The following is a 143830-nucleotide window of genomic DNA, read 5'->3' as shown; positions in this document are numbered from 1 at the left end:
CCACTAGGCCACGCCGCTGGACCCTCTCCTCCTTTTTAAATCTGACTTTCCGGTAAAAATAAATAAATCTTTAAAAAAAAAAGAAAAAGGAGTGCTTAGGGGAGCCTTGGAGAAGTTGGGGGCAGTAGACACAAAGATAGAACATCGTGTTGGAGATGAGACAGTAGATACAAAGACAGAACATCGTGTTGGAGATGAGACAGTAGATACAAAGACAGAACATCATGTTGGAGATGAGACAGACGTCGCAGAGTGCGTGAAGTGCTGCCAGAGGAACTCGGGGATTCGGTTTGCACCTGGCCTGGCATTTGATAAATTCGGATTGAACCTTCATGTGCCAGATAGGCAGTAGTCCACAGGGATACCTAGACCTGGATTTAAAGAATGACAGCTTTGCTCGCTGAGCTAGTTTTTGCTGTTGTCCGCAGTAGTACTATTAATCTTATCAGCGGTCATATACAACTGTGCTTTTCATCCCACATTTTGAATCTGTGTATAATGTTTCCCCTAACTTCATCTAATTCAGCACATTCATTCAATAACATTAAATTAACTGGTTTTACATTTCTGCTGGCAAGAAGCAAGACTGCCCTCTACTGTTTGGTTTGGGGACTGAGGTGGTTTTTATGCAGTGGTAGGAAGGAGGCTGTAATTAGCAACTTGCTTCAATAATACTCTCACATTGTGGGAATGCTGGTCTAATGGATTGCTGTCTGGGGGGGTTGTGATGGTTTTTTCCTAAAAGATGCATTTATTTATTTATTACTGGAAAGGCAGATATACACAGAGGAGGAGAGAGAGAGAGGAAGATATTCTGTCTGATGATTCACTGTCAAGTGGCTGCAATGGCTGGAGCTGAGCCAATCCAAAGCCAGTAACTTCTTCTGGGTCTGCCATGCGGGTGCAGGGTCCCAGGGCCCTGGGCTGCCCCCCATTGCCTTCCCAAGCTACAGGCAGGAAGCTGGATGGGAAGTGGGACTGCTGGGATTAGAACTGGCACCCATATGGGATTCCAGTGTGTGCAAGGCGAAGACTTTAGCCGTTAGGCTACTGTACTGGGCCTAAGATTTATTCATTTGTAATGGAAAGGTGGCTGCAGTGGCCTATGCTGGGCCACGGCTGAAGCCAGGAACTGGGATTTTCATCTGGGTCTCAGTGTGGATGGAGGGCCCCAGATGCTTGGGCCATCTGTGTTGCTTTTCCCAGGCATGTTAGTAAGGACCTGGATGGGAAGTGGAGCGGCAGGGACACGAATTGGCACAGGATGAGATGTCGGCATGGAAGCCAGGGGCTTGACTAGCTTTGCTCCTCCCCGCCCCCACCATTTGCGTATTTTAACCATATTCTTTTTTCCTTTGAAGTTAAAGAGGAAAAAGCAAGTCGCTCAGGAAAAGCCTGTGAAGAAACAGAAGACGGGCGAGACCTCCCGAGTCCTGTCCTCTCCCAAACAGAGCAGCAGCAGCAGAGACGACAACATGTTCCAGGTGTGCCGTGCCCTGCAGCCCGGGTGGCTGGCTTGGCCGGGGGTGTCACCAGCACCTCGCTGGATGCTGCGTGAAGAGTGTGGTGTTCTAGACTAAGAGTAATCAGAATACAAAGCGGTTCCCCCTATGTAGTATTTGAAAAATAATTGGAGCTGAAGAGTATCAACCCCTGGTCTTCAAAACTCCCGGCATGTTTGGTCAGAGTGTGGAGCGGTGGTGAGTCCTGCCAGCTGCACACGGGGGAACCAGTTCCACGTGGAAATAGAACACTGCAAATGACTTCTGGGAAGCAGGCACACTGGAGGATGATCTTGTAATTAGGGCCTTAACTTGACAGAATGATTGGAACTTTCTCCCGTGTTTTTCTTGAGAGTGAGCAGAGTCAGTCAGACTGCCTTCGTTGATTTGGTGGTTTGAAGAGAAACCCGCCACTTTAACGTGATTGCTTGATGTGCAGGATCGGGAGAGGGGCTTGGCACAGTGGTAAGGACGCCCCTGACGGTGTCAGTATCTCTTCCTCTGTGTCTGTCATTCTGTTCTTCAAATCTCTTTTTTAAGAGAAAAGAAGGTTAATGGGTCAACTGTGTGGTTTTTAAATATCTATTTTTATTTGAAGGGTATATTTTAGAGAAGAGGAGAGACAGAAATCTTCCATCTTCTCCAAATGACCATAACAGCCGGAGTTGAGCTGATCCGGAGCCAGGAACCAGGAGCATCCTCCAGGTTTCCCTCACGGTGCAGGGGCTCAGATCTTTGGCCGTCTTCCACTGCTCCCAGGCTGTAAGCAGGGAGCTAGCTCAAAGTGGAGCAGCCACAACTTGAAACCAGTGCCCACAAGGGATGCTGGCACCGATAATGAGAGGATTAGCCTGCTGTACACCAGCTGGCCCTGGCGTTGAGTGTTTTGAACCAGGGGATGTGAGGTTTGAAAGGCTGCTAAGGGTCTGTAATCGCATACTTGCTTAGAGTTTGTGTGTTTGAAGAGGTTATAAAGTCTGTCAGATCCTTAAAGGGAATCCAAAATATTAACCTCTGGGTAATCATTCTTTTTGTCTCCGAGTTTGACTCCTTTAGATACCTCATTGTAGGTGAAAGTATGCAATATTATGCTTTATGTGACTAATTTCACTTAGCACAAAGTGATTCATCCATGCTGTAGTCTGTGACATGTTTTATGAATAGTTGCCCGTGGCAAGGGACTGGCGCAATGGCTTAGTTGGATAATCCTTCTCTTGCAAGCCCTGATATCCCTTACAGGCACCGGTTGAAGTCCCAAGTTGCTCCGCTTCTCATCCAGCTTGCTACATGTGTGCTGGGAACAGCAGCAGAAGATAGCCCCAAGCCTTCAGACCCTGCCCCTGTGTGGGAGACCCAGCATCCCATGTGGGCACCCGTTCAAGTCCCAGCTGCTCCACTTCTGATGTAGTTCCTTATTAATGTTCCTGGAAAAGCAGTGGAAGATGGTGCTTGGGTTGCTTTTCCACATAGTAGACCCAGCGAGCATTCCAGGCTCCTGGCTTCAGCAGTTTTAACCATCTGAGCAGTGACCTGTTCAGTGAAAGAATCTCTCGCTGTCTCTCCCTCCCTGTTGTGAAGGACGCTCCTCTGAATGTGCATATTCAAGTAGCATTGATATGTACCATATAGTTATGTTTTGGTTAACAATAGACCATGTGTATGAAGATAGCTGTATCACCTAGTGACACTGTGGCCAGCTTGTGCAAATACTTGTACACTATGATGTTCCCATGATGGTGAATTAAAGTAGCAGTTTGTTCATTTTTAAGAAGCTACTTCATTTTTTTGCTTAGAACATATCCCTGTGATATGTGACATACCCAAAAGTAGGAATCCTAGATTGTTTGGGAATTGGTTTTGTTGTCTAGTTTTGTTGAACCTCTATACTGCTTTTCATTGCAGTTGTTTATACATGTAAAAATGGAAGTGTGAGGCATTTATGTTTTTTATATTGAGAAGTTATTTTCATGATTAGAAGTAGAGTGAACATTCAGCAATTTGTTTCTGAATAAACCACTTTTGAAAGGAATAATGGGCTGGCGCTGTGGCCTAGTGGTACCTGGTGCCAGTTGGAGTCCCAGTTGCTCCAGTTCCCGTTCAGTTCCCCACTGCAGTAGTACCTGGGAAAGAACTGGGAAGTAGCAAGTCTTGCAGAACTGCGAAGAAGTTCTTGGCTCCTGGCTTTGCACCAGCCCAGAGTGTGGTGTTGTGGCCATTTGGGGAGTGAGTCAGTGAAATAAAAACCTTTTTCTGTGTCTCTCCCTCTCTCTCAGGTTAACTCTGCTTTTCAGGTCAATAAATCTTTTTTTTTTTTCTTTTTATTATTTTATTACAAAGCCAGATATACAGAGAGGAGGAGAGACAGAGAGGAAGATCTTCCGTCCGATGATTCACTCCCCAAGTGAGCCGCAATGGGTCGATGCGCGCCGATCCGAATCTGGGAACCAGGAACCTCTTCCAGGTCTCCCACACGGGTGCAGGGTTCCAAAGCTTTGGGCCGTCCTCAACTGCTTTCCCAGGCCACAGGCAGGGAGCTGGATGGGAAGTGGAGCTGCCGGGATTAGAACCGGCGCCCATATGGGATCCCGGGGCTTTTAAGGCGAGGACTTTAGCCGCTAGGCCACGCCGCCGGGCCCTCAGGTCAATAAATCTTAACTTTTTAACATTTCTTTTTTTTCTCCCGCAGATTGGGAAAATGAGGTATGTCAGTGTTCGAGACTTTAAGGGGAAAGTTCTGATTGATATTCGAGAATACTGGATGGATTCAGAAGGTGAAATGAAGCCAGGAAGAAAAGGTGAGTGGATTTCTTGATGAGGTAAAGCCTCCTTGGCTTGCAGTGCTGCTGGCTGGAGGGCGGAGCTGGGCGGAGCTCGTGTGGTTGATGTCTTCTGTCATTGTAGAGGAGACTTCCGTGCTGCAAATATAAAAGCAAACCCAGAAAATAACGTCCCTTGCATCATATTACTCAGTTATTAATTTATTTGTGTGTACATTTCTTTGTAAGCTTTTAGCACTTTTCATGCAAATGAGGCACAGTCTCGGGAGTATAACATTAGAAGTGCAAGGTCTGTTCCTGCGTTTGTTTCGGCTCCAACTTGCCCAGCCTGCTCTGGGAGACAGGCTCCTGCTGCTGCGGCTCTGGCCGTCTTCCCGCTGACTGTCATCAGTCCCAAGCCTGCTCATTCACAAGTAGCTGGAAAACTGGTTTTACTTATTTATTTTTAAAAGTTTTTTTTATTATTTGAAAAGCAGAGTTGGAGAGATTCTACCTACTTCCTGGATGGTCACAACAGCCCGAGTTGGCCCTGGCCAAACCATAAGCTGGAAATTCCATCCAGGTCCCCCCATCGGTAGCAGGGACCCAGCGCTTGAGACACTTTCTCTTAGCTACCTGAGCAGGGGACTGGATGGGAGGTAGAGCCGCCAGGCATTGAGCCGGTACTTGAATGTGATGCGGCATTACAGACATTGCCTCAACCTGTCAGGCCACAATGTTGGCCCCTGGACCACATTTTTGAACCAATCTGAGTTTGTATATTTAATCCTTCATTGATGGAAAAAACGACTCCTTGCTTATTGTCTTCCTTTTAGTTTTTTTTTTTTTTCAAGATTTATTTTTATTGAAAGATCTACAGAGAAGGAGAAACAAAGATTTTCCATCTTCTGATTCGCTCCCCACATGGCTGCAGTGGCTGGAGCTGAGCTGATTCAAAGCCAGGAGCCAGGAGCTTCTTCCCGGTCTCCTGCACAGATGCAGGGTCTCAAGGCTTTGAGCTAGCCTCCACTGTTTTTCCAGGCCACAAGCAAGGAGCGGGACAGAAAGTTGAGCAGCCAGGATACAACCAGTGCCCATAAGTGCTGGAACTTACAGGCAGAGGGTTATTTAGATGAGCTGTTGTACCTGTCCCTTGGAAGAAGAATTGCAGGGAGAGTCAGGTCTGCTGGTTCATTCCCCAAATGGCCTGGGGTCTGGGTTAGCCTGAAGCCAGGAGCCCCCGGGCTGCTTCTGGATCTCCCATATGGGTGGGTTCAGGGGCTCGCGGGCTTGGGCCATCCTCTGCTGCTTTCCCAGGCATGTTAGCAAGGAACTGTATCAGAAGAACAGCTTGGCCTCGATGCCAGGGCTGCAGGCGGTGGCTTTACTAGCCATTTACTTGGAACGCCTGTGGAAAGTTCAGGCGGCTGGAGAACCTGACTGTCAGCCCATGTTTGACCGCTAGCCTGCTGGTTTGCACATCCTTATGAGATGCATCTGCGAGTTGTCGTTTTATTCTCAATGATTGTAACTAGCATGCTGAATGCCTGGGGGATTCTGGTACATCTAGGTAACAAATGTGAGGGTTTTGATTCCGAAGTGCTATAGCATTGTGCCATTCAAAATGTGAATTTTGATAAAATGACATTTAGTTGGAAGAGTAAAAATCCTCGAGAAGGCTTGAATAGATTTTGAACTTTGCATTTTTCACCCTGTCTTGCAGGCATTTCTCTAAATCCAGAGCAGTGGAGCCAGCTGAAGGAACAGATTTCTGACATTGATGATGCAGTAAGGAAACTGTAAAATCCGAGCCACGTGACACCTGTGATGTCCTAGTTGTTTTAACCTGTCTTTTTACATTGGCTTTTGTTTTCTGAACGTTGTTTTCCAAGCTATTGTATATTTGGATCGCAGAACAATTTTTAAGATGAATACTTTTTTTTATGTGCATTATTAAAAATGTTCTGAGTGAAGCTAATTGTCAACTTTATTAAGGAGGATTGCTTTGCGCCCACCTAGTGTAAAATAAAAATCAAGTAATTACAATCTAAGCTGTGGTGGCCTTTCTTGCTCAGACAACTTGGTACCATTTATGGCTAAATGTAACAGTTTTATCGGCCTTCTAGTTTTATCTCAGCTTTTACATGAACAGGATTTGTACTGTATTGAGTTTTTAAACTTTGACTTTATGAAATCTGTAATTGATCTTTTCCAATGAGATGTCTAAATTTGTTTTGGCGTTCTAATCCAAAGATATTTCAATTTTCATTTTTCTCCCTTTACTGCTTTTTCTTCTAGTAACTTATTCTCTTCTTGTTCAATTTTTATTGTACTCTTTTAAGTCCTTAACTATATTTTACTGATTGGAAATTCAGTAAAACTATCAAAATGTTATCTCAGTAAGATACTTAGTACCATACACGAGGACTGCGGTTACTAAACCTGCTGTGTTGAGGAGCAGGTGCAGTTGGGCAGCGTGGCTGGTATGAGAACTCCAAGCCAGTGAGTGTCTGTTATTGTTCATAGTGCCGTTGTAGTAGTTAGCTTTCTGTCAAGTCTGCGGAAAACGAAGACTTTGATGTCGGGTTTGCTTTTGCCTAGTTAATATATTCACAATGGGACGATGTCTATAAAATCAGATACTGTTAAACTACACTGGGGTTTAAAAAAGAAACTGCGGAAGCTGACTGCCCTAACATTCTGTTTTGTAACACTGAGTATCTATTATGTGTATGTAGCTGGTATCAGAGTAGATAATGTGCTTAGTTCTTAGGGGAAAGAGCATTCAGAGTGTGTATTTGACCTTTTGTTTCAGCCGACTTGATGATTTTACGGTTCATCTGTTGGACAGTGACGTTCTATCCTTGATGCTACTGAGTTTTAGCAGACAGGTTTAAGTGGTTTTCATTTAGCCATATTGATGGTTCAGATTGAGGCACAGATTTCAGGAGCTTTGCAGCAATAAATGGGGCCTGGTGTGCCTTAGGAGATGTTTGTAGAGGTGACGGTAACTCGGAACGAAAGGCCGTGGTGGTGAAGAGGGACGCGTTCTCCTCGAACAGAGAGGTATTTGTGATTTTGAGATGTTGATGACATTGATGGAACAATTCTGATAGAACAGTAAAATTTAAGTTAACATTTAAGATGCCAGACCGTTAGGGTAGCAGATCTCAGGTGGTTACTGCCACTGATGAAGGGCAGCGGGGCAGGATTGAGCTGTTCTGCCTCCAGCTCCGAGCCCTTGGTCTACAACGTTTTGTGGAAGTATTACTAAGGATTTCAGTTTGAACCTAGCTTCCTGGCCACCCAAAATACTCTTTTTGGTGGTAGCTGTTTTTTTCAAATACTTGGATAAACCTTTTAATGTATCCAGCAGTAACCTTCATAGGTAAAAATTGGCAAAAATAATCTTTTAGAAGTTTAGCTTTCATCAAGTAATAGGTACCAAAGTGTTCAAAATGTTGTACATATTTTAGATGAATGATTCTTGGTAGATATTATCCCTTAGTTTGGGAATATGTGTGTGTCCTTAAACTGAACTGGAAGATGTATAAATGAACTCTCTTTTGGCACACAGAATGGGTAGATAAAACAGAATTTTCTGATATGGATGAAGAGAGTGATGGCTAAATTACCTAGGATTCTGTGAATGTAGAGGACTATGCATTTTGAAACGATCTGCTAATGACAGATGGTGCTGAAATCTATTTCCTAGGCTTTTTCTAGCCATTTAGCATTATATTAATAAAATCTTCATAGAAGGAGTATTTCTCTGGCACAGTTGCGTAAGCTAACTGCAAAGTTCATGCACCATCGGACATGCAGCATAATAAAATTCACAGTCTATACGAGAGGGTGAAAATTAGGTTAAAAGAAGAGACTAACCTGTGCTTTGATTTTTCTGTTTAAACTGAAATGTCCCAGGAAGCAACGTGTCCTCTGACCTGGGCTGCCCTCCTTGTGCCGGCAGGACGGGTTCAGTGCAGGTCGGCTCGCGGCACCTGCCCTGAGTGTGTCCTCAGCTGGGACTTCCCTACTGTCTTAGAGCGTGAGTGGCATTTTACCTAAAGAACAACAAAACTGTCACCGGACTCTTCCTTTGCTGTATAAATGCCTGAGGACTCTGGAAGGATTCACTTACCTCGTTGGTTAGTCAGAAGATGTGCTGATAGTCCTATTCTACATAAAATGGTTGGAAATAAAACAAAAAGGAAAAATAAGAGGAAGTGCATTGTCCTGGCTTAGCTGCTGATGAGAAAAGAAATGTGAGGATTAATTACAACAGTTGGACATTTTTAAAAGTACTGATACTTAGGTCTCTTTGTGATTTACTCTTTATGGAAATAATAGAGCTTTTTTTTGTGTGTTTTTCAAGATAAACTCCAGGATAAACATGCACACAGTCACAGATGTGTCGCTCTGTTGTTGTGGAATGCCTGTATATTTTGTTGGTACATCTTCCATGGAGATGTTATTGACTAGTACTCAACCTGTGAATATTTTAAATGTTGAAATAAAAATTAGAAACGTGTGCCCTCTGTGTTATGCCGCTGGGACCACTCGCTGCTGGGTGGCTTGGGTGTGGAGTGGGTCCTATTACCATGCAGGACACCTTGGTGTGTGAACGCCTTAGAGTCTGGGTTAGCCCGTGTATTAGCTCCTGAGGCTCCGGGAACAAGACATGGGCCGTTGTGTTTTTTCCCCCATCTTCCTGATCCAGACGGAGAAATGTGAATAGTGGCTGACCCAGCCTCTGCTGTTTCTTGAGCCTGTGAGTACCTTGCCGTCTGATTTCCTTGGTTTGCTTAACTGTAGCAAAGCTGAGATGCGCTGGGGCACACCCGCAGCCCGCACTGCAGTGCCAGCGGTCCAGTCCGCCTCTGGCTGCGGCCTCCTGCTGATCCCCACCCTGGTAGGCAGCAGCTGATGGCTCTAGTTACTTGGGTCCCTGGCACCCACACGAGAGCCTTGCGTCGACTGCCCATCTCCTGGCTGGCTTGCCCAGCCCGGCTCTTGGAGGCTTACGGAGAGAGAACCAGCAGATGGAAGAGTGTTCAAACTGAAAATTTTAAAAATCCAGAAGAAGGGAAAAATACTACTTGAGATTTATGCAGGATGGCTCAAAGGAGAAGTAGAAAACGGGTTTGCAAGGCAGGAACCGTGTGGAAGTTTGGTGGGATCAGCGCCTTCATGACGCGGGTCTGGGTGTGGTTGGCACCGTCTAAGGGCTTCGTGCACCGGGCCCTTGCATGCGAGGGTCTCATCGCACCTTCCACACCTGCTTTTACAACCACGTCAGTTCCATACTAACTGCTCACTGTTCCTGACTGAAGTGAAAGGCACTTCTCTGCTGGAGTCCCTCACTTGAAAGACCCTGTTCACTTTCCTCAGTTGCTTCAATCCTGACTTTGAGCAGAAGGTCCCAATCTCAGTGTGAGGCCACTGGATTGTATCTCCTCCCTCTGCCCCAGCCTGCCAGGTCCCCACTGTGCCTCAGCCCTCCACCAGCTCATTTCACAGGATTGGCTTTCGCGAAGGCCGTTGTTGGTGTTGACACGGGTGGGCGGACATTAGTTCACAGTAAGGAGTTGGAGAGAGCAAACGGGCATTTGAGCAGCTTGTTCATGGAGGATAAACACGGGGTGGTGGATTGTGGAAGGGCCTGTGAGGTTAAAGGGTGGAGTGCGAGTGATGTGAAGGGAGTCTTAAATGGTTATGCACAAACAGGTGTAAAAAAAGGATTTTAGAAAGTTTTTGCACCCAAATGAAGCTGCCGGAGTCAGGCTGGGTTGGGAACTTGTGAAGGGTGCATGGGTGAGGCACAGAAAATAAACAGACCACTACAGGTCCAGGATCAAAATGGACAATGAGAAAGCTGTCTGCTGTATTTATACAGAAAGTGTCACAAAGGCTGGCATAGACTTCACACCTGGTCAAGCGGGCATTCCTAGGGATATTTTTGCCAAATGTTTCCTTGAGGCAGTCTATCTGCCGTCTTAATCCTGTGATCAGGAAGTTCTCAGTAGATGGCACATGTCAATCAGTAACACATTCCTACTACAACCCTCACAATACAACTTCGTCTTGAATCGGTTAAGGGAAGAAATGCATCACAGAAGGAGAGACTGAAGATCAAGAAGAGAGGGAATAGATTCTCACTACACCTGGGGACGTAAGCCCTTGATTTGCACATGGTCAGTGGGGGAGGAGAGCCCTAAGCATAGGTTCCTGCTATACCCTTGATTAACATATGATCAGAGGGGGACTTAACACCCTTGATTAGCGTTTGGTCTATGGGGGCAGCCGAGGCAGCAATAATAAAAGGCCCTTTTGCTAAAAAACTGGTATCAGCGACATCAGCTTCCAAGCTCACATTGGTAGTAAACAGCGGGGTGGTCCGTGTCCATGCAGGGAGGTGGAGCTGCATTCAGGTGATTGTACAGACAACCGCCGGGCCCTGCTGTGCAGCGGGAAACTCCTTTCAGCCCGGCCTGCAATGGAACAATACTCTTCACACCTTTCTGTCTTCCACACCCACTACTCGGACCCCAGCATGAAGCATGAAGTGTTTATTTTTAAATTTGGGAGACAATTTCCATCTGCTGATTTACTTTCCAGGGTGACTTTGAGGGTTGAACCCATGGTGCGGGTACTCCCTCCACACCTCATGTTGGTGGCAGGAATCCGGGTGACTGATGGAGTTGTCGCTGCTGCGTCCCTGGGGTGTGCAATGGCTGCAGAAAGCCAGCCTGCACGCCAGGTGGGAAGCCTAGAGACTCCAGTACAGAATGTGGACAACTTCGCTAGTGAGCCGAACACCCACCCTGGGAGAAACTCCTGCTGGCTTCAAGTTGTGCCAGCTTGTTGAAGAGCTTGCACGGGGTGCTGGGTGAGGCTGTGTGTTGGTCTTCAGCCCATGTTGAGATCGGCCTTGGGTGTCGGTGACTTCAGTTGCTGCCCACTGTTGGGGGACAGCTGCTTAAAATCCTGCCTGCAGCACAGATACGTCACGCTTCAGCCTCAGGTCAGGTGACTGCCGTGGACGTTGTCATTTGGTTCACACACGATGCTTCCCACAGTCCGCCTACAACATGGCGAGCCACTAGGCTGGAGCAGCTGGCGCCTGTCGGGTTCCACCACGAGCCCTTTTCATGTATTGCTCGAGGTGTGACTCTTGTCTTACTTCTAGGCCTAGGCAGATGAAAAAGAGCAAAAATGTTTTCATTTGGCCCTCTTGTTACTGCTCTGGGAGCAGCGGGAGCCAGCCAGCTGCACTGGGCTCCAGGGCTGCTCACATGCCTCTGGCCAGGATTTGCTTACAGTCCTGCCTGGAGGAGGAAGAGTAAAAGCAGCTGCTGGGTCAGTCTGAATTCTCCAGGGATGGAACGCCCAGGTGCTGCAGGATTAGCACGGTGTGCAGCCGGGCCAGGACGGTGGTCTCGGTGTGGGCTGCCCCTCTGTGCTGTGCGCGCCCACGGCAGGGAAGGCCTGGCTCCTTCAGAACAAAGCAACACGAGTGACCCATCGAAATTCTTGGATTTGTGTTTTTTCACAGAAAGCCTTATCAGAAGTTCAGTGACTCTGGTGGATCTACTAAGATGTGATTTTGTTTAATTTAAAAAGGTATACAAGTTATCTTCCATGTTGATGTCAGCTTTTCAACAAAGTGTTTTTTTTTGTTAAAGATTTATTTATTTTGTTATTACAAAGTCAGATATACAGAGAGAAGCAGAGACACAGAGGAAGATCTTCCATCCGATGATTCACTCCCCAAGTGACTGCATGGCTGATGCTGTGTTGATCCGAAGCCAGGAGCCAGGAACTTCCTCCAGGTCTCCCACACGGGTGCAGGGTCCCAAGGCTTTGGGCTGTCCTCGACTGCTTTCCCAGGCCACAAGCAGGGAGCTGGATGGGAAGTGGAGCAACTGGGATTAGAACCGGTGTCTATATGGGATCCAGGTGCGTTCAAGATGAGGACTTCAGCTGCTAGGCCACTGTGCCGGGCCCAGGACTCCAATCTTGACAAAAATTATAGCAGCTCTCTGGTTGTAGATTGCTTCTGTTCATTTGGGAAGACTCCTCAAATGGGTAAAACATGCTTCCTCGAAAGCCTGCATCTTTTATGTAAGTCAATTTTTTAGATATATTTGTTTATTTTCATTTTATTTTGGAATCATGTACACAGACGGAGATTTCGTCTCTGGGTTCACTCTCCAAATACCCAGAGCCCTTGGGGCTCAGCCTGGCTGAAGCCACGATCTGCAGTCCATTGCGTCTCCCTTGTGGGTGTTCTGGACCCAGGGCTTGAGCACCTGCTGCCCCTAGCATGTGCATAAGCAGGAGGCTGGGCAGGAAGCAGCGTAGTCAGGACTCGAACCAGGCACTCTGATAGGGGATGCAGCTGTGTGGATCTGTGACCTAACTGCCCTCGAAAGGCCTACCCAAGTGTAAATAAATTTTAGTTATTAGCATCTCCTACAAGGAAGACTGAATTACCTTCTCCATGAACTTGAGAGATGAAAAATGACACCGGCAAACGTTTGTAGCACACTGCCTTATTTTCCCGCAGCTCTTGTTCCCAAGGGTCTGGTGAGTAGGGAAGGGGAGACGGTCCATGGGTGCCACCTAGTGGCCAGCTGGGGGAAGTGTTGGCCACTGCAGCACTCAAATCTTACCCAGTAAAAAACATTTATCACTTGCTGATTAAGACTTCTGTAAAACACAACAATTAAAAAAAAAATCACATTGAAACCATAAGCACGCCAAATAGGCTTGTCCTTTAGTAGGCAAGAACACTTTAATAAATTTTTCAACAAAACAGAAAAAAACCCTATATATGTGATTTAAGTGTAGGCAAAAGTGAGAGGCATCCTTCAGTTAAACATCTAAACTTGACATTCCTTTTTTGAGATTTACTTGAAAGAGCCAGGGAGAGCTGGAGGGAGAGAGTGCGTGTGCACCCATCTGCTGGCTCATTCACCAGATGTTCACATCAGCTGGGTTCGAGCCAGGCCACAGCTGGACGCCAAGCCTGACTTTGTGATAAAAATAAAATAAATCTTTAAAAAAATTAAAACAAGATTTATTTATTTTTATTGCAAGTCAGATATACAGAGAGCAGCAGAGACAGAGAGGAAGATCTCTGATCCGTTGATTTACTTCTCAAGTGGCTACACTGGCTGGAGCTGAGCCGATCTGAAGCTAGGAGCCAGGAACTTCTTCCAGGTCTCCCACGTGGGTTCAGGATCCCAAGTCTTTGGGCCGTCCTCGACTGCTTTCCCAGGCCACAAGCAGGGAGCTGGATGGGAAGTGGAGCAGCTGGGATTAGAATCGGCGCCCATATGGGATCCTGGCACATTCAAGGTGGGGACTTTAGCTGCTAGGCTGCCACACCAGGCCCAAACAAGGGAATTCTTGAAGGAAAGGAAAGGGGCTGGTGCTGTGGCACGGTGGGTGAAGCCGCCACCTGTGACGCTGATATTCCATATGGTGAATGTCACAAGGAGCTGCCAAAAATGGTTGTGCTTAAGAAAAAGTCAGCGTGTAGCCTAAATATTTTGGAACTTTATTCTCCAAGTTGACAGGTTTTTTTGTGCTTGCATCATGATGATGCGATGCAGCTATCCAGGGTGAGGAAGCAAGGAAGTCATACAGACCGCCTGTGTCCAGCTCTGACTTCCTCCTTTGCCAGCAGCTGTGGATGGTGTCTGCTCGGACCTCCCAAAGCGCTGATGGAAACCGGGCCAGACGGGCTTTGCTTGTGGCGGGATGGATGAGGGTCCCTGGCAGGGTTTGTGCCCACTTAGATTTATGATTGTAATCATTGCTTTAAGAATTGTATTTATTTGAAATGCAGACACACACACACACACACATCTCATGGTCAGGCCAAAGCCAGGGCTGCTGAACTCCATTCAGCTCCCACTTGAGAGACCCAGCTCCCAAAACTGCTGTCGCTGCCCTCCAGGGACACAGTGGCAGGAGACTGGCATCTAAGTGGCAGCTGGGGTTCACAGGCGGGCCTCTGGTACGTGTGTGGGCATCCCAACTGCCATCTGAACCACTCACCAATGTCTGGCCTTGCTCGTGACTTTAAATAGGACCAGTGAACACACACGTGTGTTTTTAGTTTTCCAGCGATGCTCGTGTGGGTCAGAGGATTTAAGCCTGTTGACTTTTGCAGGTAAGTGGAACACAGCTGATGGGGGAAGAGCATATTGCAAGTGTTGGATATGGGGAGTGGACACGGTGACCTAACGGGTTAAACTGCTGCTTGCAACATCAGCATCCCGTCTCAGTGCTGGTTCATGTCCCAGCTGCTCCACTTCCCATCCAGCTCCCTACTTGTGACCTGGGAAAGCAGTCAAGGATGAGCCAAAGCCTTGGGACTCTGCACCTGTGTGGGAGACCCGGAAGAGGCTCCTGGCTTTGGATCCCCTCAGCTCTGTCATCATTTGGGGAGTGAATCAGCTGTTGGAAGATCTTTTTTCTGTAAATCTGTCTTTCCATTAAAAATGAACACATCTTTCAGAAACCAAGAGGTGAAGAAAGGTTTGAGGTGGGATGGTCAGGAGGACGAGGGGGCGATCAGATGGAGAAGAAGGACAGTGGGGACACTTAACAAGGTAGACTGCGAAGTCGGCGACTGACAGGACCTTGGGCGCCCTCTGCTGGCCAGGACGGCAATAATCCACAGTTTCTTTTTTTTTTTTTAATCTATTTTATTGTATTGTTGTTGACAATCTTTACATAGTTAATTAAAGTTAAAGGAAAAAGAAGAAAAAAAAGAAAAAAAAGATTCAGGGGGATAGGGAAGTGGGTAATGCTATTATGTCAATATTGTTTCCATCATGTATCTGAGGTAAAGGGGGATATTGAGGGAGAAGCCCCACCCGGTTTCCCGCCCACCCCAAGTCCTGGATGTGGGGCATGCTCTGAGATATGTGCTCAAGTGGTGTTAATAGTTCTCCAGTTATGAATCACTGCCAGTTTCGCTCGATGAGGTCGTCCACTGATTGATATGGTCCATCATAAAGTCTCTGCCCCATATTTCGCTGCCAGCATATAGCTGAAATGAATGATTGTCCTGTTCTGTCTTCTGTCTTTTCTTGGTTAGAGTTCTGAGTCCAGCAGTTCGATTGGGGAGATCTCCGAAGATACTTTAGTTTCTAAACTGGAATTCCTGTTATAACAAAACCGTGGGACCAGGCGTGTGGCCTCGCCGATGAGGGGCACATGGGTGTGTGTGTCCCAGCCCAGCTTCCTGCAATGCACACCCTGGGAGGCGACCGTGCTGGCTCCTGGGGGTGAGTCCTGGGAACCCACGAGGTCGACCTGGACGGAGTTTCTGCCTTCCTGGCTTTGGCCCAACCCAGCTCCAACCATTATAGATGTCTGGAGGGTGGGAGGGTGGTGGGAAATGAACCGGGAGATAGGAGCCACCTCTCTACTTTGTTTTAACCTCTTAAAAAAAAGTAAGACAAAATTGCAGGGACACCATGCAGTATAAAAGGGCTTGGTAAACACTGGACTCAGATTCTTACTGTGTTGCTACATTATGTAATTATCAAAAGCAGTAAACTGCGTTGATACAGTTGTCTGATCTGACAGATTTCACCATTGTGCCCCCACGGTGCTCATTTTCGGGCTGGAAGCCACAGTGGGACCGCACAGCGCATCTTGCCCCTCATGATTGTTTTTCTCCTCTAAGGGGAAGCACTTCATCTCTCCTGACCTTGACTCCTGGGAGATACACAGGCCACTTCCTCTGCAGAAAGCCTCCTGTCCAGGGAGGTTCGATGATTAAATCCAGGACCGGGCGTTTCTGGCAAGGCTGCTCGCTAAGGGATGCTGGTTCCTTAGCCTATCTTATCGCGAAGGGCTGGGTGTTTATCTGTCCTATTCCTGGTGGGCGGCTGTGATGGTTTGGTTAAGGACGTTGCCTGGCTGGTTTTCCAAGGGGGAAGGCGGAGATACACTGTGGACGTGACCAGGAGCATGCATGGGTGGGGACGAGGAGGACAACAGCCCAGTGCTGGGGCAAGAGCCATGTCCCCAGAGTGGGGGCACCCCCAGAGAAGAGGAGGTCCAGCAGTGTGTGCTTAAAGGCGACCCACGGGAAGACTGGGAAATGGGGCTTGATGAACAGGGCCAGCAGCCACAACAGGGGAGACCCCCTCCCCCCACTGACCTGGGTGGGAAACTTCCGGCCCCAGGAGCAGTATAAGTCTCTGCCATGGCCAAAATTCACCAAATGCCAGTGGGTGGGAAACTGGGTGGGGCTTCTCCCTCAATATCCCCCTTTACCTCAGATACAAGAAGGAAACAATATGGACATAATAGTCTTACCCGCTTCCCTATAGCCCCTGAACCTTTTTACTGTAATTAACTATGTAAAGATTGTCAAAAATATAATAAAATATATATATATATATAAGAAAAAAAAAAGAAAGAAAGTCACAAAGAAAGAGAAATCTTCTATGCACGCCTTCACTCCCCAAATGGCCATAGCGGCTGGGACTGGGCCAGGCTCCCATCCAGAGCTCCCACATGGGTGACAGGGGCCCACGTACTTGGGCCATCCTCCGCTGCCTTCCCAGGCCGTAGGACTGTTCAGCGCTTGTATGGGATGTGGGTGCCACAACACCAGCCCCCAAATTTACTTATTTATTTGAAAGGAAAAGTTACAGAGAGGGCCCAGTGCCAGGATCCCATTTGGACGCTGGCTCATGTCCTGGCAGCTCCACTTCCCATCCAGCTCCCTACTTGTGGCCTGGGAAAGCAGTTAAGGACGGCCCAAAGGCTTGGGATCCTGCACCCACATGGGAGACCAGGAAGAAGCTCCTGGCTCCTGGCTTTGGATTGGCTCAGCTCTGGCTGTTGCGTCCATTTGGGGAGTGAACCAGCAGATGGGAGATTTTTCTCTCTGTCTCTCCTCTCTGTATATCTGTCTTTCAAATAAAAATAAATAAATTTTAAAAAAAGCTACAGAGAGAGAAAGGAGAAAGAGAGAGGAAGAGAGAGAGAAAAGAGACCTTCTATCTTCTATTTCACACCCAAAATGGCACAACAGCTAAGGCTGGGCCAGAGTCAGGAGCCTGGCATTCCATCCAGGACTCCCACGTGGGTGGCAGAGGCCTGAGACTTGGGCCGTCTTCTGCTGCTTCCTCGGCATGTTAGCAGGGAGCTATAGGTAGGACTTGAGTAGGTAAGACCTGTGGCCAGAAAGACAGAAACTGCTCCAGGAGGAGAAAGGACTTTAAAGCAAAGTGACAACCCAGAAGCTGAGACATGAGCCAGCAGGACTAAGAAAGGCCTAGCGTGTGTGTGGTGCTGGGGGAGACGTGAGCCAGCAGGACTCAGCAAGGCCCAGCGTGTGTGTGGTGCTGGTGGGGGCAGGTGAACACACCCTGGTTAAGATGCTGCTTGGAATGCACCACATGCGCATGCCTGGTTTGAGACCCATCTCCTCCTCCTGGCCATCTTCGCTTCGCTGTGCACTGCTCCGTGTGTGTTGCTGCAGTAAGCTGAACTGAGCTGGTTGTGAAGCTGGGGACACTCATTATGTTCTAGGAATTGAGTCCTGACCGGCTTGGAGAGACTTCAAGCTACACTTAGCCCGATTCTTGTCTTCCTGAGTGTGAGAAGATGGTCGGTAGACACAGAGGACAGAGAATCGGGATTTCTTCTTCTTCTTCTTTTTTCTCTAATTACAAAGTCAGATATACACAGAGGAGGAGAGACAGAAAGATCTTCCGTCCAATGATTCACTCCCCAAGTGACTGCCATGGCCGGTGCTGTGCCGATCTGAAGCCAGGAGCCAGGACCCTCCTCCCGGTCTCCCACGCGGGTGCAGGGTCCCAAGGCTTTGGGCTGTCCTCGACTGCTCTCCGAGACCACAAGCAGGGAGCTGGATGGGAAGTGGAGCTTCCGGGATTAGAACCAGCGCCCATATGGGATCCCCGGGGTTCAAAGCAAGGACTTTAGCTGCTAGGCCACACCGCCGGGCCTGAGAATCAGGATTTGTAAAAAGGCCGAGGGATGCACTCAAGTGTAGGCATGAGTAATTTCAGGAGAGAATACCTCCTGACATGTCTGTTAGATGACTGTGAAAACGGGTGGGTCTGTCAGGCGCTGGGAGAGATGCGTGACCCCCCCACCGCCAGCAATAGTCATGTCTTAGCCGAGACAGTAACAGCATGCTGATTGTCATGGCAGAGCTCGGCTCTCTCTCTGTGATACATGAATAGCACTGCAGTGTACCACCTCACCTTTTGCGTATGATTGCATCCGCGTGGCTGTGTGCGGCTCTGGATGGCTCCTTTCTGCCGCTCCGGGATTCCAGGCCATTGCTCTGTGTATTGTGTTCATGTTTCTTCCGGGCAGTTCTGTGCAGAGCTGACAGAGCGAGTGAATCGGCACATTTTCCCCACCGTGATTAGGACCTGTGTGTCTTAGTCCCCGCGCATGGCAGGTTGCGGGCCGAGTGGTCGCTGTAGCCTGCAGAGGTGGGCCTGGGTGCAACCGCTGGCCACGAACCTGTGCTTTGCTGTCCTCGGAGCCAGTGAAATGCCCTGACCCACTCGCTCGGCCTGGCCTCGCTGTCATGGTTTGCCTTGCTGCTGTTGCCCAAGCTGACTCAGTGCCCTGGGGCATTCTGGGATGGGCTAGGGGGAGTTCTATTGTTGGGGGTTTTCCTGAAAATGTTTCCTTTTGAATTTCTTACTTAAATTCTTGGCTATCATCTTGTTCCTTCATTGCCACTATTCAATATTTGGTGTTAAAATTAATCATTAACAAACTTATTTCTTCAGGTATTGGGTAGAGTTAATGATATTATTTTTATCTGCTGTCTTTGCCCATGACCTACTTTTGATTCTATTAATTTTTAAAAAAAAGATTCATTTATTATTTTTATTGGAAAGGCAGGGGGAGAGAGAGTGGGCTGGTAAAAAAAAAATTTTTTTTTTGAGATCTTCCACCTGCTGGTTCACTCCCCAAATGGTTACGATCGTTAGAACTGAACTAATCTGAAGTTAGGAGCCAGGAGCTTCTGAGTCTCACGTGTGGGTGCAGGGTCCCAAGGACTTGGATCAACTTCTGCTTTCCCAGCCATAAGCAGGGAGCCGTATAGGAAGTGAAGCTGGGACTTGAACTGCTGCCATATGGGATGCTAAGGCCATGGGTGCAGGCTGAGTGTGCTGCGCCACTGCACTGGCCCCCAAGCTTTGGGTTTTAGCCGCAGCAGATGCGGTAAAGGCGGCACTTGCACTGCCACTCACGTAACATGAGGACATTGCAGAGGTTCGCTATTTTACCAGAAGGTGGCAGCAAAGTTACAACCAGACCTTGGCTGGGGAATCAGGAGCAAAGGCAGAAAGAACCGTCACGTGTCGATTTAGTATATGATTACCAGTCCGGTTTTTAGAACTCAGTACTACTTAAAGGGGGGAAAAAAAAAAACTTACAAAGCAACCAAGATTTTTACTTCTCCAATTTGAGAAGGTAATGATTGAAAAGCAAATCATCAAAGGCTCTTTATAAAAGTCAGTTTCTGCCCTGGCAATAGTACTCTCCTGAGTTCAGAGGTTGAAAATGAAATTAATGGCAGAATAAAAACTTCACAGCATTCTGTATATTTTTACAGTGATATGTAATAAGACATTAGAAAGCACATTCTCCTACAAGCAAATGCTGGAAAAGATGGAAAGACCAATCATTACAATGTTCTCTATTGTGATCATAGTAATTTATTTATGAAATATTGTAGTTCTGAGATGGTAAGAAGAACCCAAATCTTTGCTTTCTTCCTCCCGTTTTCTGTCTTGTTCAGATTATCTTAAAGATTCCTTCATCTCCCCTCCGACTTACAAAATACATCCTGCAGTCTTTTCACTGGTTCACTATTCAACTCATGTATCCCTTACTTCGCTGAACCTGCTGTGTGTCAGGCATCATTGTAGGTGCTAGCAAGACAACAGTCACCCGGACAATGAGAACCCCACTTTGGGGGCACTTAGATTCTAGCACAGCGTTGTGCAACTGATCTTTCTGGGGTGATGCTGGTGTGGTGCAGCAGCCACTAGCCACGTGTGGCCACTGAACCCCAAAAGCATGGTTAGAAGTCTTTGTGTGGGGTGGATACGTTCTGGTGGGTGAGACAGACAGCAAGTCCCTAAACAAGACCACTGGGGCCTAGTGCAATGGCTCAGTGGCTAAATCATTGCCTTGCACACACTGGGAGTCCATATGGGCGCCGGTTTGTGTTGTGGCTGCTCCACTTCCCATCCAATTCCCTGTTTGTGACCTGGGAAAGCAGTCAAGGATGACCCAAAGCCTTGGGACCCTGCACCCACATGGGAGACCTGGAAGAAGCTTCTGGCTCCTGGCTTCAGATCGGCTCAGCTCCAGTCATTGTGGTCACCTGGGGAGTGAACCAGCAGATGGAAGATTTTCCTCTGTCTCTCCTCCTCTCTGTAAATCTGCCTTTCCAATAAAAATGAGTAAATCTTAAAAAAAAAAAGTCCATTGTTGAATACTGGGAATGATTAAGTGATAAGAAAAAGCTCAACTGGATAATGTGATAGCAACATGAAGAGGAAGGTGAGAGTTAATTGCAGTGGTCAGGAAAGGTCTTTTTATATGTAAAATATTTACTTGTATTTGGAATGCTGGGTTACAGAGAGAGGAGAAAGAGAGAAAGCTTCCATCTGCTGATTCACTTCCCAGTTAGTCACTGCAGCTGGAGCTGAGCCGATCTGAAGCCAGGAGCCAGGAACCTCTTCCAGGTCTCCCACACGGGTGCAGGGTCCCAAGGCTTTGGGTCATCCTCTATTGCTTTCCCAGGCCACAAGCAGGGAGCTGGATGGGAAGTGGAGCTTCCGGGATTAGAACCGGCATCCATATGGGATCCCGGGGCGTTCAAGGCAAGGACTTTAGCTGCTAGGTGATTCCAGCTGCTTCTGAAGATGGTCTTTGTCAGTAGTGTGGTCCCCTGTGCTGCTAGGGCTTCCTGCCTCCCCCTGGTATCCTGCTGTCTCGGGAAAAGCCCCACGACCAACCCATTCCATCCGTCTGCCAGGCCAGTCCGTAGGGGACAAATCTGTATCTCACAATCCCAACAAGTGGGGATCGGCCAATGCGTGATCGTCCTGGAGCGCCAATCTCCCCCGCCTCCACCCCTCTGCTTCCTGGCCGTCCTCTTCCAGGGTCTGGGGGAGCAGGGACAAGCCAGCACAGGGTAGGGAAGGAAGACTCTGACCCCCCAGGCTCCTCTTCCGTTTCTCTGTGTAAATTACGTTCTGCTTTTTCTGTGCACTGGCCACTGGAGTAAAGAGACTGGGGGGTGGGAAGTGGACCTTGGGACTGTTCAGGGGCTCATAACTCCTCCGCCCAGTGACAAATGAAAACTGCCAGTATGGGAGTGTTGCCTAAGGGCCCGTTGAAACAAAGATGCCTGTTGTGAACAGACGAGCGTTTAACCCAGTCTTCCAGGCTCACAACCGCTCTTGGATCAGACCAGCACTGCTTGATGGAAACTGATGCAGTGACTTCAGATATCAAGGAGAAATCCAATTTAAAACTCGATGTGAGAATTCTGTTGTGTTTCAAGTTCTCAGTGATCATGCATGGCTCCTCGCTACCACACTGCACGGCACAAGTCTGGTGTGCGGCCGTGTGAGCTAGCATTATCATGCTTGCTGGATTACCAAGCCAAGTCTTTTTTTTTTTTTTTTTAAACTTATTTACTTTCATTGGAAAGTCAGATATACAGAGAGAAGGAGAGACAGAGAAGATCTTCCGTCTGCTGATTCTCTCCCCAGGTGGCAGCAATGGCTGGAGCCGAGCTGGCCAGGTCCTCATGCAGGAGATCCTGGGCCCATGTACCTCCAAGAGCCGCATGGAGAGTGGGGCAGGGACGAAGGGAGAGGTGATTGCGCGGACGGGTCAGGCCGTAGGTCTGATGCCTTGTCCATAGAGGCTTCATTGTCTGCAAGAACATCACTTGGAAATGTACACCCCGCTGCCAGAATGGTCTTTTTATTGTTTAAGAAGTATTGATTTTATTAGAAAGGCAGATATACAGAGAGAAATAGAGACGCACATAAAGGTCTTCCATCCACTGGTTTACTCCTCAAGGGGCCACAACTGCCGAAGCTGGGCTGATTCAAAGGCTGGAGCTTCTTTCCATGCGGGTTTAGGGTCCCAAGGCTTTGGGCCGTCCTCTACTGCTTTCCCAGACCGCAGGCAGGGAGCTGGAAGGGAAGTGGAGCAGCCAGGACGTGAACCAGTGCCCATATAGTATCCTGGCCCTTGCAAGGGGAGGATCAACCAGTTGATCCATTGAGCCAGACCGTAGAATATTCTATCCCTTCCCTTTCCTCCCCTCCCATCCCCTCTGGTTGGGGATGCAACCAAAGCACCTCCAAAACCTATCTGCTTTGAGTGCCTACTGTGACCTAGCAGCTCCCCCACCAGATCCAACTGCTAAGGAAGGAGCATTTCACCTCATCTGAAATGCCTGTGTGGAACCGCTGCCCGGTGGGGAGGGCAGGGCATGCTGGCTGCAGGGGGCGCGGCTGCGGGTGAGGCGCTGGAAGACAGCTGACACTCTGAGGGGCAAGGGTCAGGATCAAGAATTTTCTGATCCGTGCTTGTGCACAGGCTATCAGAGGACAGCCGTGCTGTGACGCAACTGCAGGCGAGGAGGAGAAAATCGCCTAGACAGTGGTTGATTGTGCCTCAGGTTTTCATTCAGGAAAATATCACAAAACACAAGTGTTTTGGTGAATGGCATAGATGGGGGAACGTGGTTTAAATGCAGAGACGTCAATGGCCTGCTCTTTTTTTCTTTTTAAAGTAATGGTTTTAAAATTTTTTATTATTTTCATTTTATTTGACAGCGAGAGCAAGTGAGCCCAAGAGTACGTGAGAGACACACACAGTGGTATCCTGGATCCACTGGCTCATTCCTTAAATGTCCGTAATTTCCTAGGCTGGCCCAGACAGAAGCCAGGAGCTCCAAACCCAATCTGGGTCACCCACGTGGGTGTCAAGCAGCCAAGTCTTGAGCCACCACCTGCTGCCTCCCAGGGTGCACAGTAGCAGGAAGTTGGATGGTGGGTGGAGCAACCAGCACTAGAGGCAGGCACTGTGATTCCAAGTGCAGGTGTCCCAAACATCTTCTTTATTATTATTATTATTAATTTTTTAAAGAAAAGGTATATTTGAAAAACATGAGAGCGGAAGAAAGGGGGGAGAGAAGGAGAGGGGAGAGAGAGATCTTCTGTCTGCCGACTGCCCTGGCTTTGTTGGGGCTGCCATGTGGATGGCAGGGGCTCAAGCTTTTGGGCTGTCCTCTGCTGCTGCCCCCAGTACATTACCAGGGAGCTGGATCAGAAGAAGAACATCTGGGGTTCAAACCACTGCCAGCATTGCAGGTGGCAGCTTAACCCACTTGCAATAACCTTCCTTCCTCCAGCAGCTTCTTAATCTTCATGCCTGCTCCGCCAGTGACCTTACACACCATCTTAGTGTAACCTGGTGAGAGCTGTTACCTATCTGATTCAACCCATCATTCATAATGGTTAGAGACAATTTTCAACCTATCAAAAGAAAAAGAGCATTATGTAGAAAATATTTATTCAACATTGCAAAAATTGGTTTCATTAGAAGTTCAAATTTTCTCTCTTTTTAAATTCGAAAGCCAGAGTTGCAGAAAGAGACAGACATATTAAGACATCTGCTATCCACTGGTTCACATCCAGATGGCTGAAATGGCCAAAGCAAGGAGCCAGGAGCATCTTCCAGGCTTTTCCTGTGTGTGCAGGGGTCCAAGAATTTGGGACATCTTCTGCTGCTTTCCCAGGCACATATAGCAGGGAGCTGGATTGGGAGTGGAGTACCCAGGACACGGACCGGTGCCTCAGTGGGATGCTGGCATTGCAGGCAGTGGTTTCAACCTCTACACCACAATGTAAGCCCCAAAGTTCAAGCTCTCTTTAACCTTCTGTTTAGCTCTATTGTATTTACTAGGTGTTTTATGGTTCAGATGCTTCAAGACAAAAAAGATCTATTTGCATTTCAAATTCCGGAAATATGTTTTAACTGTGACTCAGATGTTACACTGATTGTCTTACGACTGCTGTTTTACACTTTTGTTTTTTGAGATGATGCCAAGAATGTTGCAAAAAAAAAAAAAAAAAAAAAGAACATTGGGAAACTTGAGTCAAACTGAGGCCAATGGGCAAACTTCATCCATATGAGAAAGGAGCTAACAGTTTTCAACAGCTATTTCAAAAGCTTGGGTTTTCATTTTGCTGGATTTCATTGCCTAAGTTGGCATTCATCATGTCATTTCAACATGCCCTCCTGGAGTGACACACAGGCATATTTAACATGCTCATTCTCTTAAATATTTATTTTATTTAATTGAAAGGAGAAATGACTGAGAGAGAGACAGAAGAGGGAAGAGAGAGGTCTCCCATCCACTGGTTTACTGAATGGATATGGTGGCTGTGGCTGTGGCTGTGGCTGGGCCAGGCCAAAGGCAGGAGGCAGAAACTCCATCTGAGACTCCCACACAGGTGGCAACAGCCCAAGTACTTGAAGCATCATTCATGGCTTTCCCAGGTGCAATAGCAGGGAGCTGGCTTGGAAGAGGAGCAGCTAGGACCCAAACCAATGCTCTGATATGGCATGCCAGCATCACAAACAACAGCATAACCCCTTGTACCACCGCTGGCTCCAATGTTCTGACTCTTGACCTCAGAAATTTTGAAATTCAGAAGTATAAGTGGGCCCAACATGATAGCCTAGCTGTTAAAACACTCACCTTGCACATGCCAGGATCCCATATGAGCACTGGTTCTGCTTCCCATCCAGTTCCCTGTTTGTGGCCTGGGAAAGCAGTCCAGGACAGCTCAAAGCCTTGGGACCCTGCACCCACGATGGAGACCCAGAAGAAGTTCCTGGCTCCTGGTTTCAGATCCTCTGCTGCTTTCCCAGGACATAATCAGGGAGTTGGAAGGGAAGTGGAGCACCTGGGATTCTAAAACTGTTGCTCATATGGGATGCTGTTACAGCAGGCGTAGCATGAACCATTCGTATCACAGTGCCGGCCCCTACTCTTCACACTTGCACCTAAAAACCTTTTGGAAATACATGAACATACAAGGTAGGTGGCATTAGGCTAGTGTTGTGTTGCAGCAAGTTAAACTGTCACTTGAGATGCTGGCATCCCATCTCAGAGTGGTGGTTTGAATGTCAGCAGCTTCTCTTCTGATCCAGTTTTCTGCTAATGTGTCTGGAAGACAATAGATGATGGCTCATGTACTGAGGCCCCTGCTACCAAGGTGGGAAACCTGGGTGGAGTTGCAGGTTCCTGGCTTTTGCCTGGTGCAGATTTGAATATTGTAGTCATTTCAGGAATGAACCAGCAGACGGAACATCTCTCTGACACACACACACACACACACACACACACCCCTTTCTTCCCCTCACCCTGTTGTTTCTTCAAATCAATCATCCATTAATATTTTTGTTTTTAAATGCAGTTTACATTGACTGGTGAACACCATCAGAACAGCCACGGAGCGCAGGAAGACTCCAGCATACTCCCAAAGTGACCTGAGAGCAGCGCTCCTGGGCAAGCTCAGAGGCCTTGCGGTTGATGAACTTAATCTGTATCCAGTCTGCACAACTATGATATTTTCTAATCTCAGTGATATCTCCTCTGCTGTTCATTTATTCCACCTTTCTCTAGACCACCCTTTGAGTCTTCAAGACTTAGCACATTCTCCTAATTCTTCCCAGGAAGGTGGCAGTGTCTGGCCCAGTCAGTAGATGTCGCTGTCTAATAGTCCAGGTGCCCACTCAACAAGCCCTGAGTTGGCACCTTCAGGCTGATGAATTAATTCCCCATTTGGTTGGGTTTGTAAGATTAAAAAAAAAAAAAACCTGCACTTAGTATTTGCTTTTGACAAGCGGTGGCTACCTCTCTCAGACGTGACGCCGAGATGTGATCAGTTGGGGTCTGGGAACCGAGCTTGTCCCAGACTACAGCTGCCACACATTGCCTCATGCACCAGGAAGCTGCAGTTGCTTGTCAAGGCTGGTTCAATGGCATTTCATGGTATCTCTCCCTGGCCTGTTGCCCTCTGGCCAGGGAATCTGACATTGTGGCCAAAGTCTTAGCTCTGAGTTTGGAGACGGGATCAGGTACCACAGGGTCCTGAGTGCAGGAGCCAGTCTGAATGTGTCCTGTCACTTGATAGCAGACAGACACTCCTCACCAGCAACTCAGGCCTCCAGGCGCCAGGAAGCAAGTTGAGGTCAGGGAGTTTGTTTTATCTACTGATTTGGAAAAATATTTAGCCTCCCTGGAACAGAGATGTGCATTCCGGGTGCCTGAAGCCATGAAATTTGGCAAGTTCCATATCAGATGCCTAAAGCTGTTATACAACTCAGTCTAATTTAGGTTGTAAGGCTGCCAGAGGGGATCTAGGTCTCTTGTCTCAGGTCCCCTCCAACAATTCCTGGGGCCCAATGAATAATAACAATAGCAACAATAATACTTATTATGATAATACCCATGATGACGATAGCCAGTGTCCAGATTTGACCCACAGTTCAAGACATGTAGCTTCAAAGGATCACAAGTTAGAATTTGGCCCGGAGACTATGTGAGTGACTTGTGCAATAGTTTGGCCATTATAAAAATAAAGACAAAGGTATTCTACAGTGTGAATTAGTAAGAAAAACATCTTGCAAGCTAGTGTTCTTCCATAGTTGGCTCTTACTACCAGCGAAGGAGTCTTGTAAGTTTTTTTTTTTTTTCCTCACTGAAGGGGACATTGCTTGTCTCGGATAATTAAGTCAATGTTGTTTAAAAAAAAAAAAGAAACAACTTTAATTCTGTCTCTTCTTTTGGTATGGTATATGTGAATTTGCAAGGACAAGCCCTAAAAATGTGTGCTCTGGGGGAACAACACTTGAAATAGAAAAGCAAGCTCAAAATCAGTGTGTCTCCCATCCACCGTTTCAGTGATGGCTGGCGATTGTGCTGGGTTTGTGGGCGTTGTGGGTACAGCTGTTGGGAGAGCGTATATCACCTTTGAACAGATCTGCAGATAGCTTAGGCAAAAAGAGGAAGCTGTTTGTTCTGATAAACAAAGCTAAGGTGGGACATGTGTGGAGATGTCTTCCAGGGCAACTGGAGTAGGTTGTTTCTAATATTAACATCTATTGTGAGATGACCACTTGCTGGGCACCATACTGTCCCCTTCACAGACATTGACTTGTTCCCTCTTCACAATGGCCCCCCACACATTTCTGTAGTTTTAATGCTTGGAAACTGGAGTTCAGAGAAGCCGGGAGACTCTTGACCCACACTTGGAACCACAAACTGTGTGCGTCTCCAGGGACTTCCCTGCTGTCAGAGATTGCTTTCTCCGTGTGACCCTTGTGGCCTTGGGTCTACTTGGTTTTCTTCAACCAGTTCTCCCCATGAGATTAGAACCCCAGCTCACCCCCTCACGTCCTTTCTAGGAGAAAAGACTCCTTCTCCAATTTCTATTAAAAGCATTTCTGTGGAAGGGTGATGATTGGACCCTAACTTGAGTTCATGTGCTCCATCTTGGACCAACTGCCAGGCTGCAGGGGTGGGTAGGGCGTTCTGATTAGCTCAGCACACACTTTGCAGTTGGGACTAGGAGACTGTGATTAACCACCTCCTCTGGACCAACACAGCCATAAAGGGGTGGTGGTGGGAAGCACTTCCCTGAAACAATACAGGCGTGTGTTCTAGAAGAAAAGGCTTAAGACCCCAGTATCCCACATTCTGCCATACCCTAAGAACTTTCAGGATCAAATGAGGCACAGAGGCAGAGCTCCTAGCACAGTTCCTGACATCCTGACGCTGAAATAGGTTGATTTGTCGTGGCTGCTCTTCCACTTCAATTGCAGAAGAGAATGACTTTGCTTTTCATGTGGAGATGCAAAACCAAGAAGGTGGAGGAACTTGGTAGAAAAACTGCTTTGTGTATTTAGTCTCAGGGATAAAGCAAGACCGGGCTAGCTGGGTCAAACCCTGGATCTGAGAGGCCAGGCCACGCTGAAGGCAAACAAAACAAGGTCAGTAAAGTGGACAACGAGATCCAAGTTTGTTCTAAAGCACAGACATGTTTGTGCAAGAGGTCAGAAGACAAGTCTAGAGATCCGGTATGTGTGAGAGGGCAAAGGCAGGAGTTACATCAAGCACAAGGTTCGCCCCAAGGCAAGGTCTGGCTGGAGCCATGTGAGCTGGTGCAGGAGCCTAGGCACATGGAGTTCAGGGAGTAGTCATAAGATGTGGGAGAGTGAGGACAAAACTCCAGGTTCCAAAATGAGGTTCCAGCTAGGTACCCAGAGCCTTCGGGGTGGACTATGGAATCAAACCATGCCAGAGAGAATTTCCTCCAGTTCCTAGGAGGGAGAGTAAACACAAACAACACGTTGGTTTATTTCAACTAGCTATGACCATTTCCAAAGGGTCAGCATTGACAACCTGTAGAAATGGGTTGCCAAATCCCCTACAGGGACAGGGATCTTTGGGATACAGTATGATACTTCAAGACATTGATAGAGTGTGAATTAGCATTTCATCTTATCATCTTTGCCTGAGCCTGTAAAAGGGTTTCTCTTCCAGTTCTTCATAAAATATATAACAAGTTATGGCAAACTGTAGCCACTCTAGTAAGCAAACTGTAGGGAAAAGCAAGTGAGACTAAGGGGTCTTGCTGTAAAGACTCCTCCTCCCTGGGCTCCAGGAAACACACCTGAGGGTACTTATCACAGTCTTGATTTTCATGGTGAAAATCCACCACTCACTAACATGGTGGAATGGGCAGATACATTATGGATACACCCTAGAGTCATTCCCATGAATGAATTAGAAGTGCATTTATTGTTATGGAAAGGTATTAAGCATATAATGTAATGTGGGAAGCCTGAAACTGTGATGCTGTGTATACGTTCAAGAGAAGGAAGAACACACAGATGTGCCTGTGGTGGAAGACAGCCATGCTGCTGGGCAGGAGGGCGGCTAAGACAGAAGCAAACAAAGCATGGAGCCTCCTCGGCAAATCTCAGCTCTTTAACAAAGTGATTTGAGCTGATTTGTTTTTGGTAATTTTTATTTTCTTTTTATTATGGTTTACACAGTTGAGAGGGATTGAGCTGATTTTTTTTTTTTAAAGATTTATTTACTTATTCTGAAAGTCCGAGTTACAGAGAGAGAGATGGAGAAGCAGAGAGACATCTCCCATCTATTGATTCACTCCCAAAATGGTCTCAATGCCTGGAGCTGAGCTGATCTGAAGCCAGGAGCCAGGAGGCAGGAGCCAGGAGCTTCTTCTGCGTCACCCACGTGGATGCAGGATCCCAAGGTCTTGGGCCGTTCTCTGCTGTTTTCCCATGCCAACAGCAGGAAACTGGATGGGAAGTGGACGGGAGTGCTGCAGGGTGCTGCTCGGTATTCTGTGTCTAATTCCTGCTGGGCAGGGGTGTGCTCCCTGGGGCTTTGGGTAGATTTCCTTGTCTATTGAAAGGGGAAGCTAGGTCACAGTCCATAGAGTTGTGGTGTGACTCGGATGCCCACAACTGGGTTCCTTAGTTTCCTTTGCTTGCTGTGGTGAGCTGCTTGAGGCACTGCTTCTCAGGTGACTCTGTCTCACACACTTGTGGACTTGCCTTCAGTGAGGCATTTTAACAACACTGACTCTTAGCCAATGATTCTTTGTGGTGACCGACATTCTGCTATGCCTCACAGTACTGGGTTATCTGGTTTATCCAAAGATAATTGTAAAGAAACAAGGACATAAATTAGGTGGAAACTGATTTAGCTTGGCTTCCCATGAGAGCTGTGTTGGCTTTCTGCACCAGACGGTTCTTTGTGACTGGCACTGTCCTTCCCCTCATTGGCATTTAGTGTCCTGATTCCCTTAGTTTTTGTGAACATCACAAAACATGCCAGATGTTGCCAAATGGCTTGGGATGGGAGAAATCACCATTTCTGTTGAGAGCCACTAATTCCCTAATTTGCATTAGAGATAGGGAGACCTGAGACTTGACAGAATTATAGTGGACTACAAGACCGGAAAAGAAACCAAGGCCCCCGACTCCTACAAGTGATTCTCTTCCTCTGAGTCGCCAGCTGGAGGTTCAGAGCGCTTAGGACCACGTGCCCAAGAGCACATCATACACAGCAAAGGCCGTGGTCAGCCATTTCACTGTCAGACAGTGCTCAGAATGAACCAACTTACATTAACTAAGAAAATGAAGATCGTGGAGCCAGCACTGTGGCACAGTGGCTGAACTTACTGTGCTGTTTTGTGTATGGACTGCTCCAAGATGACCCAAGTACTCAGCCCCCTGCACTCTTCTGGGAGACTAGGGTGAAGCTCCCGGCTCCTGGTTTCAGTCTGACCTGGTCCTGTTTGCTGCTGCCACTTGGGGTGTGAACCTGTGGGTGATTCTCCGACTCTCTATAACTCTGCCTTTCAAACAAAGAAGAAATCTTAAAAAATAAAGACCATGATAGGTACGACACTTCCTGTAAGACATTCGTGCAGTCCCAACATAACAGAGTTAACTCACAGATTTTTCTGTATTTCCAAAATTTTCTGATTTTTCTTATAAAAAGTTTCGTAAACAGCAACATTTTCAAGTGAGAAATAGTGCAGAAGTCTTTAAAAATTCTTTCTCACCCAACTGTTAACTCATTTTGAATTGTGCAAACAACCCATAGTTGGCCAACCCTACATTCTTTCAATATGACCAAGTTCATCCTGGGAGTTTTCATAGAGAGATATACCATGTTGACAGAACAGTTTACCCTTAATGTCTTACAGCAAAAAGCAAATTCTTTAAATGTTTTCCTGTACAAGCTAAGGGTCGTTACATGTTGCCTAAAATGAAACTGCATATTGGGAGGTTTCTGTGTAGACACTCTGCATAAATCAAGCCCATTCACTAATTCTGTTAATCTGTACAAATGGCATTGAGAATTACAATGTACAAGATAGTTTTTCTTATATGAGAAACATGAGAGCTATTCGCCAATAAAATATTCCTGATTTTATTTTTTTGTGTGTTTAACATGCTGCTGAAAACACAGCAAAATGACAAATGAAATAGACTGACTATACTAGCAACTACCAAAATCTTCTTAAGTATTTTAATATAAATGTGCAGCTTGAAAATTTGTAACATGCTGATGTTAAAGTTTTGGAGATTACTTTAGAACTCTAAGTGCAGAGTTCAAACACTCCTGTAGCATTCTTATCTGACGTATGAAGGCATTTCCTTTCAACGGTGAATTCTCTATTCATTTTAGAAGTCATCAATCTTAACGCAGTATGTATCTGAAATGTTATTTAGAAAGTCAGTGCAAATTAAATTTGGTTGTGTAAAGTTCACCTTTTTTATTTAAAGATTTATTTTATTTTTATTGGAAAGGCAGATATACAGAGAGAAAGAGAATCAGAAAGCAAGATCTTCCATCTGCTGATTCACTCCCTAAGTGGCCACAATGGCCAGAGCTGTGCTGAACTGAAGCCAGGAGCATCTTCCGGGTTTCCCACATGGGTGCAGGGTCCCAAGGCTTTGTGTCATCCTCGACTGCTTCCCCCAGCCACAAGCGGGGAACTGGATGGGAAATGGAGCAGCCGGGTCAGAAATTCGCATCCATATGAGATTCTGGCACCACAGACAGAGTCTTGCCTTGCTATGCCATCATGCTGACTTGAGTTAACCCTTTTAAACAATGAGGAATGTCACTGAGCTTACTGGATTAGAAATATTACAAAATCAAGAAAGAAAAATTCTGCTTATGAGAATTTATTCAGAGAAAAAGGTAATTGATAATAATTACTTTTACTAACATTTATATTGATATAAGCAAGTTATATAAATATTGCAACCAGAGGAGGGGTCTGGATCCCCACATCTACTCATAAACTCAATTCACATTTTTAGAAAGATTTATTAATTTTTATTGAAAAGACAGATGTACATAGAGCAGCAGATACAGAAAGATCTTGCGTCCACTGGTTTACTCCCCAAGTATCTGCAACAGAGCCAAGCTGATCCAAAGTCAGGAGCCAGGAGCTTCTTCCAGGTCTCCCAGGCAGGTGTAAGATCCCAAAGTTCGGACCATTGTCCACTTCTTTTTTCACCAGGCTACAAGCAGGTGGCTGGATGGGAAAGTGGAGCAGCTAGGACACAAACCAGCGCCCAGATGGGATCCCAGTGTGGGCAAGGAAAGAATTTAGCCTCTAGGCTAGTGTGTGGGGCCCTCAATTTACATTTTTTAAAAATATAATTTGAGAATGAAGATAAACAAATTCACATGCTATACTTTAGTGGGGAAAAAACCCAATGTGTTAGTGTGGGCACCAAATCAATGTTTTTTGCTTGTTTAGCGGAGATTATTGATGACCTGTGAGTTGTGTTTCTTCTGTAAATGTGGAATGTCAAGGGCAGGACAGCTATGTAATACGCATATGGATTGGCTCACCTAATTCAATATCCGATAATTTGACTTAAATTGTCATGTGCTAATAAGGAAATGGCGGATGCATATTTACACTACGTGAGGGCTACATGAGGGCCTGGCCCTGCTGTCTGAAGGTTTCCAGTGAGCTTAGGGGTTGAGGTGGTGGGAAAATTGAGTCATCACCATGTGTCACAAAACACAGTGATGTTGAGATTCAAAATATTTGTAACTTAGCAGGTGTTTTACTCTCGCATGGGAGCAGTAGATCATTTGCAGAAAAATACCACCCATTAAGTCAAACTTATCCTAAGTAATTTGAATTTGTATTTTTAAATTTGTGATATTGTCATGATTTTATGTAATATGTGCGTTTGCAATTTTGTAATTTTATATATATGTAATTGTATATCATTGTATGGATTTATATTTGCATACTCCTTGGTCATGTCGCAGTGAAAAATGATTTAAGACAACATCGGATGACTGAGCGAGTTTTTCTTTAAGTTTCTTTTTTTAACTTACAAATGGTCGTTTTAAGAAACAGTGCTGTGAACATTCTGTATTTTATTTTCTTGACCGTTGTGCATCCCCTGGGTACTTTCAGGAGTGTGACTGTCTTTTCAGTTTGTGGGCTGTGAAACCCACTGCAGTAGGCCATTGGCTATTGCCTTCCTGGTGACCAGGAGCCCTCCATTGGGCTTGTGTTAGTTCACTTTATGCTTGAAAAACAGACTCTTAAAGCAGGATTCTGGGCCTGGGCTGTGCATTCACTGGAGAAGCCCAGTGAAGGAGGACAGGATGTGACTGTCATCCATGGCCTGTGTGGTTATGCAGCTCATCACTGGAAGGTATCAAGCTGTGATGTGCAAGTGGCCAGCAAGGCACAGGGTGATGAAGTGGCTGAGGAACTTACTTACTATAGTGATGGTGGTATTTGTGAAGATTGTGTTTATATGGACTGGCTTCTACCGATGACCAGGGATGGTACAAGAGAAAGGAGAAGCCCTGAATGTGTGTTTGATAGGATGTGTAAGGAATACATTGCTCCTCTGTGGGCTCCTTCCTTTGAACCCATCAGCATAGTCTAGCTCTGAGAAGAGCAGAAAACCCCAAATGGAGGGAAGGTGTGATGGACTATCTGATCAATAGTCCCCCAAACTGTCTAAGTTATCAAAAACAAGCAACATCTGAGAAATGGACAATGCCAACAGGAACCTAAGGAGACATGAACACTGAATGTACTGTGGCATTCTGGCTAGGCGTCTGCAATAGGGAGAAAATTAGGTAAAACTTACAGGAGCTTGAATAAAGCATGGACTTTAGTTAATAATAATGGTTAATAATATTGATTCATCAATTGTAACAAATGCCCTATACCAGTGTAAGATGTTAGTAATGGAGCAAACTGGAGGCAGTGAAAGAATGTTCTTTCATTTCCCTGCAACTTTTCTGTGAATATGTAAGTATGATAAAATAAGTTTTTTATGTGTAACTAACAAAAAATGTTTAAAAAAATTTGTTCATTTCAAAAGCTGTTTTATATGAATCATACACTAAACTGAGGGTAGCCTCCTGATGAGTTCAAGTGAATAGCTGTGATTGTTCCTTGCCTAGGAAGCTTCTATGTTTTTCCATTAGTCCATGAGGAGCTTGGTAACTCTTTTGAATAAATGAGTTTACCCCGTATCATAATAAGTAAATCTGCATGTTATTATTGCTGGGTACCACATGGAGTACCCACAACTGTAGGTGTATCATTTCACAAGACACAGGTTTTCCTCTTCTGTTTTCTCGGAAAAACAAGTTCATCTAGTTGGAGTTCAGACTAGGCCGGATGGACTTCAAAGGGTATCCCTTTTTAAATACAAACTTTTAAGTTTAGAGTTCAGAGTGCTCACCATTATATCATGGAACCCAGTCTAACTTTTAAGTTTAGATTGATTTCAGATTTACACAGAAGTTGCAATGATAGCATGGAGATTTCCTATATATTGTTTCTTTAAAGTTAATATAACAAATAAACACAGTATATTTGCCACAATTGCCAGGGATGACTAGACTGAAGCCAGGAACCTAGAATTCAAATCAGGTTTCGCATGTGGGTGGCAGGGACCCAAGTGTGTCAGCGGGGAAGTGGATCAGAAGCAGAACATGTGGGAACTTCTTAGAAACAGCACTCTTTTAGGGGATACAGTTGTCACAGTCCTGGCTTAACGCATTGTGCTACAATGATGGCTCCAAGGTTGTAGGTTTAAGTATATACTCTTAGATGAATACTTGCGTTTGATAATAAAGCACATATTTGTCTCTCTCTCTCTCTTCGGTCACAACACTGAGCGTTTACTTGGGGAAACTGATTATTCAATTGTCATGCAATTCCTCTAGACACAATGTTTGAACAGGAAGAGAAAGGTGACTTAACCAGGATGACAGAAAATTACATCCAAGGTTTGCGTTCAAACTGCCTTTCCGACTTTAAGACAGGATCTGAAGTTAGGGAGATCTCAGAAACCCAGGTAGCCCTTCTTTTTGGTAATGAAGGCATGCTTAATAGGCCTAGAAGCTGGCTGAATGTATACCCAAGCGAACCCGTGTAGAGTTGGTGCAAGTGTTAATGGATGCTATCATTCTGCAGGGAAATTGGTCCATACTAAGAACATCAAAATACATATTCCCATGTATTTCTCTGTGCCCAAAACATGTAATCTCATAAAATTCTCACGCATGTCCACATGGAGACCCAGGAAAGTTCTGGTAGCAGGGAATTAACATGGATGTCAACAGCTGGGAGAACGACTAAACAAAATATGGCAGAACATGCAGCATACAGAAGTCAGGGTGTCGACTGCACATGGCATTGTCCTGCACACCTCTCTATGTGACTCTCCGGGAAAACGAGACTGCACATGAAATAGTTTCTTTGTTGCAGTAACACATGCATGCATAGGAAACACTTTGAAAAATATAGACTTGTCTGCAGCATGAACCAAGCACATTAAAAAGGATCCTATGGCATGCAAAGAATTTGGAGAGAGCAATGAAGGGAGAAATCCAAATAAGAGGAGGCCCTTACAGACTGATAATGAGAGTGTGCCAAGACTTGTAGATAGGGTTCATTGAAAAATGTGCATGGGGTTAACAAAAAGCAGAAAATAGTTCACTATAATGTGAATGATTTACAATGTGAGATAATGTACACACCTACATACACTTGAATATTTGAAATTGCCCAAGTGGAAAGTCATTTCCATGTGAGACCTCAGGACAACCAAAATCATGTAAAACAACAGGGCTCAAGTTAAGATAAAATAATCTTTCCTGTTTCTTCCAAGCAACCTGCAAAACAAAAATGAAGAAGGCTACCAAGAGAATATTTTTATAGAATGGGTGAAGAGCAAAGAAGGCCATTTCAAGTCAAACAATTTGAGTAGGAACAATATAAACTTTGTGAAACAATTTTTCTCCATTAATAAGGGGGAGAAATTTGATGTCACAACATGATTACCAAAAATATGAGAGGGCAAATGTCAAGAATTCTCCTAATGTTTTCCTTATGGCATTCTATTCTATTTTAGTCTCAGGCATCAGCTATTCAAGATTTAATACCAAGTGGAATGTACTTGTTGGAAATAAATTAAAAACTGCACCTCACAGCCTTGCACATAACATAACTTTTCCTCATCACCTTTAATTTCTGTTCATAGTATGGCAAAATATAATGCATGTGTTTTTTAAAGGATTTTTCTTTCTCATTAAAAGGGAAATAACCAAGAATAAAGTATGACTGATGAGTGCTGTAAATCAATACCCTAAGACCTCTTAAAGTTGGTATTTAGAATCTTTGGCTTCTTATATTGTTTGCATAATCAGAAATTCAATATGCTCAGATCTGAATATTTTGAAATTCATGCTTTTAGGAGTTTGTATATATGAATTTATACTTAAGAGATCAATTATTTATCTTTTCTTTCTTCTCATTCTTTTACTATTTATCTTCTAAATTATTTTTCCAAAATAATTTCTGCATGCCTTTGATTTATTTTTTGATAAAATGAAATTTTGAATGCTGGCCTAGTGTTCATGAAGGAAGGAATGCAGATCAGAAGAAATAACATCTTAGCTCTCATGAAGTTTACCTTTTAATGGTTTAATGCTGAGGAGAGCATAAAAGGTTCAAAATTACGAAGTCATAAGACCAGAAAATGTGTTTTTAAAAAGCTATTTTAAAATTTAATGTAGTCTTATTCTGATAATATTGCTCTTAGCAAAATGGCATATTTTACTGTTAAGTAGACTCACACATTTAATAACATTGTTTGAGAGGCAGAAAGGAAGAAAGAGAGGAAGAGAAAGAGAACTATCACTCCTTGGTTCACTCTCCAAATACCTATCCTGTCTGCGGCTGAGCCAGACTGAAGCCAGGACGGATCTCAGATCCAGCTCTGCCCCAGCAGGGGCAGGAATCCCGGCTTGAGTTGCCATCACTTCTTCCCAGAAGAACCTGGGGTCAGGAGCTGGAACCCCCCGACACAGAAGAAGGTGAGACCCTAAAGGTTCCAGCTGTGGGACACCGAAGTGTCTGACATACTAGCATGTGTTTGGAAGGATTGCCGAAACAAACATGAGCGTGAACCTTAGCAGGAGTGTGTGGTACAGTAAGGTGCATTCTGTTCTTCTCGCACTATTTAGGGTAACATTCCACATCTAGGCATTTAAAGACATTTCTACTAACACAGTCCTCTTAGTGCTTTCCGGCAATCTGCTCCCTGCTCCCATCTTCAAACAGCCACTTCTACCTCTCCCTTTGTTTTATCCCTGTCTCTCCTTTGGTCCTCTCAGCCTGAATTTCTGAGGGAGCTTGATAGCTGTTCAGGGCAGCTGCTGGCTGGAAACATGAGCTTCTGCTTTCTTTGCCCAGTTATGTAGGAGAAGGGACAGTGAACAATTCGCTTGTCTCAAGTTCACTAGTAAATATCCGAGGTTGGGAATCTGGGGCCAACATCAAGATGATTGCCAACAAAGCAAACGTTGGAAAACATAGCCTCTCGTAATCAGGCACTAGATAATTGTAATCAATGTCTGAATCATATGGTCCGTCTTAAACTCCCTCATTCATTCAATCCATAAGCACTTGTTGAAGACTTATGTGGTGTAAGATTCTTTTTTTAGTAGATGCTGAAGAGATTGTGAGAAGGGTTGTCAGTTACCAATTTCCCACTGAATACCAAAGACTTTGTAACTGCTTTTGCTCAACGTTACTTCTCAACACCAGAACACCAGGACAATATATCTCTATCTTACAAGTAAGAGAATGGAGAAGATTAAAACAAACAAACAAACAAACAAAAACACCAAAAACAAACAACCTGATGTCAAGAAGTCTACATGATAACCTAGGGTTGTATTTATGAGGATTCTGAATGTATGTACTTTCCACCTACCCTGGAGACAAAATTCCAAGCCAGACATAGCTCCCTGAGAATGGAAACAAAATGTGGTGTGGTGGTGAACTCAAACGGGAAAGAAAAAAGCTCTGGAGACCTGCAGCTTGACCAAGGGCTTAAAGAAGGCAGCAGTGACTCAGAGGAGGACTCAGGGACTGTGTATGCGCTTCATGAAGAAAATGTTCCAGCATTCTATTTAAAATATTTATGTGCTTTCTGACATCCATTTCTGGAAGAATACAATGCAAAACTAAAGAATCAGTAAATATAAACAGTATTGGTAGGTGTGAAATTGAGGCTACACACTTTTTTTTTTGTAAATGGAATACTCTGTTAAGTCATTTGCCTATCCATCAATGATGTGAGACTTTGTCATGTAGCTTGCAAATCTCCTGCCAGTACCACAGTGAAATCCTAACCTAGCAATACACTCTTTAGGAGTGTTTCTGATGTCACTTTGTCTCAAATCACCTTCAAACATATGGAGCGAACAGATGGAAACCTATAGGATAGGTAGACAAGAACTGCATTTTCAAAAGAATCACTCTCCAGGCCATATTCCTAATGAAATTGGGTGACAAATCTATATAGAAAAATGTACAAAAGTATTACTATTATTTGGAGTGTGAGAAAAGAGAATCATAGATTTGCATAACATGTAAGAGACTCAAATTTGCATAATATGTAGGGATTCTATTTATTGAGGCAAGCTAAAATCCCCAAGGCAACGTTTTGGTTTTTTTTTGGCATCCACAGAATTTTCTCCCCTTTTAGAATGGTTTCCTCTAACTCATCAACTATACGTTAAAAATGAAATCTCAACACTCGCTGAACTACAGAAAGTGCTTGACTTATGTGTGAAGCTCTTTCACCTTTTCTGCCTCTAGGGGGAAGTGTGTTTTCAACAATTCTGTCCCCAGGAAGTATTCTCCTGCTGGCTGCAGACTTCTTGGAGTTGTCTGTCATGTGACTCTAGGGCTGGTCAGACAAGCCAAAAGAGGCCTGTTGAAAATCTGCATAAGCTATGACTAAGGATCTAGCAGCCAGGGTTCCCAGAGAGAAGGGTGACCAGCAGCAGAAACCTGTTCCTGACAGCATTTCGAATACATTTTTAAGACCGTCACATCAGCCTTACTATGTGGCACAGTCTTTCTTGGGTGTAAGGACTTCATTTCGTAGAGTTGTGAAATTCACAATTGAAAACTTGCCAGTTAAAAACTTGCCCCCTTATTGAGTAAATTTAAGGTTAAATAACATTATGATTTGTGGCTATTAAAAGGCATTTTAAAATTCTAAAACAAGTGTGTTAGTTTCTAGAACATTACATTTAGGGCTAGCTTTGTGGAGTTTCAAACAGCCAATGTAGTTTGAGTTTGCGACATTTCTTTTTATTTTATTTTATTTTATTTTATTTTATTTTGCGACATTTCTCCCATGCCTTTCACTTGGTTAGCCTTCTCTTGAACATGAAAACAGAATTTTTTCCTCCTTCACTCCAGTGTTTTACAGAATAGAAAGGAGCAACATTTCGATATTTGGGTTTAAGGGATGGATTATTTTTATTTTTCCTTTTTCCCCCTGGTTTTGATTCATTTAAAAAATTAGATTATATTTACATAATTGATTGGGGTGGGAAGGATCCAGGATTAGGGGAAAGTTATCAAAATTATTTTTGAATTTTCTGTTTCTTCTTCCTGTTTCTGGTGGGAGGGGAAGAGATAAGAGGAGAAGCTATACCAAGCCTCCCAACCACCCCAGTACCCGGGGATGGGCAATGGCCACCCAACATCAACCCAGGGTCCTGATGGACTGCCCACTCTGAGGGTTCTGCCCAGGTGGATGCAATAGTTCTGAAAAGCTGTATGTTTCACTCACCTGCGGATGAGGAAACCCTTCCAAGGTCCATTGGCTGATACAGTCAACCTTAGAATCTCCATTCACCCAGATATTTGCTGTCATCCTTTGGCTGGGGTAGTTGTCCAATTTGTTCTGTTCTCCATTCTCTGCTATGGTACCAGGTGTCCTCTGCAGGTCCCAATGGGCTGCCATTTCTCTATGTGCATCAGGGTCTGCTGTCCACTACTCTGTCTTTTCCACTGAGGAGGACCAGTTCTTGTAGATAGACCCAAGGATCTGGGCCAGGTGACCCGGGCCCCACCGGACCCTCCGATCTTGTCATTAAAAAAAATTATCTTTATTGAAAAGGTAGATTTACAGAGCGCAGAGACAGAGAGAAAGATCTTTTGTCCACTGGCTCACTCTCCAAAATGGCTGCAACTGCCAGAGCTGAGTTGATCTGAAGCCAGGAGCCAGGAACATCTTCTGGGTCTCCCAGTGGGTGCAGGGTCCCAAGGCTTTGGGCCATCCTCTACTGCTGTCCCAGGCCACAAGCAGGGAGCTGGATGGGAAGTGCAGCAGCTAGAATATGGGATCCCGGCATTTGGAAGGTGAAGACTTAGTCACTGAGCCATCACGCTGGGCTGTTTTGCTTAATTTTTATGATTAAAGTGACTGCAAACATTTTTTTTTTATTAGAAAACGATGTTACTTTTGGTGTTATTCTACTGTATAACCTTGAAAGTTAGCTATATAGAAAATAATGTTTTGATATAAACAATATTATTACTTTAAGTTAGCTTGACCCTCTTCCTGCCTTTACATGGTATCATAGGTGACACTTTTCAAAAAATAGATGTCTTCTTAAAAATTTATTTATTGAAAAGGGGGATGGAAGAGAGAGAGTCAGAGAGAGAGAGAGAGAGAGAGAGCGCGAGCGTGACAGAGCCTTCACTCATTAGTTCCCCCCCCCCCCCCAAAGCTTAGTCAGCCAGGTCAGGACCGGACCCAAGCCAGGGACGTCATTTCGACCTCCCACATGAACGGCAGGGGCCCACACACTTCCCCTGTCTTTTCAGGTGCATCAGCAGGAAACCGGACTGGAAGCAGAGCAGCTGGGACTCAAATTCAGACCTCAGACCAGGGTATGGGTGACTGTATTGCTTTGGGTGACTCAACCCACTGCACCACAATCCCAGGCCACGCTCACTGGAATTGTTGAGGGGTCGCTGAGCATCAGTAGTGTGGTATTGCTGGTTTCTCTGCTTCTATTCAGTGTGTGTGTGATGGCCGGGATTGGGGAGGTCCCTTCCACAGCTTGCTGCTGATGCGCTCTGCTGACAAACTGGCGGTAAGGTTCCTAGTCAAAGACCACGAGGAGGCTCCTGCGCTCACCCTAGCCTAATCGCACTGCCCTGCGGTTAACCCGCGGGTGGAGCTGGGCAGCGCCTGGGATGTGAGACGCGTTTATGCCCGGTCCCGCCGAAACCCCAGACTCTCCCAAGAAGCCCACATCACACACTGCAGACCCAAGTCGCCATTGGCTGGGATTCCCCAAACCCGGGCGCGCAGAGGAGTAATAGGAAACCTCGATTCCTTCATGTCGCCTGGCAACTGGTTTCGAAATCCATTAAGACCCTAGGAATTTGGAGTTCGGCCATTCAGCCGTTGTTCTCTCTCTCTCTCTTTCTCTCTCTCTCTCTCTCTCCCCCTCTCCCTCTCCCCCCCTCCTCTCTCTGTTTAAAGTGATAATTCTATAAACAAATGTCCGCCCCCCCCCCCAGGAGTCCAGGGAGGATTTAGCTGCTGTGACGCGCGACATCTCAATTTTCTCTGTGTGTGACTTTTTCTGTTTGTGGAATTAGATTTTACATAGCTGTCTCCTGGGCTTAAAAAAATTTTTTTACCGGCTTTAATTAAATAAATCAAAATTCTCGCAGGACTCAGCAGTTTCTACTTGAATGGGACAAGGTAGGCATCCCAGCCCATAAGGTGAAATCTCCGTGACTCAGGATAAAGCTTCTCCGGGAATGGCATGTGCTGGAAAAGGCGACGAGGAGAACGCCGTTGGCGGTGGCGCTCGCTGCTGCCACAAGCCCCAGCAAGCCCAATTTGCTTCCTCACGCGCTGGAGCGCACGCAGAGCCCCGGGCGGTGGCCCCGGGGTTCGGCGTCGCGAGCACGTTTCTGCCGAAAGAGGGCGTTGGTCTAAGAGGAATCTCAAAGTGTGCCCGTGGGCGCCCCATGCAAGCCACAGAACGTTCTCAAACATTTTTTCAATTTATTTTAACTTGCGGGTTTTAGGCTTCAGGGTTACCCATCCAACGTAGCACGTTTCCTCTTCCCCACGCCCCCAGCACACTCCTTGAGCCGGACCGTGCCCGTGCCTACCTGCCCAGCCACGCCGCTGCTCCCCCGACTGGGGAGCAGCTCCATGGATCTTTCTATCCCGACCCGTTTGCTCTTGTCCCGGTGTCCGGTGGGAGTTGAGGGGGCTAGGGGAGACTCGGGTCTCCGAGGCTGGACCTTTCTTGACATTGCGGATCCCCAAAACACAGTGCCTCGCGCGCACCACGAAGGAGCAGCGTGCGGAGCTTGGCGTGCTCGGGCTGCAAGGACAGCGCGCATCCCTAACCCGGCACCCTCCGGGGAGCGCTCTAGGGGAAGTCGATCCCTCGCGCTAATTACCTGTTGTAGCAATCCAAGTGCCGGAGGACGCCCGGGGGATGCGTTTCAAGCTGTGTGACACCTCCAGAAGCCTAACTGTTCTCTTGCCTGCGGGAGCAACAAGTTTCGCTTTCAGGCTCTCCACAGCGGTGGAGACTCCGCGCGCAGGGGGGACCCGGGGACCCCGACACCCGCTGCGACTCCACGGCGAACCCGCGTGGCCTGGGAGGGAGGGGGCCGGAGCGGGGCGGGGGCACACGGGAGATCGGGAGACGCGAGCGCCAGCTCCACATACCAGGTCTGCAATGGAGCCGTCTGCGCCCGGACTTTGGTCCTTGTTCCCTGACCTTGCGCCGGGCACCAGGGGAGATCAGGTGCCGGCCTGTATTTCGTGCATCCGGTGCAAGAAAAAAGGTGAGAGCGGGAACCTACTGATTTGTTTTTCTTTGTAACTTAAAGAACCATTTCTGGAAACACCTCGTTCCTCCAACCCTGTTGTTTTGTGTGCGTGTGTGCTTTCCAACACTTTTGCTTTCCTTTCCGGGGAGAGGTGGAGGCGAACGCGTAAGCGCGCAGCGCTGCGGGGGGCTCGGCGATGCGGATCTGGTCATTTGAGGCTTTATGGCCGAAGGCAGAGGCGGGCCAGAGAGAAGTGGGTGTCCGCGACCCAGGAGAGCCGGGCAGGGAAGGGGTGCGGGGAGGAGCCCTGATGTAAGAATGTTAATGAGAGGCTCCCCCAGCCCAGCCCCCACCTCCGTCACCCGCACCCACCCCACCCGCTGGAAACACAATCCCGGCCCGGGCGCGCCATGTGTGGTAACGCGCGCCGCCGCTGCCACGCTATTTAAACGCGGGCTGCGCATCCAGGAACCGGCGCGAATCAATGAGATCAAACGCGAGGGAGATACACCGTCTATTACAAACACTCGGACAAGTCTAACTTTTTTTTTCCTCTTTGACAAATGCGCTTCCAAAGGCAACCTTAGCAACGCCCAAATAAGGAGCCACCTCTAAGCAAAATAGTATATATATCCAGGAAGGGCGAAAATACATGTTTATAATAAGTGTATGTGTATATTACAGACGCACAGGTTTTGACACTCGGTGAACTTTTAAAAATTTTTTTTCTTAAAACAACAACAACCAACCGTGACACTGCAGAGGACTCTTCCTCTGTCTCTTGGCGCGTTCGTGAAGGGGTCTTCGGTTTCCTTGGAGCGCCCAGGGAGGCGCAGGGACCTCGGAGAGAAGAGTGGGGAGGACAGAGGGAGGTGGGTGGGGGGCCGAGGACCAGTCGGCGCGGAGGCCCAGCACTTTCTGGTCGCACGATGCCGTCGCTGCTGGCGTTCACTTTCTCAGTGTGCGCCCTGCTCGGCTGGGCGTCGCTGGCCGGAGGCGCGGGTGGCGGCGGCGGCCCGGGCCCGGGCGGCGGGCGCCGGGAGCGAGAGGCGCTGGCGCCGCAGAAGATCGAGGTGCTGGTGCTTTTGCCCCGGGACGACTCGTACTTGTTCTCGCTGGCTCGGGTGCGGCCGGCCATCGAGTATGCGCTGCGCAACGTGGAGGGCAACAGCACCGGTAGGCGTCTTCTGCCGCCCGGCACTCGCTTCCAGGTGGCCTACGAAGACTCAGACTGCGGCAACCGTGCGCTCTTCACCCTGGTGGACCGCGTGGCGGCGGCGCGCGGCGCCAAGCCCGACCTCATCCTGGGGCCAGTGTGCGAGTACGCGGCGGCGCCGGTGGCCCGGCTTGCGTCGCACTGGGACCTGCCCATGCTGTCGGCCGGAGCCCTGGCCGCCGGCTTCCAACACAAGGACTCAGAGTACTCGCACCTCACGCGCGTGGCACCAGCCTACGCCAAGATGGGCGAAATGATGCTAGCTCTATTCCGCCATCACCACTGGAACCGCGCTGCGCTGGTTTACAGCGATGACAAGTTGGAGCGGAACTGCTACTTCACTCTCGAGGGCGTCCACGAGGTCTTCCAGGAGGAGGGCTTGCACACGTCCTCCTACAACTTCGACGAGACCAGAGATCTGGATGTGGACGACATTGTGCGCTACATTCAGGCCAGCGAGCGAGGTGAGCAGGAGCGCGCCCCGGGTCCTCGGCCCTAACCCAGCTGGCTCTCCCCACGCATTGGCCCACTCCTCTGAGGACACTAGGAACCCCCTCGGTGGCGCTGAGGATTAGGGAGGGAGGACTGGGTTTAGGTGTGCGCTTTCTGGCCGAACGGACCTCGGCGGGTCGTTGCGCGCGGTGGAAGGGTTCCCGGGAAAGGGACCGGGCGTTGGGGAGGCAGCGTCTGAGCCTGCGATCCCTGCTTGCCAGGATCCGACAGGTGCTATCGAACCACCTGGGTTCCACCCCCCTTGGTCTTTCCGGGTTCGTTGGCCAGTGGGGGCGCACTTTCGGTGCTAGCTGCCCGAAGAATTTGCCCGGTCTTCCCCTGGGCGTGCGGCCGGGGTGCAGCTCTGCGCTCGCGGCTAGGCTAGTCCTGGTGCCCGGGTTTCCCTGGCTGATCTTTCCACAGACTCAGGTTTCTTTTAAAGGCTCATTGTATCACCCTTCTAATGCCTCCCCTGGTCCCTTCCAGGCACTTATAATTGAGCCTCTGTGATTTGCACCAAAAAGCCCTGCCTATGTCTGGACTCCGGAGGCACTCTTTTGCTATGGGGGCCCCCCCACCTCTCCAAAGCGTTTGGCCTCTCGGTTTTCCAAGTGCCAGGGGCTAGGCTTGACTACACCATGGGCGCTGCATGTTCCTCCTTTCTCTTGGGCCCCCTTGCTTCCACCAAGGCGTCTCTGCAGATCTCCAGAGGGTTGGAATAATAACAAAACTACACGGAAGGGTCAAGGCTGGGATTGGTGGTTATGGTTATGGGGCCGGGCAGTGCCCTGTGCAAGCCAATTTGTCTGCAGGGGAGCCTCGGGGCTGCGGCGCAGTTGCCTCTTGGCATCAGGGCTGGGCGCCGGGGCGGGGAGGGGAGGGCGCGGTGCGCAATCCCACCTCGGCTCCTGGTTGAGGTGGAGCCCCGGCAGAACTGCCAGCGATCCCGTTGCCACTAGCAAAACTGAGCCAGGCAAAGGGCTCCGCTACAGCTCGGCACTGTTGGGCACTTGGAGCGCGGCCCTGGGCTAGGAGCCTCCCGACAGGTGAAGAGGGCGGGGAAGCCAGAGAAAGTGGAGTTGCTACTAACTCCTCTTCCCAATTTGGTCACCTCCAAACTCACCCTGTGGAGGTGTAGACAGTGGGGATGCGTGGCCAGGGTTGGAGCGTACCCCCGTATCCCCAGGCTGGCACTGTCCAATCCCTGTCGGCAAAGCGGGCGGGACGCAGGCTTCGCTGATTATGAAACAGGGCGACTACGCGCACCGGCCTCGCAGGAACAGGGACACGTCCACGTCACCTCAGTCTCAGTCAGTCTGTCCTTTGGCTGCCAGGGCTAGCTGCCTTCAAGTAGGCTGTTTTCACCGGCTGGCTGGGCTGGAGTTGAACAGGCTGGGGTTGAGGGCGCGTCACCCCTTTAGGGAAATCTGCGTCTATGAACACAGTACCTTAGGTCCCAACAGCGGTCACCACAGCGCACACCGCCTCAGGCGCCACGCAGAATGGGTTTGTCTGCTCAAGCTGAACGGGGCTATCGGGGCCCTCATTCTTACAGCGGTGGCTGAGGTCAGGGAGCAGTGTCCTGTGAGCTTGGGGACTAGTGCGCCTGGCTTCCGAGAACTTGGGTCGCATCCTGCTGCAGATTCAGTCTTTTTTTTTCTTTTTAATTTCCAAAACCTTGTACGTGTTCCAAAGTTTGCGTGTGTGTTTCCCTCCCAAGGTTGAATTTAGTAGTGGGAGCTACCTCTCAGGTGTGCGTTTTAGAGGTGGTAATATTATAGTTTTATGATTCCTATTTTAAGATGTCTCTCCGCGTATCCTGATAGAGCTTAGAGATGTGGAGCAATAGTTTTTCCTCCAGGTTTCTTTGACACCCCTTCCTTCACTCCTGAAATTCTTTACTGTCAGGACAGATAGCTGTCTGATGACAGGACTTCTTCAGGGGACATCTGCAGTGTGTGTGTTCAATAAGCGTTGAGGAGACAGGCTCAGTGCCATCCTGGTGCTCAGCCCCTCAGGTTTGGAGTGCTGGGAGGACTAAAGAACACCCACAGAATGCACCAAAAATGTTCCTGGCACTTACCAAGTGCTGAGTCAACTTGAGGCTTTATTGTAGCTGTTCTTATTTCATAGGTATGAGGCTGTGCTGTGGAAGGAGCCTGGGCCAGAGGCAGGTGTGTCTGGGCCTGTGGTTTTCCTGCAGTAGCTTGTGGCCTGTACCAGACGCTGGCCTTCTTTGAGCCGAGGTCACTGTGAAACTGCCTTGGATGAGAATGGGGAGTCTTCTGATTGCACTGCTTTGCCGGTGAATACCAGCAAAGTTGAGAAGAGCGCCTCTCCATACACACTTCTTGGACAGAATAGTTTTAGCAGTGTTTTGGGATTAAGTTTGTCTTTAAATTCAAGTCACAGATCTTTGAGTGTCTTTTTTTTTAAAGATTTATTTATTTTTTATTACAAAGTCAGATATACAGAGAGAGGAAGAGAGACAGAGAGGAAGATCTTCCGTCCGATGATTCACTCCCCAAGTGAGCCGCAACGGGCTGGTGCGCGCCGATCCAAAGCCGGGAACCTGGGGCGTTCAAGGCGAGGACTTTAGCTACTAGGCCACGCCGCCAGGCCCTGAGTGTCTTTTTAAAAAACATTTATTTTATTTTTATTCCCAACTCAGATATACAGGGAGGAGGAGAGAAAGAGAGAACGATCTTCGGTCCGCTGATTCACTCCCCAAGTGGCTACCATGCCTGGAGCTGAGCCAATCTGAAGCAAGGAGCCAGGAGCCTCTTCCAGGTCTCCCACATGGGTGCAGGGTCCCAAGGCTTTGGGCCGTCCTTGACTGCTTTCCCAGGCCACAAGCAGGGAGCTGGATGGGAAGTGGGGCTGCTGGGATATGAACCGGTGCCCATATGGGATCCCGACGTGTTCAAGGCAAGAACTTTAGCCACTAGGCTACCATGCCAGGTCTGAGTGTCTTAACAAGTAAAAATGAACAATGCTACTCTCTCACATATTAATAGGGTTAACATTTCACTTGGCTGTGTGCTGTACTGGATACCTTTTTAAAAAGGGCTTCAGTTATTCTTTTAGGGATATCTAAGGCAATAATTAATTTTTTTCCTTTTAAGCTCTTAGCAAATGTTCTTAAAATGCGCATACCTGAGCACATTAATTCTTTTAATTTAAAATGAATTCACTTTCATTGCTGATAATTTCCTTCGGTATAGCAGCCGTGGCTGTGACGGCTAAATCCAGGAGCCAGAAACTCCATCTTGATTTTCTATGTGGGTGGCAGGGACACACCTACCTAGTCTACCTTCCCAGGTGCATTAGCAGGGCTAGATCCTAAGTGGAGCAGCTGGCACCTAGAGAGGGTGCCCATTTGGAATGCTGGCCTCTCAGGTGGCAGCTTAACTTACTGTGCCACAATAGAAATAAAGAAGGATTTTAGCAATAAAGACCAGTAGTTGTTCTGTTTTACACCTTAAAAGATGTAGAAACTGGGAGTATATTATATTCATATATTCACATATGGAGAACTGACATTTTGTTCTTTTAGTTATTCATATGTCATCAGTCTGGATGTACTTCATAACTGCAGGGTAGAGGCATTTAATCAAACAGGACAAATGACTGAGTGTTTGGTCACAAAGAACCCATGATAAGTGTAAGATAGCCCAGGACAGTGGACAAGAGGTGCGCGATGGGCTGTAGCACAGATTCCCCCAACGAGAGTGGAGTTCTGTGGGCTGTAACCACAGCTCTGCAGATGAAATCCATTGCTCTTGGTTAGAGCATCTTTGGAAAAAATTGGATTTTTCTTTTTAGTTACACAGCTACATAAAGTTACATTATACAAGTCTTAGTAGAGAAAGCAGTTTCCCATCTCTTGTACTCACGTCATAACTTTAAGAGGTTTATGTGAAAGTCAGAGTTACAGAGAGAGAAAATGAATCTTGCATCTGTTGGTTCATTCCCTAGCTGATCACAGCATCCAGGGCTGGCTCAGACCAAAGCCAGGAGCCAGGAGTTTTATCAGGGGCTCTCCCATGGGTGGCAGGGGGTCCAAACACTTGGCCCATCTTCTGCTGCTTTTCCTAGGCCATTAACAGGGAGGTGAATTGGAAGTGTAGCCTTCATATGGGATGACAGTATTGCAGATGCAGGAGTCAGATGGGGAATGTGCGCGCATCCTTTTTTACTATTGATAGAACTGATTGAAGATGGATTTGCATCTATTGCTAAAGGGGCTTTATAGCTACTACTTCCCTCACAAATTAGGCAGGAGTAGTCACTAAGTCACAGACAGTACAGCTCACTGGCAAGTCCTCTCTTACAGAATAGGTCCCTTTCCATGTGACACAAGTGGCTGGCAAAACGTTGCTCTCTGCAATCAGGCATGTCTCAAAGAGGAAGGCCGACAAGCCTGAGCCCAGTAGGCTCAGTTAGTTCCTCCAGGCTCACCATTCAGACAGTTCATTCCTTTTCCTCTTTTGGGGGTTCAGGGGAAGGAGATGGAAGGTATGTATTTTGAGAGATGTGGACTGTTAACTCACTAGCCATTGCTCCAGTGGGACACCTGAGGTTGGGGGCACGATAGTCCCTTGACCCGGTTTATCACCTGGGATGCTGTTGGTTTTCTGAGCTGACTTCTGTGGCCATTCCTCTGCTCTTGTACCTGCCCTTCCTAGAGTGACTTTGAGAATATGTTGCTATAGTAACAGGTCCTTTCCAGAAGGTGCCGTGGGAACCAGATGGTGGGGCTGGACCAAAAGTTCACTAGGTCCACAGCAAGGAGCAGGATGAAGATAAGCCTTACCAGACATGTAACATCACTGCCCTGTCCCTTCAGTTTAACAAAAACTAATTTTTAGCAATCCCTAAATAGAACAGAACAGAGAGGGGCCTCCCAGACCTGAAGGGATGTAGTTTGTAGGACTAGTGGATGTCCTCTCTTTTCCTCCATGGATCTTGCTGACTCTTGGCAGATGTGGGCATCCTGCGTAGGCCACACGTGTCCCACACCCATCTCCCAAGCTTTCATGGCAGCTGTGTTTACCTTAATGATTATGTCACCTTAACTATTCTGAGAGGTCTTCAAAACATACATGGACAATGTTCTTTATGAAAAACTTTGGGTGGATTTCAGTATTTCTTTCTTTTTTTTTTAAAGATTTATTTTTTATTACAAAGTCAGATATACAGAGAGGAGGAGAGACAGAGAGGAAGATTTTCCATCCGATGATTCACTCCCCAAGTGAGCCGCAACGGGCCGGTGCTGTGCCGATCCGATGCCAGGAACCAGGAACCTCTTCCGGGTCTCCCTCGTGGGTGCAGGGTCCCAATGCATTGGGCCGTCCTCAACTGCTTTCCCAGGCCACAAGCAGGGAGCTGGATGGGAAGTGGAGCTTCCGGGATTAGAACCAGCGCCCATATGGGATCCCGGGGCTTTCAAGGCGAGGACGTAAGCCGCTAGGCCACGCTGCAGGGCCCCGATTTCAGTGTTTCTTACATCTAAATAAAGTTATTGGAAAAAAATCTGAACTTTTTGAAGTACTTGATGTGTAAACAAAAACGGAAGGAATGAGAGTAAGAGGGGAAATCTGTTTCAACAAAAACTGTTTTAATTCTTTGATAGATTGTCTAAAGGCCAGTTACTAAAAATACCCAATGTTCAATTAGGCATGAATGAGATGGCCAGGATAGGTTGGGGAGCACCATGAAAATTAGGGTTCTGCTCTCTGTTTTGCCCATATCCTGAAAGTATTTGCTTCAGTCTAAACTGGAACTGCATGATAATGTGCCCTGTGGGTATTTTTTTTCTGAGAGTGCCCTGTGCATGAACTTGGAAATAAATTAAAGTTAAACCACATTTTCAATACAAAATGGACAAAATCTAAAATAACCGTAGTTTATTCAGGTAACACATGTTCCTCTGGCTGTCTAAGTAGCGGCCAACATTCGTCCATCAAACAGCCTGGTGGTGATGATGATGGGGGCAGGGAGAGAGAAGGAGACAGGCTGGAAATGAACAAGTAGAAGAGCCGTCACGGCTGGGGTTGGACAGAACCCAGCTGGCACTTGGGGAAGCTTGTGCCATGTGGCTCTAAGACATAGTTTGTTCTGTCCCAGACCTGGTCCATCTTTCGGCTGTGGACTTAGCCTGCCCATAGCCCAGGACCCTGAACCCCTGATCTTCCAACTTACTGCCAGATCTATGATTTCACCCCACCAGCACCCTGCCGCTTGACTCCCCAGTTTGCATGTCTACTTACAGAGCTTGCTGATGCAAACCTGCTTGTCACTGACTTCAAGTAACCTGCAGTTCAGGTGACCTAGGCATGTCTGAGTTAGTTCACTGGGAATCTGCCCCTCCATGATATGTCTACTCTGTCTCTGTGTGCTCAAGGAAGAAGATTCTGGGTCTTGGGAATGAGACCCAGACCCTGCACTTGGCTCAGTTCATCCAAAAATGGATAGAACTGTCTGGGGGGAAGCCGACCTGAGCTCTTCGGGACCAACACTATGGAGATACCTACTTGCTCTGCTGGTTCAGCCTCAGCTGCTTGTTGGCTGCTTTGTCCCATGCTTTGGGCCCCTTTCTCACCCAAGATGCTGGAAACAAATCAGTGCTAAAACAAAAGTCAAGATCATCACACATGGGCAGTCCTTTGAAAGCTTATTTACTGAGGTCTTTTCAAATTTGGTTATCTATCATAATTCTAGTAGTGGATTTCCAGGCACAAAGGACACCGTCTCCCGTGGTTACAGGCCTTGAGGGGCTCCACATTGTTTTGAAAGCTCGTCCTCCTGGGTTTGTACCTGGCACACGGAGCCCTTTTGTCGCGGGAAATGTCAGAGTTGTGATGGGACACTGAGTTTAAGCTAAAGGTCAACACCAGCCAATCCCTCCCTGCAGGTTGCCAAGGCCACATTAGCACAACCTGCAATTTGTTCTACGCCTTTCAGCACCCGTGCTCTTATAAAGAACATGCACACCTCAGAGGGCTGGCATCCATCGTGATAACACGGATAGAGTGCCCAGGGCTGGGCAAGCCTTGCCTCCGCCCACTCCGCGGGGTGCATGTGTGGCAGCCAAGCACGGTCTGGTCTTTGGGCCTGGGGACCATCTGCTGCGAACAGATTCCCGGGACACTGGCCAGGCCCCCAACTTCGCGGCAGCCCCTGCAGCTCTTACGGGTCAGGCCAAAAATCTTCTGGAATTGCTTAAAGCCCTCATATCCGAAGTGTAGGCATGAACCGAGAGAACGTGGGGGAGGGAGCTGGAATCTGCGTAAGGATTTCCTGTGCGTATGGAGACAAGCGGCGAATGCCTTCTCAAAGTGCAGGAAGCACAAAGCTTGTTTGCCAGAGCAATATTTTCTCTCGGATTCTGCGTTTCTTTTCCAGGAAAATGCTATTTGCTGTGCTATTAAGTAGCGAGGCCAGGTGACCCTTTTCACTGTCTTACGTTGGTCTAATCTAAAGATTTTATGAATTAAAAAAATTAAAAATGATTTTATTTTATTGAAAATGATGTGAATACATTTGAAACATCTCTGTACAACCTTCATTCCTGGATTTTCATCAATTGTCAATAATTTGCTGTATTTGCTTTTTCATTCCAAATCTCTCCCTGTTCTTTTTCTCCCCCCACTTGCTAATATGCATACATATGCATAAATATTCAGTCTTCAGAAAGTTCATGGAAAACACATTATAAAAGAACTGTACATGGATTTACATCTGTTGCAGTAAAACACACTTCTCTTTTAATTCTATTTTTCCATTAGCTTTTGGATGTATTCTCATATTCAGAGAATTATATCTTTTCATGAGCTGTTTGAGAGTAAAGATTATGTTTAAAAAAAGCCTTGATTTGAAAGCTAGAGTGAGAAGGAAAGAGAGAGGAAGGGAGAGAAATCTTCTACCCACTGATTTCCTCCTGAAACATCTGCAATAGTTGGGGTTAGGCCAGGTCAAGGTCAGGAGCCAGGCGCTCCAGCTGGGTCTCCTCCATCATCAGCAGGAACCCGAGTACTTGGGCTGTTATTTGCTGCCTCCCAGGTGCCTTAGCAGGAAGCTGGGTCAGAAGTGCAAAGTAGCCAGGACTCCAGCTGGCACTTGGGTTTAACCTGCAGAGCTGCAATGCCTGCCCCAAGATCCTACTTCCTTCTCCTTAGTGCTTCGAAGAGCGAGGGTGTTCACTGTCATAGCAACAGTGTAAGTACGAAGGACACGAGTTTCCACATAAATCATTCCATGTTCTAGTTCACAGACCTTAGACAAATTTCAGTAGTTGTGTCAAGAATGCCCTTTAAAATAAAGCTTTTATTTATTTGTATTTTTAAGGCCCAGAACCCACTCCGGTATCACATATTGTTTGTAGCCTTCTGCTTCTTTAAGTTGCTTTCGTTCCAGAATCTTCCTCAACATATCTTTGTCAACTGCTCTGCAGATGCTCCCCAGGCTGGGTTTGCACGCGAGATGTGGGCTGCCTCTGTTTGTGCCTCGGTCCTCTTTGCGTTGCAGCAGGAGGCGGAGTCTTTTCTGTTGGGTGTCTGTGTTGAGCTCTGTCACTTGGTTCTGGTGGTGCTTTGTTTGCCTAGTTCTAGCCGAACTACTGTTTTTTTCCTCCATTGTCAGTCTTGCCGTATCTGTGGTTTCCTTTCCAATGCTTTCAGTTATTTACAGTCGATTATGTTAAAAAAAATATTGTATGGAATGTTCCAGAAAGAAATAATTCATACTTTTTGGGTTACTTTTATGACAGTACATTGTTATAAGAATCCCATTTTATCACTGCTCTTGTTGCTCCTCTGTTACTGAGCCTAACTTTTTTAAAAAAAATTTTAGTTTTTTCTATATAATTGAGAGGGATGTGTGACCATGTGGGACTTTGATTAGGGTTGGAAAGGTCAGATATGGAGGAAGATGGGTGGGACAAATGTTTTAATTTTCTCCTCCTGTGTCCACAGAGGAGGAGGGGCAGGAGGCTGCTCCTTGCTGTCATGCTACATTAGCACCCCAGGATGGGGGACAGTCATTTTGTAATCCCCGATGTGTGGAAGAGTGTTCTGAGGGTGTTATTTGAATGATTTTGATAGTTCTGAGAAGTTGTTGATTTCATTGCTCGCTGGTAGAGAAAATCTTTCCAAGATCTGTTGGTTAACCAAGTTTATCCTAGTGCATCCACAGACCCAGGAACATGCTGCTAGCTTGGCCAGGAAAATTGTCCAACCTGTTCTGCTTTTCCTCCTCTGATGAGGCAGTTGATGTCCCCTACTGACCTAGATGAGCTGGTCATCATGCCCCTGTGTGCATCTGGGCATGGCGATCACTGCACAGGCATGAGCAGTGGAGAAGGCCCAGTCACGATACACACACTCCAAGCAGTGAGCCTAAATTTTATCACTGTATGCGTAAGGTTTTGGTGCTATTCATGGTTTTTTCCAGGCATTCGTTGGGGGTCCTGGGACGCATCACTTAAGAGGCTGTAGCCCGTGTCCTGGGCGAGCTGTGTCGTGCAGTGTCTCATGAGTGTCCTCTGTTCCTCCTCCAGTGGTAATCATGTGTGCGAGTGGCGACACGATCCGGAGCATCATGCTGGCAGCTCACAGGCATGGCATGACGGGTGGAGACTACGCCTTCTTCAACATCGAGCTCTTCAACAGCTCTTCCTACGGTAACTCTGCTAAGGGCTTACCTGTCTGCTGCAGGGATTCAGAGAGGGGCTCCGAGGAAGGTGCAGAAACTGCAGCTTTTCTCCTTCTGTGAATGTGATTGTGGAAATTTGGGAATCTGCACATTGGCACAGCTTCAGATAATTTCTCAGGTTTTTCTTTCAGAGACTTCAGTGAGAGAGAGGAAAAAAAAAGCACACGAATGCCTGTGATGTTAAGGAATGCAGCTGGGGGTGGGCATGGACCCATGTGGCCAGAAATCCAGGCCTCCAAGATCCCAGCCCTGTACTTTCCGGATTGCAAGTGGCTACCATCATCATGGACTACTGAGATAATTTTAGTGTGATGTGGGTCACATTCTTATTGGAACAGAGTATAACACAAAACAACAGAACATGTCCATATATGTTGTAGTTAGCACATAGGGGTCTTCTAAAAGTTAATGGAAAATGTGTATCATGAAAAAATTATGCTTGGATTTTGAGTTTTGAAGTACTCATTATGTGTTGTTTCATGGAATGTTGATTTTAGACACAATTGGCCCTTAAATTTGTTTTTACTAATTATATTGCATTATGTGACACAGTTACATAGGCTCTGGGATTCCCCCAACCCCTTCCCATACCCTCCCCCCATGGTGGATTCCTCCACCTTGTTGCAGTATTACAGTTCAAATCCAGTCATGCTTCTTTCATTGCAAGCATGTACCATGCATAGAGTCCAGCATCTTATTGGCCAGATAAAATCATCAGTTTCTTGGGGAGACCATCTCTGGTCTAAAAGCAGAACTGGCAGAATATCATCCAGACGAATTAAAAGCCGTAACATAACGTTGGTAACAGTTTACAACGTTATGGAATTAACTGACATGGTGTTGAGTGACCGATATGTTAAAAAATGCAAGTTTTTAACCACATCCTGTGACTACTTCATTGACATTTCAATTTTAATTTATACACAGAACCGGCTGCTATCCACCTTAAAATGGGTATAGGGTACTATTCAACTGTCTCGTGTCTTTTTTCATTTTAGTATTTAGCGGTTTATAGTGTTGAAGCATAATTTTGCTGAACTTGGCAGATTTTAGAATAGTCTAAACTGGCTTATAGCTCTAACAAGGCATATGAATTGACCCTTCATTTACTCTAGGGTTAGGTCCCAATGAAACTATTGGAAAGTGGAAAAATCATAAATCAAAACTACAGTACATCAGAACTGTGCGTATAAATGCATTTATGTGTGTTGCACATGCAATGGCCCTGGATAGCAATGTGAAATAAAATACTATTAATGTGAATTGAGGTGAAAATCTTTGACCTTCCAGCCCCCTTCTTTTCTGCATTATTGTGCCGTAAACCTTTCCTCTAGAAAATCAGGAACAGCAAGATTCAGAGAGGGAACCATTTAACCCCTGCTGTTGTGTCTGGGGAAGTTTGCAGGGTTCACATGATGGAGAGGGTTTAAGGAGGCTAGAACGTGTGAGTGTGGCCAGGGCTTTCCCTGCAGCGGGCAGAGTGGAGCTACCAAATGTCACGTCAAGTTCTGCACGCAGCTGCTGCAAGCTGAGAAGCTACAGGGCAGGGTCAGTGTGCCTATCGCAAGGGGCATATTTATCCTGAACTCCACTTCCCAGTCTTTTCTGCTTAGACCCGCTTTGACCGGATCTGAACCTTAAAACATACACCCCGGTTTCCTGTCCTGATACGCTGGCTTGCTCAAGCAGTAGCTCATTGTGTGTATATAGATAATAAAACACACGTCTTGTGGGGATAAAGAGAAGTTGATGAAACAAAAGTAGCCCCCACTTCCTGTAGTGGATAAAACTGGAGATTTGAGACTTGTAGAATAAACACCCCCTTTTGTTTTCTGGCCTCCCCCCAACTTGCCTCCTCGTTGCTCTTTCCTTCCTGTAAACACAGTGATGGTTTCATTTCTTGGCTCAAGATCACGACACCATTATGCACTACTGAATCTATTGAGAGAGTTGCAGTGGTTGGTAAAAATGAATAACATTGGTTCTGAGTTTTTGCATGGTCGCAGTTTCAAATGCAGAATGCAGAGGTGAGTTCAAGTGAGTTCATGCTGCATTAATGCACAAGTGCGTTTATTAGGAGCACTCCCGTGTATTGGGCGCCTAGTACAATACATGTATTAACTGCCAGAAATTCTTTCCTGCACAGTTGAAGGTTGTATTACTTTTCTAACTTACCTCATGCATTCCAAAATGAGAATGCATAGACTTAAAAATTTTTGCACTCAGAACAAACATATCTTTGAATTCCATTGGCCTTGAACTTTTTGACATACCCTTAGAAATGTTACAGAAAATTTGAAAACAGAAAAGCACAGGGAAGAAAATGAGCACTGCAGTTCTGCTCCCCATAAAAATACAGTGTTAATTTTTGGAAGTACAGGCATCCTTATCTATATTAGAGATATATGTATTTCTACAGAATTATTTTCAATTAACTGATCATGGTATTTATAGTACAGCTGTGTAGGATTATGCAATGTTAGCATACCATCTTTAATCCATGTCTTTATGCTCAATATTTATGTTGTTCCCAGCTCTTTGCGATTAAGAGCCTTACTATATTGAGTAGCCTTGTGTGTGTTCATACACACACACACGCACACACACACACACACACACACACATTCACATATTTATCCAGATCTAGTATCTGTCGGAGTCACTTCTAGAAGCAGAATTACTGGTTGAGGATTGTGCATATTTAGGTTTTGATGACTATTGCTAAGTTGCCCTCTGGAGATATTTACCAATTTGCACTTCTGAGATGGTCTGTTTTCCTACATGTTTGCTAATCCTGCATTATCTACAAATAACTTTAAATTTTTCTTTGTTTTGAGTTTCCTTTTATGGTCACATTCGTAAGCAAAGTTTTGCAGTTTTCAAGGCATGAATTTATTAGATAATTTGAAATTTCAGTGACATAAAGCAAACTATTTTAAAGTGAATAATTCTGTAGCCCTTAGTACAATCACAATGTTGTGTAAATACCACCTTGCAATAGATGTGACTTTTAAATAAATAAAAACAAACAAAATTTAAAATAATGTTTCAAAAATAAATTTATACTATCTTTAATTGCTAAATCATAACTGTATTACATTTATAATTTAATACAATGCAATGTTCTGCCACGAAAGTGATAGTTGCACATTGAAGTCAATTTAGAACAAAGAGAAAAGGAAAAAAGTGCTTACACAATCCTTCAACCGTCACAGCTGCTAAACCGCATTTGGGTGTTTCCTTCTGTAATATTGTTTTCCACTGCTACTTTGTTTAATTTTTCTCCTACGTTTTTGTTATCAACTGCACATGCAATCTTATTTTAAGAAGTTTTAAGAAGTTTTTTTTTTTTTTAATTGACACATAACATGGGGTGGGGGCGGGTGTGGAGAGAGAGAGGGAGAGGGGTTTTCTCTCCTGTGGTTCTCTTTCTAAGTGCCTGCAACAGTACGGCAGCGGCAGGATGAAGGCAGGAGCCAGGAACTCAATCCACGTTTCACACCGGGGTGGCAAGGACCCCATGTTTGAGTCACAGTCTTCTGCCTCCCAGGGTGCACGTTAGCACAGAACTAGAGCCAGCAGCAAAGCTGTGACTTGGGGTGTTTCAGGGTGCCCCCCCCCCCCGGATTTAGTGTGACTCTTGGTGTGATCATCAGCTCCATGCCTGCCTGACTCCTCCTCATCTGCCTGGCTTTGCAGTCTCTTCCAGTAATTGTCTCATCTTCCTATCTCCTTGGCATGGTCTGGGCCGGGCCTCTCTCTGCGTTGTTTCTCATTCCCTAATGGCTGCACAGTGTGTTGACATTCCTCCCGCACAGTGCCTGCTTTCATTTTGGACGGCTCCACCTCTTTTTATGATTGTATGAGTTTTTACTATTAAACTTTTACTATATCCAAGAAGATGACAACGAAGAAAAATAAAGAAAACTTGTGCCTAATTTTAACCATGCAGAGAACAATTTATAACATTTTTGATGCATGACTTCCCCCATGTGACCTCTCACAACCTTCTGCCTGGATGACCGTGGCTGTGAATGCTCAGTGTCTCCCCACTCTAATCTGCTGCTATTTCCCAAGGCATAATTCTCTTCATGTCACTCTTCTGTTCCGCCTATAAATCTCCAGAGGCACCCAGTTGTCTATGGAATTAAATTTGTCCACACTGATGGGACGTCATGACAACTTGACTTAGTACGCAGCAGCCCTGATCGGGGAGATGTTACCAAAGACAGCACAGTCAGAAACGCCCACAATAGCTGGAAGTCTCACTACCACTATTTAGCTTGACTTACATTTATCAAGCTACTGTTTACTACCTTTTAAAAAAAAACTCAAAAACAAAACTCTGATCCTATCACCTTTCAGACTGTGGTCGATGGATTTCTTGAACTGGATTTTACGTCTTTTGGTAGCAGAGATGAGTGGTCTTGCAAGTCTCTGTGTTTTCTAGCTGTACTGGTAAAGCCATAGGGAGTTAACCATTGCCCTGCCATGACCCAGGGGAGAAGGCTTCCCCAGGGTTGAAACTCTGACTCTTTGCCTGAGAAACATCACCTCTGCAGATTCTGATGGCTTGAGTCAGTGAAAAGTGAGCCAGTGACTGTTGACTGCGTGTCTCCAGCAACCGGGCTCCCGCACATCATGAAAATGTTCTTAGAATTTGGCGTCTTTCAGGCCAATGGATTCAGCCCTTGGACAAATACATCACTGTGTGTGTCTTGGGATGCAGTACCTCCCGCACCCAACGACAGTGGAGCCTCACACACAGGCTTCCTCACACAGGTCTGGTTCTGCTCACGCTCCCATCTCTGTAGGACTAGGAGGCATCACAGGAGAGGAGCAGGACTTGGTTTGGTGATTGAGCCAGGGTGTAGTCCTTATGAATTCTGTCCTTAGCTCAGTCTTATTTTTCTTTTAGCAGCTCCCTAGCATATATTATAAGCCGTTAATAAAGGCTTGCTATAACTGGTGTTATGAGGATACAGATGCTGTCACAAACACATTCTTTGTGTTTTCTTGCACTCCAGCTGTGAGCTGGGTGTCACAGCATTTGCAGCTCTGCTTGTGTTCTTGGCTCTGTCTCCTTGGCCTTTGTTAGAATTTCGTTATATTCAGGATGGGGCTAAGGTCTCCTGGTCATGTGAAGCGCACCCCTTGGCTGTAGCTCCTCGCCTCTTCTTCGCTACTCCTTATAGCTGCCTTGTAACCTAGATGCTCCCTGCAGCTGGCTGTTGGGATGCCCCTTCATGGTTACAGGCGGTGGAGACTGCGACACTGAGGACGCTTACCTTTGCCATCTCACAATCCTGCCTGTAGTTGGTACTTCACACCTGGCAAATTCCAAGGCCACCTGGTCTTCACTAAAGTTCTAGAAGCAATGAGTGAGCTCTCCACATCTGGCTGCATGCTTCAGAGATGTTCGCTGCTTAGCTGCTGGGCTTGGGTCATCTGCCGTGGGCTGGGAGTTTCAGGTAAACAGAAAGACTTTAGTAACTGGGCTCTAGCAGGTTGAATTTTTGAGACTTCCAGGAATAATAATCATAATTCCCAGAAAAAAAAACACAGCTTATTGTTAGCAGTTAGAGAGCTGCTTCATTTTGGGGGGCTCTTGCAGGCCACTGTATTCCCCCAAAATAAAATAAAGAGAACATTGATTGTTGTCCATGTAACTCATCTTTGGTTTTGTGAAGGGAGTGGTCGGTCCCCTACCTTCTAAATAGCTCAGTTTCATCATCTGTGAAAAAGGAAGGACCACAGTCATAGGGTTTTGTGAGAACTAACTGTCCTATGTATGTAAAACATCCCATAAAACACTGTTATAATTACATATATGCAATTATTATTTTATTATCATAGATCCACTGTAGTCCTCAAGTTTACCTAAGCTACTTTTCACCTAGTAGAGGTGCAAAAAACAAAACACAACACAGCAAAACAAAACTGGAGCAATTTCAAGCTTTGTTCTTTTCATGGTGCCATCCACAGGATGCTTGTGCATGTCCATTGATCTGCCTAGCTGTTATCTGACAAGGTACACCAAGCGGAACATGAAATTGATAATATTTCATATATTTCATTAATAGTTTGATTAACTTTTCAGCTGCTTGCAGGTATTCAAAAATAGTGAGAAGGAAAAGGAAGAAAAACTTTATTTCCTAAAATCCTCTTGTAGTGCTGCCGCTCTGGGGGCTGAAGATCGCAGTCCTGTGTTTAGTACAAGGAGATTACAAGGCCAGAACTTTGTTTTCTTGCTCAGATTTCCAAAGGAACATGTGTCCAGAGGTCCTTGTTTTATCACTTTACATATAGGTGCATCACTATGACTACCGCTTAGCCTGACTGCCAGAGGTCACAGGCAGGGGTACATGTCGCAGGTGGAAAAGGAGCATGGCTGCTTTACGGGGACCGGCTTGGAATGAGAAGTGTTTCCGTTTCTCCTGCAGGCGATGGCTCGTGGAGGAGAGGAGACGACTTTGACTTGGATGCGAAGCAGGCATACTCATCCCTCCAGACCATCACTCTCCTGAGGACAGTGAAACCTGAGTTTGAGAAGTTCTCCATGGAGGTGAAAAGTTCTGTTGAGAAGCAAGGACTCCACGAGGAGGATTACGTAAGTGCTTGTTTTGGAGCCCAGCCTTTCAACACCCTGAAAAAACCCATCTCATAATTAAATCAGAGGTGGCAAAATACCCCATGCTGAACCATTCAAAACTCCCCAGGTCTGGGTCTGAATGTCACTGTTGCTTTCTCGGTGTGCTTTTATTTTTTCTGGTCACTTTTCCCCCTACCTCCCTTGCCATTCCTGCCATCATCCCCACAGTTCAGTGATGCTTTTTTAGCAGGAAGCCTTTGGGTAGTGCTGAGTGGAGTGTCTGTAGATTTCCACCACCTTGTCTGCCAGGAGAGCGTTGTGGGGGGACAGAGAGTTGTAGGAGTGCCCAAGTTCTGCATGCCTCATTTTTCCCAAGCTTGGTGGCAGAAGACATTCAGAAAGCCCTTTCTCATGACCGTCCCTTGGTTTGATGACTAGTCTGCTTATGTGTCTTGCGTACTGGGTCTTTGTTCCTTGCCGTGGCAAGCTGCTTCCTGCTCAGGTTTTCCAGGGTTCCCCACTGCATTTGTGTTGTGGCTACTGATTCATTTTTTGAACCTACACTGGAGTCAGAGACCTGGGCTAGGTTTACAACTAAGTAGAGGAGTCATCCAAGACTGGCATAGCAGATGGCTTTCTATGCCATTATTGCCTTTGCTTGGGACATGCTTGTCTATGTGTGCTCCATGTCATTCTTGAAAATGAGATGAGAAGGAGCCCTGGGCCTTTTGGGTCAGCTACGTGGAGGGTTCTGGCTTTCAATACTGTTTCATTTACACTGTCTCTGTCTTTTTTATATTGCATTTCATTTTATGATATCATTTCATATGCTCTGAGGTTCCCCTAACCCCTTCCCATACCCTCACCCCATGGTGGATTCCTCCACCTTGTTGCAGTATTACAGTTCAAATCCAGTCATGCTTCTTTCATTGCAAGCATGTACCATGCATAGAGTCCAGCATCTTATTGGCCAGATAAAATCATCAGTTTCTTGGGGAGACCATCTCTGGTCTAAAAGCAGAACTGGCAGAATATCATCCAGACGAATTAAAAGCCATAACATAACATTGGTAACAGTTTACAACATTATGGAATTAACTGACATGGTGTTGAGTGACTGATAATGTTAGAAAATGTAAGCTCTTAACCACATCCTGTGACTATTTTCATTTTAGTATTTAGTAGTTTGTAGTGTTGAAGCATAATTTTGCTGAACTTGGCAGATTTTGGGATAGTCTAAACTGGCTTATGACTTTAACAAGACATATGTCAACAGTTGAGGCACAGAACAGTTTTAGGAGAGGTGTGCAGAGAAATCTTCAATTCCCCAGTGTGGAGTGGCTTATTTTCGTGTTCTACCTAGTAAGGTATATGTTTACACTGTCTCTTGGAGTCAGACGCACTACCGTTGCGCCACGAGGTCCTAACACTGTCTCTTTAAGGTCAGATATGTGAGTCAGATAGTTCCTTTCCTAGTTGGGTAAAGACCAACTTCACAAGAGACGGTCATTTTAAGTGCTGTGGTGCACTGGCATTGGCCTTGGGCAGACCCATGTTCAGAGCTCTGTAATCTTGGACAAATTACTCAATTGCCTTGATCCAAATTACTTCTCTCTGTTGGCAGGGTAGAAGATCTGAAGCATTAAGTACTACTCCTGTTAAAAAGATGGAACTCACTAAATGGTACCTCTTTTTTTTTTAGTTTTGTTTTAAGATTTATTTATTTTTATTGGAAAGGCAGATCAAATTTTTGGAGTGAAGGAGAAGCAGGAAGATCTTCCATGTGTTGGTTCACTCCCCAAATTACTGTAATGGCCAGAGGTGAACTGATTGAAGTCAGGAGCTTCTTCTAGGTCTCCCATGCGAGTATGGAGTCCTAAGGCTCTGGGCCATCCTTTACTGCCATTTCAAGCCATAAGCAGGGAGCCGGATGGGAAGTGGAGCAGCCTGGACAAGAACAGTGTCCATGTGGAATCCCAGCACTTGGAAAATGAAGACTTAGCTATTGAGCCATCGCTCAGGGCCCCATAAATGGTACCTCTTTTGTGCTCAGTGCAAGGTAATTCCTGTCTTTATAGGAATTTGCTATCAAGTCACGTAAAAAGTATCTTACATATATATTTAATTCATGTTCCCAGCTTTATATGTATGAAGAGGCTTCACAAAGTTTGTGGAAAAATAGAATTATAAGATAAGTATATCTTGGGGTAAAAGAAAATCCATGCACTGTGTTTTCACGGTATGCATTTTCTGTCAACTGATGCTTGGTATAAATTGTAAGAAACACACAGCGAGGGGCATTTGGCATAGTTGTTAAGATGTTACATTTGAAGCCAGAGAGCTGGGTTCAATTCCCAGCTCGCCCTCCTGACTCAGCTTCCTGGCAACACAGGCCTGGGGAGCAGCAGCAGGGGCTCAGTGAACCAGGTTTCTCCTACCTTCATTGAAGACCTGGACTGCATTTCCAGCTCCTGGGTCTGGCCCAAGTCCAGTGCTGGCTGCCATTGAGTATTTAAAGAAGGAACTGAGAGATAGGAACTTTGTCTGTGTCCCTGTGCCTCTCAGACAAATACATAGTATAAAAGAATGTGCACACATCATTCACCTCCTAGGAACTATCTCCCATCTCATTGCTGTGCAGGTGGTATGAAAAAGTGATCCACCAACATGAGTCACACATGCCGTTAAGGGATTTCTAGTAGACACATTTAAAGAAGTGAAAAAGACAAGTAATTTAAGTGTTTTATTTAAAACAAAAATGCATTTTAACAAACAATCGAAGTCAAAATTGTTAACGAGATATGCTAGTCTCTTTTGTGCATGAGGTCTTTGAAATGCGGTGTGCTTTTCACACTTTCGCAGCGTGCTGTGCGCTTGTTCACCTGCTCTGGCCACCTGCAGTGTGACTAGAGATCGGCCTATTGGATGCTGTGTTCCGAGTGATGAAAGGGGAAGGATTTCTGCCTCAGAGTCCAAGTTTAAGGATACCTAGGAGAGCACTGCCACCACCCAAACCCAAATCGTTTGCCTCAGGAGCAGAACACTACAGTCGGGATTCCTGTGGCGGGGCCGCTGGAGGGGCCGGTGCCAAGAGTGCACACGTCAGAAGCTCCTGCCTATGCTGAATGCCACAGTAGGTTAGTTTGCTTTATTGGTCACCTGTTCATTTTATGGCATCAAAACTCAACAATGGTGTCATTTTGTCTGGCTTCCTCCTTGAGGTTGGTCAAGATCAGCGATCACAGTGTAAGTTGTCTAAATAATGATATTCAGAGAGCAAACGTTGGCATCCTCACACACCCCTGGAGAGTCCTTCTTGGTCTTCAGCTATTCTGTGTTTAGAATGTGAAATATTCTATTAATGGCAGTGTCAGCACACTTTCACTGGGATGCCTGTGACAACAACCATTTTACATTCCAGATCGAGTATCAATGCTTTAGCTATTGTTTGCCACCATGGTGACTACTTGTAATATTGTTGCATTCAGATGGTGGCTCTGTTTAAGCTGACTTTATAAATACATAGGAATAAATAAAAAATGTAACTAAGTGGAAATTAGATTATCATAATAACTTGTTCTAGCTTTGAAGATGAGTCCATTTATATATTTATGTATATTTTACTTATTTTAAAATGTTTATTTATTTATTTGTAAGAGACAGGAGAGAAAGAGATTGATAGAGAGAGGGGGGGGAGAATGTTGTTCTTTATTAGTTTGCTCTCCAAGTGCCTGCAACAGCCAGGGTGGGGCTGGGCCGAAGCCAGGGGCTGGGAACACAATTCAGGTATCCCACGTGGGTGGCAGAAACTGAATTACCTGAGCCGTTATTGCTACTTTCCAGAGTTATCAGCAACATACAGCTGGAGCCAGAAGCCAGAGGCGGGGATGAAATTCAGACATTCTAGAGTGAATGTGAGCATCTTAACTGGCATTTTGTAAAACAAAGGTAGATTTATTGGACCTGGTGCGGTAGCCTAGTGGTTGAAGTCCTCACCTTGCACTCCCAGGATCCCACATGGGCGCTGCTTCATATCCCGGCTGCTGTGTTTCCCTTCCAGCTCCCTGCTTGTGGTCTGAGAAAGCAGTCGAGGGCAGAACAAAGCCCTGAGACCCTGCAGCCATGTGAGAGACCAAGAAAAAGCTCCTGGCTCCTGGCTTCAGATTGGCTCAGTTCCAGCCATTGCGGCTACCTGGGGAGTAAACCAGCAGATGGAAGATCTTTTTGTCTCTCCTTTTTCCTATAAATCAGACTTTCCAATAAAAATAAATAAATCTTTAAAAAGAGGTTTATTTATTTTATTTGAAAAAGTTACAGAGAGTAAGAAGGAGAGAAAGAAAGAGAGGTTGAGAGAGAAAGATTTTGTATCCTCTGGTTCACCCTCCAAATAGATGCAACAGACAGATATAGCCTGATTTGAAGCCAGGAGCCAGGAGCTTTTGGGTCTTCCATGTAGTGCAGATGCCCAAAGACTTGAGCCATTCTCCACTGCTTTCACAGGCCTTCAGCAGGGAGCTGAATCAGAAGTGGAGTAGCTGAGACTTGAACTGGAGCACATGTGGAATGTTGGTGCTGCACCATAGAATTAGTGTGCTATGCCACTGTGCCAGCTCTCTTAACTGGAGTCTCAGCCACCTGAGTTTTCTGTGTGCTAGCTGTAGATGTTTAGAATTAGGTTGGACTGGGGTTCATGCTGAGTTCTGTGGGAGGAGAGCAGCAGGAGTCCAAGAGGCAGGAGCGTGGTGTGGCTGGGCTCCAAGGACTCTCGTTCTGACCTGACGCTGTGTGCTTCACTGGCAGCACAGGTTTTTCCGAGGTCCTGACGGCTTCTCTCGCTTGCCTACTTAGAACCTCAGGACAGGATGTCTGCCAGGGGCTGTCCAGCTGCTGACATCTAGCCCCCACCCAGGAGCTTGGGAGAATTCTCAGTCCTAAATTTCCCATACCTTCTCTAAGCGATCACATGACCAATGAACAGTAATATTTCTTTAATCTACTTTAAAATATGCTTAGTTGAAAGTATATTTAACTTGCATGTGATTATTAATCACATATAAATAATCAAGGAAATACAGTTATTTCTAGTATCTGGGAAGGAGTGGATCTAAGACTCCCCAAGGATACTGAGATACAAGGGTGTTCAAGTTCTTTTTAGGTTGCAGGATAGTATTTACAAGTCGTGTACGCACGTTGTTTTACATACTTCAGTTCACCTGTGGATTGCTCACATCCAACACAGTGTAAATGCTCTGTAGTTAGTTGTTATGCTGTATTGTGTAGGGAATAGATTCAGTGTAGACACAGTATTTTTTTGCTGCGTATTTTCTGTTGGAAGCTGGTAGGATCTGTGGATGTGGAGCTCATGGTTAATGCCAGCTGTGTATGAAATACAAATTAACTGTAGTGAGCCAAGAGTGTTACTCGCACTGAGTAGGATTCCAAGTAGAATATAAAAGGAAAGGGACATCTTAACATGTCTGTTCCTATCATCACTTAAACGTAGTGCTTACTGTGGGACTTTGGGAGAGTCTTTATCAGAGTATGGAGATTCCCTTTTATTCTTTGTTGACAAATTTTGTTCTCCTCTTGGGCAAAATAATACCTTTTGCTAAGATAACTGAAAAATAGCACAACAAGGATCAAGGATTACATCAAGTAGGCTAAGGAAAAGCTTCGAACATAGCTTTCTCTTTTAGTCATTATAAATTATGTGACGTTGCTGCTTCTGTTTCATGTATGTTAGTATCACATTCAGCATATTGGCATGCTGTCAGAATCCTTGAAAAGGTTATGACCTCAACATGCAAACATTGACTGTTTAAAAACTTTTCAGGTTCTCCTACAGCGTTGGAAGGATGGAGTGGCAATGAGGTTTCCAGTACAGTTCATATTTTATGTTTTTTAAATTTACATTGATGCATGGTTGCAGTTTGTGTCTATAAAACCTTTCTCTCTGCTAGTCCTTGATCTCTTTTATTACTGACCTTCATATTCAGGTAATGCATATTTGCATGCATTTCTGTTTTTTTAAGCTTTATTTATTTATTTGTTTACTACAAAGTCAGATATACAGAGAGGAAGATCTTCTGTCCGATGGTTCACTCCCCAAGTGAGCACAATGGCTGGTGCTGTGCTGATCTGAAGCCAGGAGCCAGGAATTTCTTCCAGGTCTCCCACACGGGTGCAGGGTCCCATGGCTTTGGGCTGTCCTTCACTGCTTTCCCAGGCCACAAGCAGGGAGGTGGATGGGAAGTGGAGCTGCTGGGATTAGAACCGGCGCCCATATGGGATCCCGGGGCTTTCAATGCGAGGACTTTAGCCACTAGGCCACTCGGCTGGGCCCTGCATGCATTTGTAAAACTGTGTGCCTTACCTTACCGACTACCAAATGTGGATGGGATGCGGTTTTCTTTTTCTTCTTGTTAAGATTTGTTTTTGAGGCAGAGTTACAGCAGAAAGAGAGGTAAGGATAAGAGAGAGGGAGTGAGTGAGTGAGTGAGGAAGACAAAGAGAGAGAAAGAGAGAGAGAGAGAGAGAATCTCCCATCTGTTGGTTTACTGCCTGAATGGACCCACTGGCTAGAGCTGGTTTAAGTTGAAGCCAGGAGCCAGGAGCTGTCTCTGGGTCTCCCACATGTTACAGCGACCTGAGAACATGTGTCATCCTCCACTGCTTTCCTAGGCCTTAAGTAGGGATCTGGATGGGAAGTGGAACAGCCAGGACCCAAACTGGTGGCCATATAGAGTACCAGTGCCACAGGTGGAGGTTTAGCCTGTTACTCCACCACAGTGGCCCCAGAGATGGTGTCTTTTTTTTTTTTTTTTTCAGAGATGGTGTTTTTAAACTGATGAAATTGTTGAAAGAACTCAAGAATTGGGACTGGTGTTGTGTAGAGGGTGTGGCCACTGCCTGTGAGGCCAGCATCCACTATGGTCACTGGTTTATGTCCTGGCAGCTCTGCTTCTGATCCAGTTCCCTGCTCAGGCCTGGGTGGGGCACTGGAGGATGGTTGGCTTGAATGTTTATATCGCTGCTATCCACATGGGAGACTTGGAGAAAGCCCTTGGTTCCTGACTTCAGCCTGGTTCAACTTAGCCATTGCAGCCATCTAGGGAATGAACCAGTGGATGGAATCTCTGTCTCTGTTTTTTTCTCTGTCTCTCTCTATCTCTCTGTGTAATGCTGACTTTCAGAAAACTTAATACACCTTTAGAAAAGGAATTGCATATAAATAGTGTTAGTACCATGCCAAGAACTTAGCACGCATTCAGTGGTAGCTATTATTTCTCTTATTTCCTTTCCTTTATTCCAGTCCAGTGTTTGCATGTCTGCTGCCCACAGTGACCTACTCACTGCTTTCAAGTTCACACACTGCTCTCTCTGGGTGTTCTCTTCTGGCACCTTAGACCATCTCATGGCTCTCTGTCAGGTCAGAGACGTCTCTCAGGTTGCAAAGTCTATACCCACATGTGGGATTTTCTAGTTAACTCTCGTCTTCTTCACCAGACTGTAAGGTCATTGAGAGTAGGATCCACATCTGTTTTTCTTTACTCTTGCATTCCAACCCCAGCTTCTACCTCCAATCATTTTCTTTCTTTTTTAAAGATTTATTTTATTTTTATTGGAAGGGCAAATTTACAGAAAGAAGGAAAGACAGAGAGGAAGATCTTCCATGTGATGGTTAACTCTCCAAGTGGCCGCAATGGCTGGAGCTGAGCCAATCTGAAGCCAGGAGCTTTTTCAGGTCTCCCATGCAGTTGCAGGATCCCAAGGTTTTGTTCCATCCTCCACTGCTTTCCTAGGCCACAATCAGGGAATTGGATGGGAGGTGGAACACCCAAGGCATGAAGAGGTACGCATATGGGGTCCTGATAATTTCAAGACGAGGATTTAGCTACTGAACCATCATGCCAGGCTGACACTCTTGCATCCACTTTACCGTATGCTTGGCATCTGTGATCTCCAGTGGAAGTAACTCTTCTCGCTACTAGAAGGTGAATTTTGAAAATTCAAAATCTGAAGTTTTTGAGCTCTGGAATGACCTTATGCAGTAGATGGTATTAGCACAGAGGTGCACTGAAAATATCTATGATTGACTTCAGAGTGTGTGGACACGAAACATAAATTTGTGTTTAGATGTGGATGCCATCCCCAGGAGATCTCATTATGTACAGGTACATAATGCTAGGATCTGAAAAAAAAAATCTGAAATCCAAAGCAATTCTGGCACCAAGGATTTCAGAGGAGGGAGGGTCAACTTGCACTGGTTTTGATAGTGTTGGATGGGAAGGCGTCAAATCCAACCCCCTGAGTGCAAAGTGTGGCTACGGAGGCCCCTGGAGGGGTGGCCTTCCCAAACACAGTCGGTATAGCAACAATATTGTCTGGCATCGAGCTCTTTTGCTCAAACTTTGTCCATGCATCAAGCCAGGTGGTCAGCTTCACTTGTACTTGGAGATGGTGTTGTGGGGCAGGTAGCAGTGGGACCTCTGAGAACCATGTGGACATGAATAGAAGTCTGAAGGGAGAGGCAGAACTCCACTGGAGGTGCTTGCATATATCAGTGGAGCTCAGATGTGTCTACCAACTGCCTGCCTGGCCTTCTTTGGTGGTTTTCATTGGGTCGTCCACATGTGTGATGGCTCTCACTCAAGGGTGTCTTAATGGAGATGCTTGGCTGCTGCCGCACAGACGAGTTCATGCCAGACACCGGTATTTGGTTTTAGAGTGTGCTGTGTGGTGGCCAAGCCAAGATTAGTTGCATCCCCTGTCTTGGGTCAGTGACTTTAACTTTCCACTACATCAGTCTGATCCCTTCAACAACAAGGTGCCCAATAAGGTGATGAACTCATGACCCGAAGATTAGGTGTCTCAGGCTCTTAGCCCTGGCAAGCAGCTCGGGCTACAGTGTTTCCTTCCCTTCCCTGCACCCCACCTGCCCCCCCCTCCACTTGTAAGATATCAGTTTCTCTTTTCTCTTTCACTCACTTGACAAAGTCTGGCTAGTACTCTGTCTTCTCTTCCCACACTACAATTTGTTTTCCCTATTTTTTTTTCCTGGCGTGTAATCATTTGCTCGGTCATAGCTTCTGTTTGTTGAATGCTTTGGAGGGTATGGTTGGGGCATTGATCCTGAACAATGAATGGTGCTATCTGGGGTAGGATACTCATTTGTAAAATATTCAGGTGGTCACAGTTCATGAGTGTGAACTACAGGGGCCCGCAAGAGCTGCCTTTCTGTGCCAACATGCATACAAAGCATCATGCATGTTAGTGTAAGACACTTTGATGTGCTGATGGCAAGCCTGAAAGTCTGGACAGTGTTAGATGGCAGCACACCAAATGTGGTGCCTGCGTGAAAATATCCATGTTTCTAGGGAAATGAAACCCTTGGGAGTGGGTTCACTTTAGCGGAAAACTCCTTTCAAATTCATCCAAGTTTCCATGAGCTCTTTAAATGGATAAGGATTTCTTGACCTAGGGTGCAATAACTCTTTGGAGTTGTGTACAGAATCTTGTAAGTGTCCACATGTATATTTTTAGAGAATGAGACCAATACTTCTCATTGGATTCTCAATGGGGTCAGTGTAGCAAAAAGCCAAGTATCATTGAATCGGACCATCATTGGCCAGAATGCCACTTTCCCACGTACTGTCCTGAGCCTTGTTTATTAACAAGTTGGAGTCCTCCAACACTGTTTATATGGAGTAGCATGGAAAATCACTTCTTTGGAGGATGGAAAAACACCTAGATGCTCAAATATTCCCTAATCAGATATTCATAAACCATTAGATTTATTTCTGAGATGAAAGGGAATGCAGTCTTCCCATTGTTGTCACATTGTGCCTGAAGAAGGCAGATTTAAATTTGTCCCTGCTACCATTTCTCAGACTAGACTGAGCCAAGATTGGACATACTTTTCTCTCCTGGCAGCCTCTGTGGCTTCTTCACCCTGTAAATCCTACTCCTGGCCTTGACATAGTCTCCCTATTGTGGTTGGCACTTTTGAGACCCATTCACTGGCTGGCCTTTTAACTCCTGGCTCTGCCCATGGGTGAACCTCAGCTTCTTTTTCTGATGTTGTTGTTGAAATCAAAGCAATACTTGACTTTCCAGAATACTTCTTTATTTTACTTGAAAGAATAACTGAGAGAGAGGAAGAAACAGAGAGAGTGTCTTCCATCCCCAAATGCAAGTGGTTCGCTTTCCAAGTGGCTGCTATGGCCGGAGCTGGGATAATCCAAAACTGGGACCCAGGAACTTCTTCTGGGTCTCGCACATGGGTGCAGGGGCCCAAGGATGCGGACCATTCTCTGGTGCTTTCCCAGGCCATTGTCAGGGAACTGGATCAGAGACGGAGCAGCTGGGATGTGAATGGTGTCTATATGAGATACCAGTGCCCTAGGAGAAGGATTAGTTTGCTACACTACCATGGTTGCTACTGATTTTCCAGATTGAAAGATCCAATACAGTTAATAAAAAAGTTTCCTATTGAATCAAAAATAAACTCATGGCACTAAAGAAGATCTAGACAAATGTTAACCACCTGCTTTGCTCTTCTCCTGAGTCCTGTTCCAGAGGAGATAATCATAAATGTTTTAAAATGTTTACTGATATTCTCCTCTCTTCCATATTTCCAAAGTTACTTATAGTTTCATTTTTCATATTTAAAAATTGATATATAGTTCCATTTTTATGTTTTAAAATTATCTCTTGATTTTCAGAAATGGAGAAATAAATGGCTGTTATCACATTCCTTTCCTACCGACTTCCAATATTTTGGTGCATAATTCCTACTAAAAAATATACCCAAAATAATAGTTGAGGAAAAACAAAAAAATCATATTCAGAGATCTCTTTATTGTGACCACATAAATACTTATAGTGGAAGTATGCAGATTCCTGTGGTTACATATTATCTCATTTGTAGCTCTTGTTCTCTCTGATGTTAATAACTGTGATTTTAAAATTGCTTCCATGTAGTTTCCTTTTTTTTTTTTTTAAGATTTATTATTATTGGAAAGCCAGATATACGGAGAGGAGGAGAGACAGAGAGGAAGATCTTCCATCCGATGATTCACTCCCCAAGTGAGCCACAACGGGCCGGTGCATGCCGATCCGATGCCAGGAACCAGGAACCTCTTCCAGGTCTCCCACGCGGGTGCAGGGTCCCAAAGCTTTGGGCCGTCCTCGACTGCTTTCCCAGGCCACAAGCAGGGAGCTGGATGGGAAGTGGAGCTGCCGGGATAAGAACCGGTGCCCATATGGGATCCTGGGGCGTTCAAGGCGAGGACTTTAGCCGCTAGGCCACGCTGCCGGGCCCTCCATGTAGTTTTCATTAGTTTTCTTTCCTTCCCAGAGTCAAACAGTTTGGTTAACATGTTACTTTTGTTGAACTCTTTGTCTTCCTGCCCTAGTTTAGAATAATTGAGTCATTCGGTTCCAGCTGGGAAATGTCTTTTAGTTCTCTCTTGTATTTATGTCCTTTTTCTTGGAAATCAGATCTCCTTCTGTCTTGTATTTCATCTAGGGTTTGAAAGAGAAAAAGGGCATCAGTGAAAAATCTTTTTTGAGACTTTATGCATCAAGAACCCTTTGTTTTATTCTGCCATTTAATAATTTAGCTGGGTATAAAATTTTAGTTTGAAGCTTATTTTTCCTCAAGGTTTGAGGTCAAGAGCGTATTATTTTTGTAGTCTTTAGTGTTACCATTCTGATTTTTTCCTGCTACTTTCTTTTTTTTTTTATAAACTTTTAGTATTTTATTTGAATTGTTAATTATGTCAGTCAGGAAAATATAGCCATTTTTAGATAATTCTGTGGAAGGGAAATAATAGGAAGACCTAATTTTGGGGGTGTAAGGAGGACTGAGATGCCATATGGAAGGAAAGCCAGAGACTTGCAGCAATACAAAGCCAGTTCCACTGCTATGCTGGAAGGATCAGGGAAGAGGCACTCTTATAGAAAACTGAGGGCTGCCCTTACAAACTAGAAGCATTGAGCAAATGCAGCCTTGGCCAAAGGTGTTGCCTGTTTGGTCAGTTTTATATCGCTTAAACAAAAAAACCTTGAGATTGGGAGGCCTACAAGGAATAGGTTATTTTGACTCAAGCTGTGGAGGCAGGGAAGGTGTCAGCATCTGCTTGGCTTCTGGTAATGGTCCCAGTTTCAAGCTCATGGTGGGAAGTGGATACATGTGGAAGAGACAAGATGGGAGTGGTCTCCTTACTGTGTAATATCCCTTTGGGGTAGCCAGTTCTGTGGAATGACAGCCTCTGACGAGCTGGCATTAGTCTACACATGAGGGCTCTACCCAATGATCCAAACACCTACTGGTAGACCCTACCACCCAATACTGCTATAATGAGGAAGTAAGCTTCAATGCAAATTTCTATGGGAACAAACCATATTTCATTACTGCACAATCCTGGGGCAGGGGAAGAAAGGAGAACTAGAGGAACATCCTGACTTTCTCCTTCCATCTGGTTCTAGTCTCCAACCAATGCGTCCCTGTGGCTGGACCAGTCAGAAATCAGCCCAGGGACATAGTATTCTTCCTTTTACTTTCTGAAACGTTGCCTCCAGTTTATCCTCCAATTTGTGTATTGAATTTGTAAGTTTCTGTTAATGGCATTTTTAATTTCCAAGAGTCTCTTGTTCTCTGAATGCCTTCATTTTCCAAAATATCATCTTACTCATCTTCATTTGAAAGGCAGATTTTTATACAGAGAGGAGAGGCAGAAAGAGAGAGAGCTTCCACCTTTTAGTTCACTTCCCAGATCACTGCAATGGCTAGAGTTGAGCCAGTCTGAAGCTAGGAGCCAGGACCTTTCTCTTGGTGTCCCATGTGGGTGTAGGGATACAAGAATGTGGGCCATCCTCTATTACTTTTGTAAGCCATAAGCAGAGAGCTAGATCAGAAATGGAGTAGCAGGAACCAGAACCAGTGCCCATATGTTATGCCAGGATTGCAGGCAGAGGTCTAGCCTGTGGTGCCACCATGCTTACCCCCCAACCCCCAAATATCATCATGAGGTCCGTTGACTTCTCAAAACAACCAGAGACCTGGACAACAGCTTGACAATCCTTCCCATCTTCAGGATTTTTTTTTTTTTTTTTTGTCCAGAGTGTTTTTCTAACATCAGTCACAGTAGAGAAGCTGAGTTTCCTTGTCATTATCTGAGTTACTGAGTTACCCTTTATTGCAAAGTCATCATGTCATAATCCTAAGAACCACTCTCCATCTCCATTTTAAGAAAATTAAGTTAACTAGAGCCATTTACTACTTGTATCCATCCATCAGAAAAATCTCTTGGAAATTTTCATTCCTCCAGCTTTAAAATACAAAGGGCTGGCTTTTCTGTTGCCTGCAACTGGCCCTCATTCTATGGTGTGTAACTGCTTGTACATGCAGAACCCACTGTTGTATACACAAATTAAGTAATTGCAATGTTCTGTGCCCAATTCGCCTTTGCGAAGATCCCACTGCAAATGTGTCATTTTTGCAAACATAAAATTAGAGCCTAGTTTTTAAGAATGGATCAGTATTTCTTCAATTAATTTCAAAGATTTTTTGGGTAGTGTTCAAAAAAACATTTTAGTTATAAAGTGCTCACAGTCTGTTTTTTTAATGAAATAATGCTACATACTTAGCTCTTTAACTTTGAATTCCGTTTCATACTTCTTAATGTGACTTCTGTTCTCAACTTGGAGTAGAATTTGGTAAATGCTGTTTTTATTTCTAACCAGGTATTCTGAGCTGGGGTGATTTTATAACCTTGGATATTTGCTCGTTTGAGGTTAGCAGGCCACCCATAACTTGTTTTTTCTTCTCATTTAAAAGTTGAAAATTTACCTAATTAAACAAACACATAGCAGTGTTCAGTGCACAGAAGTATTGTCAGGGAGGTGAGATGTGACTGTGCATACTCCCTGTCTTCTCAGGTGTCCTGCTGACACTGAAAATGAGGCAGGATCCTAGAGAGCCAGCCAGGGTATTTGAATAAGGACGGGGTTTAAAGAATAATTGCTTCAAGAAGCCAGACATTACAATCTGGAAGGTCCTCAGTGTTGCAAAGCAATGCTCTCATTTCCTCCCGGGAAGGGCAAGGCGCAGCCATGAGCTGTTCACATTAGTTTGTGTTTTGGCCTAGAAGTGGTGTGGAGGAGTGACTGTGGCTGGAAAGTGATCAGGCCCTCAATAAAATCTCGGCTGGACACTTCACACCCTCTTATCTTGCACGATTTGATTGCATTGGAAATGTATACTCTATTTAGTGAAGGAGAAAACAGTAGCTAGGTAGGCCATGTGTGTCCACTCTGGGAAAGTCTTCAGGACATGGAGTTCTGTGAAAACGTAGGCGGGGCCTCAGTCTCAGCCCTCCCCTCCAGCCCCTCCCCTCTTTAAGGCAGTCAGGAAATAATTTGTCCAAATGAAAAGGTCCTTTCAAGGCACTGGAGGACTTGGCTAATTGTATTTGAGAGAATAAAGCAAAACCACAAGCTGGCTTTTAACAACAGAAAAACCAGGAGTTCACATGCTCACATAATAATCGGATTAATTTTGTTGGGAAAATGTAATTGGGCAGGCAAGACATTGCAGGATGGTTGGCTTATGGAAAGTCATTCGTTTTCTCCTGCTAATGAAATTTCAGTGGGATTTCAAAGTACATGCAAATAATGCTATATGGAATTTTTAAAAAAATCACTTTCACTTTCTGAAAATATAGAGGATAATTGCCTTAAACTGTTTATCCCTGAAATAATAGCTAAAATTGTGCAAAATTAGGCTAGTGGTAGGGTTTGGAAATCCCCAGATTAAAGCGTTTTTTGGTGTGTGAATTAAGTATCTGCTTGCTTGTGATTGCCACATATTGAGGAGGGTGATGGATTTATTAATTGTAAAAACCCTGTGGAATTAATGCAACCTGAAAATATTCAAGAAAGGACCCCCAGTACCTATGAAAAAGGACTTTTCCAAGCAATGCACTTTGTTTTGTTCTTTTGAAAGACAGTCACTGTTTTTTTCCTATTATATATGGTGATGCAATTAATTTCAGTTAGAAATTTTGCAACGTTGCTGACAATATACTCAAGTATGCATGACTAAAATAGCAGTGCAGTGTGAAAATCTTGCACAACGCGAAGACTTAGCTTTTTTTCTTTCCTTTCCCCACCCCCGCATTGTTACTGCAAAGAGCAGAAGGCCATGTCATCACATTTAGCCAACAACTTCTTCACCTTTGAAACACACACATTTAAATTGTTTTTTTGCATAGTCATATCTCTTCAAATGTGGAACAGGGACCCGGGAGCTATTCAGCCTGTGGAAAGAACATATACCATCTCCAAGCATTAACTCTCTCAGTGGAAGGGAGGAGGGCCAGGGCCCAGCTCACGCTTATTTCCTCCGCTGCCTTCATTGCGCCTTCCCCAGCCCTGGTACCCCTGGGGTTGCAGTATTCCTCTTTCTTCACTCTTTCTGCACAGACATGTGGGGCTCCAGGGCTCTGCAGACCAGCTTTGCCAGGGGCTAGCTAGTAAATGAAAAGGAGGAGCCTGGAAAAGGAAAGTGTCCGGTGAACAGCCACGAAGGTGGCCTTTGAATGTCCGGGAAAGTGTAGACTGACGATAGCTTAGAGGCAGAAGTCCCTCCTACGGGGGCCTCTCTAGTAGGTCATCAGGGTACCCGACCCTGTCCCTATCCTCCATGAATCTTTGCACTTCACCAACAGAGCAACAGCAAAGCAACTGCATTTCAAGTCACTAGGCAGAAACCAGGAAGGAACGCTCCCAGCACCAGGCTTCCAGCTTGGAGAAAGCCAGGCCTCAGGCCACTGCCGGCTTCCCTCCAGGCCGCTGGGTGAACACAGGCTGCTGCTGTTGGAAGTGGCAGCAGCCAGGGGTCTTTAAAGTCTTAGGGCAGAGAGTTCTAGTTCACGAGGTTGAGTCGTGTGGGTAGATGTGGTACAGGGGCCTAAGGTCGTGGTTCAGTAAATATTAATTGATGGACATGGAAACAATTGATGACCCTAGGGCTTGCCACCTCATGTGCCAAATGGAGAAAACCACCGGGAGTTGCTCTTGGAAGTTATGAAAAATGACCATAAAGGGGTTTTAGAAGCCTGTGTGCCTGGAGCCATACTGTCCAAAGCCAACAGCTGTGCAGCGCGGAGCTGGAGATCCCTGTGGTGCTGTGAGCCGTGGGTGGCATGGAGCTAAATGACATCCTTGCTGGGGTCTAGGCGATTGTAAAAGAGGGGAACTAGAATAATACATTGTTTAGGATTCAACTCTCTTACTGGTTATGAAGTTGGAAATTAGCTCAAGCTGTAGGAAATTATTTTGGGTTATTATTATTATTTGTTTAATCTTTGGAGTTTTCCCCACCCTGCCTAGGGTGAACTTGCCTCATTGGATGAGGCTGTGACCCTCCCCCGCCCCCTGGCAGGTGTGGGAGGTAGGGAGGACAGGGACCAGCAGAGGATTTTTTTTTTTTTTTGGTGGTATAATAAACAATTGGACTGTTAGCCTCCATTTGGGGACGTTAGTTACTTACTTCTTCTATGTAGTTGTCTCTGTGTGGGGTAATTGCTGCCTCAATAGAGCTGGATAGTTGTTTTTTTAGGCTATCCTAAAGATCTTGGAAAGATTTAATTTCTTTATTAGTAAGCAATCCCACGTCGTGTTTGGCGTACTAATTTGCTCGTAGTTGCTGTATGATTCACATTTATCCTACTATTAGGTCATATCCCTTTTCTGTAGTCAGGACTGAGGTGTATTTATGGTAGTCAAATGGCCAAGATTTGCTTAGATTAAACAGATTTCAGACACTTTTTTTCTGAGTGCACCTGTGTGTTTGCTGATTGCTGGATCCATTTCTTACCATGCATGTGCAGGTGGAGTTAAGATCGAAGGAGGGTTGCTGATTGGCTTCTGGTGTACACCATCGGCAGTCACTGAGCTCTTCCCTTGGTAAGAGTGTGTGCCTTTGGCTGCTGAAACATGACCATCTCCAACTTCTCTGACTAGGTTCTGTGTTCTTAGTCTTCTCTGATGATGCTTCGTTTCCACTCGACTTGCAAATATTGGTCTTTCTCAGGATTCTTCTCTTGAAAAGTTAGCTGTGTGCGGTGCATCCACTTGCCTGGGTGGGGATGATCACAGTTTATATCTCTCACTTCTCTCTTGCGTACAGCTGCCTCTCGCAGCTGCCCACCAGCCCACTGAATAGCACTGTGTCTACCTCCCTTGTCTGCCTTCTGCAGTGCCCTGAGACTCAGCAACCAGGAGGGGAGGGAGAAAGGAAATCTGAGTTCAAAGGACTAGATCCTCCAAAGGAAAGTGCAGGAAGGCTAGAAGATTGTAGTAAAAATGAGTTTTCCACAGATTTTGAAAGTCTACAAGTTCTAGGTGATGTTTAGCTTCAGATTCTTGCTAACAAAGGGCAGTTTTTGGACCAGCTGAGTAGCATCACCTGGGAGACTGTGAACAGAAGGAATCTGCTCTGTCCCTTCCCTTGGAACATCTAACTCTGAATCTGTAATGGACAGATTCCTAAGTGAACTGTACACACACTGAGATCTGAGAAATTGGTCTTGAGTAGTGCCTGTTTGTGAGTTTACTGGATTTATCACGATGGTGGTCAGGGAATCGCAAGGCTGAATAGAGACGATCTGGGAGAGTGAAGTGGCTCTCTGTGATTGCACTGATGTGTGTGGAGAGGAGAAATGCCAACCACAGGCAACTTCCCAATGCATGCATTGTGCTTGGGAGCGAGGGAGGGCCTTGCATCAGATGATCCTGATGCTTTGCATGGGATTCTTGGTGCCCCAGTTCTTTAAATAGAGCGTATCTGGTTAGGGCCTTCTGCATCCCCTCCTCTTTACTTATTTTACTTATATATTTTTTAAAGATTTATTCATTTTATTATAGCCAGATATACACAGAGGAGGAGAGACAGAGAGGAAGATCTTCCGTCCGATGATTCACTCCCCAAGTGAGCCGCAACGGCCTGTGCGTGCCGATCCGATGCCAGGAACCTGGAACCTCTTCCGGGTCTCCCATGCAGGTGCAGTGTCCCAATGCATCGGGCCATCCTCAACTGCCTTCCCAGGCCACAAGCAGGGAGCTGGATGGGAAGTGGAGCTTCCGGGATTAGAACCGGTGCCCATATGGGATCCCGGGGGTTTCAAGGCGAGGACTTTTAGCCGCTAGGCCACGCCGCCGGGCCCGTCCCCTCCTCTTTAAATGTACATTTCAGCTGTTGAAAAACTGTCACAGGTCCTTAAATAATGATCAACCAACTCTATCAGCAGTGGAATTAATGAACTTTTAAGTCCCTTTTCCCCCAGTTTTATGTCAATGTACAGATTTTTTTTTTCCTCCAACAAGCCTAAAGCATACTTGAACAACTGAGTATTCTGTATTACCTTTCCTCTCTCTGGTCCTATTTTATTGATTCTTAAAATAATCATGTTCACTGAGACACACTTCTCTGAGGGCTGATTTGTCCTGTTGAATCACCTAAACCAGAGGCTGACAGACCTGGCTCCATGCTGCTGAGTGAGAGGTGTTTAAGGAGATGCCTTGCTTGAAAAACTTAAACACTGATGAGGCCTTTACTCTGAGTCAGGAGCCTTGACTTCTGGTTGCAGCTTGGTTACTCCCTTGGCATGATGCTGCTTGAATCCGGGATTCAAGCCTGTGTCTGCCTCTCATCCACACAATAGACTGGGTGGGGCCAAATGAGCTCTAAATTCACTTCAAGTTGTGAAATTTTTGATTCTGCAATTCTTTCTGCTAAGGTTAAGATAATGCACCTCCTAAGACATGTATCCAGGAGTCTGTCTCGCACTATGACTGATGTGTTTATTGAAGTCAGGTCGTCCTGTGTTTCAAAGTATTGGGAATATCTTCATCATCATAAAATCATGATATGTCTGCACCAAGAACATTCTGTATAGTTTTGGTGGCCTTTTTTTTTTTTAAAGATTTATTCATTTTATTACAGCCAGATATACACAGAGGAGGAGAGACAGAGAGGAAGATCTTCCGTCCGATGATTCACTCCCCAAGTGAGCCGCAACGGGCAGATGCGCCCCGATCCGAAGCTGGGGACCTGGAACCTCTTCCGGGTCTCCCACGCGGGGGTGCAGTGTCCCAACGCATTGGGCCATCTTCAACTGCTTTCCCAGGCCACAAGCAGGGAGCTGGATGGGAAGTGGAGCTTCCGGGATTAGAACCGGCACCCATATGGGATCCCGGGGCGTTCAAGGCGAGGACTTTAGCCGCTAGGTCACGCCGCCGGGCCCTTGGTGGCCTTTTAAAAATTGTTTTTATTGGAAAGGCAGATGTACAGAGAGAAGGAGAAAAAGATCACCCATTCACTAATTTACTTCTCAAATGGCTGCAATGACAGGAGCTGAGCTAATCCAAAGCCAGGAGCCAGGAGCTTCTTCCAGTTCTCTCACATGGATGCAGGATTCCATGGACTTTGATAATCCTCCACCACTTTCCCAGGGCATAGGCAGAGAGCTGAAAGGGAAGTGGAGCAGCTGGGACAAGAACCAGTGCCCATAAGGGATGCTGACACTCTCAGGTGATGATCAGCCTGATGAGCCACTGTGCTGACCCCTAGTTTTGATAACTTTTAAAACAGAAATAATGCTTCTCATTTTAGTAGGGTAATTTAGCCCTAAAGGCATTAAAAAAAGAAATGGAATCTCTTTTAATTACTCAAGGCAGTAAGACAATTTTATGATGAAATGTGCTAACCATCAGTTTCTTCAAAACACAAATATGTAGCAAGATAGAGCATGATGCATCCTTGAGAGTAATGAGACTTCTCTTTGAGTGTTGAAGGCTTACCTGAATTCTCACACGATAGACCCAAAGCAGTACTTTCAGGATACTTGCAAGGAGTTACTATTTTCTCCTGATAATAGGAACACAAAGCTTATTATTTGCATAGTTTCCAAAGATTGTTTTAAAATGGGTTCCAGAATGATTTAGATCATTTCAATGATGCATCCCAAATGGGACTGAGGGAGTGTTGATAATTTGGGATGCTGCCTTATTCTTTTAGATTATTATCATTATTATTTAAAGATTTATTTATTTTATTGGAAAGGCAGATGTACGGAGAGAAGGAGAGACAGAGAGGAAGATCTTCTGTCTGATGGTTCACTCCCCTAGTGAGTGCAATGGTCGATGCTGCGCCGATCTGATGCCAGGAACCAGGAACTTCTTTCTGGGTCTCCCAGACGGGTGCAGGGTCCCAAAGCTTTGGGCTGCCCTTGACTGCTTTCCCAGGCCACAAGCAAGGAGCTGGATGGGAAGTGGAGCTGCCGGGATTAGAACTGGCGCCCATATGGGATCCCAATGCGTTCAAGGCGAGGACCTTAACCATTATGCTATCGCGCTGGGCCCAGATTATTTGAAATATATAAATGTGTTCTTCCAAAAGAGTTATTTTGGTTCAATGATAAGGAAAGACAATACTGGACTGAATAAAACAAATGTTGATCTTGTTTTGTATTTTTCATATGTTATAAATGCGTTCACTCATGTGGAAAAGCTTTCATGATTTCTCAGGTTCAGTTGTTCATTTTAGGAACTGATTAATAAGAAAGACTGCTTAGAGCATTGTATACACACACACACACACACACACACATACACACAGAGTGTATGTATAAAACATCAGGAACTGTATTATTTCATCCAAATAAAGCATATATGCAGTGAAAACCTGGATTTTAATGGCACAATTTGATACTTTTGATAAGTGCTTCCTTCTGTGTAAGCACAGAAAAGATAGATCATTTATATGATCACGTACAGTTCTTCCACACACCTTTTCAGTCAATTTTCATCCCCCATCAGTAAGCATCCTTCTAAGTTCTATTACCACACATTCGTTTTGGTCATTCTTGAGTTCATGCACATAGCAAATACATGTTTTTTCAGATTTCTTTCACTTAATATTGTACGTGTGAGATTTTGCATACCATTGTATACATTTGTAGTTCCTTTCTTTTTCTTTCTTTAAAGGAATTGTCTTTTATAGTATGATGCTAGAATTTTATAGTATGATGATCTAGAACTTCTACTTCTAGAATTTCCATCTGTCCTTTCATTTAGCTTCTGCTTGCCTGCTGGGATTCTTTATTTGGTCCATCTTTGTGCCTTTCTTTTTAATCAAGTATTCAATAAATCACTGCTTTAACATTCTTATTAGCTGGTTCCAACACTTGGGTCATCTCCAGGTCACCACCTAGTCATTTTTTCCCCTTTGATCTTTGGCCATTTCCTTGTCCCTACATATCAAGTTTTTTTTTTTTAAATTGTAAAGTCAGATTTATATAGAGAAGGAGAGACAGAGAGAAACATTTTCCATCAGCTGGTTCACAACAGCCTGAACTAACCTGATTCTAAGCAAGGGGCCAAGAGCTTCTTCCGGGTCTTCGACATGGGTACAGGGTCCAAAGGCTTTGGTCCATCCTCCAGTGCTTTCCCAGGTATATTAACAGGGAACTGGATCTGAAGTGGAGCAGGTGAAATTTGAACTGGTGCCCATGTCTATGCCAGCATCACAGGCAGCAGCTGCACTTGGTGTGCTACCATGTTGGCCCCAGTTTTACTCTTTCTTAAGGTAACCTTGTTTTGCTTGTACTTTTAGTTTTAACATAAATCCTTTGTCTTTGGACATAGTCTTTATTCCTAAGGTGTGGCCCAGGTAAATTTTTGCTGGAAAGCTCAAATTATTTTCCGAATCTTTGTTACTTGGTGGTATTCAAGCGCCAAGCTCTCTCCGCTGAAAATGATGAGAGTTCACATGTCCCTGAGCTTCTCCCACCTTCCAGCTTTCTACTGTGTCACATCAGCCAAGACATGGACAGATTTGAGGCCTCTGTTTTCTGGGACTCTCTTTCCCCCAAGATTTAGTCCCTCAATTCACCCATGCCTCTCCAAATGTCATCTCTCAACTACACTCCTGACCTCTGAAGCCAAGAATCCAGTGCGCTGTGACATGAATTCCATCTACTTCATGTCTCCTAGACTGGGGATTATATTTGGGGGAAGATTCATAGGATTTTAGCTGTCATGCAATACGATTTTTACTTTCCAGCATCAATTCTTCCCCAGCTACCATTTGCTTTTGGCCACTTCCCAAGGTTGTCAGATAATTCTGTTAAATTTTTTCACTTATGTATATGACGGCCATTTGTGAGAATTAATCTGGGACAAATGACTCTGCCCTTCCTGAACCTCTCTTTCAGACACAAACAGAATTCTAATGCTATTGTCATGCTTCACAATTATCCACGAGGTTTTACTGTCATTAACAGACTATGTTAGAGATGTGGGAAACTGAATTTGTTGCAAGAGAGATGAGATAGTTAATTTATTTTTCGGTAGCAAATTTGGTAGAAAAAAAATTCTCAAATGAAGCTAAGTTTCCTCACTCACTGGCTGCAAAGTGTTTCCTTGGCGTTTGTCCGATGCAGCCGCATCCCATGTTGGCGGGCCTGGATTTGAGTCCTGCCCTGCTCCTGTTGCCAGTTTCCTGCTAATGGGCATCCTTGGGGGTAGCAGGTGAATGACTCAAATAGTTGGATCACTTCCACCCCCACGGAAGATCCAGACTGAGTTCTGGACACCTGGCTTCAGCCTTGTCCAGATGAAGGGAGAGGTTACCAGGACCTGCAAGGCTAGTGGCTGCAGGAGAGAGGCAAATGTGGCTCCTTCTGCAGGATGGCAGGCCCAGGCATCCCACTCTAGTGACTTCTGAACTTCCTCCTTTCATGTTGGCCTGCACATCCTCCCCTTCCTATCTGGGGTTTGTGCTTCCCAGCAGAGTGTGTTCAGGATGCTAGCTTAAGGCTCTTTGCCCCTGCTCTTCTCCTGGTAGGTTTTCATTTATGCCTTTGCCCATGTCAATGTTAAATCTTGACAGGCACATAGCCTTGGGGGAAGAAGAGGGGTCAGTATGTGTTTGCAGTGTGGTAATGGCTGGGTCACCAGCTTCCCAGAGGTATGTCTGGCTGGATCCTGGTGAGGCAAAGGACATTCATCTGTCACTTGCTCATCTGAAAGCCAGGGACAGTTATGCCATGATGCATGTGCATTTTTAAACTAAGCCTTCCGGGATGATGGGTGACAAGCAGCATCCCTAAGTGACGTGCGTGTGCCACATTAAAAGGGCAAATATATCAGATGACAGAATTCCCTGCATGAGTGTTGAGTGAGTTTTAAAAAGCTGGTCTCCCTCACTTGTGGTTCTTAAATTAAAGCTCATGGAGTCCTCCTCAATGTCCCCCCTGAGTGGGCCCCAGCAGCTTCTCCCTGCTGGGACTGGCTGCTGTGAGTGGATTGTGTGCCAACCCTCTGACCTTGTCTTCAACTTTCACTGCTGTGCCAGTCATTTTGGGAGATGAATGAATAGTTCTACCTCACAGTCTCTCTAGGACTACTTTCGTTGCTCAGGTTGTTCTGTTCTAGGTGATGTGAGAGTAGACAAATGTGCTGCAATTTGTGCAGGCAACCTCAATGTAACCAAACATGTCTAGGGATAGAACTTGCCCAGGATGGCGATGGTTATTTGGGACGCTTAAAGCAAACTCCCACCCTAAGGAAGTCATTAACTTCAGTTTGGGAAGAAAGAAATTTGCTAGGTATGCTGGGGTCCAGGGCAGGGCTGGGTATAGGTGGAGACCTAGGCTCTCAACTTGACCATCGGTGAGCTCTTGCCCATTGAATTCCTTGGTGTTCAGCTGGATAAGGATGAAAACGTTCCGCTTTACTTCTTACCAGATGAACATAAGGCAGCAAGGGCTCAAGTGTGAATTCCATGGTGGTAGGCTCATAGGGAAGGGCAGACATCGAGTATCTCCCAGTAGGTGGGAGGGTCCCGTTGATATTGAGGTGGTTGTGAGATTTTTAGTTTTATGGTTGAAAAGGAAATTGCATGCACGCAGTTCTCAGCTGCTTCTATCAGATATCCACAATCTAGAGAACTCTTTTTTTCTGGAAGAGCTGAGGCACACAGCATACTTTGCTCACTCTTTTGGAACATAAGCACTGAGGAATTCAGCTCAGTATGTTTGCCTCCCTTGGGGATAAAAGAGGAAGGTACTGTTCTCTCTCAGAGCATTTCTAGGCTCAGCTAAAAAAGTGAAAGAACAAGATGATCTCTATTCAGCTTTCCCCATGCTGGGGGACTAAGAAAGACATAGATAAATACAAGTGGTTGGCAGATGCTGTCAGAGAAGCATGTCAGTATCAAAAATTGCATCTTTCACTGACATACCAGCTGCTACCCAGCGAATTGGGATGCAATGATAAGAAGTTAAATAGGAGTATGCTACCTTTGGGCAAACTTCCCAGAATGAATAGAAGATGGTGAATGCTCTTTAGCTTGTTTGAATGCCACACACTTTAATTGCAGCATAAATAATGATCATGGGGGAGCTAGGCCCTCATGGTGGTCCACTTCACTGTTCTGTGTGTGCATGTCCTTGTAGCGTAGTGGTGCTGTTGAGGGCAGACTACAAACTGCAGTGTTCTTCTAACCCAGCTTATTCAGCTTCTAGCAGAGAAATGGCTGCATTTAGGGATTGCATGAAGAGTGTGGCCAACGATGATCAGGAATGACATTCTGGTTAGAAAAGATGCCAGATCCTAGAACAGGGATTCCCGTTTTCTGCAACAAACAACAAGAACATGGTGGGTGCCAGTTGGAACTTTGAGCTTCAGGTGTGCAGTGTCAGGGGGCTGATGACCTTGCTCCTTTCAGTTCTGAGGTTCAGCACAAAGTGTTCTCAATGCAACTTAGTACTGTTGAGGAGTTTTTTTTGCATTTGCCCCCTTAATTTACACATCTAATTTTCAGTGTCTATAATGTGCTAACGGGCTTTCCTCCCATTAGAAAACACGAGTGAATGTGAGAATGTTCTTCTGGAGAAAAGGCAGTCTCTAGGGTTTCACTTCTGGCTGGAGGGGCCAATGAGGTAGGTGTGATGAAACCTCCCCCGCAGCAGGCTGGGGTGCCAGTGAGCCTCGGTGGGATCAGCAGGTCTCTTGCTGACTTTGGCAAGAGAGGGAGACACTCAGCCACTTTGAGAGAAGAAGGTGAATTTCTCGATCCACTTGCAAATCAAGACAGAGGGTGCATTTTCAGATCTGGGCACGTGTCCTCTCTGTTGGGACAAAGCCAGTCAAATTCACCTTTCTTGGCCAGATGACTGTTCATCACCTTAATTTGTGGGCATGCTCAAAGGTTTGTAAATGCACATCAGAAAGGAAAAGCGCAGAAGGGCCCGATGGAGAGGTGCTGAGGGACATGTCCAGGACTATGGATGACCACAAGTGTGTGGCCCTGGGCTAGGATTTCCAGAAGGTGTATGGAGGGGCTCAGCTGCTGGATGTTTAAGCAGTGACCATCTTTGAAACGAGGAGCTTCTGCAAATAGACAAACATGGAGAGCAAGCAGGCTGAGGTCAGCAATGCCCTTTTGACGAGGGGTTAGACCAAGCACCTACACCACTCGCATTCTACAACACTGTAATTCCACATGGCAAGATGCTTTCCATGCAGTTATCAAAGGAAAGATATATTTTAAAAATGCACTGTGGCCTGAGAATTAAATGACACTACTAAAGACTAGTGCTTAAAATTCATCAGCAGGCATTTCTCAAGTCATGACAAACTCATGGCCTACGTGAGAAGTTTATATTCCTTTGGAAAATAGAATTAACATAGTCAAAGCAGCAGAAAATTATCTCTGACTGGTAGATTCATTGCCTGTGAAATTAATGATTCCAAGACTTTTTGCTTGACAGTTAAAAGCAAGAGCCAATGTCTACCAGTGGTTTTCGTGGCCCCAAGAACTGCTTTAAATATATTATGTCTGCTATTTCCTTTAGTCCCTAGAAGAGATCCATGGGGTGAGTTGCCGGTGATGACCAACTTGACAGATGAGGAGGTTGAGAATTAAAAAGATTAGGAAAGGTGTTGGAGTCAATATTGGGTTGCGGGTACACCCAGTTGAGGTCTGTGAACCAACTCTCTCTCTTGCCCTCCTCTTCTCTCAGAGGGCCAGAGGGATTGACTAAGTTGGGCTGTGCTTACTGTACTTGGACAAAATTCATGGCATGGCATTGTGGAAATCCGAATTGCATGGGATAACAAGGCCTGAAGGAAGGGGCCTTAGTTTCTATTAAGTGTGTGCTTAACAGCAATACAGTATGTTCCACCTTTAAGAAAAATCACTGGCTTTCTCATACTGCTATTGGGATGAAGCAAGATTTCCAGGATGATCACTCTCCCCTTTGTGGGCAACAGCCACGCTGAAGCTAATAGTGAGTGCTGCCTTTGTCAGACCCCTTTGAGAGTCTCTTACACTCATTCATTCATTCATTTAAATCTAGCAGCAACCCCAAAGATAGGCACTAGTATTTCCCTTATGTTCTAGATGAGCATCTCAAGCTGAAGAGTGTGTACAGAATCACATCCAGGAAGTGATAGAGCATTTGTTATTCTAAACTACTTCCCAGCACTGAATCGCAGAAACCGGAAATCCCTTAGGGTGAGAGGAGTCCATGGAACTTGACAGTGATCTGTGCCTACTGGAAATGCACATTGGAATTAGGTGACACAAGAGGTTGCTTGTGGTTGTCTTCTGACATGGTTTCTCCCTAAAGATGGGCAAGCAGTGCCTCACCAGGAGTCCCACCATGGTCCTCTGTGGAGTGCCTTATTCATTCTCCTGCATTGCATTCTCATCTCTTTTCTCCTTCCCATCAGAAAGTTTGATTATCTGGTACTTTTAAAAAAATTATTAATTGGGCCCGGCGGCGTGGCCTAGCGGCTAAAGTCCTCGCATTGAAAGCCCCGGGATCCCATATGGGCGCCGGTTCTAATCCCGGAAGCTCCACTTCCCATCCAGCTCCCTGCTTGTGGCCTGGGAAAGCAGTCGAGGACGGCCCGATGCATTGGGACACTGCACCCCCGCGTGGGAGACCCGGAAGAGGTTCCTGGTTCCGGGCATCGGATCGGTGCGCATCAGCCCGTTGCGGCTCACTTGGGGAGTGAATCATCGGACGGAAGATCTTCCTCTCTGTCTCTCCTCCTCTGTGTATATCTGGCTATAATAAAATGAATAAATCTTTTAAAAATTTATTAATTACATTGCATTATGTGACATAGTTTCATAGGGTCTGGGATTCTCCCAACCCCTCCCCCCATGGTGGGTTCCTCCACCTTGTTGCAGTATTACAGTTCAAATTCAGTCAAGATTCTTTCACTGCAAGCATATATTTGGTACTTTTTAAAATAAGAGTGTGTTTGTGAGCTACTCAGCGTTTCGAAAGTTGTTTTGTGTCATTAGAACTTGCCAATGGGTGTTTATGACTGAATTAAGGGAAGAACTAAAGTAAACCGAAGCCGTGGTGTGTTGGTTGAAGACAGCCTCCATTCTTCAGTATGGTCTCCTGGTTCTCCACGATCCACTTCCCCTTGCCTCTCCAATCAAGGCTACTGCTGTGAGCTTGTCCTTCTAGCTCCCCCAGGCCAGCAAAACATCCAGAGTTCCTAAAATACACTAGGCTGTCGAAATGGGCAACAAGTCTGCCCTTTCCCACATCACTCTGTCTTCGGTATTTTTCCAGTATCTCAATCTGTGAAACATCTCTTCATTTTCAGCACTCAGCCAACTTTCACCACCACTGTTAACACTTGTCTTGTCTGCTCCTCCTCCACCCATAATATCAACCAAATACTCTTTTGTATTCTTATTGTGTCCTGAACAGGTCTATAACAACACCAAAGAGCCTTCTCTGTCCATCAATCTTCCAAGTAATCCTAGTGGTATTGGCTTATGGTTTTTTGAAAACTTAATATGTACCAGGTTTATGATACTAATTGTTATGCTACTGTGTTATTCATGAAGAGGCTTCAAAAAATTTGTGGAAAATGGAATTAAGAAATCAGTTTATTTTGATATGAACAATTTTGAAATCCAAATCTATATAAAAATGCATAATATAAAGGCTTGGATTTCAATAACATATTGTGAAAAGATATTATACAAAGGCACCCCAACAAACTTATCTCAATTCCATTGTCTGTTTGAAATACACTGGTAGTTCTTTCAACTATACCCCAAAGCAGCTACTAGTCTCATTGTCAACATACAGAGGAAAGGAAGTTCAGAGAGATCAAGCAACTTTCCCCAAGTTCACACAACTAGTGTTTATGTTTATTCAACTGTTAAGTTTCTTGCAGGTGAGGGTTATTTGGAGTTGGGACTCAATTGGAATAAATCAACAGCCCAAGCCTGTTTTCCACTCCCGCCCTTTGAGCTTAACAGGGAGAAGGAATAGCAGTAGTGGTAGGAAGTAGTCAGATGCACTGGAACCGCTAAAAACTCAATTAGAAGGAGAGCCTGAGACACTGCTGAAGAGAGGATGCGAACACTGGGCAGGCAGAGATGGCGTTGTCTACCTTTCTCTGCAACAACCTTTTTTTCTCTGTATCTTTGACACTAGCATGTGAGCAGGTGTTCAAGAGGAGCCAAGGATGAATGAATGGATCCAACTGTTCTTTCAGTCATGTTCTACATGTGAGAATGGTGAGATCATGAAGGTTTTTGAAGGTGGAGAAAGCCCTGTGGAGGTTGGAGTTAGGTTGGCTTGAGCGGCAAAGTGAATGTGGGATAGGAGAACATCTGTGCAACCCATGTCCCTGGACTACCTAGCCTGGTTACCATGCACAGTCTTCTTGAGTGCTATAATGTCTGCTTTACAAATTCCCCAACTGGGGAAGGACTTTCCTTATCCATCTAGTTCCAGGAAAGCCATAACACGACTCTTACCAGCTGCCCACCTCTGCAACTGCTCAGAGACCCCCAAGTCTCTCTTGTTAACTTTCTTGATTTGCTCATGTAGTTCCCGAATGAGTCATGTGAAGCTTGGGCTCACCCACCTGTGGTTTCCTTTACAGGTTAACATGTTTGTTGAAGGATTCCACGATGCCATCCTGCTCTACGTCCTGGCTTTACACGAAGTACTCAGAGCTGGTTACAGCAAGAAGGATGGAGGGAAAATCATCCAGCAGACTTGGAACAGAACATTTGAAGGTGGGGATTCAGGCTGTAAGACCCACTGAGCTGCTTCTTCCCAGGTCCTGTGTTGTTTTTTTCCCCCCTCCATTCCAGCTATGAGGCCTTTCCTGTTCAACTGTAAAGAAAGGATAGTACATCAAGATCAACTCACTTTACAGGCTTGTTGTGAGAATCTGATGAGATAATGCTCATGAAAGTGTTCTGAAAGTCTCACTGAAACAGGAAATATTTCCTCTCCTTCTGGTGGTTTAGATAACAACTCTATGCTTTTTTTTTTTTTAAAAAAAAGAACTTATTTATTTTGAAGTGCACAGTGATAAGAGAGACAGAGATCTTTCATCTATCTTCCACTCCCCAAATTGTCCAATGGCTGGGCTGCTCCAGACTGAAGCCAGGAGCCTGGAACTCCACCTTGGTCTCCCATTTGGGTGACAGGAGTTCAGGTATTGGAACCATCTTCTGTTGCTTTCCCAGACACATGAACATGAAGCTGAATTTGGAGCAGGGGAGCCAGGACTCAGACCAGCACTCTGATATGGGGTGCTGGTATTACAAGTGGAAGCCTAACTTGCTACTCCACAGTGCAGGTCCAGACTCTAGGCTTCTTAAAATTACTACTAACACAGGGCTGGCACCAACATCCCATATGGGCACCAGTTTATGTCCTGACTGCTTCACTTCTGATTCAGCTTTTGATCCCTGCTTATGGCCTAGGAAAGCAGTGGTGGGTGGCTCAAATCCTTGGACACTTGTACCCATGTGGGAGACCCAGAAGAAAATTCTGGCTCCTGGTTTTGGATCAGCTCAGCTCTTTTGAGGTCTTTCGTGGAATACACCAGTGGATGGAAGATCTTTCTGTCTTGTCTTCTCTCTCTATAAAATCTGCTTTTCAAATAAAAATAAATCTTTGGGAGAAGTTTTAAAAATTACGCATAACCCATGCCTCGTTCACAACAGGGCAATTATTTTGGAAGAGATGTGATTAGTTTTAAAACACACATTAATTTAAATATATGTTTCTCTGTGCAGTGTTTATTGGTGAAACTCAAAGATTAGTTATGACCAAACCTGGTAGCTCAATGCATAACAGGTCCAAGAGCTTTTATTTTATTCCTAAATCAGTAAATACCATTTTTAATAACTTTTTTAAAGAATGGAGAAGTATAGAAACAACAACAAGGGACCCATAATCTTACTGCTCAGGTGACTTCTGTTGACTTTTAGAAATTGTACAAGAATGAGACTGTTCTTGGCTAGAAAATTCGAACAGTACTGAAATGTACCAAATGAAAATTGAAAGCTTTCCTTCCCACCCTAGTGTAATCATTATTAACAATTTCTCATGAATATGTATACAAAGATTTTATGCCTTCTACCAACACATAAGCATTTGGATGTCTCATCTACAATGTTTTACACAAAAGAGATCTGGCCAGGAATGGCATTTTTCATTGTTTATTTCATTTGCATGTCAAGTCAAATAATTTTTCTTTATAAACATCTGTAGATGTAGCCTGCTTAAAAATTACAGCTATGTGTTGTCCCACCAAATGGATGGGCAAGAATTTTTTTGACCAGTTTTCTACTGGTGGCCACCTGAATTGTTTACAGTTTTCACTCTTATGCAATGTGCTGTCACAAGCCTCTTACACATCTTGATGAATTTTTGTGTTTCCAGCAGGGAACATTCCTAGTCCAAAAGTATGTTGGTGCTTGTCAAAGTATACTTGATATTGCCAAATATCTTCAAGAATTCTATTAATCTATAATCTTGCCAACAGTGTATATATGAGTTATTGTTTTCTCTCAACACACTGACACTCAAAAAAAAATTAACTAGAGAGTCACTATGGGATAATCTGGTTATGGTGCCTTGCAGATGTCAAGTTTATATCTATCCACTTACCCACCTATTCACTGAGCGCCATTCTAAGACCAAAGTGTTGCTCAGCAAATCAAAGACATTCCCTGCAATAGGTTGAGCTTAATGTGCAGGTGGAGGAGGCAAGGGAGAGGCAGGCTATAACGTAATAAATATGTAATTTTGTGAGCTATAAAATGAAGCAGAGTAGGGAGTTCTATAGTATTAGAAGGGGCAGTGTGGAGTGGCCATAGCAGGTCTTTGTAGGATTGGCAGCTGAGTCGAGGAGGGAGGAAAGACAGATAAGCACTATGGAGGTTGGGAGTGAGCACAGCAGAGGAAGCAGCAGGTGAAGAGACCACTAGTGTACCTGCTGAGACGGGGTGAAGTATGCCTAGGGAGACTATGTGGCTGAAGCTTCAGCTGGGGCCAATGCATAGGAGTGCAACCCCAAGAATGGTGATGGCCAGATCTTGGGATTCTGGAAGACTTGCTGAGACAGCGCCCTGGAAGGTTGTGAGTGAATGACCTGCTTTGTGTCTTTAAAGAAGAGTCCTAAGGGCTGCTCTGTGGGAAATAAACTATAACACTGTGTGTGTGTGTGTGTGTGTGTGTGTGTGTGTGTGTGTGTGTGGCGGGGAGGGGGAAAGCAGGCAACATTGGAAAACTACTGATGTGAGGGGCTGATGGCTGAGCCAAGGATCCAATCAGGAAGCCTGAATCCTAGTTACTAACTAGGAATCTCAGTTCTCTTTTTTTACCCGTTGAATGAGGAGGTGGCACTGACTAATGACTGCCAAGAGCTCATTCCATTCTACATCATGGTCACTTTTCCTTTAGCCCTTTAGTGGATTGAGATAGTTCTCTATTTGTAATTACACTTCCAACTCTTCAGGTTTTTAAGCATTGTATTTATGAGAGACAGAGAGACAGAGAGAAAGACACCTTCCATTCTCTCCCCAAATAGCTGCAACAGCCAAGGAAGGCTGGGCCAAGACCAAAGCTGGGAGCAGGGAGGGTGGCATAGGCCCAATCACTTGATCTGTTATTACTGCCTTCCAGGGTCTGCATTAGCAGGAAGTCGGAGTCAGGGACTGGAGAGGGAGCATTCACTCCTACTGGGATGCCAGCATCTTAACTGCAAAGCCTGACAAACCTTTTTAATGACAGTGACAAGGATTGCCAAGTCTTGATGTGGGGCCCATTCTTTCCCATTTGGATCTCATCCATTCACTGCCGTGGCTTGTGTTCATTCCGTGGCTTGTGTTCATGCTGTGGCAAAAGGTGGGATAATGGGGAGGTATTGGGTTCAAGCTGGAGCTGTCTGGGTAGTAGGTACGGCAGCAGGCGGTGGATTTCATTTATTCTTGATGGCTTTATGTCTTCTCCCAAACCAGAGGTGGTCTCCTTTGATTTTAGAGAGGATGTGAGACAAGGGTAATAAAATCTCCAGGGTTCTGACTTGCCCTCTGGCTGCTTTAGCTGAGAAGCTGGAATCCAATAGAGCAATTCAAGGGGCATATTGGGACACAGTTAGGTTTCCCAGAAGTTAAGCACAACATACTGAGAAACTGGTGTGTGGACACAACTTTTGATAGTCCATATCCTGCTCTCAGCTTTAAGTGCATGGTGTGGTGATTTGTTCTTGGTCATTTGACATAGGGACAGGAGCCAGGGTTGGGGACACAGGAGGGCAATGCTGAGGGAGAACAAGTGTCCACAATAACCTGAATATTTAGAACCAGGTCATGGGCTAAGTTTTCTCATAGTCCATCTTGATGATTCCCTTTGAGGATCAGGTCTGTGCAGGCAACATGAAATGAGTCCCAAAACAATCAGCTGTAGAGCTCAGTCTAAAATTAGACTCTCATTTATCCACATGGAGAGATCATTGAAACCAAGGTGGGTTTGGGGCCTGAATTGTATGGAGAGTCCATTTTATTTGCCAAACAACCATCCATTTAAGAGTAGGCCCAAAAAGGACTCTAAAGGTCTCTATGTGAAGAAAAACACTCCTAACCTTCCTGAAATTAAAACCGATTTTAATTTTAATGGCCACTGTAAGTGACCATTAAGTTGTTAAGGGAAAAACACTCTGGATGTTATTGGACAAATTTGGATGTTTATTGCCGTGAAACCTGTGATCAACTCTCCAGTCTTCCAATAAATGGCTTGGGAAGAGGCAGAGCTTCCTCTGTGTGAGAGGTCAGGGTGACAAGGTAAATAGGCCTGCGGCTCAGACCTGGAGCTTTGCTACAGGCAAACAGAAAGGAGGGTGGACAATCTCATTACTTATGTACAGGGAAATTCTGCTGTGAGCTCCACAGTCTCACCTTGTGGGTGATACTCGCGGGTTAAGTCTCACTTGGCATTATTGGCCACCCTGAGGCATCTCACCCCATTTCTTGGCAGAATTGTAATAGCATAAAGATGTAATGAGGTCTTGGCTTACGAGGGCCAACTTGTCTTACACAGTTCTCTGCAAAACACTTTGCCAGGCATGCCTTGGGGGTGAATAACAGATGGTGTGGGAGAGGCCATGTGCTTAGAGATCAATGTATTTTTTAAAGAAAATAATATTTGTCACTATAAGTTTTATACATTATCCAAGTATGCACATTTGAGATGTTTGTGTCGTTGTAACTATTTTTGTCTTCATACTAAGACCTGAAAATCAAGATGGATGGTAACTCCATTCTGTTTCCAGCAAAGAAGACCAAATTCTGGAAAAACCAGTGGGTCTTCAAACCACAACCCAAAGGACAGTAAACCCAAATACTTGCCCTCTCCAGACCACACTGGATGATGGAACTTTCCCTTGGGATCCTTTCCCTAGACTTTCATTTGACTAGAGGAGTCAGGACTTCCGGGCCAAGTTAGTAGAAACACCAGCTGAAAACAACACATACTCTTCTACCATGTAAGAGGAGAGGACGTGAATCCTGTTTATTCATTAGAATGTGGCTGTTGTCTGCATTCTCCTATTCAGTGACATATTTAATATTAGTCAGTGATACATAGTTGCTTTAACTTAACAAATACCCTAAGCCACCATGAATTATTTTCCCTAAGTCACTACGGCTGGCAAAAGCAAATTGGTACCCAGCCTTACCTCTAGCTTTGTTCCTCTGTATACATGGATTGTAGCCCCAGAAATCTCAAAGTTCTAGTCCTTTTGACTGTTGTGCTTCTCTAAACATGGAACCACCCTCCCTGCCTAGAACAGGCTTCTTTCCTCATCCCCCAGTGTGCCTTTCCCTGTTTTTGACTGATTCCTCTCTAATTCTCCAGCCTTTGGGGGCTGTGGGCGTGGCCTGGTGTTTTCTACCAAACTCCAAGTGCAGCAATAAGAAGAGTAACTGCGAAGAAATAGTTGTTGTGCATTTCTAATCTGAAGATCCAAAGTCCAGAATCCAAAATGCTCTGCAGTCTTGAGACAGCTTGTGACTGTATGTGGAACATTCCATATCATGAAGCTTTCATGCAGTTATTAAAATTATCATTTGAAGTTATCTTTAGGGTGTGAATATAAGGTATACATGGAATTTCATGTTTTGACTTGGGTCCTGCCCCCAGGAAAATCTCATTATATCTATATCCAAAAAACTTCAAACATCTCAAACACTCTGGTTCACACATTTCTGATCAGGGATACTCAACTTGCGGAAGCAAACAACCAACCTCCCTTAGGCAAGTGTTGAAAGTGCTTGACCTGCTTTATCTCATTTAATCAGCCCCACAGCCTCCAGCTTGGGAGGTGCTGTTTTACCTATTTTTCAGGGGTGGAAGCTGAGGCTTGCAGAGCTACTTAGTCCCTTGCCCAAGGTCATGAAGCTGGTACGAGTAAAACTCTGGGATTCAAATGGAAGCAGTTAGATTCTGGTGGGAACACACTGATTTCTTAGTCCAGGCTACTCCTCCCTGAGTGGAAAGAGTGCTTAGTGTCTGTCATTCGTAGCACTAATTCATCAAGCAGTCACCTTCCGGATCATATCAATTGTGAATGAAAATGACCCTGGGAAAAACAGAAGAGGCAGTTTCTAGCTATTGGCTCCAGCAACCCATGGAGCAGGCTGGGTATTAAAACACACACTGCATGGTGTGTCCACTGAGCATGGGGCCTGGGATGAGCTTCTTTTTGTCTAGCGACAATGCAAGCCCTTGGCCAAGTGTGTGAATGCACTGTACTTCTCTTTCTTACTCTGCAGGGTAAGAAAACTAAATGCAAAATTCTAGGATAAGTAGGCTGCATCCAAGATGGACTTTAATTTTTATTTTTTTGGAAAACATATTCCCCAAAGATGACTCATTATTTTTTTTAATGGAACACAATGCTAAGAATTTAGGAATGCAGATGGAATTACAATGTCTTTCCAAATGCCAACAAGAATGTTCAGAAATGATGAGATGCCCTGTGGGAGGAGTTTGTTTTTTTTTTCTTTTTTTAAATCCTGTCAATTCATGTTCTTGTTTTCATGGGGAGGTGGACGTATTCCAAGTCACTAACTTGGAGCTCCTCCCCTCTCGTCCTCTAGGGATTGCCGGGCAGGTGTCCATAGATGCCAATGGAGACCGATATGGGGACTTCTCTGTGATTGCTATGACTGACATGGAAGCAGGCACCCAGGAGGTGAGTATCCAGGTGTGGGCCGCTGCTCCGCACCACTTGCTGCTTCTGTCTATTTGGACTCTGAGAATGTAGTTGCCCTTTTGTCTGAAGACCTATCCCCTTTAAACAAAAACGAGTTGAAAATATGGGGGAGGGGGCGGGGGAGTGAGTAGGGATTCTAGGAGATGGGAGTAGCTCCCTTTTGGTTGAGGAAAGTCTTCAGGAAAGGGTTCCATGTTTATTCTGAGCAGGGAGACTTATGCGGCACCCACCAGGCATCACACCTTCACTCTGTAGGAGGCTTGGTGGAGACCAGAAGCCAAGTGCACTGTACCTCTTCCAGAACACTTGGAATCATTTTTATTTTATTTTTGGTGGGTAGATGTTATCAAACTGAGCGCATGTAAGTCTTTCAAAACATAACTTGTTTCAGGGTAGCAAGACAGAAGAATGTTCTGGCTGCAAAGAGAAGGCTCCAAGGCTTATGGGGGTGGGTGGCCTCCTTGAAACATGTAAATTGTATCAAGGAATCATTATGTCTTTCTTGCTGCTGTCACACGACAGCTGTAAGGACCAGAGAAAATGACACCTAGAAAAGTACCATGTAAATTTCAAATGATAAATAAATACACAGGTACATTCTAAAACTGTATCAATATGAAATCTATATGCACAAATGTACAAATATATTTATTTGTATATGTTATATTCATATTACATAGTCAATATACATATTGCATAAATATGTGCATGGATTACATAACACATGCATGTTATTTACATGCATATGCATGCATACACATATGCTATCTATGCATATACACAAGCATGCAGTGTTTCAGCACATCATGCTCTTGCTCTGCGTGTCCTGAGGGCCCAGGGTCCTGCTTCTGCTTACCTGTTGTGGGCTCCAACATGTGAGAGTTGCTGTCTTCCTCTTGGTTGCCTCATGCCTGGCCTTTGTGGGAGAACCCAGACTACCCAGGCTTCCTTGTGTTTCTGGAATGATTCCCATCCCCTCCCCCTTGTGGAGTCTCCTCTATGTTCCAGTCTGCTCACTAGGAGAAGGTGGGTGGTAATGGTCTGTCACAGTCCATTGTGAGGCTATATAGAACACTTGGTACGTGGTTGGTGTCTGCCAGCGATTTTTATCCTGCTAGGATCTAGAATTCTTCTCACTGTGACCTGACAGACCTGTGAGATCCACCTGGACCTTTAACAGTAGAAACAGAGAATGAGGGAGAGGCCACAGGGTACCTAGGAGCTGTGTGTGCTTGTCCAGACAAAAGAGAAAAAAATCCTGAGAAGCTGGTTTCTTTTGGAAGATTCTTCCAGATAAGGGTTTGGACAGTTGATTCAACAGTCATTTTAACCAGAAACTGAAGGGTGACCCTGGGACTGAGCCTTAAAAGACTAATTATTACATGCGTCTAAGGACCTAATAGGAGGAAAGAAGTCAACCCAGAATAGGGGTGAGAATCAGTGAGTTCCCCAGCAGCAGATTGGAACTTGGGCCACCTCTTGGAGACAGGTTGTCCCTGAAAGCCTTGGGGTATTCCATTGCATGCTGAGTTGATCCAGGTGTGGGACTGGGTACCCATCAGCTGCTCAGGCTGGGTGTTCTGTGGGCCCTGGGTCCCCTTCATTGTTCTCACATGTCCGCTGAGCCTTACTGATCTACAGATCATGTGGGCTGCTCTGGGCAGATGGTCGAGACAGTGCTCTGTCCATTGAGCCATAACTTTAAGCTTGTTGATTTTGTAGGAAAAAAAAAATCCCTCTGTCCTTGCAACAAAAGGATACCCGGTGGGGGAGGGGGGGGGATGCTGGTGGGAGCCCTGTCCATGGTGACTCCACTTTCACCTGTCCACATCATCCACACCACAGGCCACTTGGCCTGCCATGAGGACCCACTGTTCTCACTCACCTATGTCCATCTAGAGACATGCTTAGTGAATTCAGGTTACCACATGCTCAGGAACACATCATTACAGTTATTGCGTGCAGCAGGAAAGCCTCCCTGGGCCCCTTACGGGGTCCCTGCCCCGGGAGGTAAGTTGGTGCGGTCTGATCCATCTGGCAGCCGGTTGGCTCCAGTTGAGCCTTTGAGGAAGAGTTGCACAGATTGTGTGAACAGTCAACTTTACCCTTACAGCTTGTCTCTCTGTGTGCATACAGTTGTTTACTTTTTGCCTTCCTCTAGGTTATTGGGGATTACTTTGGAAAAGAAGGTCGTTTTGAAATGCGGCCAAATGTCAAATATCCCTGGGGACCTTTGAAATTGAGAATAGATGAAACCAGACTTGTGGAGCACACGAACAGCTCTCCTTGCAAATCATGTAAGTTCAGAGACTTAATTTGCTCTGTGCTTTCTCATCTCAAGTCTCAGGGCAATGTGAGGTTAGCACACGAGTGTCCTCCAGGAACTTGTGAGCTGGATGGTCACGCTCCTTAGACCAAGGTGACAACAACCCACAGCCTTGCATTCCCCTATACCAGAGCCCTGCCCCCGGGTCTTCCCTCCCCTCTATTCTCTCCAAATGATAGAAATCTTCACTCTTGTTTTACATCCCTTCCTGCTGTCCCTTAGTTGTTTGGGTTTCTACTTTTACGGAAGACCCATGACTAAATATTCATTCACCGTCTCGGTTCTTGTAGGGGATCTCATCTGCAAAGTTCTGTTATCCTCCAAAGCCTCAGAACAGAGAATACCATCTGAAATACTCGAACATTTACAAACTGGCAAATAAAGAGAAAGTTATGTTAGATAGGAACAATCTCACGTATAGAGAAGCAGGTGGACATTTTTAAAAAGATGATTTTAAAGGTGGAGTAGGAGAGAGAGAGAGAGACAGAGATCCACTGGTGCATGCCCCCCATACCCACAGCAGCTGGGCCGAGGCCAGGCCAAAGCCAGGAGCCAGGAACTCCTTCTGGGTCTCCCATGTGAGTGAAAGGATCCCAACACTGGAGGCATAGTCCACTTCCTCCTCCCAGATGTGTCTGCATGAGGATGCATCAGAAGCACAGAGTAGCAGGAACCAAACCTGGCATCCTGACACATGGTATGGGTATCTTAAGTGATGCCCTGGAAGTGGACATTCTCAAAAGCTGCTTATGAGTTGGAAGATTGTTAGAAACCACAGATTTAGTGAAGAATTTTTCCAACTAGCAAGGGAAAGCACTGTGAGGATCAACCATCCAGGTTCGATGCTCAGTGTCAGCTAATACTCAGGCAGGTGTGTTTTATGTAAGTGAGCATCCTCTTTCAAATGTTTCTTTTCATGCAGTAGCTATAGCAAGGAAGGAGCTGGCATGAAGAACACAGTCCCTGTAGGTTCTGACCTGGATTGGAAACTTCATCCCGTTCTGTCACCGGGAGAGTTTACTTCCTTTGGCCTCAGTTTCCCCATATGTAAATGAAAGAATTCTTGGGGTTGTTTTGAGTATTAAAGGAGATAATGCATCGAGGGCCATTTGCTTTATGCATTAGCCAGCTATTTAATCCTTCTTATGAATCTAGGACACTACTGAATTTGAGTATTTCAAATTGTTCTTCCTATTTTAATGTGAACTTCGGCTTTGGTGAGAGAATGTCTAAAACCGGAACACTGCCCCAAGGACTTTTTCACCAAATCCAGCATGTGGAAGTGTCACATCCATCTGTGAAAATAAAGTGCCAGATCAGGAATGTGGTCCCTCTGTTTATTTTCCTTGGTTATAAACTCGCAAGAGTAGATGGATCTGTAATCTTGCTTTCATTTTTTCCCTCAGATTACTCTTTTTCAAAAAAACATTAATGTTCTTGAAAATCACAATTAGAGAGAGAGAAAGAGAGAGAGAGAGAAATTTAATCTGTTGATTCACTCCCCTTCCATGGCTGCAGTGTCTGGAGCTTGGTCAATTGGAAGGCTGGAACCAGTAGCCTCTTCCAAGGTCTCCGCCTGAGTGCAGAGGCCTAAGCACTTGGACTGCCTTTGCTGTACAAGCTGTGGACTAGAACCATATGGGTTGCTGGGAGTGGCTTTACAAGCTATACTACTACAACACTGCTTTCCTCCCCCCTCCACAAATCCCTCTTAAATCTGGTGTTTTCCCTGTTGTGTCCACTGTCTTGTAATCGCTTTTTAAATACTTTCTCAAAGGCTTCTTTAGCTTTGCACTTGGCTAAGAAATATATAAATACAAGACATCCTAGAATACCTTTCTAAATAAAAAGAAAAAATTTGCCTCGACTGGGACTTAGAATCACCTTTCTGTGAGTGAAAGATGAGATACTTCCAGCTCTTTCTCAAAATGAACCCTGATGTGTGCTTTTTCCCAAGCAGGTGGTCTAGAGGAGTCTGCCGTGACAGGCATTGTTGTTGGGGCCCTGCTAGGAGCGGGCTTGCTAATGGCCTTCTACTTTTTCAGGTGAGAATTGTTCCTATAGTTCATGTTCCTTTACTACCTTTGTCACTTCTGTGTGCAGGATCCTCTCTGTGATTTCTTCACATTTTTCTTTTACCCAAGAAGCATGGTGGTTAAAAGACGTAAGCCATTCTTGGGGTGTGTTCCTGAACTTGGTGGTCAGTGAGTTAGCAATGTTGGCTATGAGAGTTATGATTTTCCAGTGTGACACCCTATAGGACATTGGCATCCTCTGTTCACAGATATCCCAAAAGCAATTCCTACCACCCACAAATAAATGCAGAAGTGGAGAAGAAATACAGACTTTGGGGGTGGGGGTGGAAATTAACTTTCTTATTCTCAGGCTTCTCATAGTTCAGGAATAGGGGTCTGGGTTCACCTTCTCAGTGGGGAATGACCTATGCTCGCAGGCTGATGTGCACGTTGTATTTGGCAGACCCATGAACTTAACTGTCCCTATGGGCTGGTCTCCAGAGTCATGCAGTTCTAATCAGTGTACCTATATAAGCAGTGATTGGTGCTATACTCTGAGAGCAGGCCCTTGTTTTGTACTTTTTGGTGACTGGGTTTGTGACTTAGAAATCATTCAATTCTGGGTGTGTGTGAACCCTTGTGGGAACAATTGTACTCATCTAGTCACAGGACAGCTAATCTGATCTTTATCTAGGGCATTTCCTGGGAGTCAGGGAGCATGTGTGTGGCACAATTGACAAGACTTAACCCACAAAGACACCCAGGGAAAAAGGAGAAGTTTTGTTCTGTGGCGTTTTGGAAAGCATGCCAATTTTCCCCCTTGAGAGAGGGCATAGTGCCCAGGGGCACACTACTTTAATCTTTGACCAGGGGTTCATATTCTGTCACTTCTCATTTGTCAGACCAAACCCAGATGTCCCTTGAGGGCATTCTTTGTAAGAGAAACCATAGTATTTTGTAACCAAGTGAGTTTTTATTTCTATATTCACTTTCCCTTTACCCAGGAAGAAATACAGAATAACCATTGAGAGGCGAAACCAGCAAGAAGAAAGTAATGTTGGAAAACATCGGGAGTTAAGGGAAGATTCCATCAGATCCCATTTTTCAGTGGCTTAAAAGAAGCTATATAAGAAGCCTAAATAAATATTTTTTTTTCATTCTGCCTGAGATTCCTTAAGATAGATGGAATGAAAGACATCAGTGGAGCCGAAGGATTGTTCTTTTAAGCAGCATTTCGCTTTCAACATTTTGAAGAAGCTCAGGAACTGTTTTTCATCACCATCTGCCTCTCGGCTTTTCATCTCATGACAGATATAAGGATATGATGTCACTCTGTCAAGTGTTTATGCTGCTTCAAGGGCATAGAATTGGATTTCTGTTGTACAAATCTGATGTCTGCGTATCTTGATGGCTCTTGGGGGCGTTTCATACAAGGACATAAAATGTGATTTTCCTAAATGATCATGTTCTATAGCTAGAATAAAGGTCATTTTTATAAGTAGAATATCTTTGGACAGGATTTAACACCCAAGAAGAAGGGAATGGAATGGGAAGGTCTCAAATAGACCACGGCTGTCTCGAGCTGATGGAGGAGGGCTGGTTGAGGGCTGCTGTGTCCTATGTCTACATTCAGGTTCTGACTTCGAATCTTGAAAAGGAGTTTTTTCCTCGTCTCAGTGTCTCGGAAAAGCTACTCTGGACAGTTGTAAATATTAGTGATGTAGGAGGATTTATATAAGAAAAACAAATCTGAATTCTGTTTGTGTTTGTGTGTAAAAGCCTTATTTCACACTAACATTTTAAGTATCTTAATCTTATATTTTGATATTAGAAAATGTGTCTATTTTTTCATTTTGAAGATTAAATTTCACTTATATTTTAAAAACATGGGTCAAGTGTGCAACAAACCAGTAATGATGAGAGATATCTCTTTTTCTTTCTGTTTCTCTCTTCCCCTGGTCATAGCCAAATGCTAACTGCTACTTTAACTACAAAGATGTGGAGATGTATTTAGATTATGAACTCTATGAGAATGCAGCCATTTAAAACCATTTCATCTTTGAACCATTTAAAACGCAAGCTATTGTAGAGCTGCACTCATTTCAGTTCTGGCCAGATGATGAGTTTTAAGATCAAGAGGAATAAATTATTAGAATTAGGCAGAGTTTTAAAGGGAGGTAGCCTTTTTCCCATGAGAACAACTTTAGAGAGAGCTAGAATTTGTCAATAAGACAGAAATGGCAAATTGAAAAAATATACACTTGGTATTTACCAGAACTCACAGTGATGTTTGCTTTTTTTCCCTTTAATAATATTTTTGTTTGCAGGTTGTGGGGGGTAGGTTTATGTGTCTCTTTTGTGAGTATTCATTTCCAGTCAACCCTGTAGAATTCTGGGGGCATCCAACAATGATCTGTAACAGAGGGGCAGGTGTGGGTGTAAGGATTTGGGACAACTTTGAATAGGGATTTCCTGGAGAACTACTTTGCACACAGTACGCTGCACACGGGATTATATGCAGATTGTTGTTTTTCACTTAGAGCTTTGAGGAAAATTGACAACAAGGAAAGAAAAGGAAGTGTCACATGAGTGTGCCACCTTGTCATTCTATGATTAGGAAATGTCCTCAACAACATTTTGAGCCTTTGAAAAGCATTTTTGAAGAGGATCTTAATATCTAGAAAAGAGAGGACGAGACACAGGGGAGTTGGAGCATGGAGGTTGGGGGAGGAAAAGAGTGGCTGCTCCATGTGCTGGGCCTCGCCTGATTTGTCTTTCCCAGAGGGCTATGCCTCAGCCCACTGCCTTCAAAGGGGTGAGGGCATGACAGAATGGGAGACAGGCTAGAAGAACGAACTGTGACGAATCAAAACAGCAGTGCTGCAGTATGTCACACTAGAGGCAAAAGAAAGAGTGCTGGACTCAAAAGAGGATGAAAAAAGAAGGCAAGAAAGATCGTGATGCTACATCCTAATGGGGGAAGAGAGTTGGTAATTAAAATCCTGGACAACAAAGTATTTGATGGCTGGGATTCCCTCAGATGAAAGCAAAATGGAAGGAGTGGCATATTATCAGTCATTGGAACTGGAGAGGTTATTTCTCTCTCATTGAAATTCCTCATGATATGTTCTGTCTCCTTTAGAGATAATAATTTTTTATTGTGCCTATATCCTGAATTTTGGGGAAGGGTGGAGAACACTTTGGGTTCTGGACTTGTTCAGTCATTCTAGAATTTACATGATGGCCCACTAGCAAACTAGAGGAAATGCCATTTACTTTTATTGCAGGCCGAAGAATAATTCTAAGCTTAATATTATATCTCTAGATAAGATCTTAAAGAAAGGTAAGAATTTATTCTTGTAAAAATCACAAAGTTTCTTGGTTTTGGATGCCATCCTCTCCCCATTTTAAAGCAAATGTAACTGATTTTAAATGTTGATTTACACATCTATCATATATTGTTTATATATATTCTTGAAATCTTGATATGGTCAACAAAATGCCAAACAGTTTTGATAATTTCATAAAATTGGGGAAAATACTGCAAAAAGTTTAGGTGTTGGCCACAAGTTCACTCTGGTGTGAGATTTTTCAAGATTGTATTTTGCAATTTCATCTTCCAATTGTGCTGCAACATCTTAGACAACTAATCAGTCATATTCTGCAAGGATCCACTTACCATACTGTAAAATAAATAGGACTTCAGTTCTTAAATAATTTTTATAACTTTTTTTAAATCCTGAAATCTAGGGTGTTTAGAATTCAAAAGGCTATTTTATGAATATTTTCTCATCTGGTGCAACAAGCTTATATTGACACAGATCCAAAGGAGTATGTACTTTTTTGGTGTATAAACAAGTATTAGTTTTATGGTTGTCATTGTCTTTTTGGATTCTGAGGGGACAGAGAGGAACTCGGAAGTAAAATCTTTCCCTGGATGATAACTTCTATCTTGAAAGAACTTTATTCAGAGAGTTCACTTCTTCCCTTGACCTGGGCACAGGCTTCATCAGGAAAGCCCTGTACACATTTTATTTCTCTTGTAGAACCATCAACAGTTCTTATTTGAACTTTAGACATGGTTCCAAAGCCCATACCCCTTTACATTTCCAAAACGTTTTTATTGAATGGAGGAAGAGCAGAAATGTATGAAAAAAGAATGCTTCTTTCTCCTCTTAAATTTGAAACTTGGGCATGCTGATGCCAGTCACGTCTCCCCCTTGCCAGGCTTCCAGGGTTGTTAGTTTTCCACAGTTGCCTTCCTCGCTCAACATACCACTTTCTTGCTGCTTGTGGCAGATTTGGGGGCACGTAGGGCTTATAGGCGGTAGTAGAATTAAGGTCATTGTATAGAACACAGGCAGCCAGTGGCAGCGATTCAGAAGGCAAGTTTCAGGGACCTCATCATCTTTTAAAAGTGAGTAGACACTGGCTTCTCGTGGCAGTCTTTTTAAGAGACCACACAGAATATTCTACCACTGGTATTAAGAACAAATCCATAAACAGGAAGGCATGAGTTTCCATATTTTTGGGGACATAGAAGACACAGTTCCTGATTGTAGGTGAACATGAAGGCAAATGCCAACTAAAATTAGGCCTCCTGATCCATGATTCATGGATTTTATTTAGTTAACCCCTGTGGTTCAGGCCATGATAAGAAAGTTGATAAAGAACTGAATTTCCTGCTCAGTGGGAAAAAGAGAAAATGCCTAAAAGTACAGGAGATGTTTTAAAGTGAGGAAGCAGAGTGAAGGAGACGGTACTCAGACAGGGACAGCTTTATTTTTCACATGGTCTTTAGAACAGACTAAAAATTTAGTTTCCTACAGTCAGTCTATGTAAGGAGCTTGGGAAGCACCAAAGAGGAGTCAGGAGCGTGATTCTCCAAAAGAAACACAAGAGGGTGGCTTTGCCGGCTGCCTCTGTCCTGACTTCTTCTTCCCACCACTCCCATCCACCCTCTGTCACATCTCCAATGGTGTGTCAGCATGTTTGCTCATGCAGGTGGAAACACAAGAGTAGGCCTCCCACCTCCTGAGTGAAAGAGATGGAACAATACTGGCTGTAAGGCAGCAGGTTTTGAGTTGGAACTCTCATGTTAAATTGGCCATGCAAGCTCTTTGTGCAACATCAGCCTATGGTGTGCGTGCGCCCAAAAAAAGTTCAGCTTTGGTTTTCAGTGTGCAGATTTCACAAATGTCTTTTACAGAAATCAGACAGCATTTGAAAGGTGCTAGAGAGACGTCTGTTTGAATTTCTCATGAATCACTGATGTTAATTCAAACTGAAGGAAAATCATTCCAAACTAGCTGAGGCTACTTACACCCACATTTTATGCTTTTTTTTTCCCCCCAAAACAACGAAAAGGTTTCAACGGAGAATGAGTCTTTGATGTGTCAGGTGTGGGGTGATCTCTAGGGGAGAACCTAAACAAGCAGAATCAAGAGACAGCAGAAAGTGTTGCTTTGTTTTGATTCACATTGTGAAAGCTAAATGCCTATGCACAAGGGATGAAGGGTCCACCTACTGAGTGTAAATCACCCCAGAGGGTATCAAATTGTTTTGTATTTACCAGGAGAACAAAGCTGTCATAACACATAAAATGTGAGCAGGGGATGCAGAGAAAGATTTTGAAGTAGAGTGGCCTACATATTGTTGATGGGAAGATCTTCACAAGACAGGAACGATGTGCTGTCACAGCAAGGGGCAGGGCAGGGTGCTGCGCATCTGTCAGCGTCTGTGGTGGGTTCTGTGCATCTGAGCTTTGATGGAAGTCAAGAGGTCACGAGGCACACACTGTGGAGGGGCGGTTCTGCAGCACTTGGCCCCGGCCCATGTTACTCATTATTAGTATAAACAGGACTTTCCAACAATATAAACTGACCATGAGTTTGGTAGGGAAGTGAAGAAAGAAGTTGCATATGCTGCATATGGTTTATTATTCTTATGTAAGTAGAGCTATCTGCATATAATGTGATCTAATTTATTGTCATTTTGTGTAGAAAATGAGAATTAATAACTGTGGATATAACCCCTGTTTTGTATAATGTATTTTATTTCTGGTGCAAACTGGTCATTTAAAACATCTTTTTCATTTGGTGTTGGCTATAAATGAGTATGTGTTCTTGTAAATGTTTCTATTAAGCAAGAATGCCACATCCTTGGAGTATAACAATGTGTTCCCATTAAAAAAGTACATCCCACAGAAATCTTTTCCTGTTTATAATTCAACCAACATACATTGCACATATCCATATTGTTTGAGGACATTCTGTTTTCCTAGACCTAATCTAAGTAAAAGCTCAATGAGTGGGTATGATGCATTGCAGCATTTGAATGATAACCCTGAACAGAGGCATGAATTTCTACTCGAAGATGGGTATTTGGCCTAGTGCTTGAGATACCATCTAGGATGCCTGCATTCCCTATTGGAGTACCTTGGGAAGCAGCAATGAAGTGGAGTCCGTTGTTCCCAGCTGCCTACATGGGAGACTGGACTGAGTTCCTGGCCTTTGGGTTCCACGTGGCCCAGTCCTGGTGTGGCAGGCATCAGGGGAGTCAGCAAGGAGATGGGAGCTCTGGCGGCCGGTGTCTCTCTGCTTGTCCAATAAATCAAAAGAGCTTCTGCTCATGAAAGGGAACTCTGCAGAGACAAGAAATCATTTCTAATAGTTATTAAAACAGGAGGTAAACCTTGAACTAGCAAACAAGGGGACACAATCTTCATCAATATTGTTTTCTTTTTGTGTCCTCAAGTTTGAGAGCACTGCATGTGAGTTATTGTCACTATGTCTGTTGCCCTTGTTAGAGATACCCTAAATCAATTCTGCCACTCCAGTGAGGACCCTAAGTGCCAGGGTCCTAAGCAGGTTGCTCAGCAGTGCCTGCATTGCATCTGTACTGCAAAACCTGTTGCACTCCAGGTTGCCCCATGTTGGAGCATCAGGTTTGAGTCCCAGCAGCCCCGCTTCTGATCTAGCTTCCTACAAAGAGCTTTGGAATACAGAGGCTGGTAGTTCAAGAACTTGGGTGCCTGTCACCCTGGTGGGATTTGGGGAAGAACCAGTCGATGAAAGATCTCTCTCTTCTCCTTCTCTCTGGCACTCTGTCTTTGAAACAAACAAATACATCTTAAAAAGGAAGAAAATTGCTTCACTCTCTTGGAAATTATTCATGATTTATCTGAAGCCCAAGAAACATGTTACCACTTGCACGATTGAAGGAATGCCTCCCCTCCCTGCTCAGTAGGGTCCCCGATAACACTGCAGATGTTGTGGAATCACACTGGACCCAAGTGTAGATGTTAGGAGGAGTCTTTATTTCCCAAGCTTGGTGACAGCAGCTCCCACTATACTCCAGGAGCCACTGCGCCCAGCCACCGAAATCAGGGGTTTTTAAGCTCTTATCCACCAATCAAATTGAGAGCTATGCAGTACCAAGTTCAGGTAGGAAGGGAGTTACTAGAGCCCAAGTTTTCCTATAGTTAACTAACCTTAACCTAGCACAATAGGAGGCAGGAGCGGCCAGGTGCACGGAACCTCCGGAGTGATCCCGCGCTGTCAGCTGTGAATGATGCTGCAGGCAGGAGGGGCAGGGTGCATTTTTCGTGCCTTGGATTAACTTGAATGACCCGCTAAACGAAGTAGGAAGGACGGGGAGTTTAGTTTCCGCGCCCAGTCTGCTGTCAATTAAGTGGCGCGTGCCATCAATGACAGCGCCCCATTACACAAGTGCCATTCCCATTAGGAAGCTCCATATGGGGAGCTTTAGCAGCGGCTGCTAACTAGTAAAGGGGAACCGTATGGAGGGTGTGGCCAGCCAGGAGAGTGGAGCTGAGGAACCTCCACTAGGAAACAGTGACCTATTCCCATTACTTCTCCATATCTCCTTTGGGGTCATGACCTCCTTGAATCTTTCCACTCTGTTCTTACCTCTCTTATCACCTCTGGACTCCATACATGTGTACCCAACATCCCATGATAGATCAGTCACCAATGACTAGGACTACTGGGGCTATGTTCTCTCCAGGAGCTCTGGGAGCTCCAAACTCCAGAACTCTGCCTTAACCCTAAATCATGAACTTTTCACAATGACTTAAATGACAACGGTTACTGTGAAAGGTACTGATGGCCAAATGCCTTAAAAAATGGCAACTTGCAAAGGCACCCATTAATGTCAGCAGAAATGTACACACACACACACACACACACACTTTATCACACAACCCTTGACAATCATTGGCTGTTGAGTTCTGGAGTGAGGAGGAGGAGAGATTCACTGGCAGGAGTGGGTGATGTGCTCACTGCTGTGTGTCATTTTTTGCTCCTTACTCATTTCACAAGAGGGAACACATTGGGGCCACTCTTCCAGTTTGTGCCCTGGCTAGCTCTGCTCCTTGTGGCTATCTCTCCTCTCCTAGCTCCATGCACAAGGATGCAAAACCTACCGGAACATTTTATTTCCACTCTTCTTCTTGCCTAGAGAGCTCTTAGCTTTCTAATCAAGTCCGTTTTTGATCAGCAGTTCAAATCCTATTTCCATTTTATTGTCTCTGTTCATCCTAACTTCAAAGGAGTGCTACCTTAGCTGTGTGCACTGGTCTCAGGGGCAGGAAGGAATGGTGTATAGATATGTTTGGGCAGTCAGTGGTTAGGAAAACAAATGGAATTTGAATGTGTTTGGATGAGGCCAATTTCTTCTGCTATGCCAAAATCCTTATGCTTCTGGTATTCATATTCCCATGTCTCTTTACTAATTTGTATTAGAACTCAGGGCTTGCAGACCCTAAAATCCTTGCAGCAGTCAGCTGTATAAGCAGGTAGTTTGGGATCATCTCTTCTACTGGCGCCTTATTTATCCTCTTGACAGCATAGCTTCCAAGCTGCTGGTCTCTGAAGAAATTTGCTTTCTAAAAAAATGTTTTATTTATTTGAAACACAGAATGACAGAGAAAGAGAGGGACAAACAGAAGCAAAATGATCTTCCACTGTTGGTTCACCACCCAAACGGCTGCAACGGTCAGGGCTGGCTGGGCCAGTCTGAAGCCAGGAGCTGGAAACCCCCATCTGAGTTCCCCACATGGGTGGCAGGGGCCCCGGAACTTGGGGTGTCTTCCCCTGCATTCCCAGATGCATTAGCTGGGAACTGGATCAGATGTGGAGCAGCCAGGCTTTTTGCTATGGGATGCTGTCATTAAAAGTGGTGGCTTAATTCAGTGTTTCACACACTTGACATTGTAGATTTATCTTTCTTCCTTTGGCTTCCCTGTTAAGAACTGTTTCCAAAATAAAATATTGCCTGCACTGGAAAATTATAACTCAGAGAAACTCCATCGTGCCTCTGTAGTGTTCACTCTCACTCCATAATGTCTTTCTCTTTTTATTTATTTGTTTTTTAAACTGGAATATTCTTGAGTCTGGTGCCTTAGACCGCTCGGCCATCCTGACACATTAAACTGGAATATTCTTTAATGAATTCCCACAAGAAGGACTCCAGAGCGCCCATCTCGGCTGTTTTATTCTCTTGGTTTCCACATGCAGAGCCTTTCAGAAATTCCTTCTTTGTGCAATCAGGAGAAGAATACACAATTTAGAGGGTTTTCAAGTGGGGCCTGGTATGCGGGGCCCAGTAAACAGGAGTCATTAATTTACACAAGACAAATTTTTACCTGATACCTTGAATTCTTGGGCTCCTGGTGTCGGCACTGGTCCATAACTGGGGTCCTGAGGACCTATGTGTAACCCTGGAAGAGGTGTAATGCCTTTCCAATCTTAATTGTTAGTTCTTGGATGAGGACATAGAGGCATACCCAGGATTGTGGGTGGGTGGGTGGGGGCTCCTGGCTCCTGGCTCCGAGCTCAAGTGGATGGCCTGGACTTGACAAGAGGTGGCGGTCTAAGCCCTGTACCCCACAGAATCATCATCAAAACCCCTGAGGCAGGCACTGTGGTAATCTCTGAGACACATAGTGGTTTGACAACTTGCCCTGATCTAGCCATCCAGGAAATGACAGGGACAGGGTGTGACAGAGGGGAATCTTGCCCATACTCCAAGTGCCCAAGTCTCTCAAAGAGACAGTGGTACTTTTAGTGCTTTCACTCAAGTGTGCCCAGAGGACCCTCTAGTGTCTCTGTCACCTTTAATCCCCTGTCACCCCGTGTCTTTTATACATGCACAGTAATCAGAAAAGAGTGACTTTATAGCACAGGTTAGATTGCAGTTCAGGGAGTTGCCAAAATTCACCTATAGACTGGGATCCATCCAGTAAGTTTTACCCATCTGTGCTGAAATAAAAACAAAAATTAGTAGTTTTCTCCTATCTATAGGGGTATGTTCCAAGACCACTAACCAATGTCTGAAACTCAGCACCTAAACTTCTTTATAGATGCTGCAATAACCAAGTTGGCTGCTAATGGGCATTTAGCATATTCACTGTGGATAATCTGTTCAAAGGAATGAGTCACACTACAGAGGACAAACAGGATAGCATGAGCTTCAACCCATTACTCAGAATGTACGCAATTCAAAATCTATTAACTATTTGTGGAATATTTCTTGTAATACCATTGGGCTGTGATTGACCTGGGGTAGCTGCCTCCTCAGGAAGCAAAGGAGATGATTGTACAAGGTAAATGTTCACAAATGTAAGTGTTAAATATCAACATTTAAGGCAATAATTCTTCTGTCTGAGGTTATGATTTTATGTATGAGTTATGAAATATCTTTTACAACATGGTAGTGATAGTGGCTTTTTTCTTTTGTTTCTTTAGTGAACAAAAGAGTCTTCAAATTTTTTTTTAAAGATTTACTTATTTTATTACAAAGTCAGATATACAGAGAGGAGGAGAGACAGAGAGGAAGATCTTCCGTCAATGATTCACTCCCCAAGTGAGCGCAACGGCCGGTGCTATGCCGATCTGCAGCCGGGAACCAGGAACCTCTTCCAGGTCTCCCACACAGGTGCAGGGTCCCAAAGCATTGGGCTGTCCTCGACTGAATAGTCATCAAACTTTAAACGCATCTTTTTGACAGGGTTGAAATTCTAGAAATCTGTGAATTGGATATCATTTTTGAGTCTGATGGAATTATATAATATCTGCTTATTTATAATAACATGAGTTATATCTTTTAAAAATAGTTAATTTGAAAGACAGAGTTGAGAAAGAGAGAAGGAGAAACAGAGAAGTCTTCCATCCATTGGTTCAATTCCTCAGATGGTCGCAGTGACCAGGTCTGGGCCAGGTCAAAGCCAGGAGCCAGGAATTCTGTCAGGAGCTCCCTGACAACTTCTAGAGGCCCAAGTAATCGGGTCATCTTCTTCTGTCTTCCCAGATGCGTTAGCATGGAGCTGTATAAGAAGTGGATCTACCACAACTTGAACTGCTGTTCACTGAGGATGGCAGTGTCATTGACGGTGGTTTTACTCACTGTGCCACCATGTGGGCCCCTTGTGTTTCAGCATTAGCACTCAACTTTCTCTTCATTCTGCATCCCAGTGACTTAGAGAAAGCTGTTGGGTAAATCCCTGCTGATGGGTTCTTGTAAGGGTCAGCCAGCCCAGCCTAGCTTCCTAAGTTTGTCTCCATCCTCCTTCGAGTGAGTGCTCATATTCTGACGATAGACAAGTGACAAATAAGTTACCTTCAAATCAGAACTACTGACAAAGTGAACATCTGGCCATTACACTGCACATAGCAGTTCCTAACAACTGGTCCCCAGTGTTGACTTCTATGTTTATAAACAGCTTCCAAATTGAAGCAGACCACTGTTCCTCGGCTGCTGCTGCTGCTGCTGCTGTTCATGACGATGATGGGAGTGAGTCCTTTAGAGGCCATTACTGAGCAGAGCCTTCTAAACCATGGTACTGAGATGTTGCTTTCTTTACTTTATTACTTCAAGTGTGTTGACTTAAGAGAAAGAGGAAAGACCCTGGCCCCCAATCTCTATTGGCATGGATACCTTCTGCATATTGTGCTCATTTCTACCCACCCTGTGTCTTCTCAATCCGAGGAAGCATCGGCTCAAAGCTGCTCAGAGTTTTATTGAAGGACTCTTTGGAATTTTTTGGTTTGATCTCAATCATATAAAACAGGAATCAAAGTACTGCTAGTGAGCTGGAGTTGGTTTGTGCTGGCTCGTGGGAACAAACACTGATCTCTTCAGAAATTTGTGAGGTGGTTGATAAATAAACTTGCATTTTATTACAGAAGGTAATGAATATTCAGTTTGCAATTATTTGACTACTACGGATGCTACTGCAATTATTTCCATTTGCTGCACAGGTATGGTAGAAATGCTACACCAGGGCCTTTGAAGAGTTCATGGGAAATTCACATTTTGAAACCATCTGTACTAAATACATTAATCCATCTGGATACCAGACACTTTAATTTAAAACCTCTGATGGGGTGAACATTGGGTTTAGTGGTTAAGATGTTGTTTGGGACGCCCAGATCCCTTAGCAGAATGCCTGGGTTCAAGTTCTGATTCTAGGTCCTGCTCATAGCACCATGGGAGGCACCAGGGGGTGACTTAGGTACTCATGTCCCTGCCGCCGCTGGGAAGCCTGGGTTCAGTTCTGGGCTTCTGGCCTAGACCTGGCCTACCATTGCCTGTTCGGGACATTTGGGTAGTAAGTCAGTAGATGAAAGATCTCTCTGTGTCTGGTTCTGTCTCTCTGTCAAGAACATTAAAAAAAAATAAAAAATTACAAATCTCTTATAGAGTAAACTTTTTCAATATGCTTAATTTTGTTCTATATAATGAATCAAATGGGCAGAATCATTGGTGATAAATGATTGGCTTGCCTTATTTCAGTGTATTTCTGCACGGTCCAGCTCCTGCTCTCAGGCAGATGAGATTTTTCTCTCTGTACCCCACTTGCCCCAGCCTGTTTAAGGTTTCCATGGGAAACATGCCGAGGCTTCCTTGATGCTATTTCCGCTGCAGTACACGATCTCACACTGACCCTTCCACTACTCAAACTTCACCTTCCTTCTTACCACGGAAGCTCTGGTACTTTGTAAATGTCTCCCTTGACAACCACTGTATGCAGTATTAATAATAAAGGGTTTGTGTACCTGCAGTGTTATGCTATGTAAAGCAGGACAGAAGAAGTTTTCTATGCCATGCCATATGGACTTGGACATTCAAACTACAATGATACCTTCAATTTTAAAGCATGCGTGATGCGTTCTTAGCACATAAAACACGAGTTGGAACAGACCAGCGAGGGAAAAGGGTCTGTGAGCCTGCAGTGTTGGGGGAGAGGACTCACCGAGATGTGCATATAGTTCTCTTCTCTGTCATGACATCCTGGCTGTGTTTAGCAGAGAGCTGGGAATCTAGAAACTTTCTCTAAAACTGTGGTTGCTTTTAGAGGAGTCAGAGACCAGTCATGACTCACTTAACTGAAAAGTGCCTTGCGCTGATGAGGAGCCTTCCTGACGTGACAGGTTTCTCATCCTTGGCTTGGAAAACCCGGGCTCCCCGAGCCTGACCGGGAGGTCCCCAGGGACTTGATTCCTTAAATCCCTTCCGAACACGCACAGGAGACATTCCTGCAGATTACTTAGGAAACTATTTCTTGAGGAACAGTCATCACATTTTTGAAAAATTATGATGGCAGCTGATCCAAAACCTTGGCCTTGAACTCCAGCCAATGTTTTCTTGACTCCAAAGTGTCCTGCCAAAACAAAGTAATCGCACAGCTGACAGAACCTCTCTTGTTACCTCTCAGGAATGACGGTAATTTACAGCTTGTCATGCCAACGGGGGTCTCCCGGTGAACATACAGCAATACTGGGTGCGCTTCAGAGAGTCCGCTCAGGGCTAACTGACCTGAGGAAAACACAGAATTCCTTGTTTGAGGAGAAGCAACACTGCTGATAAGAAAGTCCATTTGCTGTAACTGCATATTCCTCATTTCCTTTCATTGCCTCCTAGTTTCCTGATGTTTAGTAGGTTTCATTCCCTGAGTCCTCAAGTCCTCCCAGGGGCTGGTACCCGCCCTTGGGAGGCCATGAGCAGAGCTGCTTTATGGAGATTGGACTTCTTGAACAAAAAAATGGGGCAAGCTTGTTCTTTCTTCCAAAGCAAAGAATTGTGTGATCTTTCTGAAAGAACGTTCTAAGGATGGTTACTATTATTATTATTTTTAATTGAGAGGGATGGGGCCTGACACGGTAGTCTAGTGGCTAAATCCTTGTCTTGCATCTGCCAGGATGTCATATGGGTGCCGGTTCATATCCCGGCTGCTCTACTTCTCATCCAGCTCTCTGCTCACAGCCTCAGAAAGCAGTAGAGGATGGCCCAAAGCCTTGGGATTCTGCATCTGTGTGGGAGACCCGGAGGAAATTCTTGGTTCCTGGCCTTGGATGATTAGCTCCGGATGTTGCGGCCACTCAGGGAGTGAGCCATTGGGTAGATCTTGCTTTCTGTCTCTCCTTCTTTCTGTAACTCTGCCTTTCCAAAAACAAAACAAAAACCAAACCAAAACAAAACATTGAGAAGGATGGAGAGAGAGAGAAAGTGCAGGAGTGAGGGAGAGAGCAAGGGCAAGCTCCTATTCGCTGGGTGATTCCCTAGATGACCTCAATGGCTGGAGTCAGGAACACAGTCCAGGTCTTCCAGATGCTTGGCAGGTACCCAATACTGGAGTCATCACTATTGCCTCACAAGGTCTGCCTGAGCAGGAAGGTAAAGTCAGAAGCAGAGGTTGACTGAATCCATGCACTCTGATGTGGGATAAGGAACCTTCTTTCTTTTTTTGTTGCTTAAGATTTATTTACTTTTATTGAAAAAGCAGATTTACAGAAAGGAGAGACACACAGAGAAAGATCTTCTGTTCACTCCCCAAATGGCAGCAATGGCTGGAAATGAGCTGATCTGAAGCCAGGGGCTGGGAACATCTTCCTGGTCTCCCACATGGGCCCGCCTCCACTGCTTTCCCAGGTCGTAAGCAGATAGCTGGATGGAAAGCGGTGCAGTCAAGCATGAATCAGCTCCCATATGGGATTCTGGCACATGCAGGTGGAAGGATTAGCTGGGTGAGCCATTGCAGTGGCCCAAGGGACAAGGATTTTAACCAGAATTTTAACCACTGGGCCAGACATTCACCCCTTCCTTCTTCTCTCTCTCTCTCTTTTTAAATTTTATTTTATTTTATTTTATTTTATTTTATTTTATTTTATTTTATTACAAAGTCAGATGTACAGAGAGGAGGAGAGACAGAGAGGAAGATTTTCCGTTCGATGATTCACTCCCCAAGTGACCGCAACGGCCGGTGCTGTGCCGATCCGAAGCCGGGAACCAGGAATTTCTTCCAGGTCTCCCACGCGGGTGCAGGGTGCCAAAGCTTTGGGCCGTCCTCGACTGCTTTCCCAGGCCACAAGCAGGGAGCGGGATGAGAAGTGGAGCTGCTGGGATTAGAACCGGCGCCCATTTGGGATCCTGGTGCGTTCAAGGCGAGGACTTTAGCCGCTAGGCCACTGCGCCGGGCCCTTCTTCTTCTCTTTTTAAGGCAGGGTAGTTTCTTGGTTTAGGGTCCTCTGGGCTGCAACTTCTAGAGCTGAGATGTCTTGGAACAGAGCAGGCAGAGAAAGCAGAACAAACATTCCAAAGTGGGAGGCTCTGCCTTACAAATATACACAGAAATCTCAAAATAAATATATCCATGTGTTAACATGTGACAGGCTTTCCTCCCTTTTAGGACTGACTAGTGCTACCTCACATGGATTCACTAGAGCTCAGGTAACCCCAGTTACCCAGACACGGCTTGCTTCTGTGGCTTCATTCTTGTGAATTGTGCACCTTTTATTCCAAGTGACCAATCCCATTTTGGGAACCCTGCCTGCAAATGTTTTGGGTATATATCCAGAAGCAGGCTCACTTGACCATATAATAATCCTTATATTTAGTATTTTGAGGAAATTCGATTCTGTTTTACATGACAATTGTATTTTATAGTCCCACCAACAGCGCACAAAGGTTCCAATTTCTTCATATGTTTTCCAACACTTATTATTTTATAGTATTGCTTTTTAGATATTAACCATGTTCATGGATGTGAAGGGGCAATGCCTTTCTTCAACTTCATAACAAGGTCCAGATGTGTTGAAAACATCTGGTCAACCTCGGGTATTCCCACCTTTAAGGGCAGAAGGAGATTCAAGCGGTCTTCAAAATGCAGACAAGTTTGGATAAAATAAGAGTTTTCTGATCAATAGTGGAAAACATCCTGAATATCATGTTTGAGTTTCACCCTAAGCTGTTATTTTACTAATCATCACCGCCAAATTCCACCTTATTTTTACAAACTTTCTAAGGCTTTTCTTTCAAGCCTTTTGTGTGCGTCCCTAATGATGGAAAGCTCATGTCTCTTGGCTTTTGCTATCTTCTGGGAGCTCATCACAGGGCCATTGTAGGTACCTTACAGATGTTAGACCAGCGCTGTTGGAATCTTGATGCTTCCTCAGGCTGAAGTGGCTGGCTTCTTTGGAGGTCACATAAATTACTTGGACTGCCTGAGGACTAGTCACAGGAGCAAAGCATTCTCATCTGAAGTTATTTTGTTGTTCAGATTTTAGTTGTAGTTGATATGGAACCAACATCTGGTCTATTTAATTTGGAAACACTGTGTTTCAGCTCAGCAACAAGCTATTTTGAAGGAGAGAAAGACATAGTGTCTCATTTTGCTTGTCTGCCCAGTGAACATCTCTTATGGGTAGCACTAAAATAAGAAATCACATTTTTTTACCTTGAATTTTATTTCCTATTGTCTCTTGAGTTATGGCCTTGCACTTATTTGACACAGTGAGGTGTAGAGATGTGTGAATCATGATGATGCACATTTTATTTTCCTGGGAGCTGTTCCAAAGGCTATACATTGTGCCAACATATACTTGACCAAACACAATTCAACCATTCAGCGCAATGACACTAAAGCTTCTGACCTTGAAAATATTGGCCTCTAGCATTTAGCAAAATAAGCTGGTACTGGATCATAACATTTCTGGTGATATGAGTGGAATGGTGATTCTGAAAATTGTGGGCCCTGATGAACAAAAAGATCCCATGGACCATATCTGCTCACATTTTAAAATACCTTGCAAAAATACCTTGGTAAAATGAAGGGGCAAAATGAGGGCATTTCAGAGAAGAGTTCAACAAAGGATCGATAAAGAATGAAAAAATTAAAAAAAAAAAGATTTATTTATTTTTATTGGAAAGGCAGAGAGGAGGAGAGACAGAGAGGAAGATCTTCCATCCGATGATTCACTCCCCAAGTGACTGCAATGGCCAGTGCTGCGTCGATCCAAAGCCAGGAGCCAGGAGCTCTTCCGGGTCTCCCACGTGGGTTCAGGGTCCCAAGTGTTTGGGCCGTCCTCGATTGCTTTCCCAGGCAGTCGAACTGGCACCGTAATATGGAATACAGACATTCTGAGCAGCAGATTAACAAGTGGTGCTGCAGTATCTGCCTCTGTTAACTCTTTAGTCCAGAAGAATAAAGATGTACGTGTACATGTTTTCTGATTATAGTTATGTGTTTCTAAGTAACTATAAATTTGAACCTTGGGGAATGGTACTGTGGTGCAGTAGGTTGAGCCTATGCCTGCAGGGCTGGCTGGCATCCCATGTGGGTGCCAGTTGGTAACCTGGCTCTTCCACTTCTGATCCAGTTCCCTGATTATGGCCTAGGAAAGCAGCACAGGATGGCTCAAGGCCTTGGGCCCCTGCGCCTATGGAAGAAGCTCCTGGCTCCTGATTGGGTTCTCTGGCCATTGCAGTCAACTGGGGAGTGAACCAGCACGTGGAAGACCTCTCTTTCTGTCTTTTTCTCTCTGTGATATCTGCATTTCAAACAAAAATGAAATTAATCTTTAAAAATTCAAATCTTATTAGATTCCGCACAATTACTGAAATTTTGAGATTTTTCGAATTGCAGGTTTCTATGAAATGTAAATTGGCTCTTTCTGTTTTTTATATTCAGTGGTCCCTCCAAGTTCCCCTTTCTTAAGCCAACAACCATTAAGTTACTTTTAAACCCACACTAAGTACTATTTAACAGAGGGGACAGCCAGCCAGATAGGTCCGGTTTTGGGTATCAGTAGTGTCTTTGTTGTGGAAAGATGTCAGTCTCCAAGTTTTCACCACATGGTACAGACCTGTATGCCTCAGGCAAGTTTATGACTCCAACCCTACTCCCCCTAACTCCTTGGGGACGTATAGCAACTTGTAAATCCATAAGGAATTTTTTTTCAGCAAAGTTCTATTTCTTAGTTTATTCATGGATTAGGCTTGTAAGAGTAGATTCATTCTGAGTTTCTAATGAGCAGTTATGCCCCCGCCCCCACGGCCTCACACTGGAAAGAACACTTGCTTCTCTCTTTCCAACATTCAGCTTATGATGGTTTTAGAATTTATGTCCTCAGTTATATCCCCCATTGATTTTGAAAACTTAGAAAATGCTTACCGTGGTTCTTCCCAGAATCCAGCACTATTCAAAGCATTTCTTTATGTAGCATTAGAAAGCGGAGAGCCACAAAACTATTTCACATGAGTTTGTTGCTCCGGCTTATTTCTAAGAACACTGGCTTTCCCAGCTAGCCAGGAGTTGAGACAGCAGTCTCATGTCTGTTGTTAGGGGTGGGAAGCACGAGGAGGGTTTCCTCTCTAAGTTTCTCAGAGTTGGACTGAGGGTAATTCTCCCCCACCTTTTTAATCTACTGGTAGACACTTGAGCTAGGTTATTTTTCAACATTAGATGTCTTTAGAATGATGTCCATAAAAACAAGTTGGGTGGGATTAACGGCCCCATTGCCGGTTGGCTGGATTTGGCAGTATGTCTATGGCCAGTCTTGATTATATTAATTTTTTGAATTCTTTCCTCTATTTTTTAATATTTATTTTTTACTTATATGGAAGGCAGAGTGACAAGGAGACACACACACATAGAAACAGAGAGAGAGAGATCGATCGTTTACCTGCTGGTTCACTTCCCAAGTGGCTGTGATGGCTGGGGCTGGGCAGCCAAAACCAAGAACCTGCAACTCCATTTAGTTTTCCCGTGTGGGTGGCAGGGACCCAGGGACTTATACAATCTTTCCTCTGATTTCCCAACTGCATTAAAAGGGAGCTGGATTGGGAGTGAAACAACTGGGACTCCAACTGTTGTCCTGACACGGGGTGCTGGAATTGTAAGCAGCAGCTTCACCCACAGTGACACGATGCCAGTTCCCTATTTCATTGACTGCTATGAGCTGTGAGTGCGTGCTAGCTTCATTCAGAGCTGAATTTCCTTTTGGTGTTCAATACTTGCTCCTTTCTGGTCTACTGTTTCTAAACTTCACTCTTTCCTGTTTCATTTCAGTTTAAGTAAATTTCAAGCTTATCCTTCCTCTTTGTAGACTTAAGTTTTGAACTTTCTGACTTAAGAGGTTCTTTACAGCTCTCCAAGTATAGTGCCCTCATTTTACAATGCGGGAAGCTTAGGCACAGAGATAAGAAGGGATGTGCTGGTTAGAAAGCCATTGATGAGATTTGTCTTAGTTCTTAGGTCTCTAAGACTTGATCTAGTCAACTATTAATGGAGGCAATACAATCTGAGCCAAGGATCAGAACTATAGTGCCTCTCTCTTTTATTTTAAAAGATTTACTTTATTTTATTTTATTGGAAAGGCAGATCATATTTATGGAGAGAAGGCGAATCAGAAAGATCTTCCACCTGCTGGTTCACTCCCCAAATGGCTACAACAAACAGAGCTGAGCTGCCCCAAAGCCAGGAGCCAGCAGCCTCTTCCGGGTCTCCCATGCAAGTGCAGGGTCCCAAGGCTTTGGGCCATCCTTTACTGCTGCCCAAGGCCATAAGCTGGGAATTGGATGGGATGTGGGGCAACTGGGACACAAACCAGCACACATATGGGATCCTGGAGCTTGAATATGAGGATTTAGTCATTAGGCCATTGTGCCAGGTCCTGTAACATATTTCTGAGTGATTTGTTTCCTCAGCATATTCCTCTGTATTTGTCTCCTATGCTTTGTAACAAGTTGGCACAAACATAGTGCACTGGCACAACACATATTTACCTTCACAATTTCTATGCATAAGAAATCTTGTCAAGGCTCACTGGACAAGTATACATTTCCAAGCTCCCTCACATTGTTGGTAGGATTTTTTTACTCTTGGTTAAAAATGTCGGCCTGGGTCCCTGCCAGTTGTTGAATAGAGACTGTTCTCAGCTACGTAAGGCCACCCTCTCCTCCTCAACCTCTGGATCTCCTAACACGCCCACTCACTCCTTCAAAATTAGCCAAGGAGAAAAGTGTCGAGTGCTATGGAATCCAAGATAACTTAGCACAATCACAGGTAAGACATGGCAGTGCTGTTGCCACATTCTGCCAGTTAAGAGCAACTCATAATTAGCACTCAAATTCAAGAGGAGAAGAGTATAAGAGGTGATGGACAGAAAAAAATGAGGATTATGAAAAGTCACCTTAGGGTCTGTCTGACACAATCCCAGACGAATGATTCACTTGGGCCAACACAGGAATAAACTTCTGGCAGGACATGATTTCACTAAGGAGCACTGTTAATTTGCAAATATATTTCTAGTGGTCTGTCTCAGAGCCTTGTCCTTCCTGTCATTCAGTCATTTTGTCTATTAGTGGTCCCATGAAGATGCAAAAGATGAACTGGGTGAGTGAGATCACAGTATCAGCAAGTTATTTGGATGATGTAATTAGGTTCTAATGTGACATCCTGGCTGATGTTGTGGGGACATTATTTTTTATGTATGTTTGGACGATTTTTTGTGTGAATGTCTCGGCAGGTGATCTTTCCCTGTACTGCTTGGCTTGGACGAAACCATAGCTCCTGCAGTCGAGGCAAAAGCTGCACCCAGCTTCCTGTGGGAAGTGCTGAGTGCACACACTGACACATTCTAGAAGACAAGCTTTAGGGAGAGAGGACAGGTTGTCTACACCTCTGCAGCTCTTTATAACAGCTTTCATCTTTTGTCTTTGAGTCACAAGGGCAAGGAATTTATGCATGAAGCTTCAGCAGTTCTGGCTTTTCAGGGATGAATGATCACACACACTGCTTGTAGTTCTGGCAGACTCCGGAAAAGACAAGATGAAGTTGAAGAAGGTAGGATCCCTAGGAACTTCTCCCAAGGCCAAACACCCAAGGGCTGCAGAAACATCCAGATGGTACCTGGAAACCAGTCTTAGTCATTTTCCTTAGGTGTAGCAGGAAGTTACATGCAGTTTGGAATTAACCTCATGCCACATTTCATCCCATTGGCTCACACCTGGTTCTTTCCATCTTTGTTTACTCCTATGAAGGAAAAGTTCTGCCTTCCCCTCTTGCCTTATCCTTGCAACCCTGCAGACCTTATCATAGGCTCAGTACACCTCCTCCTATTGCTAACTGTCCTTCCCATTTTACACAATCTTTCTGAATTAAGTCTCCCCTAACTAAGACTAGATTTGTTTGTGTTACAACATATGGTGAATTTGTGGCCAGAGGAAAGTCACCAAGGCTACTGACTCCAGCCAGAAGGTGCTCCAGGCTCATCTCGGGCCAGCTGCACCTCCAGGGTGAGACCAAGCTACCTGCCCAGGATGTAAGCTAGTGAGAACTAGAGGGTGCTACTTGGATCTGCGGTTAGTTCCTTTTTACAAATCACCAGGAGCTGCATGAGTTTTCCGGTAACCAGTTGTCATCTTGGAGAACAGGAACTGAAGTGTTCCAAAGGACCGATGGTTTACTCAGAAAAAACTGAGTCAGTTTCTTCCACTTCAAGAGTCTTTTTGAATGAGATGCTGTTACTGGAAAAATCATCTTTGTTTTACTTGTTACTCAACAAGAACTTATGAGAATGATTAGTTCAGTCAGCCCAAGTTAACAGAAGCCCCATTTTCTTAGTACAACTGACAGCTCTGTATGTGGATCTGTGACTAGCTACATTAGAATTATGAATAAAATAAAACAAGCTGAAAGTCTGCCTTTGAATTAAAAAACATGCATATATGGGATACAGATACTGAGCTTAGGAGCAGCATGTCAGCACTCAGGAAAAAGAAATTAGAAGTTGCTGTAGACAGGAATTTTTGGTTGCAAGTTACAGACACGTAACTGGGGTTAGGCAAAAGGGCAAAAAGGGAGCTTACTGGCTTCTAGAATCCAAGGACAATCGGAGTGAAGGATCAGGGGCTCTCTCCCTTCCTGGCCTTGGCTGGCTTCTTTGGGTGCTGTGCTGACTCTTTAGGGCAGGATTTTGGTCTTTAAATGCTTGTGAGTCTCACCTCTTCTGACTTCTGCTGCTGAGTCAGCCATGATGCCTGAGAGAGGCTGGCAATGTGAGGCACACAAGTGTCCCATCTAGCGGGACAGTCAACGGGGGCCGCAGCCAGCCTAGGAGAGAATGGGGGACAAGAGACACAAAGAACGGACAGCAAGACAGTATGTCTGATCAAGCTGACACTTTATTTTTTTTGATTGAGGATTTTTATATTCTTCAGTAACTAAGGCTCTGGGAGGGAAGGAGAAACTGGGATGCAGGCCATGGTCTCAAGACCTATTGTTCTTGAGCAACCACCATATCAACAATAGCATAGGTAACAAGTAACAAGGTGTTGGCAGGTACAGCATAAATCACATTCTGACGCAGTTGCTAGAAATAATTGAAACTAGGCATGTGATCAGTTTCATAACCTCTTTCCCAAGCATCTAGCCATCTGGGGGTTTTCCACTGGCCTGTAGTTCTATATTCAAAATGGCTTCAGTGTGGCTATAGTACACGGCTCCTGACACAAAAGGAGAACCATGTGGAAGAATTCTGATAGGTAATTTGGTGAGTGCTCCCTAGCAGCCAGGGAGGCAGTTATGCCAACATGTGCTCTTCTTAAAATAGCCATTTCCATGTGCTTATGGGGAGCTGGGAGGAGGGAGAGCTATCTCAAATTTTCAAGAACTACAAGGGGCTTTGGGATTCATAACTCCAGCAAGTCCAAGCCAAACTGTGTAATCAGTGCTCCTAGTAAGCCAGTGACAAGGTGCTTTTCGGAGGGACTAGTGCAGTGGGAGGTTCGTTTGTGGGGTGTACAGGGTTGAGGGTGCAGCAATCAGCGTCCACACAGGCTGAGTTTTCATTTAGGAATTTGGTCATGCTTAGAGGAGATGACAGAGTGAAGGGAAAGGTGAAAAAAGTAGCTAGATTGGTGGGGCAATTCCAAGCATTTCATGGTGTTGCCAATGTTGGTGTCTCACAGAACACCTGCAAAAACCCACAGCATCCAAGCAGAGAGAAGGCAGCTGCTTCTGTAGACGAACACTTACATGCTGATGCATACTGGTGATGTATCAATATTTTCTAAATGAAAGGATACTAGTCAATAGGAATGAGTAGGTGGCCACTGTGCTGGCTTCCAGACACGGCCTCAGGTCCCTCAGAGAACTGACACTGTAGGAGCTGAGACGGCTGGTCAAGCGAGGACAGTGCTTGGTCTGCAGTGCCTAGGTGGCTTTGAAAGGACAGAGGAGTGGTCTCAGTAGAAAGTTCAGCTGGAGTTCAGAGAATGGCTGGCAGGTCAGGAAAGGCAGTGAAGGTGGAGAGTGATGGGGGTGTAAGAGGGGAGCGTTCCTAAGGGAGAAGGAGTGCAGTACAAGGAAAGGTGAGAGACCTCCTGTCCCTGGCATGCCTCACTGGGTTTGATCCTGGCCTTTCTATTTCCATACACTCTGCTTTTCCCACCCCAGATTTGAGCAGGATGGAGAGGGTAGCAGCCCACAATCTTACCACCTACAGTTGGGGAAGGAGCTAAGACCTAGAGTCTTCAATTGCTGTGAGGGTCTCAGAAAGGCCCCTGCCCAGCTCCTCTGGACTTTTTTTTTCCCATAAGGTTTTTATTTATTATTTATTTGAAAGGCACGGTTGCAGAGAGAGTAGAGAGACAGAGAGAGGCTTTCTACAAGCTGGTTCCCTCCCCAGGGGACCACAGTGCCACAGCTGGGCCAGTCTGAAGCTAGAACCAAGAGCTTCTCAATGATTCCCATGTGGGGACAGGACCCAAAGCAGTTGGGCATCCTTCATTGCTTCTCCATGTGCATTAGCAGGGAGCTGGGTCAGAAGTAGAGCAACTATGACTTGAATTTGTACTCATGTGAGAAGCTGGTGTTACAGGCAGTGGCTTTATTTGCAATGCCACACATTGGCCCCAAACACCCACTTTAACATGAACAAGACTGTATCCCTCCAGGCTTTCATGCTTTCACTTCCACCTCCTTCCTCTTTGGGTTCATGTTCCTTTCACCACCAGGCAGAGTAGTGACTTTGTGTTGTGAGATGCAATGGAACTCACTCAATTTCAGGATGGACCGGGTAGAATCTTTCACCTGTTTAGGATTCATTTCTTTTTAGTAAGAGATCACTTTTTTTTGACTGAAGCAATGACATTTTCAATGGCAGATTTGGGGAATCCTCAATAAATGTGAGAAAAATTGTGTTAAGAACTTTCTTTTCTTCCCAATCTCTTCCTATCACCAAAAGTGTTTGTAACCCTGTGGCACGTGGATGGGAAATCAGTTGTGTGGGTCACAACTTGTGTTTTTAAAAAGTATGAAATGGAAACAAATGGAATGAAACAGAACAGAATTCAGAGCAGATGGTAAGAGTGAGTTATGTTTCAGATCATATTTCAGGTAAATGTGTGTGCCTGTGTGTGCCTGCATACACTGCATTGTGCTATAGACAAATATTTTTTTTTGCTGTGTGTTTTAGTCTAATTACACCTCTGAAAAACATAATCTTAAATTTAGCCTGTAGCAAAGTACAATTTGGTTCTCAAATGGATTGACTTTTTCTTAGAATTGGGACACTCTCTGATAGTCCACCTGCTCTGGTGTTGGCTGTTAGGAGACTATTTTGACTTTTTAAAATGTTCCATGTCATGGGAGTGGATGCCTCTCAAGAACTGAAACAAGATGGAGCACTACTGTTGCTTCCTATGTGCTCGAGCAAACAATGGACTTTCAGTTGAGATTTCCCCAGAGACCTGGAGGAGGCAAACACCTGACTTAGTATTTCTGAGCATCTTGGAGATTTAGACAGAAATATGCCATTCACAAGAGCAAATGTGGATTTCCTACTGGACCAGTCCATTTGTTGAAGGCAGAAGAACGAATGCTACAGTTCAGTACAGTCACTGCTTGAAGAATATAAGCTTGAGGAAGAGGAACAGGAGCTGCCAGCAATATTGCAAAAACATCATTACCCTGTGTGTAAAGGCCTAGCCTTGGTGGGCCCAGAAGCATGCACACATTTTCTGTGGCAATGCCACCATGCGGTGGCCCTGGGGAGGACTAGCAGGGGAGGGCTTGCCTCGCTGGGCCCTTTTCCAGAGCATCCTTCTGAGCTCTGTTGAGAGCCCTGCTTCTCTGCGCCAAAGGATGACTGAAGGTGCCAAGAACACTAGGTTTGAGGCTAAACAGATCCCCCGGGAAGTTCTGCAGGACAGGTTTGGGAACTTCTGCCCTGGGGAAACCACCCAGAATTCTCAACTGGATGAAATTTGCCACCCAGATGCAAACAAAACAAAATATAAAACACTTCAAAACCCACAACAATCCTTTGGCCAAACTGATAGTGAGTAATGAGGAACAAAACCTTCTCTGGCTGGGCTCATTGCTCAAGCTGCACTTCATTTTCCCTGGTGGCTTAACCAGGCCCTGGGTATGTTTTCCTCCCTCTCAAAGTGAAAGAGGAGGGCTTGCCTTTGCTGGGTTGAGGTTCCCATCTGAGGGGGTTCCTGACGGCTCAGGCTGCCTCCCGAACCCATCCAGCTCATTTAGAACATTAAACTCCAGAAGGCAGGGTGGGGGGGTTATAGAGCGAAGTTTTCCACTTCTCTGATCCCCTTTAATTCAAGGTTGTTGGCACTTTTTCCTTGACACTCCCTCCCTGAAGTGTCACATGATTTCACCTCAGCTGAGATGCAATATCCTGGAAAAAGTTACCTTTTAGTCTTGTCCAAGACCCCAATTTTAGCATGAATGATTTTCACTTAAAAGGGATTCGCATGGTAAGCTGGGAACACCACATGTTGCTACTAGACTTTCTCTCTCATGTGGTCCCTGGAAATTGGATGGACTTGTTCCCCATTTCATAAGAGTCTATAAAGAAGCAATGAAATTCAAAACAGCAAGCCGAGTCTTAATAATGCTGTCCTAGAAAGATACAGACCACTTTGATGTTTAGGAGAGGCAGTGGCCTGGGTGATAGCACTGCTAGGGAAACAGCCAATACGATCTTTTAGAAAGAGAGATTTACTCAGCAATGAATGGCCTGCACCTGATTTCTTGCAGAGTTACAGGAAACATGCCCTACATAATTCAAGTTTCACTGACACAGTTGATGGACCAAAGAGCATGTTTGGAAAGACAGTTGAAGAAATTCAGTAAAAGCATGAAATGCCTGCAAGGAGCATTGCTCAAGTAGAATTCTTTGGGATTGTTGTGTTGGGTTCCAGTTTTCATCATTTGTAGCCCAACAATGTGTCTCTTCCCTATCTGTGGGCCAGGTAAGTGCACATAGAATGTTTGCCCTATCAGTATTGCTTTAGCAGGATGTACACTTCCTGGGGAAACGGCTGAAGGAAGGAAGAAAGAATTGAAGGGGAGGGAAAGGAAAAGTGGCAGGGAAACATGGAGGAAAGAAAAGGAACAATTCCAACCTGGGCTTAAAAAGGAGAAGAGAGGCAGAAACAGAGAAGACTCCTGTGTCCTGTCTCACGGCCTGCCTGTCGGCTTCCTGGCTCAGGCAGCAGGGGAAGGCTGGCCTTGCTGGTACCTGCGGTGATGACTCTGAGATTCTAGAATGAGCAGGGCCCAGAAAGTGCTCCTCAGAGAACTGGTCACGTGAAGTGAACCTTGCAGAGGGAAGGGTGCCTAGAAGGTACTCTGTAGGAAAGAACAAGGCAAATTAGCCTCTTTTGGATAGGCTCAGGCAGGCTGTGGGATCGTAGCCACATAAGAGTAGTCTTGGGCCCCCTGGAAGTCCCTGTTCAAATGTCGTGGTGTCTAGGGGTAGTGGAGAAATAAGTGATAAGGACTTAAGAGAGTAAATGGTTCTCAGGTATGCTGGAAACATTATGTTGATGTGCCAATTACCAGTCATTAAACTTTTGTGTGTGTGGAGCTGGTCACCTTAGTATCTTGTTGGCAACATGTATTTTTATCCCACTGTGTTCATCCTGAGGACTGCTTACCAATTCATGATTTCTTTTCAAGATTTCATTTAGAGATCTTTTTAATTTACTTATTTGAAGAGAGAGAAACAGGCATGTCCACCCACTGATTCACTTCCTAAGTGCCACAATGGCCAGGGTTGTTCTGGCCTGAGCTACAACCAGGGACTCAAGCCAGACCTCCCACCTGAATGGTGATCCCTGCTATTGAATCCAGGTGCTCAGTTGTGTGATGTTAGTGTCTTCCCCACCAGGTTAAATGCTGTCAGTACTTAGGACTCTAAAGTCTGTTCTAATTGTAACGTGGAGGCAAAGCTAGAGCTGTATCTGCCTGCTGACATAACTGCCTCATATCCTCACTCCCTATTTCCATCACTGTCACTTGTCAAGGATGAAGGACCATCATGTTAAACGGTAATCATTGCTACTGTTTGCCAGTGTTCACTGGGGACCTAGACTTCTCTTGTTGAACTCACCTAAGAATCCCCTCTCTCTCTCAGGGTCCCCGTGTCACAGGTGGAGGGACTGCTAACCACCATGACTGGGTCATGGGGAAAGGAATAGGACTGTGTCACAGACATCCTGAAGTCTCAAGTTGGAACCCAGGTATTTTTATTGAATAACTCCAAAGTGGAGATGACATTTCTTGGCATAGTGAGCATAGTACTACATACTTCAGTCAGCAAATAAGTTCAGGAGGACTAGGGGGGTTGGCTCCAGAATCCAGTGACCATGTTTTTATGGTGTATTAGTGATGAATTTGCCAATCATCAACTTAGAAAAGACTGTGAGAATCGAGAAATATTAACTTGGGATTAATGAAATGGCCTAACAGCTTTATATTTTGCACAAAGTTTGCGTGAATACTGCATGTATCAGGGCTTTCAGTTAAGTCTATTGAACACATCCTGTTCCTGCAGCCTTGCCCTTATCACAGGCACTTTGGCCAACGGAGAAAGAGGCAACAAGGTCTAATACTCTGGTGGCACTAACACCTTCATGATGTTTGCAGAAGCAGCAATCCTGGGCCAAGTGAATGAGGAAAGAGGAAGTTCTCGAACCACTTCCAAAGGTCTGAGGCTAAGCAGCAGATGTCTTTGGGCTGCCCAAATGTCTGCCACATGGCCTAGCCATGCTACCACTGCCGAAACCCCAAGTCTACAGCTCAGGGTGGTCTGGAAGGGAAGGATTGTTTTCCTGTGAGTGGTTTCAAGAATGTAACTCCTCACCTAATAAAAGGAATGTGCAATGATTAACTGGACCTAATATTAGTATCTGCAAAATAAAGAGCAACTGCACCCGGATGAAAGAGAGCAAACCTTGCACAGACTCTCTGCCAGGTAAAATCTGTCCTTTCACTGTCATAAATCTTTCCTGCCTGTCGGAGAAGAATTTCACTTCCGTCACAAACACGGAGTGAACCAAAGAGAAAGAACATGCTGTCTTGGAGATGAAAGCATATTGAGTTTAAAACTCCTGGTATCTTTTCTGTTGGGTGTGCTTGGCTGCATTCTGATGGTTTCTTGACTTGGCCATGCTTTGCACTGATTTGCACAGGATGAGGCATTAAAAACTATAGGTCAGGCTGAGCCATTTCCTTCAGGCTTCAGCAGTCATAAGCGTGCCTGTGTTTGACATTAAATCTCACTCTTCTCTAGGGGTGGATCATTGGTTATACTTCATTGAACACCAAATCCTTAATAATTAATGAAGACTACTTCAGTTGACCTTAGGGTATTACTAAACTGAACATCAGTACTAACTGAGATGCTAAAATTGAACTGATTTTGCTTACCAAAAATGGTTATCACTCTTGCTGAATCAGAGATTCAAATTAGTTGTAATCACTTTGCTTATATAAAACTTCTTCATGAAACCCTTTGACATAGAGCAGTGGTTCTGGAAGTATGTTCCTCAAATCATCAGTCTCATTTAAGAACTTACTAGGGACTGGCACTGTGGTGTAGCAGGTAAAGCAGCCACCTATGGGGGAGCCACTCCACTTTCAATCCAGTTCCTTGCTAATGCACTTGGGAAAGCAGTAGAAGATGGTTCAAATGCTTGGGCTCCAGCCACAAACGCGGAAGACCCAAAAGAAACTCCTGGCTTCTGGCTTCAGACTGGTACAGCTCAGGCCATTACAACCATTTAGGGAGTAAGCCAGTGAAAGGAAGAGCTCTCTCTCTCTCTCCCCACCTCTTTCTTCCTATCTGTCCTTCTCTTTGTAATGCTGCCTTTCAAATAAGTAAATCAATCTTTTTTCAAAAAAATTAACTGGACAGATGCACAACCTTTGGTTCCACCTACCCTGAATTAAGCCAGAAACCTGTGTTTTAGTAAGCCTTCCAATGATGTCAATGCACACTGAGGTTTGAGAATCACTGGTGAGGGGAACATCATACTATAAAATTTGTTGTACACCATCATATCATGGATTATTGGAGTCCTGAGAGCTACCATTGTCGATGCTATGTTCTAATTTTCCATGTCTTCAGTAGCATGAATATAGTAAGTCATCAATAAACATTCCCTATAAATGCTGAGTCTCAGCTGTGGTGGCTGTCTCATTTTGCCTTTTCTTCCCTTCACTATGAACTCTATGAAGAAGAGATGCTCTCTATTCCTAACTTCTTGAGCACCAAGGAACCCTAAAAATGACCATATATCCTTTTGCATATATCTCTTCAGATCTGACTATCATTTTGCTAATAAAATGGGATACCAAATGAGATTTTTTTATATCCAGTTTTGCTCGAGGCCCATGCAGCCAAGAACAAATATTAGATACCAGGATGTACCTTCTCGAACAAGGTTCTGAGAGCATTTATGCAAGTTTTGTAAACTTGTGACCCAGGATTGTGTTTGCTGTATTAGCTAACTCTGTGCTAGAAAGGGCTGTGAGTTAGTGAAGATTGGTAAGACCAGAAGCACCACATCTCTGTAGAGCATTTTCAGCAAAGTGGAGGTAATCTGTACTGGAGGAAGAGGGTCTCTGGAGATGGGAAAGACTCTCTTTGGCCTGTAGTCTGGTGGGAAAGGTACTTGAAGAAAATTGCCCAGGGCCTGGTGCCATAGCCTAGTGGCTAAAATACTCGCCTTGTATGCACCAGGATCGCATGTAGGTGCCAATTCATATCCTGGCTGCTCCAATTCCTTTCCACCTCTCTGCTTGTGACCTGGGAAAGTAGTAGGGGATGACCCAAATCCTTGGGACCCTGCACCCATGTGGGAGACCCGGAAGAGGCTCCTGGCTTTGGGTCGGCTTAGCTTCAGCCTTTGCAGCCACTTGGAGATGGTGAAAGAGCTTTCTCTCTATAACTCTGAATTTAGAGAGAGGAGAGACAGAAAGATCTTCCATCTGCTGGTTTACTCCTGGCGTCCATATGGGATCCCAGTGCATGCAAGGTGAGGACTTTAGCCACTAGGCTACTGCATAGGGCCTGAATCTTAGAAAAAAAAATAGAAAAGAAAAAAGAAATTTGCCCACAGACCTTTCTGTGTGTTCTACTGGGATTTGAAAGTGGCTGAGAGTGAGGTGCCTTGTTTATTCTTAAAGCTGGTGGATGTCACCCGCAGAATTACAAAGGGAAAGGAAGAGGCTACATTTATGACCTGATTTGACTGTACTCATTTTCCTTCTGTCTGAGGACTGCTTCCTAGTCACAACCTTTGTACCGCATGGAATCATCCAAGTAGAATGCATGGATCTGGTTTGGTAGAAATTGTTGGCCATCACCTGTGACCCTGAATTTCTCCTGCACACCCATGATCTTTCCTTGGCTCTCTCCTGATTGATTACTCCAACTTCATGCCAGCTCCATGCAACCAACTCAGGCACAGCACAAATGCAGCTGTTATTATTGTGTGAAGTGATTTGGTAAGATGAGCTACATGCCTGGTGACTGGAGTGATCAGTCCGCAGACATTGGAAATCATCACTGTGTCTCAGTTAATACCGCGCTCTTTGGAAGTAGGATTCTTTTTCTGGAGCATCTACCTTCCTTCCCCTCTCCAGTTGCTTCTCCCTACACCCAGTGAACTGCGCTGTACAAACAGTCCCTGTCTTCTGCCTGTGGCATCTCTCCACATTCCTGTCACTAGATCCCATTACTTTGGAAATGCTTTAAGAAAACTGTTTGTAGCAATCATTTTATTACCTCTCACTAAGTACTGCATTAACTATTTCACCCTGACAGCTCTCCTGGCAGTGTTATGGGCTCCATGTGGAATATAGGGAATCGGGGGTGCAGAGAGATTGAGTTGTTCAGTGTTGCCCAGCACATCAGTAGAGGAGCCAAGGCAAGGATTGGCATTTTCCTCACTTGTAAGGCTTACGTTCTTACCAGCTCTTTGGAGTTCCAGGATTGTGCTGTGTCTCATTTGCCCCAGTGGTTTCTCTCTGTTCTCAATGTCCATCATTTCTCTTCAGAGTCCCTAGACTTTCTGCAAACGCTTGTTGAGATTTCTAGCAGGAGAGTTATATTGCAAATACTTAGAGCCTGGTCAGACTGAGGCATACCATCATAAAAAATTTTGGGGACTGCATGCCTCTGGCCAAAAAATTAAACTTGAACATATGAGATTTCTGCTCAATCAGCTTTTGCATAAGGTTATTCATTCTTTCTCTCTCTCTAAGAAAACAGATTCCCTCTGAACAGTAACATCTGAAATTCTCTTGTGAGAATTTTATTTTCCAAAGAATTTGAGGAAATACCTGAATAGCTTGGTCAATCAAAATACTTTCACTTATAACATAGTTTCTTTTTCTCTTCCCATGGTATACCTCTTATTATATAACCCACGGTTATATCATCTTTGTTCCAACTAATTGCTTTCGGTAGCTAGATAGTTTCAAAAGGATGAACTTAAATCATAGCAATTGCTTTTGATTCGCACATCATTTTTAAAAGTTAGTATCTTGGGCAGGCCTTGTGGCACAGTGGATAAAGCCACTACTTGAAATGCTGGCATCCCGTACAGGTGCTGGTTTGTGCCCTGGCTACTTTGTCTCCAATCCAGTTCCCTGAGATTGGCTTGGGAAAACAGCAGACAGCCCAGGTGTTTGGACCCTTGCTACCCATGTGGGAGACCCAGAAGAAACTTCTGGCTCCTGGCTTCGGCCTAGCCTGGTCCTGATTGATGCAGCCTTTTGGGGAGTGAACCACTGGAAGGAAGATCTATTGCTCGGTGCCTTTTCCTCTCTATGTAACTTGGACTTTCAAATGAACACATAAATTCTTTAACAAGTTGATATCTCATAATGATGGAAATTAAGAGTATGTATAAATGGTCATTTTAACTTGCATATGACTCTCTGCATGGATGTCAAGTGCTTTTCATAACTGGTTTCAGAAATTTAAATTGTTCCTTTTCAAAAATATACTTTCAAGTACATTTGTTTTTAGTCTTAATCTGTTTAAATATTAGACTTCCTGGTTTCTGTGTTCCCTGAAAGTGGCCTGGATTAACAATATTTATTCTTGGGGAAAAAAGTGACATAACTTCTTAATTTCATATGCCCAAACACATGAGACTGAAAACAGCATTACAGTAAATGTTGACATATGTAACCTCGCCTGACCTTCCCAACAGACCAATGAAACATTGTCATTTACAAGGTGAGAAATTGAAGGTCAGAAAGCCCTCGTTCTGCAAACATGGATTAAGGTTTAAGGATATGGCAGGGAGGGAGTTGATGTTGCCATTTAGTTCAACTGGTTAGTTTAAGAGAGATGCTCATTTTGGCTGCTATTTAAGTTTAGATTTTTATCAATGAAAACGGGGTCTGTTCTTGTTTCTGACACCAGCTTGTCTTCTATCTGCCTCAAAAAGTCACATTGCTGTCATCTCAGCAATTGGTGACAGTCACTTTGAGTTAATGAGGGATGGCAAGTTGGCAAGGTGGCCAGATAAAATACAGGGCACTCAGTTAAATTTGAATTGAAGACAAATAATGAAGACCTTTAAATATAAGGATGTCCCCATGCCATCTTGGGATATAATTATAATGAAAAAATTATTCACTGTTTATCTGAAATAAAATTTTAACTGAGCGTCTCATATTTTTATTTGCCCAATCTGGCAAGCCTACAGGTTGGCTTCCCAGGCAAGAAGCAGTTGGTGGCCTGGCCTGAGCTTTCAAATTGTGAGTCCACTGACACTGTAGGAGGCAGAGAACTAGAGAGGCTGCTGCTGCACTCCAGGGCCGGGGGTTCACATCCCAGCACCCCTATTCTTAGTTTTACCCCATTTCCTGAGCTAGTTTCCTCCTCTGGAAAGCAGAGGACACAACAGCAGGCTAGTTTCTTGGGATGATTATAAGAACTGAATAAAATAAGAGTATTGATCACATCGTGAATGCTGTCTGAACTTTGCTTTTTAAATAGAGAATATGGTGACAATAATGTCTTAGGTTACTTAAGTATCTAATTTATCATGTGCACAACACAAACTTTTCTGAATTTATGGATTACTCAGCTGAAGGTTACCATATGGCTCTCCCTGGAACTCATTCACTTAGTATTGGCTGTAAATGAAGGTGAGAAGACAAGGTTGAGGATCTCACCCATGCCAGCTGTTTGATTTTCCTGGTGCTTCTGGGAAGTCTGGAGATAATTACGTATCACTGTGCTAAGCAGGGGGAGGAACAGGCAAATCTAGATGAGACCTAAAGGACTTGCAATTTATTTGAGGGCAGAGGATGGGGAACAAAACATCCACACACCAAGCCATGGCACTAAGCGGCAATTGGTAAAGGTTTAATGACGAACACCAATAATGCTGCACTTGTCCAATAGCAGCGACAAGTGATAGACCCGCAAAGGTGATCTTAAACAAAATGCTTCCTACTGATGCTTAATCCGACCTTTCCTCTCCCTTCCTCTTGTCTCTCTTTCTCTTTTCTTTTTCCTGCTGGATACAGACTTTTCCCTTAAGATCACAAGAGCTGACATTTAAAAATTGGTGTTTTATGATAAAATCAAACAGCATGCTGTAATGTTTTAAAACTTGGATAGTTTTACAAACTGCAAAATATTTCAGACATACAAAAAGTATATCTTAAGTCAAATAAATTGCATCGGGCATTGTGGCCTAGCATCCACCACTTGGCATTGGTTTGAACGTTGGTTTGAGCTGCGGGTACTCCACTCATGACCCAGCTCACCACTGGTGTGCCTGGGAAGCAGACGACAAGGGCCTTAGTATTGCAGTCCTTGCCACCCATGTCAGAGACATGGATGGAGTTCCTAGTTCTTGGCTCTGGCCTGGCTATGCCCTGGTTGTTGTGGCCATTTGGGGAGTGAATCAACAGATGGACAATTCTCTTACTTTCTCCTTCTGTTTTTCAAGTAAATAAATCTTTAGAATTTTTTTAAAAAAGAAATTAGTTAACCTTCTCTTATATATATATTGACCAACACATAGCTCCATTCGGTACCTAGCAAAAATGGGGAATTTCCAGCCTGCAAGCCATATAAAGTTGACAAAATAATTCCGTCGGGTGGGACTTGAAATTGCATATTCAATGACTCTGCAGCAGGATAATTTTTTTTCTTTTTAAGATTTATTTATTTATTTGAAAGTCAGAGTTATAGAGAGTGAAAGACAGAGAGGCAACAATTTTCCACCCATTGATTTACATTCTAAAATGACATTAAGAGCTAGGAGCTTCATTAGGGTCTCCTATGTGTGTGGCTGGCACCCAGACACTTGGGCCATCTGCTACTTTTCCCTGGCCTTTAGCAGGGAGCTGGATTGGAAGTGTAGCAGCTGAGACACAAACTGGCACCTGCATGGGATGCTGGCATTGCAGTCAGAGACTTCGCCCACTGCATCAGAATGCCATGGCTAATTTTTGAGTTGATAACTTTGTATGGCTCTTGAATAATATTATAAATATTCAAGTGGCCCTGGACATAAAACAAAATGAAACAAAATGAAACAAAATAAATTTTGCCACCCATGCAGGGATGAAGCTAGGCAGTCCTGTTGGAATTTGCAGGTGGCATTGGGAGGCCTAGGGCCTCCTAACCTATGGTGTGTGTCAAGATTCCCTCTGGTGCTGACAGCCTGGCTTCACCTGTCCTGTATCTGAGCATCTAGTCTAAGAAAACAACAAGAGAACAACCAATTACATACCATGCAGTGTGTATCCCTCTGTTTGCCTAAATCTATGTTTTGGGAGAAAACAGCTGCCCTGCTGTGCCCCTGCTGGGTCTATGGGCAGGGGTAAGGGAGAATTCAGGTCAGACTCATGCGTGTCTCTCTTGCAAGGCAGGTGTTGGATACCTGAAAAACCTCCTTTGGCTCCGATGTTTCCTTTTGCACCTAAGGAACTTGAAGATTAGCAAAGAAGCCAATCTCAAAAGGTCAAAAGAGAGACCACAGAAGAAAGAAAACATTTTTTTCTTGCTTTTGTGGCCAAATGATCTACATTTTCATTTTTTTTTTCTGGGCACTGTACATTTTGTAGCTGACCCTGTGAGAAAAGTTCTGTTAGCGAACTTCAGAGGTTTTAGGATCCCAGTGCAGCTGTACCAAGTCACTACTCTGGGTAAAATGGGACAGAAGCAAATTCATGTCTCCAGAGCAGGCTGTAGCAACCCAGCGAGGCAGGGAGAGGACGGGCCCAGAGTGTGTGGGGTTCTCGTGGGTTCCCGTGGCCACAGCTTGTGAGTTTCCCCACATTGTGAGATAGGGTCTTCACCTCCTGGTGCTGCTGGAGGGTGTGTGTGTAGGTGGGAGATGGGGAAGTTAGTGTTTCTGAGATGTTTCTTGTGACCCTCTTCTTTGTTTCTGTCCCAGCTCTGTTTAAAGAAATCATCCCATTATTTGCATCTTGTTTCTTGTGTGTCTAAAGTTTTCTTTTTCTTTTTTTTTTCAAAGAGAAAAAAAATTAATTAAGGTAGATTGAGTACATTAGGAAGACACATCAATCTTGACTGTAATTGGGTCTGCCATGGGTGAGTAGGCACTTGGGAGCAAATTGCTCACCCATGTAGAATGAATGAGCTCTTTCAGGGTGCTGGGCCTCCAGAGAGGGCTGCGGGGGAGGGGTGGGGAAGGCATCCTGCCAGACAGCATCCTCCTGGGGTCCTGCTGGGCTGCAGGCACAGGTTCAAGCTGGGGAGCAGCTTGTTCTTCTGGTTGTGCAGATAAGCGTCTGTTTGCGCTCTATCTTCCTGGATCAGCAAGGCTGGGGTCCCTTTATGAAGGCAGTGCCGTTTAAATGCATGAGGGCTCTTGGTGACAGGAATAGGGAAATGGACTCACCAAGGACTTTGAAGGCCTTTTGTTTGTCAGAGGGAAGAGCAAGCAATAGTGGTTTCATGACGTCAAGACCAAAGCTGATGAGGTCATTTCTCCTTGCAGGTGATTAATCTCTCTGGACCATTGCACGCTGACTGTTTATGAAGAAATGCCAGATCTGTTGGCAGTTTCTCCAGAATTGTTCTAAAGAACTGGCATTACTTTGCTTTCCTCTAAATATTCCAGATAATGTCTTGCTGGTCACCCGAAACAACAATGTGACTCGTCTTTCATCTGTCAGAGGCGTTGGAGAAATGGAATTCCTGTGTTTATGCTTTCAGATGATTTGATTAAAAGAACATTGAGCTGCCAGTCCTTCCTGTTTTTTGAGAACCATTCGTTTAGGGGGGTTAATTGACTGAATTTCCATGTTCACCATTCCACATAAAATTCAGAAGAAGGTCTGTTCCTCGTCAGTGAACCCTATGGCTCCAAAGTCAGGTGCCTCTCAGCTTCTGGAATGGCTTTGTCCTTCAGAGAAATCTCCCAAGGACATTTGTGATACAGGGTGTAAAAATGCAAAGATAATAGAATGATCCATAGCATTCTGTAAGTCACACCTGAGCTTTCTGTACTCACTAGGAAATAGAAGCCAATGCTCTCTCTTCTGGACAGGACCAAGCTAAAGGAACAATAGTTAGATGCGGGCTGAATGAAGAGTATGAGGAGGCAAAGCCATTGAGATGATTCCATAACTTAATTGAAGGTAAGACTGCTGAAAAACATTCCCAAATCTCCAGGCAACGGTCATCTTGGATTACGGTTTTGTGTTGACTTGTTGATTGCCTCTATTTTCCTAAGCCTTCTAAGCTTAGTCCTTGGAACGAAATAACCGTTAAATGAAACCCTTAATGAAAGCATGAAGGAAGAGACCTATGTGTTGAGAGGTGCAGACTGTGGGATGCAATTGGGGTGTGGTGACACCCCCGAGCAAAGCCCTTGATGTATTTTTATGGCCTCTGGCTCAAATAAACCAACATGAAAACATTCAAGGAAGAGCAGGGCGATGCTATCTGAAAGGAAGGAGCTCTTGGCAACACCCAAACAGTCTTAAGCAACATGAAACAACCTACAGCTCTTGATAGATGAACCAGGAATTTGGAAACTATATGCCCCTGGGAAATCAGCCAAAAACACTGCATGGTTCCATATTTTAAGGCCATAGCAACAGCTTGGACAAATTGAGATTTTTCTCCACTCTGACCCTTGCAGGATTCATCTCTGGCCAAAGCTGCTTTTCTTCCCCCTTGGTGTTCTCATTTTACTCCCTGGAAAAAGAACAAAATGTTCTGTATGGAATTTTATCTTTAACTTTCTGTGGCCAGTGAGGAGAGTCCAAAAACACGTTTTTGGAAAATGGTGGGATACAGGCCTGCAGTGTCTCCCCCTACCACCACAATTTCATATACTTGTATTTAGACTACTGTAGTAGGGTAAGTAGAACAAACTTAACTGGGAGCCTTTGTGTTACTTGAGGAACAAATTCCATGAAGTTCAACGGTTCACCAGAATTAAACGTCACTGTCAAATGCTCTTAGCATTTCGCTGTCACCATCTAGATAGACCGTGAGAAGTTACGGCTGTCTGGAAGGGTGCCCTTCTACAGACCAACCTGACAGGATGGGCCTTTGTCAGGGGATGACATCCTTGTCAGGTGTGAATGTGTGTAGCTGGATTAATTTTGTCATAGCACAGCACTGTGTTTTTACAGTTGGTTTAGGAGAGTGGCTGTTGTATGATCCCAAAGCCTCCTGATTCTACTGGGGAGATTAAACTGTATCGGTCCAGTTCATGCCTCCTACAGAAAAGATTGCTTGTTGATTTGGCTAGAGCAGGGGAAAAGTAAAAGAATGGGATTCAGGAATTCTTTCCCTTCTGGGCATCTTGCTTTAATAAGAATATCCACTTTGCGTTAGTTAGGGTGGGAATTCATATAAATCAACCCCTTTTCAACCTTAGGAAGGGCTGCAGGCAGTGCATACTCTCACTGTTTCAGTGACAGGAGACTTCTGCACCTGCTGGCCACACTGGTCTAGAATTGGTGCGAGCTGGAGTTGAAAAGGTTAACTTTCCGGTGCTGACCTCGTGCCCTTAAACTGCAGTTCATTTGTGAATGGGTAGTATGTGTCATCTGGGAGCCAGAGTTAAGGGCCACCAAATGTTGCTCTTACACTTTAGCACTGTTTAGAAGAATAGAGCACTGGCTGCATTTGCTCAAGAGTCATTTAGAAAATCTACATCATAGTTTCTTTGATTTCTAGTATAACTTCTATCGTCCATTCAGTAGCCATTGATAAGATTTAAAATCTTTTGCACACACACACACACACACACACCTGTGTCCAGACTTAATTTAACTTGTAGAAAATGAACACATAAAAGTTGAATTTAGTTCCTTAAAGCAACAATTTTTTTCATTTAGCATTTTGTATTACTTTTTATTTCCATTCTATTATGTTTTGTATCTGTGTGTGGATATATGTGTCTCTGTAACCAGAGAGTTTGAATTTCTTGTTTCTCAACCTACTTTCCTTACTTCTTCTCTCATTTTATTTTTATGCAAACCCATTCATTTAATGTGTGTTTGCTACACCCCACATTCTTCTAGGCAGCAGAGATAAGGCAACAAACAAATCTGGAGAACACTTGTTGCTCACATTCTCATGGGGACTGATAGGCAATAACTAAGTCATTTACGTAAAACATGCTTCATACTAGATGTTGCTGTTGCTTAAGTGAAAAACAAATGATGATGGGAAAATAAAGTGAGTAGGGCTGAAATTTTTCAGAATGATCAAAGAATGTCTGTAGTTAACAATCTAGATGGGGTAAATGAATATAAAATAAAGTTGTTCTATGGGTTACAAACAGAAACATTTTCAGTTCTGAATTCTTTAACTGCCTGGTGACTGTGTAATGAAGTGACATGTGCAGAGTCCTGTGTTGCTAATCTCTAAAGTCACAGCCATGGTGGTGGGGAGGGAAGAACAGAGGTGCTGTAGCGCCACTGAAAAGATCTAGTGTAGTATGCAAATACAACATTCAGGGCCATTATTGACTCTGTCTATTTCCCCCGACTCTGTCTATAAATCTTGGCTGTCCATCAACATAGACCCCAAGTTGGCCTACTGCTCCCACCCCTGGCCTTCCTTCTGCCTGCTGCCCCATGATGTCTCGTCAGGGCCACTGCAATAAACACTACGAGTATGCCAGATGCCTTTCCTGCCTGCCTGCAGGCTTTGTTCTTGCTGTTAAATCTTTATTTCTTTCTTCGAAAGTCAGAGTTATAGAGAGGGAAATGGAAAGACTGGTTCGCTCCACAAATGACCGCAACAGCTAGGGCTGGGCCAGGTAGAAGCCAGGAGCCAGCAGCTTCATTCAGGTCTACCATGTGGGCATTAGGGGCCCAACCACATGGGCTGTCTTGCACTGCTTTTCACAGTCCACAATCAGGGAGCTGGATCAGAAGTGGAGCAGCTGGGATGTGAACCCAGGCCCACGTTAATGCTGGCTCCAGCCTCTGAATGTCTAACCCTGCATACAAGTCAGCTACTGGAAGCTGGAAGCAGCAGATAACATCCCTCCTTTGTTTCAAACGTGCAACGGCTCCCTGTTTGTGCGGTGGAACCGCCACAATCTTCACTGTGGCCCCAGAGCTCCACACTGACCTTTGCTGTAGTTCCCACCATTTCTCCCTTTGGGCCACACTGGCTCTTTTATTCTTTTCTGAATGTCGGGAATGTTCCTGTTTCTTGTGCCTGCAATGCTTTCTCCAACTTACTCCTTGACTGGTTTCCCCAAGTTTTGACTCAGACCTGTCTCTCCTCCAGCCTGGTTGGTCTAGGCTTCTCATTATGAACCTTTCTTCCAGGCCCTTCCTCTTTCCTCCCTGCTCCACCCGCCAGAACCTGCTTGACACTCTTCTCCTTTCCATAGAGCTTGTCACTTTTGCATTTATCATAGGTGACATTCATGGAAGAATTACTCACTGTACTTTTATGTCTTTGCCTGAGAGAACAGGAACTTCATGAGGGCAGGGGGCCTGGTCTGTTTTGTTCTTAATGTAAATATGTGCCTGGCTGACAGCAGGTGCTCAGGAAATATTTGTTCAGAAATAACTAAGATCCCTCCATTTGGCTATTGTATATGTGTACATCACACACACACACACACACAGATTTCAGAAAACTAGGAAAGTGGAAGAAAATGACAGTATAAAATTTCCATGAACTTTCTGAAACTCCCTTGTCTATCCACTTGATTTTCTTCCAAGCTGTCCTTGATCTGAAACATCTTGCCTCACACTCCTTAGTCATTTCCCACTATTATGTGCTGAAATGTCCATGTTCACCTCAAATTCAGACATGGAAGCTTTAAGTCCTGATGAGGAATTGGGACAACAAAGGAAGTGATTAAAGTTAAATGAAGTCGTACAGGTGGCTGTTGTCTGATGGCATTAGTATCTTTGTAAGAAGAGACTCTTTCTCTCTCTCTCTCTCTCTCTCTCTCTCTCTCTCTCTCTCTCTCTCTCTCTCTCTCTCTCCTCACCACAGGCAGGCACCAAGGAAAGGCCACAAATGCACAGTGCTAGAAAGCAACTCTAGGAAAGCCAGGAGCCCTCACCAGGAAGCAAATCAGCAAACACCTTGACTTGGGGCTTCCAACTTGCATCATTGTGAAAAAGTCAATTTCTATTGTTTATGCCACTCAGGCTTTGGCATTTTGTAGAGCAGAGTGAGCAGGCTGTTATCTCCACCTATCTGTGCTCTTAGAGATAGCTGGTCGCTCCTCTTCCACTCATTTATTGCCATGCTGGGCTCCAGGGACACCTGTCTTCTGACTTCTCACTTTGCTTTTTAGATATCTGATAAGCTTTCAAATTTGATTCCAATTTGCACTGACGTGTTCACTGTTTAGGATCTGAATGAAACAGGTGCTGAGGCTGAGACAACTCCAACTCCAGGGCACTAGGTTCTCCATGAGGAAAGCAAGAGTGTCTTTCTCACAGAGCGCATAATAGAACTATTTTATTGGTCTGAGGTCTCACAAACGGTGTTGACACAGAATTGGGCCTGCTTCTCAAAAAATCTTGGTCCAGGACTGCATTTTTGAGTAAGTACCAGAACTTGAACACAGAAAATGTTCAAAAAAGTGATGTGAGATTATCAAACAACTGACATTTTTTTTTCTGAAAATACACTTAGGAAAAGCAGTGGAGTTTCCAAGGAATAGCATTTGAGATCAGAAAGGCCTGCTGGTCAGAAACAAAATCCTGGGCCTCATCTCAGCTCAGCTCATCTTGGTCACGGCTAGTGTCAGACATCACCTCTGCTATGCCGACCAGGGTTTTGGTGATGGAGTGAAGTAGGGATACAGAGGAAGAGCCAGGAATGCAGGGAAGTCATGCAGGGCTGTTCATCAAGCAGTCAGGCCACTGAATGGGATACACACATTTAAACAATGACCCTGGTGGAAAACCCTTCATGATACCCCATGGAGTCCAGGATGATGGGAAAGGGGAGGCTACTGGTCTGTTCAAACAGGAGACTAAATGGACTTGGATGGAGAACAGACACATATCCACTGTCTTACATACATTGTGACAAACTATAAAAACTTCCCCATCTACAGATGGGGATTTTTTTTTTTATTTAGAACAGAAAGATTTATTGATTGGGTTAGAGTTAGGGTAATTGATTGGCCCACACAACATGCTCACTGTGGATTGGCTGGAAACTGCTGCATGCCACTATCAAACCTTTGCCAGTGGCTGTGGCAGAGGCAAGAAGAAAATGGTCCACTGCTCACTCTTCACAAAGCTTCACATATAGCAATGTATGTCTTTCCTGCTTCTATATTTTTTGGCCTAAAGTAAGTCATGATTACATACAGATGGGGATTTTGAAATTTGCTTTTTGGAGTTACTGTATTATTTTTGGTGGTTGTGCCCCTAGGTCAGCCTGCAGTGTTCCCTTTAATCTGTAATACATCTGAAATATTGCAATTCTGGTTTCAAGACTAAATCAGACATAAGTAAAATAGAATCCAGTGAAAAACAATTTTTAAAGAAAGTGGACCTTTCTTGCTGATGACCCAGAAGTACATTTGCTTTGAGAGGTGGGAGGAGGTAGATGTCCATTGCTATAGAA

At 44.8% G+C, this 143830-nt stretch overlaps 2 protein-coding genes and 1 long non-coding RNA gene across 10 annotated transcripts in view; 2 read left to right on the top strand and 1 right to left on the bottom strand.

Annotated features, from left to right (window-relative positions):
- SUB1 (SUB1 regulator of transcription) overlaps window positions 1-6309 on the top strand; it is a 13429-nt gene extending 7120 nt beyond the window's left edge. For 3 of the 5 annotated variants that reach the window (XM_058679953.1, XM_004583636.3, XM_058679954.1), the window contains exons 3-5: window positions 1362-1484; window positions 4189-4297; window positions 5982-6309. In XM_058679953.1, the coding sequence (XP_058535936.1) occupies window positions 1362-1484; window positions 4189-4297; window positions 5982-6061 (312 nt within the window). In that variant the 3' untranslated portion in view covers window positions 6062-6309. The remainder of the gene's footprint in view (window positions 1-1361; window positions 1485-4188; window positions 4298-5981) is intronic. The other 2 variants (XM_058679955.1, XM_058679956.1) reach the window with 1 other exon arrangement.
- A 35614-nt stretch (window positions 6310-41923) lies between these two features.
- On the top strand, window positions 41924-102899 carry NPR3 (natriuretic peptide receptor 3). Of its 3 annotated transcripts, none has more exons than XM_058679952.1 (8): window positions 41924-42043; window positions 54405-54527; window positions 61003-61169; window positions 90156-90291; window positions 96673-96767; window positions 98950-99085; window positions 101072-101159; window positions 102134-102899. In XM_058679952.1, the coding sequence occupies exons 1-8, from the start codon at window positions 42034-42036 to the stop codon at window positions 102243-102245; spliced, it is 867 nt and encodes a 288-aa protein (XP_058535935.1). In that variant the 5' UTR covers window positions 41924-42033; the 3' UTR covers window positions 102246-102899. The 3 variants fall into 3 exon arrangements, with proteins under 3 accessions (XP_058535935.1, XP_058535934.1, XP_058535932.1); XM_058679951.1 differs by lacking the exon at window positions 41924-42043 and adding an exon at window positions 43591-44817 and having other exon boundaries at window positions 101075-101159; XM_058679949.1 differs by lacking the exon at window positions 41924-42043 and adding an exon at window positions 43591-44817.
- Window positions 64271-97816, bottom strand: LOC131483062 (uncharacterized). 2 transcript variants are annotated; one of them, XR_009247493.1, is made up of 3 exons: window positions 97645-97816; window positions 90138-90391; window positions 64271-64648 (listed from the first exon to the last, which is right to left on the bottom strand). It is a non-coding gene; the product is annotated as an uncharacterized LOC131483062 (long non-coding RNA). The 2 variants fall into 2 exon arrangements; XR_009247494.1 differs by lacking the exon at window positions 64271-64648 and adding an exon at window positions 85648-85857.
- Window positions 102900-143830: the final 40931 nt, after the last annotated feature.

Source organism: Ochotona princeps, chromosome 23, assembly GCF_030435755.1.
Source record: "Ochotona princeps isolate mOchPri1 chromosome 23, mOchPri1.hap1, whole genome shotgun sequence".
In the NCBI taxonomy this organism is placed as follows: Eukaryota; Metazoa; Chordata; class Mammalia; order Lagomorpha; family Ochotonidae; genus Ochotona; species Ochotona princeps.
Note: the sequence above shows the minus strand (reverse complement) of the source record. Positions and strands in the feature narration are given on the sequence as shown.

Bases quoted from the DNA above. Each gene is read 5' to 3' on its own strand.
- NPR3 (XM_058679949.1), top strand. From the start codon at position 44,067: ATGCCGTCGCTGCTGGCGTTCACTTTCTCAGTGTGCGCCCTGCTCGGC. The intron at 44,818-54,404 runs GTGAGCAGGAGC...TTCCTCCTCCAG, and splicing joins CATTCAGGCCAGCGAGCGAG to TGGTAATCATGTGTGCGAGT. The intron at 99,086-101,071 runs GTAAGTTCAGAG...CTTTTTCCCAAG, and splicing joins CAGCTCTCCTTGCAAATCAT to CAGGTGGTCTAGAGGAGTCT.